The following is a 144,179-nucleotide window of genomic DNA, read 5'->3' as shown; positions in this document are numbered from 1 at the left end:
ATTGATGGAACCATGAATTCTGCTCTCTACTAAAAAATCCTGAAGGAGAATGTCCGGCCATCAGTTTGTGACCTCAAGCTGAAGCGCACTTGTGTTCTGTAGCAGGACAATGATCCAAAACACACCAGCAAGTTTACCTCTGATTGGCTTAAAAAAACAAATGAAAGTTTTGGAGTGGCCTAGTCAAAGTCCGGTCTTGAATCCGATTGAGATGCTGTGGCGTGACCTTCAAAGGGAGGTTCATAAGTTATCTTTGTGTAATATTTAAATTTGTTTGATCTTAAACATATACGTGTGACAAATTTGCAAAAAAATAAGAAATCAGAACGGGGGCAAATACTTTTTCACAGCACTGTATAGAATCATGTAGTTACCAAAAAAGTGTTAAAGAAATCAAAATATATTTGAGATCCTTTAAAGTAGCCATGATGACAGCTTTGCAAAATATTGGCATTCTCTCAACCAGCTTCATTAGGTAGTCACCTGGACTGCATTTCAATTAACAGGTGTGTCTTGTTAAAAGTTAATTTGTGCAAATTATTTCCTTAATGCGTTTTGTAGTTTTGATGTCTTCACTATTATTCTACAATGTAGAAAATAGTACAAATAAAACCCATTGAATTAGTAGGTGTGTCCACACTTTTGACTTGTATTGTAGATCTTACTACTTCTAGGACAACAGAGAAACTCCAGTATACATGTAGATCTTACTACTTCTAGGTCTGCAGAGAACCTCCAGTATAGGTATTATGATCCTAGGTTTACAGAAAATATTAACTCACTTACACAATCAATTCCACATTTTCCCCAACGACAAGGTCATAAAAAAGTTACAGAACCTAAATCTGGCCCAAAAGTTATCTGTAAAGAGCTGGTGTAGCATTGTACCTACCTTGGGGGGGATCTAGCTGCAGCATTTGCACGAAGTCACATGCCAGCCCAACTTGATGCTCTGCCACCATCGGTTAGCTCGACCGGTTCCTTGAAGGCAGAGAGGACTACAGGCAACATTTAGATTTAGACTCGTTCCTCAAGGTGGTGTTTCAAATTATTACTAATTAGTGTCTCTACTGTCTCTCCTCATTAGTTTGGAGTTACAATAAGAATATCTACTGTAGCTGACAGACAGCTTGCGCCCCAAATGGCTCCCCATTTCCTATGTAGTGCATTACTTTTGATCAGGACCCTATGGCTCTGGTCAAAAGTAGTGTCCCATGTTAGGGAACATGGTGCCAATTGGGACAAAGCACCGTTTTATCCCTGCCAGCATCACATCATTCACTGTCTGACCTTTTTTTTTATCATGTTTTGTTGTTAAAGTTAGGAGAAAATTCCTTTAGGAGAACATTCCTTTAGGAGAATATTCCAACAACTTTCAACCAAACACAAAACTGGACAATGTTCCGACAACGTCCCCATGAAATGTGTACAACATTAATATCTTATATTCTGAGAACATGACAGCTCAGTTTCGTCCTTGCCACCATCACATCATTCCACTGTCTAACATTATAAAATACAACCAACTTGAAATAAATAAGCAGCGTTTGTCACTGCATTGAGACACTAACTCATGTTCTGTGTTCATCTCTGCCTTCGTTGAAGGTGTTTTTTTCATATAAAACTTCATGGCAGCAGCCTTAGGTGATTTGAGTGGGACTAAATACTATAATTAGACAACCAGATTAAAGGTTTCAGACCACCAGCCAGAGCTGGCGCCTCTTGACTCTTATTTCAAACAGAAAACAATGATTTAAGTCAGAAATATACATTGGTACTAATCTTAAAAAGAAAGGAAATTCACATGATGTCCACGGTGCTTTCTCCACCCACGCTCTACCAAGGTTTTCCAGCACACAGCTTTAACCTACCAGAGTAGCTATGCTTTTATTTTTACAAGGCAATCAAACTTGATTGAGCGAGATGTTTTTTTTAATTGTAGTAATGTGGTGCATGTCTGTATTTCTTTAAACCTTTTTATTTAGCAATACATGTCATTTTGTTAGTCAGTAGGTAAGTGGTGTGTTGGACAAAGTCACTCATCTGTAGAGGTTAGAGGTACAGTTGAAGTCGGAAGTTTACATACACCTTAATCAAATACATTTAAACTCAAATTCCCTGTCTTAGGTCCGTTATGATTACTACATTATTTTAAGAATGTGAAATGTCGGAATAATAGTTGAGAGAATGATTTATTTCAGCTTTTATTTGTTTCATCACATTCTCAGTTTACATACACTCAATTAGTATTTTGTAGCATTGCCTTTAAATTGTTTAACTTAAGTCAAACGTTTCGGGTAGCCTTCCACAAGCTTCCTACAATAGGCTGGATGAATTTTGGCCCATTCCTCCTGTCAGAGCTGGTGTAACTGAATCAGGTTTGTAGGTCTCCTTGCTCGCACACACTTTTTCAGTTCTGCCCACAAATGAGCTATAGGATTGAGGTGAGGGCATTGTGATGGCCACTCCAATACATTGACTTTGTTGTCCTTAAGCCATTTTGCCACAAATTTGGAAGTATGCTTGGGGTCATTGTCCATATGGAAGACCCATTTGCGACCAAGCTTTAACTTCCTGACTGATGTCTGGAGCTGTTGCTTCAATATATCCTCATCATTTTCCTCCTCATGATGCCATCTATTTTGTGAAGTGCGCCAGTCCTTCCTGCAGCAAAGCACCCCCACAACATGATGATGCCACCCCCGTGCTTCACGGTTGGGATGGTGTTCTTCGGCTTGCAAGTCTCCCCTTTTTCCTCCAAACATAGTGATGGTCTTTACGGCCAAACATTTCCATTTTGTTTCATCCGACCAGAGGACATTTCTCCAAAAAGTACAATCTTTGTCCCCATGTGCAGTTGCAAATCGTAGTCTGTCTTTTTTTAAGGTGGTTTTGGAGCAGTGGCTTCTTCCTTGCTGAGCGGCCTTTCAGGTTATGTCGATATAGGACTTGTTTTACTGTGGATATAGATACTTTTGTACCTGTTTCCTCCAGCATCTTCACAAGGTCCTTTGCTGTTGTTCTGGGATTGATTTGCACTTTTCGCACGAAAGTACGTTCATCTCTAGGAGACAGAACGTGTCTCCTTCCTGAGCGGTATGACGGCTGCATTGTCCCATGGTGTTTATACTTGCGTACTATTGTTTATACAGATGAATGTGGTACCTTCAGGTGTTTGGAAATTGCTCCCAAGGATGAACCAGACTCGTGGAGTTGTACAATTGTTTTTCTGATGTCTTTTGATTTTCCTATGATGTCAAGCAAAGAGGCACTGAGTTTGAAGGTTGGCCTTGAAATACATCCACAGGTACACCTCCAATTGACTCAAATGATGTCGATTAGCCTATCAGAAGCCATGACATAATTTTCTGGAATTTTCCAAGCTGTTTAAAGGCACAGTCAACTTAGTTTATGTAAACTTCTGACCCACTGGAATTGTGATACAGTGAATGATAATTGAAATAATCTGTCTGTAAACAATTGTTGGAAAAATTACTTGTGTCATGCACAAAGTAGATGTCCTAACCAACTTGCCAAAACTATAGTTTGTTAACATGAAATTTGTGGAGTGGTTGAAAAACAAGTTTTAATGACTACAACCTAAGTGTATGTAAACTTCCAACTTCAACTGTATATAGAGCCTGTCTCCATTCCTGACTTCTGTAACTATTATCTTACCTGTGTAATATTGACATGTGCTCATAAACACTTGTTTTGCAAACATGGTCCTGTTTTATCAATTACTGTGCTAAACAATGGACAGTTTATTACCTCTGTTAAATGAAAATCTAGCTTAAAGTTGTGTGTTTTTGTATATATTTTTTGTGAAGCTACAATAACACACATTTACAATAGACCTTACAGCCATACAGCCTTTTCCCAACCAAGGAGAGGTGTCACAAAAGATAGAAATAGCATTAAGTGATTTTAATCACTTACCTTTGATGATCTTCATCTGATGGCACTCCCAGGTCTCCATGTTAGACAATAAATGTTTGTTTTGTTCGATAAAGTTAATCTTTATGTCCAAATACCTCCTTTTTGTTTGCGCGTTTAGTCCATTATTGCAAATGCACAAGGTGCGGGCACTAAGTAGAACAGACGAAAAGTCTAAAAAGTACAATTACAGTTGATAGAAACATGTCAAACGATGTATATAATCAATCTTTAGGATGTTTTCATCATAAATCTTCAATAATATTCCAACCGGACAATTCCTTTGTCTTTAGAAATGAAAGGGAACGGAGCTCGCGCTCACGGCCGCACGCGAGACTTAGCTAAAGGCATTCTGCCGGACTGCTGAGTCAAACAGCTCTTATTCGCTCCCCTTTCACAGTAGAAGCCTGAAACAACGTTCTAAAGACTGTTAGGTCGTGCAATCTGACCCCATAGACACGGTATATTGGATAGGCAATCACTTTAAAAAAACTCAAACCTCAGATTTCCCACTTCCTGGTTGGATTTGTCTCATATGAGTTCTGTTATATACTCACAGACATTATTGTAACAGTTTTGGAAACTTTAGAGTGTTTTCTATCCAAATCTACTAATATATGCATATTCTAGCTTCTGGGCCTGAGTAGCAGGCAGTTTACTCTGGGCACCTGATTCATCCAAGCTACTCAATACTCCCCCCCCCCCCCCCCCCCCCCATTCCCAAATAAGTTTTAAGGCTTAAAAATCCTTCCTTAACCTGTCTCCTCCCCTCAATCTACCATGAAGTGGATTTAACAGGTGACATCAATAAGGGATCATATCTATCACCTGGATTCCCCTGGTCAGTCTATGTCATGGAAAAAGCAGGTGTTCCTAATGTTTTGTATACTCAGTGTATATATGAGATAAGAGGTAGCTACAGCAATGGGGAATCTAAATGACACAATTAAAATGGTGTGTGTGTGCGCGTGCACACGTGTGTGTGTGTGTGTGTGTGTGTGTCTGTGCCTGTGTGTGTGTGTGTTCCTGCATGTATGCATGTTTCTGTTTGTGTGTATATGCCTGCATGTTTCTGTGTGTGTGTGTGTGTGTGTGTGTGTGTGCCTGCGTGTGTGTCTCTCTGTGTGTGTGTGTGTGTGTCCCTCTGTGTGTGTGTGTGTGTGTGTGTGTGTGTGTGTGTGTGTGTGTGTGTATGCCTGCGTATGTGTGTCTATCTCGCTTGGTGTGTGTTTGTGTGTGTGTGTGTGTGTGTGTGTGTGTGTGTGTGTGTGTGTGTGTGTGTGTGTGTTTCTGCATACCACATTGAGGAGTCAGTTATACACAGAGTGATAAAGACAGGCGTCAATATGTCCCCTAACTCCCACCTCTCCAACAACATGTCTGCTTGACACAAGCAGATATATTGATCCGGCCTGGATTCCCAGTGAACTGGCCCGCGTCGGTCCACCACACTGCCATGGCGACAGTGACCAATGTACTGCTGAAATGTAGAAGCCAAGGAATGTTCAATATTGCTGGAAGGAGGGGGAGGTGGAGAGATCTGGGTCGTTTTAACTGTTCACTCGGAGAGTCTTCTTGGTTGGTTGTTGTTGTTGCGATATCAGCCTCCTTCTCTCCATCTTACAAAGATAAACGCCACAGCAAATGACTTCACCACCAAAATCCTGAACATGTCGATACGACAGGATATTTTTTTATCTTTTGACTTTGTTTTCAGAGTAACTTATCACTTCGTAGACACTTACCTAAACCAACATTTCTAGTTATGGGATATTTTATATTTATTTATTTATATTTTACCACAGGTTGACAGCACAACAGGTGTGTGTGTGTGTGTGTGTGTGTCAGGTCATTGATAGACTCGGGGGAGAGTGTTCTTACCTTCTCTCCATGCAGCAGAAGCACTGGATGGGACACAACATCACTGCCATCAGTCTGACAATGTACTGCTACGATGTTCGTATCAGGACAACTTCATCTCTTGGTTGTATCTCTGAGGCTCTCTCTTAATATAGACGTCTGAACAGCACAGCATCACCGGTCTAGCCATGTACTGGAGATAGTGAACCTTCAGTTTTCAGAGTAAAGGAGCACTTGAACTTCCACCGAAGAGTAATAGAACTAAGACTATTTTCCAATTATGTAAGATTTCATTTAATAGCCCAGGTGTTTATTTGCTTAAATCACTGGACAGTTTTATTTACCTTTTTTTTATTTAACCAGGCAAGTCAGTTAAAAACAAATTCTTATTTTCAATGACGGCCTAGGAACAGTGGGTTAACTGGTCTAGGAACAGTGGGTTAACTGCCTTGTTCAGGGGCAGAACAACAGATTTTTACCTTGTCAGCTCGGGGATTCGATCTTACGACCTTTCGGTTACAAGTCCAATGCTCTAACCACTAGGCTACCTGTCACCCCAGGACACACACAGGAGCTCATTGGAGACAAACTTCTATTTGAGCCAGGCTTCTATTTGAGCCAGGCCTTAAATAGAGCTTTTGCTCATTTGCGTAGTTTGTTTAATTCCAGCATTTTAATCAATTTCTTCATATCCTGTGCTGTGTTATCATTACACACTCTGCCATGCTGATTTTGTCTTAATATGCCTCTATTTCAAACCCCCCCCAAAAACAATCCTAGACAGAATAATTATTCTCCTCTTTGACTGTGCATTTTCGTCAGATCTTTTGTCACTAGAGGGTGATCGGACAATTTCTTGGGGTCTGTACTCCCGAAGTTATTGACTGTGTTTTCCCAGTTATCAGCTGTTAGCAGCCAATGGCTAGCAGTTTCATACTGCCGATAAAAACTATTAGAAGGAACACGCTACTATTTGAGACTCTGTGTCTAATTTAAGTTTTATGTATGCAGACACATACAGATGTATGATCTTCATTTGAGCCAGTTTGCTACAGCAAGAAAATAATCCTGAAGCAACAGGAAATGTGTATTATAATTAAATAACATTTTTGTAAGGGTTGATACATTGTTCATAAGGGAAAATCAAGTCTGAAATTTTAGTGGAAATTTCAAACTTCAGAAGCCTTTTTAAACCTCAAAAGTAAAAAATAAATAAACCTGCATTGCAGGAAAGTTCTCATGCAACAGGTTGATCAAATTAAGATCCTACATCTGTACAGAGTATTTAGTAGGGACTCCAGTCACTCCAGCTTTAATCATTGGCTCCAATGTGTAGTCTGTTTTGAACTCTATAGCCATTTCCTGCAGTCAAATGACCTAGTGGCCTCATGGGTGCAATATTATTAATATTTCTAATAATTTCATAATTAATTAACATAAATAAAAAATAAAACGCTGAAAATACGGTGTTTCTTTGTCAAACAGTTTTGTTATATTTCATTCTTCTGTGATGTATATAAAGTGTAATATTGGGATGATAACTCAAAATTGAATACATTTCAACGATTTATTTGAAACGGTACATGTGTAACCATGTGTGGGAGGTGTATACTTTTGTTTCAAAGTAGATTTGATTAAGACTACCCAGAAACACTCCGTGTGACCCTGGTTTAGCCCAATGTTGTAAAAGGTTAACACTTCTGTTAACACTTTGCTTCTCTCATGTGCTAAAGGGAAATACACTGAAACAAAACCGAAGAGATGAACTTGTTGACCGACCTCCCCATATAGGAGCTAGTCTAGACTTGCTTACCTGTCGTGGAGAGACCAGTCCACAGATGGCTTATGGTAGAGCCTGTCTTTGTATGTGCTGTCACTGTCAAAGACTCTCGTGTATTAGAGCTGAAACACACACCATGTGGGAGCTGTAACTGCAGTCGAGCTTCACAGCATGCAGCTGCTCCTGCTACTTTCAACTGGTCTCCCCTCTCCTCTCCTCTCCTCTCCTACACTGATTTGAAAATACTTGACAGCGACAGGTGAAAACAATATGGTGGAAGCACATCGGTCCTGGTCAGTTCTTTCAGATAAGAGCCATGAGGAAAGGACACATTTTAAGGTAGAGACAGAACCTTCCTCTGTCTCAGCTGTCACTGCAGTCACTCGTCACATCATGTAGCTGGTCTCGACCCTTCTCTGGAAAGCTGCAGGAGAGATCAGGGGATAACTGCAGTCTCTTTGATATCTATCTCAGTGCCTTGGACTCACACAGATCCCCTGGGGGAACTATACTGTACTAGGGTGAACTACCACGTAACGTCACATCAATGTCTTTAGGGTAGGACAGCTGATGTTGTCTTTTTTATTCACCAGTAGCTGAATGGCCGAACACCAATGTCTTTACAGGACCTAGTGGCTGTAATCAAATCAAATTGTATAAGTCACATGCACCGACGACAACAGGTGAGGTAGACCTTACAGTGAAATGCTTAGTTACGAGCCCCTAACCAACAACGCAGTTTAAAAAAATATGGATAAGAACAAGAAATTAAAGTAACAAGTAATTAAAGAGCAGCAGTAAAATAACAATAGCCAGACTATATACAGTGGGGTACCGGTATAGAGTCAATGTGCGGGGGCACCAGTTAGTTTAGGTAATATGTACATGTAGGTAGAGTTATTAAAGTGACTATGCAGAGATAACAACAGAGTAGCAGCGGTGTAAAAAAAGGGGGGGCAATGCAAATAGTCAGGGTAGCAATTTGATTAGATGTTGGGGGTTGGGGGTAGAAGCTGTTCAGAAGACTCATGGACATAGACTTGGTGCTTCGGTACTGCTTGTCGTGTGGTAGCAGAGAGAACAGTCTATAACTAGGGTGGCTGGAGTCTTCCTCTGACCCCGCCTGGTATAGCGATCCTGAAACGCAGGAAACTTGTTCCCAGTGATGTATTGGGCCGGTCGCACTACCCTCTGTAGTGCCTTGCCTTTGGAGGCTGAGCAGTTGCCATACCAGGCAGTGATGCAACCAGTCATGATGCTCTCGATGGTGCAGCAGTAGAACCTTTTGAGGATCTGAGCATCCATGCCAAATCTTTTCAGTCTCCTGAGGGGGAATGGGTTTTGTCGTGCCCTCTTCACGACTGTCTGGACCATGTTAGTTTGTTGGTGATTTGGACATCAAGGAACTTGAAGCTCTAAACCTGCTCCATTGCAGCCCCCTCAATGAGAATGGGGGGATGCTCTGTCCTCTTTTTCCTGTAGTACACCGTCATCTGCTTTGTCTTGATCATGTTGAGGGAGAGGTTGTTGTCCTGGCACCAAACGGCCAGGTGTCTGACTTCCTCCCTATAGGCTGTCTTGTCGTTGTTGGTGATCAGGTCTACCACTATTGTGTCATCGGCACATTTAATGACGCTGTTGGAGTAGTGCCTGGCCGTGCCGTCATGGGTGAAAAGGGAGTACAGGAGGGGACTGAGCACGCACCCCTGAGGGGCCCCAGTGTTGATGATCAGCGTGTCAGATGTGTTGTTACGTACCCTTACCACCTGGAGGCAGCCCGTCATTAAGTCCAGGATCCAGTTGCAGAGGGAGGTGTTTAGTCTCAGGGTCCTTAGATTAGTTATGTGCTTTGAGGGCACTATGGTGTTGAACACTGAGGTGTAGTCAATGAATAGCATTCTCACATAGGTGTTCCTTTTGTCCAGGTGGGAAAGGGCAGTGTGGAGTGCATTAGAGATTGCATCATCTGTGGATCATTTGGGGCGGTATGCAAATTGGAGTGGGTCCAGGATTTCTGGGATAATGGTGTTGATGTGAGACATGACCAGCCTTTCAAAGCACTTCATGGGCACAGATGTGAGTGTTACGGGTCGGTAGTCATTTAGGCATGTTACCTTAGTGTTCTTGGTCACAGGCACTATGGGGGTCTGTTTAAAACATGTTGGTATTACAGACTCGGACAGGGAGAGGTTGAAAATGTCAGTGAAGACACTTGCCATTTGTTCAGAGCATGCTCGCAGTACACGTCCTGGTAATCCGTATGGCCCTGCGGCCTTGTGAATGTTAACCTGTTTAAAGGTCTTACTCACATCGGCTGCGGAGAACGTGATCACACAGTCTTTGGAACAGCTGATGCTCTCATGCAAATTCAGTGTTATTTGCCTCAAAATGAGCATAGTAGTTTAGCTCATCTGGCAGGCTCATGTCACTGGCCAGCTCTCGGCTGTGCTTCCCTCCTGTAATGGTTTGCAAGCCCTGCCACATCCGACAAGCATCAGAGCCGGAGTAGTACGATTGGATCTCAGTCCTGTATTGATGCTTTGCCTGTTTGATGGGTCGTCGGAGGGATTTTATAAGCTTCCGGGTTAGAGTCCCGCTCCTTGAATGAGGCAGCTCAGCACGGACGTTGCCTGTAATCCATGGCTTCTGGTTGGGGTATGTACGTACGGTCACTGTAAGGACAACGTCATCAATGTACTTATTGAGGAAGCCAGTGACTGATGTGTTGTACTCCTCAATGCCATCGGAGGAATCCTGGAACATATTCCATTCTGTACTAGAAAAACAGTCCTGTAGCTTATGATCTGCTTTATCTAACCACTTTTTAAAGGAGAGTATTTTCCTCCTCTGGTTGCACATTTAACATGCTGATAAGAAATTTTGTAAAATTAATTTAAGTTTCCCTGCATTAAAGTCCCCGACGACTAGGAGCGCACCTTGTGGGTGAGCGTTTTCTTGTTTGCTTATGGCGGAATACAGCTCATTCAATGCTGTCTTAGTGCCAGCCTCTGACTGTGGTGGTATGTACACAGCTACAAAGAATTCAGATGAAAGCTCTCTCGGTAAATAGTGTGGTCTACAACTTATCATGAGATACTCTACCTCAGGCGAACAATAGCTCGAGACTTCTTTAGATATCGTGCACCAGCTGTTATTTACAAAAATTCATAGTCCTCCTCCCCTTGTCTTACCAGATGCCACTGTTCTATCCTGCCGGTACAGCGTATAACCAGCCAGCTGTATGTTGATAGTGTCACCGTTCAGCCACGACTCCGTGAAGCATAAAATATTACAGTTTTGAATGTCCCGTTGGTAGATTAGTCTTCCACGTAGGTCATCAATATTATTCTCCAAAGATTGCACATTTGCTAGCAGAATGGAAGAAAGTGGGGGTTTATTCGATCGCCTACAAATTCTCAGAATCATGGGGATCTGGGCCTGTTCCCGAGAAAGCAATATATCATTCCTGTCGGGCTCGTCGGACTCTCTAAAGGAAAAAAAGGATTCTGCCAGTCCGTGGTGAGTAATCGCAGTCCTGATGTCCAGAAGTTATTGTTGGTCATAAGAGACGGTACAAAATACATTATGTACAAAATAAGTTCAAGAATAAGTTACAAACAACACAAATAAAACACACAAAAAACACAATCGGTTGGGGACGCGTAAAATGCCTTCTTCTCCGGCGCCATGGTTACTACTGGCCCTACATCAATGTCTTTACAGGAGCTAGTAGCTGTAATAGCCCTACATCGATGTCTTTACAGGAGCTAGTGGCTGTAATGGCCCTACATCAATGTCGTTACAGGATCTAGTGGCTGTAATAGCACTACATTGATGTTTTTACAGGAGCTGGTGGCTGTAATGGCCCTACATTGATGTTTTTACAGGAGCTAGTGGCTGTAATGGCCCTACATTGATGTTTTTACAGGAGCTAGTGGCTGTAATGGCCCTACATCGATGTCTTTACAGGACAGATTACGTGTTTTTTTTTCGCACTTTGGCTGCAATGACTGCACATAATCCATGGGCCATGGAAGACATGCTGGTTGATAGATAGGTATGACATCACTCCTGAAACAATGTGTTGAATGACAACCAGCTAGCCTTTCAGTGGTTTTTCTTAGCACTCTTGACAGTTCAGACATCTTGCTAGCTATGCTATAGAATCTTGAGTGTCAAATCAAATCAAATGTATTTATATAGCCCTTCGTACATCAGCTGATATCTCAAAGTGCTGTACAGAAACCCAGCCTAAAACCCCAAACAGCAAGCAATGCAGGTGTAGAAGCACGGTGGCTAGGAAAAACTCCCTAGAAAGGCCAAAACCTAGGAAGAAACCTAGAGAGGAACCAGGCTATGTGGGGTGGCCAGTCCTCTTCTGGCTGTGCCGGGTGGAGATTATAACAGAACATGGCCAAGATGTTCAAATGTTCATAAATGACCAGCATGGTCGAATAATAATAAGGCAGAACAGTTGAAACTGGAGCAGCAGCACGGCCAGGTGGACTGGGGACAGCAAGGAGTCATCATGTCAGGTAGTCCTGGTGCATGGTCCTAGGGCTCAGGTCCTCCGAGAGAGAGAAAGAAAGAGAGAAAGAGAGAATTAGAGAGAGCACATGTGGGGTGGCCAGTCCTCTTCTGGCTGTGCCAGGTGGAGATTATAACAGAACATGGCCAAGATGTTCAAATGTTCATAAATGACCAGCATGGTCGAATAATGATAAGGCAGAACAGTTGAAACTGGAGTCAATCTGCGTCAAGAGCTAAATGTCACACAAAATGGGTAATTGCTATAAAATAACACTCTTATTCCCTTTATAGTGCACTATTTATTTATTATATTTTACCTTTATTTTACAAGGCAAGTCAGTTAAGAACAAATTCTTATTTACAATGACAGCCTAGGAACAGTGGGTTAACTGCCTGTTCAGGGGCAGAACGACAGATTTGTACCTTGTCAGCTCGGGGGTTTGAACTTGCAACCTTCCAGTTACTAGTCCAACGCTCTACTAGGCTACCCTGCCGCCCCACTACTTTGTATCCCAGGCCTCATAGGGTAGTAGTGCACTTTAAAAGGGAAATGGTGACATTTGGGGACTAACGTTTTGATTCTCCTCTTAGATTTCCAACCTGGACTGCATTTCCGTTTTAGAACTCTCTCGCTTTATCTGTCCATGCGTCCACAGACTCTCTGCATAGACAGACTAGTACATCTGACATGACGATAGCATTGGTATGCTACAAGCAATTACAACTCTACACACTCCTTCAGCTGCTGATCAGAATATATAAGCACACACACACACACACACACTTCAGGGCTGCAAACCAATATGTTGCTTGGCTTTCTGAAATGTCAACGGGATAGCATTTACAAATTCAGTCAGGTACCTGAGAGATTACATTTTGATCAACATACATGTATGGCCTTCCATACAAGACAGCACAGGTTTGTAGAATAATAATCCTGTCTATCATATATACTGTAGGTGAACTGTAGAATATTGGATCCACCTCTGGTGTGATGAGACTGTACGGTGTGATGAGACTGTACGGTGTGAATGAAAGCCTCTAGTGTGATTGAGACTGTATGGTGTGATGAGACCGTATGGTGTGATGAGACCGTACGGTGTGATGAGACTGTACGGTGTGAATGAAAGCCTCTAGTGTGATTGAGACTGTACGGTGTGAAGAGACCGTACGGTGTGAAGAGACCGTACGTTGTGATGAGACTGTACGGTGTGAATGGAAGCCTCTAGTGTGATGAGACTGTACGGTGTGATGAGACCGTACGGTGTGAAGAGACCGTACGGTGTGAAGAGACCGTACGGTGTGAAGAGACCGTACGGTGTGAAGAGACCGTACGGTGTGAAGAGACTGTACGGTGTGATGAGACTGTACGGTGTGAATGGAAGCCTCTAGTGTGATGAGACTGTATGGTGTGATGAGACCGTACGTTGTGAAGAGACCGTACGGTGTGAAGAGACTGTACGGTGTGATGAGACTGTACGGTGTGAATGAAAGCCTCTGGTGTGATTGAGACTGTACGGTGTGATGAGACTGTACGGTGTGATGAGACTGTACGGTGTGAATGGAAGCCTCTAGTGTGATTGAGACTGTATGGTGTGATGAGACCGTACGGTGTGAAGAGACCGTAAGGTGTGAAGATACAGAAGAGAGACCATCGATGTAGAGGGTATACACGCTCAGTCTTTACATTTATTGAATTCATTAAACAGTAGTTCAGCTAGCAGACCTTTCTGCAGCTGCCTTTGTCAGGGATGATAGGAGTCTAGTGAGAAAGAACATGAGTGGTCATAGAGGAATGAGAAAGATTCAAAAAGAGGGAACATTCTGTACTCATACAGTGCCTTGCAAAATAATTCATCTCCCTTAGCGGTTTTTTTCTTCGTATTTTGTTGCATTACAATCTGTAATTTAAAATTATTTTTATTTGGATTTCATCAAAATAGGTAAAATGCCAAGGGGGGGGGTGAATACTTTCACAAGCCACTGTATTGGACTGTAGTCAAGTTCATAGTTCACGGCTACTGACCAAGAACGCATAGCACACAGAATTTGAATAAATGGAACAAACACAAAGAATGGAACACATGAAGAACGGAACACACACAGAATGGAACACACACAGAATGGAACACACACAAAGAATGGAACACATGAAGAACGGAACACACAAAGAATGGAACACATGAAGAATGGAACACACACAGAATGGAACACACACAGAATGGAACACACACAGAATGGAACACACACAGAATGGAACACATGAAGAATGGAACACACACAGAATGGAACACACACAGAATGGAACACACACAGAATGGAACACACACAGAATGGAACATACACAGAACATAATGTACACAGAACGTAACGTACACATCATTTTATGTAAATGGATGTGACATAGCGTTGTTGTAAAGTTTAAACGCGTGAAGAAATACTTTAGTATACTATGGTCTAAATACTGCAGTATTTCTACATTTATATACTATGGTATTCAATGTAGTGTTTTTGCATAAATGACTGTAGTTTACACTGCAGTGTTTTGCGGACATGACTGTAGCATATTGTAGTAACACCTGCCGGCTGGGGTTAGCTAAAATGGCACAACTACCAGACTACACCAGTTACTGTTTAATGAGAGGAACACCTCTACCAGCCAGTAGTTTAATGAGGAGAACACCTCAACCAGCCAGTAGTTTAATGAGGAGAACACCTCAACCAGCCAGTAGTTTAATGAGGAGAACACCTCAACCAGCCAGTAGTTTAATGAGGAGAACACCTCAACCAGCCAGTAGTTTAATGAGGAGAACACCTCAACCAGCCAGTAGTTTAATGAGGAGAACACCTCAACCAGCCAGTTCCTGTTTAATGAGGAGAACACCTCAACCAGACAGTAGTTTAATGAGGAGAACACCTCAACCAGCCAGTAGTTTAATGAGGAGAACACCTCAACCAGCCAGTAGTTTAATGAGGAGAACACCTCAACCAGCCAGTTCCTGTTTAATGAGGAGAACACCTCAACCAGCCAGTAGTTTAATGAGGAGAACACCTCAACCAGCCAGTTCCTGTTTAATGAGGAGAACACCTCAACCAGACAGTTACTGTGTAATGAGGAGAACACCTCAACCAGACAGTTACTGTGTAATGAGGAGAACACCTCAACCAGCCAGTAGTTTAATGAGGAGAACACCTCAACTAGCCAGTAGTTTAATGAGGAGAACACCTCAACCAGCCAGTTCCTGTTTAATGAGGAGAACACCTCAACCAGAACATAAGACACAGGTTGGTAACAGGCCACTTATTGAGTTGGGTCAACAGGTCTGACTAATGCAATGGACCAGATCTTTTTGTTTACTGGTGTAGTGTCTCTCGCAGTCTTTCTCTCTATCAAATCCATTTAAATTGCATCCAAAATAGATAATCCTGTTCTAGATTGATATCTAGCCCTATATTATATATATATATATATATATATATATATATACTGTATCCTTGTCTACCTCTTTCAGGTAATACATTCAATTGAGTATTAGCCTTATATTAGCTAATTGATGATGGGTTATGCATAATAAACCTCTGTCTCTTGTGCAATATGCACGCACGCACCTGTGCTCCGCTGGCCTCTCCTCAGAAAACACCCTTTGGCTTTTGGAATCCTAGGCAGGAAAAGCTAGACTAGAATAGCTTGCTGGACATTATTTTATGCTGAATGTTATTAAAGACAGCAGCCAATAGAACTCACGGGTAGTTTGAAAGAAGAGTGAACACGTGATGTCGTTAGGTTACAGCAGTTATATATTCAGATCCATGACCATTTCCTCTTGGCGAAGAAAGCCTACTGCATCTAATTCTAGTCCTATATTATTCATGGATGTCATTAGAATGATGAAGATAAGGACAACTAGACGTATTTCATTTAACTGTTGAAAGTGAGAAACGAGAAACTAATTATTATTATATATATATATATATATATTTTTTTTTACCTTTATTTAACCAGGAAGTGCTCATTGAGATTTGAAATCTATTTTTCAAGAGCGTCCTGGCCAGCCAAGATAGGCAGCACCAAGTCATTACACAATTACAGACAGACAACATGAAAAACTACAAGTCATCTAGTAAAAAACCATAGAAATCGCAGGAGTACAACGACATTATACAAAAAGCAAATTAAAAACATTGACAAGTCAAGGAATCAGTCTAAAAATCCTTCATCAGTGATTTAAAAACACCAATCAGGACAAATTCTTCCAGTTTAATAGTATTTTGTAAGGCGTTCCAAGCTGATGGCGCAGAGGACATAAAAGCCCTTTTACCAAATTCAGTTTGGACATTTGGAACAGTTAGCAGGATAAAGTCCTGCGAAAGAAGAGAGTACTCACCACATTTCTGAACAATAAAAATGCCCAAATAAAATGGTAGTAAACACAAAATGGTTTTGTAAATAAAAGTATACCAGTGACTGAGCCTACGAGTGACTAGAGAAGGACAGCCAACTCTGGTATACAAAGTGGAGTGGTGCGTAAGGGTTTTGCAGTTTTAAATAAATTTCAATGCTCATTGGAAAATGGTGTCAATTGATCACAAACACTGAACAGAAGCATTCATACATAGCATATCCCCACAGTCTAGTAAAGGCATAAATGTAGCTGATACTAGCCTCCTTCTGGCTTCAAAATAAATAACATGCCTTCCCAAAATATTCCTAAAATAAAATTCCAACTTCAGCTTACATTTTTTTTTAAGTTGTTGAATATGCAATTGAAGAGGCCGTCATTAATTAAAAATCCAAGATATGTGTATGAGGTTACAGCCTCAATGTCATTGCCCTGAGGTGAAAGGTTCATAGGTATATTTCTTGCTTTAGAAAACCATATTAGTTTAGTTTTGTCAGCATTGAGGATGATTTTCAATTGACACAAGGTATGTTGAACAGTATAAAAAGCAGTTTGCAAGTTCTGGAAAGCTTTTGTGAGAGACGGGGCACAACAATAAATCAAATCAAACTATATTTGTCACATGCGCCGAATACAACAAGTGTAGACCTTACCGTGAAATGCATAACAGTTTTATCAGCATAAAAGGGAAGTTGCGCATTTTTGACTAAATTATTTACACGAATCGTGAATAAGAGGGGACCAAGTACAGAGCCCTGGGGCACAGAATTACAAACAGACAATCTAACAGACATGAGCCCATCAAATTGAGTGCACTGAGTTCTATCAGACAGATAGTTAGCAAATCAAATCCAATCAAAGTTTATTTGTCACGTGCGCCGAATACAACAACCTTACAGTGAAATGTTTACTTACAGGCTCTAACCAATAGTGCAAAAAACAACATGCAACTGCACGCTCTGAAAGAACTATGCTCAATAATCTCTGCCTCAGTACTGTGTGATCAACTGTATAAAAGCCTTAGAGAGATCAATAAAAAGTGAGACAGTGCTGTTTTTTTTGTCAATGGCTTCAGTGATATAATTTAAAACCTTCATGGCTGCTGTAATTGTGATATGCTTCTTGCTGAAGACCCATTGGTACATTGATGAAATAGAGTTGGTATTTTAGTTTTTTACTAAGAAGGGTTTCAAGTATTTTCACCAGGAGTAATAGCTTTGAGATTGGCCTATAATGATTTAAAAGAGTTGGATCTCACCCATTTAAAAGCGGTAGGACAAATGCTGATTTCCAGATCCTTGGTATTTCATTACACCCCAGGGTTAGATTGAACAGATATGTAAGTGGTTCAGCTATGAAATCAGTTGGCAGTTTTAAGAAGCAGTGATCAGGAAATTGTCACGTTCTGACCTTAGTTCCTTTTTTATGTCTTTGTGTTAGTTTGGTCAGGGCGTGAGTTGGGGTGGGTAGTCTATGTTCTTTTTTCTATGTTGTATTTCTGTGTTTGGCCTGGTATGGTTCTCAATCAGAGGCAGCTGTCGATCGTTGTCTCTGATTGAGAATCATACTTAGGCAGCCTGGTTGTCTCTGATTGAGAATCATATTTAGGCAGCCTGTTTGTCTCTGATTGAGAATCATACTTAGGCAGCCTGGTTGTCTCTGATTGAGAATCATACTTAGGCAGCCTGGTTGTCTCTGATTGAGAATCATACTTAGGCAGCCTGGTTGTCTCTGATTGAGAATCATACTTAGGCAGCCTGGTTGTCTCTGATTGAGAATCATACTTAGGCAGCCTGGTTGTCTCTGATTGAGAATCATACTTAGGCAGCCTGGTTGTCTCTGATTGAGAATCATATTTAGGCAGCCTGTTTGTCTCTGATTGAGAATCATACTTAGGCAGCCTGGTTGTCTCTGATTGAGAATCATATTTAGGCAGCCTGTTTGTCTCTGATTGAGAATCATACTTAGGCAGCCTGGTTGTCTCTGATTGAGAATCATACTTAGGCAGCCTGGTTGTCTCTGATTGAGAATCATACTTAGGCAGCCTGGTTGTCTCTGATTGAGAATCATATTTAGGCAGCCTGTTTGTCTCTTATTGAGAATCATACTTAGGCAGCCTGGTTGTCTCTGATTGAGAATCATACTTAGGCAGCCTGGTTGTCTCTGATTGAGAATCATCACTTAGGCAGCCTGGTTGTCTCTGATTGAGAATCATACTTAGGCAGCCTGGTTGTCTCTGATTGAGAATCATACTTAGGCAGCCTGTTTGTCTCTGATTGAGAATCATACTTAGGCAGCCTGGTTGTCTCTGATTGAGAATCATACTTAGGCAGCCTGGTTGTCTCTGATTGAGAATCATACTTAGGCAGCCTGGTTGTCTCTGATTGAGAATCATACTTAGGCAGCCTGGTTGTCTCTGATTGAGAATCATACTTAGGCAGCCTGGTTGTCTCTGATTGAGAATCATACTTAGGCAGCCTGTTTGTCTCTGATTGAGAATCATACTTAGGCAGCCTGGTTGTCTCTGATTGAGAATCATACTTAGGCAGCCTGGTTGTCTCTGATTGAGAATCATACTTAGGCAGCCTGGTTGTCTCTGATTGAGAATCATACTTAGGCAGCCTGGTTGTCTCTGATTGAGAATCATACTTAGGCAGCCTGGTTGTCTCTGATTGAGAATCATACTTAGGCAGCCTGGTTGTCTCTGATTGAGAATCATACTTAGGCAGCCTGGTTGTCTCTGATTGAGAATCATACTTAGGCAGCCTGGTTGTCTCTGATTGAGAATCATACTTAGGCAGCCTGTTTTCCCCATTTTGGTTGTGGGTGATTATTTTCTGTTTTGTGCGTATTCCTTACAGAACTGTTTCGTTTTCGCTCTTTATTATTTTTTGTCATTTCAGTGTTCAGTTTATTTTGTTTATTAAAATGAACACTTACCACGCTGCACCTTGGTCCTCTTCTCCTTCATCAGACGAAAACCGTTACAAAAATTGCAGGACCTGCAGCCGTTTTCTGATCTAAGGATTTCAGTGCATTATGTACCTGCTACACTGAGAATGGTAAACTGCTAAAAATTGGACCGGATCTCACCGGTTTGTCCACACAGGGTTGTACAGAGACAGAGGACACTGAATCAAACAGCCTACCAGATGATACAAAGTGCTCATTGAAACAATTCAGCATTTCAGTTTTGTCATATACAGCAAGAGTCCTTCAATACGCATGGTGCTATTTCAATAACATTACTGTTACCAGACAGACTTAATAGCCTTCTAAAACTTTCTAGGATCATTCAGGTTATCAGTGGTAACAGACATAAAATATTCAGACTTGGCCTTCTTGAGAAGAGAAGAACAGTTATTTCGTAGCTGCCTAAAATGAAGCCAATCAGCATCAGAACATGATTTTCTTGCTTTAGCCCAGGCTAGATTACGTTCGTGAATAATACAAGACAGCTCAGAAGAAAACCATGGATTATCCTGCCCATTAACTCTGTGTTGTAGGTATGTGGTAGTGGAGTAGGGGCTTGACAAACTTTATTTTACTTTTATTTAACTAGGCAAGTCAGTTAAGAACACATTTTTAATGCCAGCCTGGGGTGGCAGGGTAGCCTAGTGGTTAGAGTGTTGGACTATTAACTAAAAGGCTGCAAGTTCAAATCCCTGAGCTGACATGGTATAAATCTGTTTTTCTGCCCCTGAACAGGCAGCTAAGCCGCTGTTCCTAGGCTTTCATTGAAAATAAGAATTTGCCTAGTAAAATAAAAATAAATAATTGTGGGTTAACTGCCTTGTTCAGGGGCAGAACAATAGATTTTTACCTTGTCAGCTCGGGGATTCGATCTTGCAACCTCTCTAGTTCAACTCTCTAACCACTAGGCTACCGAGCGCGGCGCGAAATCCGTCATGAATGTGTAGTAAAGTTTTTAAAATGTTAGAACTGTCGTAATTTTGCTGGACCTTAGGAAGAGTAGCTGCTGCCTACTATTTGGGGTAATAAACATAACGAAAGAATTTCCAGTCCGTTTCCACATCAGGAATAAGCTCAATCTTGCTCCAGTCAAAATAAAACAAATTAAAACTCTTAAAATTTCTCTTACGAATAAAGCTTTGGTTTGTCTTAGGAACCTAGGTATTTCTACCAGCAACAACAGCACGATGGTCAATTAAACCGCAGATTATTTATGTGGAAAATGTATCAATATCAAATCAAGAAAGGTATATTTCTCTGGATGCTTGAGATTTGGTCAGGTGGGTGAGTTAATCAACTGATTCATAGATTTACAATACATCAGACACCTGCTTTAACCAACACCAGTTGAGATCACCAATCAAGATAATTTCACTGTAAAGACATTTAGACATAAGGTGCATCAGAGAAGAAGAAAATGTACAGGGGGGTACATACAGTAACAGCCAATCACAGTTATAGAGAGCAGAGGGGGGGTGTCTATAACAACCAACCAATCACAGTTATAGAGAGACCCTTTGAAACAGCAAGATTCAAAGCAAGAAATTCCAACTGTTTACAAATAGTTTCAGACTTTGCAAGGAATTTAGTATTTACATTTATAGCCACAACCCCACCTTTCTAAACTCAATCAGTGCAATAGTTGCAATGTGCAATCGAGTACATCGAGCGCAATGCACACCGAGCGCAAAACACATGGAGCGCAATACACAACAAATATCCTTATTAAGAACAGACTGGCTGAGCCAGATTTCAGAAAACACAATTACATCAGCATCAGTTGATTTAGCCCAAATCCTAAACCACATCAATTTTAGACAAAAGCCTGCATACATTTAAATGAAAAATACCAAAACCAGATCTAGATTTAAAATCAGAGGGGGTTTGGAGACACTGCATATCAGGGCCAGGGTTAGGTTGCACGTTACCTGATCTAAAGCAAAAGAAAAAGAACCAGGCACCTCTTAACCTTGCACGGCTTCTCTTTTTTAAGAGACCTACCTCAAGCGAATTCTACAAGTGAGTTTCCAGACAATACAAAACACTCATTTAAAACCATTAGACTTTGTTAGCGACGCAAGTGTGTACTTTTCACATCATGACACAAATGCATCGGCACTTGGACGAGTGGACCCGAGTGGAAAAAAAGCTAGTTCCCGCAGACACAATGTCTAATGGAGGTCAGAGCACATTGTCAGATGTACTCACCCAGCAACAATGTTAGTTTTCTCCAGAGTTCAGCAAAGCAATACCACGAAAATTGTCATTTTTTTCTGAGAAGATGTAAGAAATAGAGGCCAAGTAAAGGTAAGGAGAGAGATGGACTGTGTGTATGTATGAGTATGTACGTGTATGAGTAGATTGGAGATGTGGGTTGATTGAGAGAACTGGTTGGGGATTGGAGCTGCCGCTGAGAGCCAGGTGAAGAGGAGCAGCTTGGACATGATGCCACGGAGGGAAAGCAGAGGATAGAGCCCAGGTCAGCCAAAGAGATAAGTTTTAAAAAAAAAAATTTTTTTATATAACCTTAATTTAACTAGCGGAGTCAGTTAAGAACAAATTGTTATTTATAAATACGGCCTACCAAAAGGCAAAAGGCCTCCTGCGGGGACGGGGACTGGGATTAAAAAATATTTAAATATAGGACAAAACACACATCACGGCAAGAGAGACAACACAGCATTACATAAAGAGAGACCTGAGAGGGTTACTTTGGTAAACTTTGAGTAGGGAAGTGAAAATAGCAATATATACCTAGATTTCTTTACCTGAGTTGAGGGAGACCCGCGATCTTTACACCAGTAAAATTAAATAGTTTGCACTAAATCAAATCAAATATTGTTAGTCACATGCGCCTTACAGTGAAATACTTACTTACAAGCTCCTAACCAACCAAGCAGTTTAAAAAAATAGAGACAGGAATAAGAGATAAAAGTAACAAGTATTTAAAGAGCAACAGTGAAATAACAATATTGAGACTATATACAGGGGGGTACCAGTACAGAGTCAATGTGGCACTGCAAATAGTCTGGGTAGCTATTTGACTGAATGTTCAGGAGTCTTATGGCTTGGGGGTAGAAGCTGTTTAGAAGCCTCTTGGACCTAGACTTGGCGCTCCGGTATTGCTTGCCGTGCGGTAGCAAAGAGAACAGTCTAAGACTGGGGTGGCTGGAGTCTTTGACCATTGTTAGGACCTTCCTCTGACACCGACTGGTATAGAGGTCCTGGATGGCAGGAAGCTTGACCCCAGTGATGTACTGGGCCGTTCGCACTACCCTCTGTAGTGCCTTGCGGTCAGAGGCCGAGCAGTTGCCATACCAGGCAGTGATGCAACCAGTCAGGATGCTCTCAATGGTGCAGCTGTAGAACCTTTTGAGGATCTGAGCACCCATGGTAAATCTTTTCAGTCTCCTGAGGGAGAATAGGTTATGTCAAGCCCTCTTCACGACTGTCTTGGTGTGCTTAGACCATGTTAGTTAGGAAGTTGAAGCTCTCGACCTGCTCCACTGCAGCCCCCTCGATGAGAATGGGGGAATGCTTTGTCCTCTTCTATCCTGTAGTCCACCGTCATCTGCTTTGTCTTGATCATGTTGAGGGAGAGGTTGTTGCCCTAACAAGGAAAGTATAGATTTTCTCCAACGTAAATGAATAGGTTAAAAACTACTGGTCACAGACAAACAACTTGACATGCTGCAATCTTGAGAGAGAAAGAGGAGGTAGGCTAATGACATTAAGGGGAAATATTATGAAAGGTACACTATATATACAAAAGTATGTGGACACCCTTTCAAATTAGTGGATTCGGCTATTTCAACCACACCCGTTGCTGACAGGTGTGTAAAATAGAGCATGCGGCCATGCAATCTCCATAGACAAAGTAGAATGGGAGAAGAATGGCCTTGCATGCAACAAGTCAGTTTGTCAAATGTCTGCGCTGCTACAGTTGCTGCGGTCAACTGTAAGTGGAAACGTCTAGGAGCAACAACGGCTCAGCTGCGCAGTGGTAGGCCACACAAGCTCACAGAATGGGACCGCTGAGTGCTGAAGCATGTAAACATTGTCTGTCCTCAGTTGCAACATTCACTAAAAAGTTCCAAACTGCCTCTGGAAGCAACGTCAGCACAATGACTGTTTGTCAGGAGCTTCATGAAATGGGTTTCCATGGCCGAGCAGCCGCACACAAGCCTAACATCACCATGCACAAAGACAAGCGTCGGCTGGAGGGGTGTAAAGCTTGCTGCCATTGGACTCTGGAGCAGTGGAAACGCGTTCTCTGGAGTGATGAATCACGGTGGTTCACCGTCTGGCAGTTCGACGGGCGAATCTGGGTTTGGCGGATACCAGGAGAACGCTACCTGATCCAATGCTTAGTGTCAACTATAAAGTTTGGTGGAGGAGGAATATTGGTCTGGGGCTGTTTGTAATTGTTCGGGCTAGGCCCCTTAGTTCCAGTGAAATCTTAACGCTCCAACATATGTCATTCTAGACGATTCTCTGATTACAACTTTGTAGCAACAGTTTGTGGAAGGCCCTTCCTGTTTCAGCATGACAATGCCCCCATGCACAAAGCAAGGTCCATACAGAAACGGTTTGTCGAGATCAGTGTGGAAGAACTTGACTGGCCTGCCCAGAGCCTTGACCTCAACCCCATCGAACACCTTTGGGATTAATTGGAATGCCGACTGCGACCCAGGCCTAATCCCCCAACATCAGTGCCCGACCTCACTAATGCTCTTGTGGCTGAATGGAACCAAGTCCCTGCAGCAATGTTCCAACATATAGTGGAAAGTCTTCCCAGAAGAGTAGAGGCTGCCATAGCAGCAAAGGGGGGAACAAATCCAAATGTCCATGATTTTGGAATGAGATGTTATACTAGCACGTGTCCACATACTCTTGATCATGTAGTGTGTACATGCATTATTAACTCACTATAAATGCATTAGGCCCTAATCTATGGATTTCACATAACTGTAAATACAGATGCATATGTTGGTCAGAGTGGGCCTCAGGATCTCATCATGGGTTTTTTGTGCATTCAAATTGCCATCAATAAAATGCAATTGTGTTCGATGTCCGTAGCGTATGCCTTCTCATACCATGACCCCACCGCCACCATGGGGCACTCTGTTCACAACGTTGACATTAGCAAATCGCTCACCCACAAAACACCATACACGTGGTCTGTGGTTGTGAGGCTGGTTGGAAGTACAGCCAAATTCTCCAGAATGACATTGGAGGTGGCTTATGGTAGAGAAACAGCTCTGGTGGACATTCTTGCAGTCAGCATGCCAATTGCATGCACCCTCAAAACCTGAGACATCTGTGGCATTGTGTTGTGTTACAAAACTGCACATTTTTGAGTGGCCTTTTATTGTCCCCAGCACAAGGCGCACCTGTGTAATGACCATGCTGTTTAGTCAGCTTCTTGATATGCCACACCTGTCAGGTGGATGTAAACAAACATGTGCACAACATTAGAAACAAATAAGCTTTTTGTGCGTACGGAACATTTCTGGGATCTTTTATTTCAGCTCATGAAAACATGGCACCGACACTTTACATGTTGAGTTTTATATTTTTTGTTATGTGTATTTGAAAAAGAATGGTATCCATTATGAACCCTTTATTTATTTGGTAACTAACTAAGAACACACTATCTTTTAATAATAACAAGGACCTGGGGAAAAGGTACATGGGAGGAGAGACAGGATGAATCAGCTAAGAGGAAGCCTGGGATGATAATAACTGCATCCTACATGGCACTCCATCCTATTTCCTCTATAAATAGGGAAGAGGGTGCCATTTGGGATGCTGGGATTGTATATAAACAATGTACGTTAGTTCAAAAGGAGGAAGGAGGAGGAGATGGGGAGGGGGACCGGAACATGGGAACAACAGGGAGGTGTCAAGACCTTGAAGATAATATCTGCCAAGTCTACAATGACTTCTTTATACCACTCTCTCCTTCAAACACAAGCACAATGTGGCAACTTTCTGTGGCCTGTTGCCTCTCTCTCCTTCAATTCAATTAAAATTTAAGGGGCTTTGTTGGCATGGGAATCTTTTTTTTTCTCTCTCTCTCATTTTAGCACATAGGACGCCCAGCCGTCACAGACACTCTCCTGTCCAGTAAGTTACTGATGGACAGACTGCTAAAAACCACTTCCATCCCTCGCTCTCCTTCTCTCTCTCTTAAGACTGCCCTAGGTCAAGGACATCTCAGTGTGACTGACTCTGACTGTTTCACTGACTGACTGTTTCACTGACTGTTTCACTGACTGACTGTTTCACTGACTGAATGACTGTTTCACTGACTGACTGACTGTTTCACTGACTGACTGACTGTTTCACTGACCAAAATGACTGTTTCACTGACTGAATGACTGTTTCACTGACTGACTGACTGTTTCACTGACTGAATGACCGTTTCACTGACTGACTGTTTCACTGACCAAATGACTGTTTCACTGACCAAATGACTGTTTCACTGACTGACTGACTGTTTCATTGACTGACTGACTGTTTCACTGACCGAATGACTGTTTCATTGGCTGAATGACTGTTTCACTGACTGAATGACCGTTTCACTGACTGACTGTTTCACTGACCAAATGACTGTTTCACTGACCAAATGACTGTTTCACTGACTGACTGCCTTTTTCATTGACTGACTGACTGACTGTTTCACTGACTGACTGACCAAATGACTGTTTCACTGATTGACTGATTCACTGACTGACGACACGATATTGTCCTTTGTGAGAGCCAAGGTGAAACAGGATATGCTGAAAAGATCTTGAGAGAGATCGGGTGATGACAGTGCTCTCTCTCTCTCTAACGTTTTGAGCTCTGCTGAGCCCTCCTGTCTCAGCCTCCAGGGCCAGGGTCAGTTTGTTATATCTGTGTGAATCTAAGTTTTGTCAATGACTTTCCCTGTACACATTTTACCAACCTCTGCGGTAACCTATTCTCATGTTATTAAAGTGGCATGAAGGAACGATATGAGAAGTGAAAATCTAATAATTTGACATGCAAAAATAATTTCTGTGCCGCTTCCCTTGTCACGTTCTCCACATGATTTTCACTGCATCTCCATTTAGGTGTGAAAGAAACACGCAATGTTATCTAAACAAATAGCAGTGCCTTTCTTCGGGGCTCTCAGTCTAGCTACACAGAGACAGTGTCTAAGGAGGGACAGAAAGCCAATGCACATTATAGTCAGTATAGACATTCTGCTCACATACAATTCAAATTGAAATGCTTAGACGCACAGCTCAATCATAATAATTAGTCTGTGACGTGTGTGTGTGTGTGTCAGTCCAGGCGAGGCAATAAAAAAATATGTTTTTGATAACTCGTCACCACCACAACCTAATACTGATAATTTAACATACAGTATATTAAATATAGTTTGCAAATGAGAGCAAAATGGCTTACTGCATCAATGCCAAACATATGAACCATTTTATTGTTCATCTTTTTTTCACAGCGAATCAAGCTTTATTGACAGCACAGATGCAGAACAGGAAAGGGATATCTGTATTACTGACAGACAGAATGTATATGGTACTTTTCACGTTGTAATACCTCCTACTACAGATGTAGAATCTTAATTTGATCACCATGTTGCAGAACTTTTTTGCAATGCAGGAAATGTAAAATTTGTAGTGTGTGAAGTTTATAAAGGATCGTCATTTCCACTTTTTTTTTTCCCTTATGAAAAATGTATCATTATAATCCGCACAATAATTCACGTTTCCTGTTGCTGCAAGATTATTTTCCTGCTGTAGAAAAGTGTCTGAAATAAATATCTGACATCTGTAGGCTAGACCTACCTCTTAGAACCAAAGTGAACTGGGTTTGAAACAGGGCATAGTAGAGCATAGTAAACTCATCCCAGTATAGGGAGAATGTGGCAAACATATCATGAAAAAAAAACTGTTACGGCTGTTTACACATAAAAAAAAAAAAATAGAAGACAGGGAGTACGTCCCAAATGACACCCTATTCCCTTTATAATGCACTACTTTTGACCAGGGGGGAATAGGGAATCCCATAGGTAGTGCACTACTTTTGACCAGGGGGGAATAGGGAATCCCATAGATAGTGCACTACTTTTGACCAGGGCCAATAGGGAATCCCATAGGTAGTGCACTACTTTTGACCAGGGCCAATAGGGAATCCCATAGGTAGTGCACTACTTTTGACCAGGGGGGAATAGGGAATCCCATAGGTAGTGCACTACTTTTGACCAGAGCTCTATGGGTCCTCTATAGGCCCTGGTCGAAAGTTGTGCACTATAAAGGGATTAGGGTGTCATTTGGGATGTTACCAAGTGCAATGCACCTGTGAAGTCTCCATCTTATTATAAATTAAATCAAACTTTATTAGTCACATATGTCGAATTACAACAGGTGTTTCACCTTACAGTGAAATGGTGACTTACAAGCCCTTAACCAACAGGTGTTTCACCTTACAGTGAAATGGTGACTTACAAGCCCTTAACCAACAGGTGTTTCACCTTACAGTGAAATGGTGACTTACAAGCCCTTAACCAACAGGTGTTTCACCTTACAGTGAAATGGTGACTTACAAGCCCTTAACCAACAGGTGTTTCACCTTACAGTGAAATGGTGACTTACAAGCCCTTAACCAACAGGTGTTTCACCTTACAGTGAAATGGTGACTTACAAGCCCTTAACCAACAGGTGTAGTAGACCTTACAGTGAAATGGTGACTTACAAGCCCTTAACCAACAGGTGTTTCACCTTACAGTGAAATGGTGACTTACAAGCCCTTAACCAACAGGTGTTTCACCTTACAGTGAAATGGTGACTTACAAGCCCTTAACCAACAGGTGTTTCACCTTACAGTGAAATGGTGACTTACAAGCCCTTAACCAACAGGTGTTTCACCTTACAGTGAAATGCTGACTCACAAGCCCTTAACCAACAGGTGTTTCACCTTACAGTGAAATGGTGACTTACAAGCCCTTAACCAACAGGTGTTTCACCTTACAGTGAAATGGTGACTTACAAGCCCTTAACCAACAGGTATTTCACCTTACAGTGAAATGGTGACTTACAAGCCCTTAACCAACAGGTGTTTCACCTTACAGTGAAATGGTGACTTACAAGCCCTTAACCAACAGGTGTTTCACCTTACAGTGAAATGGTGACTTACAAGCCCTTAACCAACAGGTGTTTCACCTTACAGTGAAATGGTGACTTACAAGCCCTTAACCAACAGGTGTTTCACCTTACAGTGAAATGCTGACTTACAAGCCCTTAACCAACAGGTGTTTCACCTTACAGTGAAATGCTGACTTACAAGCCCTTAACCAACAGGAGTTTCACCTTACAGTGAAATGGTGACTTACAAGCCCTTAACCAACAGGTGTTTCACCTTACAGTGAAATGGTGACTTACAAGCCCTTAACCAACAGGTGTTTCACCTTACAGTGAAATGGTGACTTACAAGCCCTTAACCAACAGGTGTTTCACCTTACAGTGAAATGGTGACTTACAAGCCCTTAACCAACAGGTGTTTCACCTTACAGTGAAATGGTGACTTACAAGCCCTTAACCAACAGGTGTTTCACCTTACAGTGAAATGGTGACTTACAAGCCCTTAACCAACAGGTGTTTCACCTTACAGTGAAATGGTGACTTACAAGCCCTTAACCAACAGGTGTTTCACCTTACAGTGAAATGGTGACTTACAAGCCCTTAACCAACAGGTGTTTCACCTTACAGTGAAATGGTGACTTACAAGCCCTTAACCAACAGGTGTTTCACCTTACAGTGAAATGGTGACTTACAAGCCCTTAACCAACAGGTGTTTCACCTTACAGTGAAATGGTGACTTACAAGCCCTTAACCAACAGGTGTTTCACCTTACAGTGAAATGGTGACTTACAAGCCCTTAACCAACAGGTGTTTCACCTTACAGTGAAATGGTGACTTACAAGCCCTTAACCAACAGGTGTTTCACCTTACAGTGAAATGGTGACTTACAAGCCCTTAACCAACAGGTGTTTCACCTTACAGTGAAATGGTGACTTACAAGCCCTTAACCAACAGGTGTTTCACCTTACAGTGAAATGCTGACTTACAAGCCCTTAACCAACAGGTGTTTCACCTTACAGTGAAATGGTGACTTACAAGCCCTTAACCAACAGGTGTTTCACCTTACAGTGAAATGGTGACTTACAAGCCCTTAACCAACAGGTGTTTCACCTTACAGTGAAATGGTGACTTACAAGCCCTTAACCAACAGGTGTTTCATCTTACAGTGAAATGGTGACTTACAAGCCCTTAACCAACAGGTGTTTCACCTTACAGTGAAATGGTGACTTACAAGCCCTTAACCAACAGGTGTTTCACCTTACAGTGAAATGGTGACTTACAAGCCCTTAACCAACAGGTGTTTCACCTTACAGTGAAATGGTGACTTACAAGCCCTTAACCAACAGGTGTAGTAGACCTTACAGTGAAATGGTGACTTACAAGCCCTTAACCAACAGGTGTTTCACCTTACAGTGAAATGGTGACTTACAAGCCCTTAACCAACAGGTGTTTCACCTTACAGTGAAATGGTGACTTACAAGCCCTTAACCAACAGGTGTTTCACCTTACAGTGAAATGGTGACTTACAAGCCCTTAACCAACAGGTGTTTCACCTTACAGTGAAATGCTGACTTACAAGCCCTTAACCAACAGGTGTTTCACCTTACAGTGAAATGGTGACTTACAAGCCCTTAACCAACAGGTGTTTCACCTTACAGTGAAATGGTGACTTACAAGCCCTTAACCAACAGGTGTAGTAGACCTTACAGTGAAATGGTGACTTACAAGCCCTTAACCAACAGGTGTTTCACCTTACAGTGAAATGGTGACTTACAAGCCCTTAACCAACAGGTGTTTCACCTTACAGTGAAATGGTGACTTACAAGCCCTTAACCAACAGGTGTTTCACCTTACAGTGAAATGGTGACTTACAAGCCCTTAACCAACAGGTGTTTCACCTTACAGTGAAATGGTGACTTACAAGCCCTTAACCAACAGGTGTTTCACCTTACAGTGAAATGGTGACTTACAAGCCCTTAACCAACAGGTGTTTCACCTTACAGTGAAATGGTGACTTACAAGCCCTTAACCAACAGGTGTTTCACCTTACAGTGAAATGGTGACTCACAAGCCCTTAACCAACAGGTGTTTCACCTTACAGTGAAATGGTGACTTACAAGCCCTTAACCAACAGGTGTAGTAGACCTTACAGTGAAATGCTGACTTACAAGCCCTTAACCAACAGGTGTAGTAGACCTTACAGTGAAATGGTGACTTACAAGCCCTTAACCAACAGGTGTTTCACCTTACAGTGAAATGGTGACTTACAAGCCCTTAACCAACAGGTGTTTCACCTTACAGTGAAATGGTGACTTACAAGCCCTTAACCAACAGGTGTTTCACCTTACAGTGAAATGGTGACTTACAAGCCCTTAACCAACAGGTGTTTCACCTTACAGTGAAATGGTGACTTACAAGCCCTTAACCAACAGGTGTTTCACCTTACAGTGAAATGGTGACTTACAAGCCCTTAACCAACAGGTGTTTCACCTTACAGTGAAATGGTGACTTACAAGCCCTTAACCAACAGGTGTTTCACCTTACAGTGAAATGGTGACTTACAAGCCCTTAACCAACAGGTGTTTCACCTTACAGTGAAATGGTGACTTACAAGCCCTTAACCAACAGGTGTTTCACCTTACAGTGAAATGGTGACTTACAAGCCCTTAACCAACAGGTGTAGTAGACCTTACAGTGAAATGCTGACTTACAAGCCCTTAACCAACAGGTGTTTCACCTTACAGTGAAATGGTGACTTACAAGCCCTTAACCAACAGGTGTTTCACCTTACAGTGAAATGCTGACTTACAAGCCCTTAACCAACAGGAGTTTCACCTTACAGTGAAATGGTGACTTACAAGCCCTTAACCAACAGGTGTTTCACCTTACAGTGAAATGGTGACTTACAAGCCCTTAACCAACAGGTGTTTCACCTTACAGTGAAATGATGACTTACAAGCCCTTAACCAACAGGTGTTTCACCTTACAGTGAAATGGTGACTTACAAGCCCTTAACCAACAGGTGTTTCACCTTACAGTGAAATGGTGACTTACAAGCCCTTAACCAACAGGTGTTTCACCTTACAGTGAAATCGTGACTTACAAGCCCTTAACCAACAGGTGTTTCACCTTACAGTGAAATGGTGACTTACAAGCCCTTAACCAACAGGTGTTTCACCTTACAGTGAAATGGTGACTTACAAGCCCTTAACCAACAGGTGTAGTAGACCTTACAGTGAAATGGTGACTTACAAGCCCTTAACCAACAGGTGTTTCACCTTACAGTGAAATGGTGACTTACAAGCCCTTAACCAACAGGTGTTTCACCTTACAGTGAAATGGTGACTTACAAGCCCTTAACCAACAGGTGTTTCACCTTACAGTGAAATGGTGACTTACAAGCCCTTAACCAACAGGTGTTTCACCTTACAGTGAAATGCTGACTTACAAGCCCTTAACCAACAGGTGTTTCACCTTACAGTGAAATGCTGACTTACAAGCCCTTAACCAACAGGTGTTTCACCTTACAGTGAAATGGTGACTTACAAGCCCTTAACCAACAGGTGTTTCACCTTACAGTGAAATGGTGACTTACAAGCCCTTAACCAACAGGTGTTTCACCTTACAGTGAAATGGTGACTTACAAGCCCTTAACCAACAGGTGTAGTAGACCTTACAGTGAAATGGTGACTTACAAGCCCTTAACCAACAGGTGTTTCACCTTACAGTGAAATGGTGACTTACAAGCCCTTAACCAACAGGTGTTTCACCTTACAGTGAAATGGTGACTTACAAGCCCTTAACCAACAGGTGTTTCACCTTACAGTGAAATGGTGACTTACAAGCCCTTAACCAACAGGTGTTTCACCTTACAGTGAAATGGTGACTTACAAGCCCTTAACCAACAGGTGTTTCACCTTACAGTGAAATGCTGACTCACAAGCCCTTAACCAACAGGTGTTTCACCTTACAGTGAAATGGTGACTTACAAGCCCTTAACCAACAGGTGTTTCACCTTACAGTGAAATGGTGACTTACAAGCCCTTAACCAACAGGTGTTTCACCTTACAGTGAAATGGTGACTTACAAGCCCTTAACCAACAGGTGTTTCACCTTACAGTGAAATGGTGACTTACAAGCCCTTAACCAACAGGTGTTTCACCTTACAGTGAAATGGTGACTTACAAGCCCTTAACCAACAGGTGTTTCACCTTACAGTGAAATGGTGACTTACAAGCCCTTAACCAACAGGTGTAGTAGACCTTACAGTGAAATGCTGACTTACAAGCCCTTAACCAACAGGTGTAGTAGACCTTACAGTGAAATGCTGACTTACAAGCCCTTAACCAACAGGTGTTTCACCTTACAGTGAAATGCTGACTTACAAGCCCTTAACCAACAGGAGTTTCACCTTACAGTGAAATGGTGACTTACAAGCCCTTAACCAACAGGTGTTTCACCTTACAGTGAAATGGTGACTTACAAGCCCTTAACCAACAGGTGTTTCACCTTACAGTGAAATGGTGACTTACAAGCCCTTAACCAACAGGTGTTTCACCTTACAGTGAAATGGTGACTTACAAGCCCTTAACCAACAGGTGTTTCACCTTACAGTGAAATGGTGACTTACAAGCCCTTAACCAACAGGTGTTTCACCTTACAGTGAAATGGTGACTTACAAGCCCTTAACCAACAGGTGTTTCACCTTACAGTGAAATGGTGACTTACAAGCCCTTAACCAACAGGTGTTTCACCTTACAGTGAAATGGTGACTTACAAGCCCTTAACCAACAGGTGTAGTAGACCTTACAGTGAAATGGTGACTTACAAGCCCTTAACCAACAGGTGTTTCACCTTACAGTGAAATGGTGACTTACAAGCCCTTAACCAACAGGTGTTTCACCTTACAGTGAAATGGTGACTTACAAGCCCTTAACCAACAGGTGTTTCACCTTACAGTGAAATGGTGACTTACAAGCCCTTAACCAACAGGTGTTTCACCTTACAGTGAAATGCTGACTTACAAGCCCTTAACCAACAGGTGTTTCACCTTACAGTGAAATGCTGACTTACAAGCCCTTAACCAACAGGTGTTTCACCTTACAGTGAAATGGTGACTTACAAGCCCTTAACCAACAGGTGTTTCACCTTACAGTGAAATGGTGACTTACAAGCCCTTAACCAACAGGTGTTTCACCTTACAGTGAAATGGTGACTTACAAGCCCTTAACCAACAGGTGTAGTAGACCTTACAGTGAAATGGTGACTTACAAGCCCTTAACCAACAGGTGTTTCACCTTACAGTGAAATGGTGACTTACAAGCCCTTAACCAACAGGTGTTTCACCTTACAGTGAAATGGTGACTTACAAGCCCTTAACCAACAGGTGTTTCACCTTACAGTGAAATGGTGACTTACAAGCCCTTAACCAACAGGTGTTTCACCTTACAGTGAAATGGTGACTTACAAGCCCTTAACCAACAGGTGTTTCACCTTACAGTGAAATGCTGACTCACAAGCCCTTAACCAACAGGTGTTTCACCTTACAGTGAAATGGTGACTTACAAGCCCTTAACCAACAGGTGTAGTAGACCTTACAGTGAAATGCTGACTTACAAGCCCTTAACCAACAGGTGTTTCACCTTACAGTGAAATGGTGACTTACAAGCCCTTAACCAACAGGTGTTTCACCTTACAGTGAAATGGTGACTTACAAGCCCTTAACCAACAGGTGTTTCACCTTACAGTGAAATGCTGACTCACAAGCCCTTAACCAACAGGTGTTTCACCTTACAGTGAAATGGTGACTTACAAGCCCTTAACCAACAGGTGTAGTAGACCTTACAGTGAAATGGTGACTTACAAGCCCTTAACCAACAGGTGTTTCACCTTACAGTGAAATGGTGACTTACAAGCCCTTAACCAACAGGTGTTTCACCTTACAGTGAAATGGTGACTTACAAGCCCTTAACCAACAGGTGTTTCACCTTACAGTGAAATGGTGACTTACAAGCCCTTAACCAACAGGTGTTTCACCTTACAGTGAAATGGTGACTTACAAGCCCTTAACCAACAGGTGTTTCACCTTACAGTGAAATGGTGACTTACAAGCCCTTAACCAACAGGTGTTTCACCTTACAGTGAAATGGTGACTTACAAGCCCTTAACCAACAGGTGTTTCACCTTACAGTGAAATGGTGACTTACAAGCCCTTAACCAACAGGTGTTTCACCTTACAGTGAAATGGTGACTTACAAGCCCTTAACCAACAGGTGTTTCACCTTACAGTGAAATGGTGACTTACAAGCCCTTAACCAACAGGTGTTTCACCTTACAGTGAAATGGTGACTTACAAGCCCTTAACCAACAGGTGTAGTAGACCTTACAGTGAAATGGTGACTTACAAGCCCTTAACCAACAGGTGTTTCACCTTACAGTGAAATGGTGACTTACAAGCCCTTAACCAACAGGTGTTTCACCTTACAGTGAAATGGTGACTTACAAGCCCTTAACCAACAGGTGTTTCACCTTACAGTGAAATGGTGACTTACAAGCCCTTAACCAACATGTGTTTCACCTTACAGTGAAATGGTGACTTACAAGCCCTTAACCAACAGGTGTTTCACCTTACAGTGAAATGCTGACTCACAAGCCCTTAACCAACAGGTGTTTCACCTTACAGTGAAATGGTGACTTACAAGCCCTTAACCAACAGGTGTTTCACCTTACAGTGAAATGGTGACTTACAAGCCCTTAACCAACAGGTGTTTCACCTTACAGTGAAATGGTGACTTACAAGCCCTTAACCAACAGGTGTTTCACCTTACAGTGAAATGGTGACTTACAAGCCCTTAACCAACAGGTGTTTCACCTTACAGTGAAATGGTGACTTACAAGCCCTTAACTAACAGGTGTTTCACCTTACAGTGAAATGGTGACTTACAAGCCCTTAACCAACAGGTGTAGTAGACCTTACAGTGAAATGCTGACTTACAAGCCCTTAACCAACAGGTGTAGTAGACCTTACAGTGAAATGCTGACTTACAAGCCCTTAACCAACAGGTGTTTCACCTTACAGTGAAATGCTGACTTACAAGCCCTTAACCAACAGGAGTTTCACCTTACAGTGAAATGGTGACTTACAAGCCCTTAACCAACAGGTGTTTCACCTTACAGTGAAATGGTGACTTACAAGCCCTTAACCAACAGGTGTTTCACCTTACAGTGAAATGGTGACTTACAAGCCCTTAACCAACAGGTGTTTCACCTTACAGTGAAATGGTGACTTACAAGCCCTTAACCAACAGGTGTTTCACCTTACAGTGAAATGGTGACTTACAAGCCCTTAACCAACAGGTGTTTCACCTTACAGTGAAATGGTGACTTACAAGCCCTTAACCAACAGGTGTTTCACCTTACAGTGAAATGGTGACTTACAAGCCCTTAACCAACAGGTGTTTCACCTTACAGTGAAATGGTGACTTACAAGCCCTTAACCAACAGGTGTAGTAGACCTTACAGTGAAATGGTGACTTACAAGCCCTTAACCAACAGGTGTTTCACCTTACAGTGAAATGGTGACTTACAAGCCCTTAACCAACAGGTGTTTCACCTTACAGTGAAATGGTGACTTACAAGCCCTTAACCAACAGGTGTTTCACCTTACAGTGAAATGGTGACTTACAAGCCCTTAACCAACAGGTGTTTCACCTTACAGTGAAATGCTGACTTACAAGCCCTTAACCAACAGGTGTTTCACCTTACAGTGAAATGCTGACTTACAAGCCCTTAACCAACAGGTGTTTCACCTTACAGTGAAATGGTGACTTACAAGCCCTTAACCAACAGGTGTTTCACCTTACAGTGAAATGGTGACTTACAAGCCCTTAACCAACAGGTGTTTCACCTTACAGTGAAATGGTGACTTACAAGCCCTTAACCAACAGGTGTAGTAGACCTTACAGTGAAATGGTGACTTACAAGCCCTTAACCAACAGGTGTTTCACCTTACAGTGAAATGGTGACTTACAAGCCCTTAACCAACAGGTGTTTCACCTTACAGTGAAATGGTGACTTACAAGCCCTTAACCAACAGGTGTTTCACCTTACAGTGAAATGGTGACTTACAAGCCCTTAACCAACAGGTGTTTCACCTTACAGTGAAATGGTGACTTACAAGCCCTTAACCAACAGGTGTTTCACCTTACAGTGAAATGCTGACTCACAAGCCCTTAACCAACAGGTGTTTCACCTTACAGTGAAATGGTGACTTACAAGCCCTTAACCAACAGGTGTAGTAGACCTTACAGTGAAATGCTGACTTACAAGCCCTTAACCAACAGGTGTTTCACCTTACAGTGAAATGGTGACTTACAAGCCCTTAACCAACAGGTGTTTCACCTTACAGTGAAATGGTGACTTACAAGCCCTTAACCAACAGGTGTTTCACCTTACAGTGAAATGCTGACTCACAAGCCCTTAACCAACAGGTGTTTCACCTTACAGTGAAATGGTGACTTACAAGCCCTTAACCAACAGGTGTAGTAGACCTTACAGTGAAATGGTGACTTACAAGCCCTTAACCAACAGGTGTTTCACCTTACAGTGAAATGGTGACTTACAAGCCCTTAACCAACAGGTGTTTCACCTTACAGTGAAATGGTGACTTACAAGCCCTTAACCAACAGGTGTTTCACCTTACAGTGAAATGGTGACTTACAAGCCCTTAACCAACAGGTGTTTCACCTTACAGTGAAATGGTGACTTACAAGCCCTTAACCAACAGGTGTTTCACCTTACAGTGAAATGGTGACTTACAAGCCCTTAACCAACAGGTGTTTCACCTTACAGTGAAATGGTGACTTACAAGCCCTTAACCAACAGGTGTTTCACCTTACAGTGAAATGGTGACTTACAAGCCCTTAACCAACAGGTGTTTCACCTTACAGTGAAATGGTGACTTACAAGCCCTTAACCAACAGGTGTTTCACCTTACAGTGAAATGGTGACTTACAAGCCCTTAACCAACAGGTGTAGTAGACCTTACAGTGAAATGCTGACTTACAAGCCCTTAACCAACAGGTGTAGTAGACCTTACAGTGAAATGGTGACTTACAAGCCCTTAACCAACAGGTGTTTCACCTTACAGTGAAATGGTGACTTACAAGCCCTTAACCAACAGGTGTTTCACCTTACAGTGAAATGGTGACTTACAAGCCCTTAACCAACAGGTGTTTCACCTTACAGTGAAATGGTGACTTACAAGCCCTTAACCAACAGGTGTTTCACCTTACAGTGAAATGGTGACTTACAAGCCCTTAACCAACAGGTGTTTCACCTTACAGTGAAATGGTGACTTACAAGCCCTTAACCAACAAGTGTTTCACCTTACAGTGAAATGGTGACTTACAAGCCCTTAACCAACAGGTGTTTCACCTTACAGTGAAATGGTGACTTACAAGCCCTTAACCAACAGGTGTTTCACCTTACAGTGAAATGGTGACTTACAAGCCCTTAACCAACAGGTGTTTCACCTTACAGTGAAATGGTGACTTACAAGCCCTTAACCAACAGGTGTTTCACCTTACAGTGAAATGCTGACTTACAAGCCCTTAACCAACAATGCAGTTATTATTATTATTTTTTAAATGTTAGTAAAATAAATAAAAGTAACAAATAATTAAAGAGCAGCAGTAAAATAACAATAGCGAGGCTATATACAGGGTCAATGTGAGGGGGCACCGGTGAGTCAAGGTAATTGAGGCAACATGTACATGTAGGTCGAGGTATTGAAGTGACTATGCATTGATAATGGCAGAGAGTAGCAGCAGTGTAAAAGAGCAATGCAAATAGTCTGGGTAGCCATTTGATTAGCTGTTCAGGAGTCTTATGGCTTGGGGGTAGAAGCTGTTCAGAAGCCTCTTGGACCTAGACTTGGCGCTCCGGTATCGCTTGCCGTGCGGTAGCAGAAAGAACAGTCCATGACTAGGTTGGCTGGTGTCTTTGACCATTTTTAGGGCTTACCTCTGACACCGCTTGGTATAGAGGTCCTGGATGACAGGAAGCTTGGCCACAGTGATGTACTGGGCCGTACGCACTACTCTCTGTAGGGCCTTGCGGTCAGAGGCCGAGCAGTTGCCATACCAGGCAGTGATGCAACCAGCTCTCGATGGTGCAGCTGTATAACCTTTTGAGGATCTGAGGACCCATGCCAAATCTTTTCAGTCTCCTGAGGGGCAATATGTTTTGTCGTGCCCTCTTCACAACTGTCTTGGTGTGCTTAGACCATGTTAGTTTGTTGGTGATGTGGACACCAAGGAACTTGAAGCTTGTGTGAGTCATGTGTGTGTGTATGATGTGTCTGTGAAGTGTGTTTGAGGATTGTGTGAGATGTGGATGTTTGGTCTGTGTGTGAGGTGTCTGGGAGGTGTGTGTGTGAGGTGTCTGGGAGGTGTGCATGTGTGTATGTGTGTGTGAGGTGTCTGGGAGGTGTTTGTGTGAGGTGTCTGGGAGGTGTGTGTGTATGTGTGTGTGTGTGTGTGAGGTGTCTGGGAGGTGTGTGTGTGAGGTGTCTGGGAGGTGTGCGTGTGTGTATGTGTGCGTGTGAGGTATCTGGGAGGTGTGTGTGCATGTGTGTATGTGTGTGTGAGGTGTCTGGGAGGTGTGTGTGTGAGGTGTCTGGGAGGTGTGCGTGTGTGTATGTGTGCGTGTGAGGTATCTGGGAGGTGTGTGTGTGTGTGTATGTGTGTGTGTGTGAGGTGTCTGGGAGGTGTGCGTGTGTGTATGTGTGTGTGTGTGTGTGTGAGGTGTCTGGGAGGTGTGTGTGTTTAAGGTGTGAATTGATAAGACACACATAGCATCGTTACACTCCAGGGGACGTCTTCGGTTCTCAGTCTATTCTGGATGAACAATAAATGACACCCTACTCCCTATACAGAGCACTACTTTAGACCTTAGCCCTTAGACAAAATGTGGTGCGCAATATAGGGAATAGGGTGCCATTTGAGATGCAATACATATTATCTGTCAGTGTGATGTGCAATAGAATATTGGTTTGTAACAGAGTTTATAGGATCCCTGGCTATTTATACAGTAAATTCATCTTTCTCAGATTCCACACATCCTTTCTCCCTGTCGCCCTCTCAAAACGCATTGGAGAAGTTCAGGAGGGAGGGACCTTGGACTTCCTCCACCAATATGGTGGCGAAGGAGGCGAGGAGATGGGATGCAAAGAATCACGGAAAGACATATTTAATATAGAGTGTTGTTAGGGGACCACTACAAGGGTATAGAATAGTGTTGATATGTTACTACTACAAGGGTATAGAATAGTGTTGTTAGGGGACCACTACATAGGTATAGAATAGTGTTGATAGGGTACCACTACAAGGGTATAGAATAGTGTTGATAGGGTACCACTACAAGGGTATAGAATAGTGTTGATAGGGTACCACTACAAAGGTATAGAATAGTGTTGATAGGGTACCACTACAAGGGTATAGAATAGTGTTGATAGGGTACCACTACAAAGGTATAGAATAGTGTTGATAGGGGACCACTACAAGGGTATAGAATAGTGTTGATAGGGTACCACTACAAGGGTATAGAATAGTGTTGATAGGGTACTACTACATAGGTATAGAATAGTGTTGATAGGGTACTACTACAAGGGTATAGAATAGTGTTGATAGGGTACCACTACAAGGGTATAGAATAGTGTTGATAGGGTACCACTACAAAGGTATAGAATAGTGTTGATAGGGTACCACTACAAGGGTATAGAATAGTGTTGATAGGGTACCACTACAAGGGTATAGAATAGTGTTGATAGGGTACTACTACAAGGGTATAGAATAGTGTTGTTAGGGGACCACTACAAGGGTATAGAATAGTGTTGATAGGGTACTACTACAAAGGTATAGAATAGTGCTGATAGGGTACCACTACAAGGGTATAGAATAGTGTTGTTAGGGGACCACCACAAGGGTATAGAATAGTGTTTATAGGGTACTACTACAAGGGTATAGAATAGTGCTGATAGAGTACTACTACAAGGGTATAGAATAGTGTTGTTAGGGGACCACCACAAGGGTATAGAATAGTGTTGTTAGGGGACCACCACAAGGGTATAGAATAGTGTTGATAGGGTACTACTACAAAGGTATAGAATAGTGCTGATAGGGTACTACTACAAGGGTATAGAATAGTGTTGATAGGGTACCACTACAAGGGTATAGAATAGTGTTGTTAGGGGACCACCACAAGGGTATAGAATAGTGTTGTTAGGGTACTACTCAAGAGCAGAACAAAAAACATTGTTAAAAAAAAATCAACATTATTCTATGCTGCTAGACAATGCTGTCAAACAGTCAAAATCAATGTCAAGGTTTACTGTCAGTTAGAGACGGCATAGCCCTCATCTTTTATCTTCGTACATATTCCTCGTCTTTTCAGGTTGAAAGGCACCGTCACCTTGCCCACACAACCCTCTGTGCAATGTCACAGTCAGAGAAAATGAATCCTTCTAATTCCTGATATGTTAGCTCTAAAAAGGTAGCTTAGAGGGATGTCTGGACAACACGAAAACCCGACAAATACTGCTGCGTCTTCGGGTGTCTTGGGTTCAATAATGGGTATTGGTTATTAAAGGATGGACTGATAGTTTTTTTTACCTTAATTTAATTAGTTAGGCAAGTCAGTTAAGAAAAAAAATCTTATTTTCAATGACGGCCTAGGAACAGCAGGTTAACTGCCTGTTCAGGGGCTCGGGGATTTGAACTTGCAAACTTCCAGTTCCTAGTCCAACGCTCTAACCACTAGGCCACTGCTGCCCCAGCAACCCTGCATGCAGTTAAGATACATGTGTGTCGCGAGCCTTGTACCGAACGGCTGTTCAGAGAAGAGTGTCTGTCAAGGATGAAACATTAATGACGGTAATTAAGTCACAGTAATAAGTCGAATGGAAACACTTATTTTTTTGTACATTTTTTAATACAACATTTCAACATACAGTGTCTAGTGTCATAAACAATACAATGCTATTAAAACACAGAATAATACAAAAATTATTTTTTTTAACCATGCATTCTTTACTCAAGTATTCATACGTATGAACGACCCTCTTTTCTAGGTTGTAAGTTCCCTGCGGTCAAGGACAATGGTCAGGTTTTCTGACTCTCTTTGCATTTCATCTCTGTGTATTTATTTATTACTTATCTCTCCATTTTCTCTCCTTCCCTCTTGTTTTTAAGCATGTTAATTGAATGTGTGTCTGATTATATGCCAACTTGTTTTTAAGTCAAACCCATTGCTTTTCACTGCGCTGTAGTTTGGCAACCATTTTGTTTAGCGAACCAGAGACATCCCTTACTGGTATTAGGAAGGTGGTGGGAAAACAAGTATTTCATTAACAAAATGACATAAAAATGAAGGACAAAACACAGTAGAGAAGTTCCCCCTGAAACCATTATGATAAACATATTATTATTGTCATTATTATAATCATCATCAATACTATTACTAATTATTATTACCATTATCATTCCAGTTGTAAGGACTCATTTACTCATGAATGTAAAAACGAAATCAAGACTACATATTCTCTTTAGCGAACAAGAAAATATAGTACAATCGGCCCCTCGGAGCATAGGAAGCTTTCAGTCAGTGCTGTGTATGAAGAAGAAATGCATTTAAGGCTGATTTGATTTGACACGCCAATCCCTCAATTTCCAATTGGCAGAAATGGAAGCTGACAAAAGTAGAATACAAAATGGAAGCCGATGAAAGTAGAATCCAAAATGGAAGCCGATGAAAGTAGAATCCAAAATGGAAGCCGATGAAAGTAGAATCCAAAATGGAAGCCGATGAAAGTAGAATCCAAAATGGAAGCCGATGAAAGTAGAATCCAAAATGGAAGCCGATGAATGTAGAATCCAAAATGGAAGCCGATGAAAGTAGAATCCAAAATGGAAGCCGATGAAAGTAGAATCCAAAATGGAAGCCGATGAAAGTAGAATCCAAAATGGAAGCCGATGAAAGTAGAATCCAAAATGGAAGCCGATGAAAGTAGAATCCAAAATGGAAGCCGATGAACAAAACAATGGTATAATACAGATGACATCATTCCTTTCTATGGTCCAAGAACCGTACCTAAACCGAAAGGCAGCTAATCTGTAATCGTTATCGAACCTAATTGGTTGGAGTGTACTCCTCCCTCGGCTTAAACAAAACGTGTCCCTCGGGACAGCTATCGTGTTCTAATTTAGAAGAACAACGTGTTTTTGTTGAATCCATATCCTTTGCAATACTGTTGCTAACATCTGAAATGTAACTGAAATACTGAAATGTAACCGACAGCTTAAAGATATTCTGTCAACAAGGCATTTGAACAAGTTGTAGTGAATGACTGCTAAATTTCCCCTTTTTACATCTTTGGTTGTTTTCTCCGTTAAGCTTTCACATAAATCAGGCCATCATATCCTCTTAATTGTGGAATCAAATGGCGATGTACGCTTAATTGTGTTACGGATATGTCATTTAAGATTTCACTCAGTATAACTAAAACCTGATTCTTTGCTAGTCTAGTGACTTTAATGCTGAAGGACTACGCCACACACACACAGATATACATTATATATATATAATATATAATATATGTTTATATATATATATATATATAAACAAACAAACAAACAAACAAAGGCCCGAAAGAAAATGTCCTTGTGGTGTCTACATATCTATGAATCTCAATCCAAAATCTGCATCAGTGTCTGTAACTGTCATCAGAAACTACGCCTTTCTGTCTTTTAGTAACTACCAACTCCAATTGGGACCTACCAATATAAACCTACCAGTTTTCCTTCTAAAATCAAACAGCAGAAGTGACTAGATGATGTGTGGAGACGCAGAGGAGGTGTCAGCAAGTTATTTACATATTAACCCAATAAGATACTGTATCTGTATTTTCATGGTGCTGATGGAAAGGAGATTTACAACATGGTTCCAGATGAAATGTTTATCAGGTCAGATTAATAAAACCAGTTTAGTCGACTATCATCCAGCTGTAGTGACAGGAGTCATTGTCTCAAAGGGCTGACAGTCAGACCTGACAGATGGACCCCATAGAGATGGTTAGAGAACTCATCATGGATATAACCAATTTTTTTGCATGAAAATTGTGCTATCATAGATGCCGTAATTGGACAGATACAAAGATGAGTCCTCTAACTAACTCTATGATGGATGCACATTTTTACGGAAACCTCTGTTGACATTGACATGTAGACTCATCAAGGGGTAAGTGAAAGCATTAGAAAACCGATTATAACCGAAGCTCATCACTAAAAATAAAGCTATATATTATAAGGTATGGCAGCAGCAGTGTGCCAGTGTAACACATCATGATCCCCTCCGATAATTGTACAGAGGACTAGAATTTCAAACGTGTGAAGAAGGATGAATTGTCTGGACATACTGTAGATAGACGGAGACTGGGTTTCATGATAAATGCACACTAAAAAAGCAACACTTGGTATCTTGCAAAAAGCAAACTACATATGGATACATCATCATCCTCATTTTGGGGGGGAGGAACATCATCATTATGCGTGTACATCATCATCATTATGCGTGTACATCATCATGATTATGCGGGTACATCATCATCATTATGTGGGTACATCATCATCATTATGCGTGTACGTCATCATTATGTGTACATCATCATCATCATTATGCGTGTACATCATTATGTGTGTACATCATCATCATCATCATTATGCGTGTACATCATCATTATGTGTGTACATCATCATCATCATTATGCGTGTACATCATCATTATGTGTGTACATCATCATCATCATTATGCCTGTACATCATCATTATGTGTGTACATCATCATCATCATCATTATGCGTGTACATCATCATTATGTGGGTTTTCTCATCACCACTCATTTTGGTAGTACACTCATCTAACCTGCATTGACCACTCACCTCCACCGGACATTACCTTACATTATTGCAAAGGGTCACTTTCAAAGTCAAAACTCAATGGGGAAAAACATGATAATACATTTGATAATATGTCAACAACAACAAAAAATCACTTGAAATAGGTGACCCATGAGAAAAGGTACATATTGAAGAATCAATTATCTACGCTAAGATTGAACGAATTGCAATACACTATTTATTTATTTCTCTATTTTTTTTTTTTTTTTTTACAATTTGAGGCTGTATCAAAAACTTTGTAAAAAAATTAGAGATTTTATCCACCATTTTGTTCAGTGTTTTCTGGTGATCTTGTTCTTCAGATCTCTCCTCTCCTCTCCTCTCCTCTCCTCTCCTCTCCTCTCCTCTCCTCTCCTCTCATCTCCTCCTCCATCTCCTCTCCATCTCCTCTCCTCGTCTTAATGACCTTTGAGTTGTGAATAAAGATTGTATCCCTTTCAGGACCTTCCAAATCACTCTCAACAGCAAATTAACTGTTTCCCGCATAAACTGTGAGAACCAGAGCATCATCATCACTACATAAAAAAATAATTACTCCTTGTCTAAAATAAACTGCAGGAGGCTTTTTTTCACATCTGATTTACACAAACATTTTTTGAAGTATAAATACACTTAATATTATTTCAACAGGCCGATCGATAGCTATATACAGAAGACACATCGCATCACCATAAAGGCAACATGGCATTCAAATGGTCAATGTTATGATCATATTCGGATAAGGGAGCCATTTTAAATAATAATAACAATAAAAAAAGAGGATATTGTATTGTATTTCCCTCTTGAATGATTTTGGGTGGCTTCGGGATACCCAGGCAAGGTAAAAAAAAAAATCCTTGAGCTTCAAGTCAAAACTACACATCTGATAATAACTGGGCCAGGCTGTTGTAGAATCACAGTTGTCATGGTTGCCCTACGTGCTAACATTAGCTAACGGTAATGTTTGCTTGTTTAGTCCTGACTGGGCTGGGTCTACCTACTTGGTATACCGTTTCTTTCTGATCGAGGGAGAGATCCTGTCTATCTATCTATCTATCTATCTATCTATCTATCTATCTATCTATCTATCTATCTATCTATCTATCTATCTATCTATCTATCTATCTATCTATCTATCAGAACCATCCAGATATAGAGTGGATTTAAAAATAAAACTAATAAAACAAACAGAACGTTTTACATTTCTAATGATTTTTTTAGGCCAACTTTGTTATGATCATCTTGACTAGACATTGTGTGAATAAGGATACAAATATACAATTAGTGTTAAAAGGCAAACCTTATTGACTCGAAACACTGACCCACCGCCCGACAAGCCACTGTGTTGTCTGTCTGGCTAGCTGCAGGGCTAGCTGCAGGGCTAGCTGTATGGTTAGCTGCAGGGCTAGCTGCAGGGTTATGTGCAGGGCTAGCTGCAGGGTTAGCTGCAGGGCTAGCTGCAGAGTTAGCTGCAGGGCTAGCTGCAGAGTTAGCTGCAGGGCTAGCTGCAGGGTTAGCTGCAGGGCTAGCTGCAGGGTTAGCTGCAGGGCTAGCTGCAGGGTTAGCTGCAGGGATAGCTGCAGGCTAGCTGCAGGGCTAGCTGCAGGGCTGGTGCAGATCCACATGATTATGATGTTTCTGTTTTTATTCATAGAACTCTCTCTCTCTCTATTAAAAACATTTAATGCCTGCAGTGTGTTTGTTTATTATCTTCTTGTATTATTAAAGATAAAATAACATAAAAAGAGTGTTGTTAAGCAAGTCGTTTGAAGTCAGCCCCCCCGCTAAAAGTAAACTAAACAGAACCAAATAACTAAATTAAAACAAAAGCCCATTAGGTTTCAAACAGAGAAAAAAAAAGAAGCGCTGGGACCAGAGGGGCGTGTCTTCCCAAACTAGCCATTCAGCTGTAGCTAATGAGACGACAGACTGAATAGTGTCCTTTTTGTGGCTACTGTCGCCGCGGCTAACATCTAGTTCTCCCTCCCTCCCATCTTTCCAATAACTTCAACTCAGACTCAATCAGATCACCCCATAACCCTCCCAACCCAAAATCCAAAGTTTGTTCCCACTTTGTCCTCCTCCTCCCACCCCTTATTTCCAAACAGATACTGGATTGAGACCGTTACAAGGCCCCCTGCTTCCCTCCTCCTTCTCTGGAGGAGCCTGCTAAACCCTTAGGGTGGCACGTAAGGTGGTGGGGATCTGTAAGGGGTCATGTTCTTTGGACGAGATCCTTTACCTTCCATGGGTGCGGTGAAGGGGGGCGGGGGCTGGTAGGGGGGCGCGTTGGGGTCCTCGTCCCTCAGAGCCGTGTACTCACCCAGAAGGTCCTGGTTCAGGGGGGTAGTCTCTGGACTGGCCATGTTAGGGTACTCCGGTGGGGGAAGAGGGGGTTTCTCCTCCTGCAGGATGAGCGGCATGGAGGAGGACGGGGGCGGCTTGGAATCGTCAAGCTCGTCTGCGAAGATTATGGGCACCCCCTTCTTGATGAAGGTAGCCTGATCCTCGATGGTCAGCTTGCCCTTGCGCTTCTTGCGGTAGCAGATCATGGCGATGATGCCAGCGATCAGCAAGATGGCCGCCACCACCACGGCCGGAATCACCGTGTGGAGGTAGACGTCGTCGGTGCTCTGGCGTCCGGTGCCCAGTGCCGGCGTGACAGCTGGGGGGATAGGGATAGTGATTTCACCAGGCGGGACAAACATGTAGTTCCGGCAGGCACTCGTTCCTTTGACCTTGATGCTGATGGGTATGAAGTCCGGTTCCATGGCGGAGATGAACGTCTGGGAGGGCCTTCCCTGGGCATCAGAGATCCTCCTGGACATGGTCTGAATCTGCTCCTTGGGACAAGGGTTCTGCTGGAGGCTGTTGTTGGTCCACTCCACCACGATGGATCCCTTGGTGATGTTCCTCAGGGTGACCGTGCTGCTGTTGCGGTCACCGAACGAGTACGCCAGCTTCTTGATGAGCAGAATCTTCTTGTGGATGTCATTGGTCACCAGGCGAGGTTCTCCGTGTAAGCGGGCCTGGAACAGGACCGGGGACTTATCGTTGGATGCCCAGCGGTTCACACGGACCTCGAAGGCGTCGATCGCGTTCAGACCACCCTTATCGGTGGCCTGCATGAAGTACTCATGCTTCCCAACGTGATTTGAGTCTGGAAGACCGTATAGCAGCTGGCTTGTGCTATTAAACTGTATCCAGGAGTCATCCCCGACAACTTCGTTGTGGTTCATCCTCAAGGTCAACCTTAGTTTGTCTGTTGTACCGTCCTCCTTGTCAAAGAACGTATCGGATGGGATCTTCACTTCAAAGTATGTGCCCACGAAGGCATTGACCTGATCGATGGGGTTGCGGAGATCTGGTTTCTCGTTTCTTGGGTCAGGCACGATGGACGAAGGGGTGGTGCGCCTGGCTGGTTTGGCTGTGGTGGTCTTGGACTCCCTTGGCATCGGAGTGGTCTTCGGTCTCTTTGGTTTCTTGGTTGGCTTTCTGGTGGCAACTGTGGTGGGTGGAGGGAGTGTCGGTGTAGCTTCCACAACGGTATGCCTGGTCATAGTGGGTTCAATGGAGATGGTACTAGTGGACTCCATCACTCTGGTTGGCAGGGGTGCACCCTGAGTGGGAGTGTGGGCATATGAGTCTCTGACACGGATCGTGGGCTTCATGGGCAAGGGCACAGGTCCTCTCATGGGTGGGGCAGAGCTGTCTGTGGGGGCAGCAATGGCAGGTGACGACAGGGTGGGTACAATGCGAATAGGGGGCTCGACAACAGACGTTGGGGGAAGCACAACAAGAACCGGGGTAGGGGTATTGTTGAGCTGGCGCCTCACCCGTTTGGGGATATGAGGCTTCTTGTTGGCGATGTGCCAACCGACCACAGGGTATCCCAGCTGAGCAGACATAGTGCCTTCTTTCGCTGGCGCCTGGACGCTGCTGATGTTGGGGACATTGCTCTGGTCCAGGGAACAGCCCAGCTTCCAGGATAACAGAGCTCCGTTCTCCACCACCTTTTTGGCATTTCCCGGTCCGGCCATGAAGGCGGTCATGTCAAACAATCTGTTGTTGACCACGGGAAGTATCTTCATGTGCTGGAGCTCCACGCCAGAGAACTTCTTCATCTTGCCCAGCAGCTCCACCCTCTGTCTGGAGCTCATCTTGGTGAGGTCGGCGTCCAGAATCACCGTGAGTACCGTCACCGGTTCCTCTGTGCCGCAGACAAATGGCTTGACCTCATTGTTGGATGCTGACAGAATGGCTAGCTGGATCGGGTCCACATGTTCCTCTGGGTGCACCTCGATGGAGAAGATGTCCTGGCCGCCGTTTGATGTCGAGACGGCGATGTAGTGGACACCCTTGTCCTCCTCCAGTGGTAGACCCTGTAGGACGTTGCTCTCCCAGTCCCAGTGTAGCCATGCTGGTAGCGTCTCCTTGCCTGACTCAGTTATCTGGAAAAAAAACAAAGATGAACAGAGTTGATAAGTCTTTCTTGTTTTAATGAATAATTTAAGCTAGAATACAAGAAAACAACAACAACAACAAGCAAAATAATAATTTTACGCCCACTACATTTACCATTTCTGTTCTACCCACAGCATGACTACCTCTTTGATGACACAACTTGTTTACAATTCATTATGATACAGAAGAAGAACATAAGAGATCGAATCTTGGCTTGTTTTGATCTTTTTGGTTCATAAATAACATTCAGATAAAAATTGGATTGCACTAACATCTTTTTAAAACAGCTATTGTGCAAAACAAAATCTATAAATGTTGAGGCAATCATTAAACATGTACAACGCTGTTAATTAACACAACTTCAACTTTCTACAACTATTTTCTAGAAGTATGTTTCAGAGGCATCAAACTCAGGGGACTGACTATTTTCTAGAAGCATGTTTCAGAGGCATCAAACTCAGGGTACGGACTCTTTTCTAGAAGCATGTTTCATAGGCATCAAACTCAGGGGACGGACTCTCTTCTAGGAGTATGTTTCATAGGCATCAAACTCAGGGGACTGACTATTTTCTAGAAGTATGTTTCAGAGGCATCAAACTCAGGGGACGGACTACTTTCTAGAAGTATGTTTCAGAGGCATCAAACTCAGGGGACTGACTATTTTCTACAAGCATGTTTCAGAGGCATCAAACTCAGGGACTGACTATTTTCTAGAAGTATGTTTCAGAGGCATCAAACTCAGGGGACTGACTATTTTCTAGAAGTATGTTTCAGAGGCATCAAACTCAGGGGACGGACTACTTTCTAGAAGTATGTTTCAGAGGCATCAAACTCAGGGGACGGACTACTTTCTAGAAGTATGTTTCAGAGGCATCAAACTCAGGGGACTGACTATTTTCTATAAGCATGTTTCAGAGGCATCAAACTCAGGGGACTGACTATTTTCTACAAGCATGTTTCAGAGGCATCAAACTCAGGGGACTGACTATTTTCTACAAGCATGTTTCAGAGGCATCAAACTCAGGGGACTGACTATTTTCTACAAGCATGTTTCAGAGGCATCAAACTCAGGGGACTGACTATTTTCTAGAAGCATGTTTCAGAGGCATCAAACTCAGGGGACTGACTACTTTCTAGAAGTATGTTTCAGAGGCATCAAACTCAGGGGACTGACTATTTTCTACAAGCATGTTTCAGAGGCATCAAACTCAGGGGACTGACTATTTTCTACAAGCATGTTTCAGAGGCATCAAACTCAGGGGACGGAATACTTTCTAGAAGTATGTTTCAGAGGCATCAAACTCAGGGGACGGACCATCGTCTATAAAATATACAAGACACAGCCTGTTTTAGACACGATCAATTCAAATAAGACTATATTGAATTTAGCCATTTGTGCATCTAGGCATGTTATTTAGATGGTACCCGAGCTACAGTATAACCTCACAAATAAGACTTGGGATGCACATTGTCTAATACAGCCAACACAAGAACTTAGCATAACCAATTAGGCATTTAGAGATATTATATTCATTCCAGGAATCTGACAGGGAAATATATCACAGGGGAATGACAAAGCATTCAAATAAATAAAAATAAAAAAAATAACTAATGCTTCCTCTGATTCCCTCCTAGCTCCAAACAACAAGTTAATTTTGCGGATGAAAAATCGTATAGTTGATAAATTATGTAGAGCCCAGCGTTCCCAAGATGGATCATTAATGGTCTAACCAATACACAGCCATCACCAGGGACAGGAAACAGCAGCTGGGCTTTTTACAGCGTTCAGTCCCTCAGCCTCCTGCTTTTAGACACACAAATGGACAGGCGAATACACACACACACACACACACACACACACACACACACACACACACACACACACACACACACACACACACACACACACACACACACACTTCCCCCATTAACACTCCTCCACCTCCTACCGTTGCATTTGACAACTATGGTGATGGGTAAAGAGGTGATGTATCCAAAAGCCTTTGGCTGATATCACCAGGAGATGATGAGATGATGTCTGTGAAGTGTGTGTGTGTGTGTGTGTGTGTGCGATGATGAATACACAGCAGGAGGTAGCTGCTCTGCCCCCCTTTCTCCCCACTTTAATAGTGAAGTTAATTAAACCAGGGGGTTGTTAATCTCATCAAAGACACTAACTATAGTGTCCCTGGTGGCACCCTATTCCCTATAATAGTGCACTACCTCTGACCAGGGCCCATAGCCACCCACTATAGGGAATAGGGCGCCATTTGGGGACTCCTCCGCTAACTGTTTGATGAATAGTGTACTGATTTCTGCTCATAGCCCCAAAACCCACCGTCGAAACCCACTGTGACTATCAGCTTCTCTGACTGTTAGCTTCTCTGACTGTCAGCTTCTCTGATATCTAACACCGCATGGGGAGAAGAGGAATCTACGACGTGATGGAGGAAACGGAGGGACGAGAACTAGATGAGTGAGGGGGGGGGGGGGTCCTATCACCCAAGGCATCGGGCCTAATCAACATCTAAGTATCTAAGACATCCTTTAACTGTTTTCATTAATGATACACTCAGCACTCAATCCACACCACCATCATTTAGGTATAACAGATTTGATATTCAGTAGCCACCAGGGAGGGAAAAGGCACCCATTGTCACAGCCGTGTCGACAGCCAAACAGATAACATTCATATGAAAGAGAGAAGGACTGACTGACTGGGCATGTCTTTGTGATATGATTTGATGAAGGACTGAAATGTAGAGAGGGAGGGAGGGAGGGAGGCTGAAACAGGGAGGGAGGGAGGTAGGGAGGGAGGGACAAAGAGGCTGACACAGGGAGGGAGGGAGGGACAGAGAGGCTGAAACAGGGAGGGAGGAACAGAGGCTGAAACAGGGAGGGAGGGACAGAGAGACAGACAGAGAGGCTGAAACAGGGAGGGAGGGAGGGAGGTAGGGAGGGACAGAGAGGCTGAAACAGGGAGGGAGGGAGGTAGGGAGGGAGGGACAAAGAGGCAGACACAGGGAGGGAGGGAGGGACAGAGAGGCTGAAACAGGGAGGGAGGGACAGAGGCTGAAACAGGGGGGGAGGGAGGGACAGACAGACAGAGAGGCTGAAACAGGGAGGGAGGGAGGGAGGTAGGGAGGGACAGAGAGGCTGAAACAGGGAGGGAGGGAGGTAGGGAGGGACAGAGAGGCTGAAACAGGGGGGAGGGAGGGAGGGACAGAGGCTGAAACAGGGAGGGAGGGAGGGAGGGTTGGACAGAGAGGCTGAAACAGGGAGGGAGGGAGGGTGGGACAGAGAGGCTGAAACAGGGAGGGAGGGAGGGAGGGAGAGGCTGAAACAGGGAGGGAGGGAGGGAGGGTTGGACAGAGAGGCTGAAACAGGGAGGGAGGGAGGGTGGGACAGAGAGGCTGAAACAGGGAGGGAGGGAGGGAGAGGCTGAAACAGGGAGGGAGGGAGGGAGGTAGGGAGGGACAGAGAGGCTGAAACATAGGGAGGGTGGCGAGTTATTGGCACAGCTGACTCTTTCCACTGGAAAATGTGAGTGAAGGAGAGGAAGAGAGGGACTCCGTTAGAGTGGTAGCTAGGCAGGCAGACAGTCGGATGTTTATGAGAGACTAGTCACTCTCCAATCGAGCCCATTTGAAACTTTTAAACATTTATATCACTCTATTCTAGTGCTGTTCAGTAGTAGAGTGATAGTATTCTGTCCTGGAATACAGCCTTTTCTTGTTTTACTTTCCACTGTGGGAAACTGTGGATCATGGAAAATGATATCTAGGCTGTGTCTGGAAATATTCTGATGATGTCAATACTGAATAATCACAGAATGATAAAAACACCCTGTGACGGTAATTGAGGGCAATTTCAGAAAAAAAAAAGGTTTGTCATTAAAATGTAGTGATCTCTTCTCACACACACACACACACACACACACACACACACACACACACACACACAAACACATCTAAACTACTGAGGAGCCAGAGAGAACGAAAGAGAGAGAACGAAAGAGAGACGAGAGAGAAAGACAGAGAGAGAGAGAGACAGAGACGAGAGAAGTGTAACTTGCTTTGGCAATGTAAACATGTTTCCCATGCCAATAAAGCTCCTTGAATTGAATTGAGAGAGATAGAGAGGGAGAGACAGAATGAGAAAGAGAGACAAGCCCCCAGTTCACTCTAGTTTCTCTCCCCCTCGGGTAAATCAACAACATTTGCTTGCAGACACACTAATAAATAGTTATTCAGAAGGAGAACGAGGAGAAGCTGGCATTAGTTCAACTCCTGTAGTGACGAAGAGAAAGACAATGTGGAAGGAGAAGGGAGAGGAAGACAATGTGGAAGGAGAAGGGAGAGGAAGACAATGTGGAAGGAGAAGGGAGAGAAAGACAATGTGGAAGGAGAAGGGAGAGAAAGACAATGTGGAAGGAGAAGGGAGAGGAAGACAATGTGGAAGGAGAAGGGAGAGGAAGACAATGTGGGAGGAGAAGGGAGAGGAAGACAATGTGGAAGGAGAAGGGAGAGGAAGACAATGTGGAAGGAGAAGGGAGAGAAAGACAATGTGGAAGGAGAAGGGAGAAAAATAATGTGGGAGGAGAAGGGAGAGGAAGAATAATGTGGAAGGAGAAGGGAGAGGAAGACAATGTGGAAGGAGAAGGGAGAGAAAGACAATGTGGAAGGAGAAGGGAGAGGAAGACAATGTGGAAGGAGAAGGGAGAGGAAGACAATGTGGAAGGAGAAGGGAGAGAAAGACAATGTGGAAGGAGAAGGGAGAGAAAGACAATGTGGAAGGAGAAGGGAGAGAAAGACAATGTGGAAGGAGAAGGGAGAGAAAGACAATGTGGAAGGAGAAGGGAGAGAAAGAATAATGGGGAAGGAGAAGGGAGAGGAAGAATAATGGGGAAGGAGAAGGGAGAGAAAGACAATGTGGAAGGAGAAGGGAGAGAAAGAATAATGGGGAAGGAGAAGGGAGAGAAAGAATAATGTGGAAGGAGAAGGGAGAGGAAGACAATGTGGAAGGAGAAGGGAGAGAAAGAATAATGGGGAAGGAGAAGGGAGAGAAAGAATAATGGAGAAGGAGAAGGGAGAGAAAGAATAATGGGGAAGGAGAAGGGAGAGAAAGAATAATGGGGAAGGAGAAGGGAGAGAAAGACAATGTGGAAGGAGAAGGGAGAGAAAGAATAATGGGGAAGGAGAAGGAAAAGCTACTGAGTACATTGAAGACGTTGGAGCTTGAAGTCTGCAGAATAGCACACACAGAATAATAGTGGGTTATAAGTGGTCTGTGTCCTGTTCTCTGCTAGCTGGCCCTGTCACTGAGATTATCCCAAATGGCACCCTATTCCCTATTTGTTACACTAGTTTTGACCAGGGCTCACATGCTCTTGGTCAAAGTAGTGCACTATATAGGGAATAGGGTGCCATTTGGGACATACAACACAGAGTGAACTAAGATGACTGGAGTAAACTAAACTCCCCTTCAGTGTACCCATCCTGTCAGACCCACAGACTAATGCTGCTTCGCCTCAGGAATGACTCACTGTCAGTGAAACTCTTTCTGTTCTGGTCTGTTGTGTTCTGTACAGTAAATAAGAGACTTCTAAGAGAAAGACAGAGACAGAGCGTGTGTGTGTGTGTGTGTGTGTGTGTGTGTGTGTGTGTGTGTGTGTGTGTGTGTGTGTGTGTGTAAATAAAATACTTCTCTATGGAGCAGATAAACAACAAATAAATAAAGAATTGAACCAGATGTACTTACCTTTGTGATGTAAGTGGAAGGAGGTGTACCACAACAACATTCAAGGATACACACACACACACACACACAGGCACGCACACACACACATAGGCACGCACAGGCACGCACACACACGGACACACACAGTGAAAGTACACTGAACAAAAATGTAAAACGCAACATACAACAATTTCTAATATTTTGCTGTTACAGTTCATATCAGGAAATCAATCAATTGAAATAAATAAATTAGGCCCTAATTTATGGATTTCAGATGACTGGGCAGGGGTGCAGCCATGGGTGGGCATAGGCCCACCCCACTTGGGAGCCAGGTCCACCCACTTGGGAGCCAGGTCCACCCACTTGGGAGCCAGGCCCACCCACTTGGAAGCAGGTCATCCCCATTAACCCCACCCCCCCCCCCCCCCTCAGACGATCCCGCAGGTGAAAAAGTTGGATGTGGAGGTCCTGGGCTGGCGTGGTTACAGGTGGTCTGCGGTTCTGAGGCCGGTTGGATGTACTGTCAAATTCTCTAAAAACGATGTTGGAGGAGGCTTATGGTCGAGAAATGAACATTAAATTATCTGGCAACATTTCTGGAGGACATTACTGCAGGCAGCATGCCAATAGCTCCCTCAAAACTTGAAACATCTATGGCATTGTGTTGTGTGACACAACTGCACATTTTAGAGTGACCTTTTATTGTCCCCAGTACAAGGTGCACCTGTGTAATGATCATGCTGTTTTAATCAGCTTCTTGATATGCCACACCTGTCAGGTGGATGGATTATCTTGGCAAAGGATAAAATGCTCACTAACAAGGATGTAAACAAATTTGTGCACAACATTTGAGTGTAGACAGTTGACATGATAATCGTAGTGTGGGTTTCCTCACATGATTAATTAAATGTTAACTGCAAAGTTGACTTTCCAGACAGAAGTATACATTTTTATTTTACTAGGCAAGTCAGTTAAGAACAAATTCTTATTTACAACGACAGACTAGGAACAGTGGGTTAACTGCCTGTTCAGGGGCAGAACAACAGATTTGTACTTTGTCTACTCTGGGATATGAACTTGCAACCTTTTAGGTTATGAGTCCAACACTCTAACCACTAGGCTACCCTACCACACCATATCAATTGTATCTGCTACATATCAATTGTAACTTTGCCATGAAATGAGCAGCAGCAGTACGGCACCATCACAAGACAGGCACATTAGACGATACATTCCTCACTCACTAGACACCCAATTAAAGGGCCAGATGCCCAATTAAAAGGGCCAGATGCACAATTAAAAGGGCCAGATGCCCAATTAAAAACGGCCAGTTGCCCAATTAAAAAGGGCCAGATGCCCAACTAAAAAGGGCCAGATGCCCAATTAAAAGGGCCAGACGCCCAATTAAAAGGGCCAGACGCCAAATTAAAAGGGCCAGATGCCCAATTAAAAGGGCCAGATGCCCAACTAAAAAGGGCCAGATGCCCAATTAAAAGGGCCAGATGCCCAATTAAAAGGGCCAGACGCCAAATTAAAAGGGCCAGATGCCCAATTAAAGGGCCAGATGCCCAATTAAAGGGCCAGATGACCCAATTTGTTTGTTTTCTTCCAGACCTAAAAAAAAGTTATTCAAATGTGATTTTTTTTTTACATGGACTCAGAACATCCTATTATTTGTCTATGAACAATTGTAATTTTGAGAATGACAAATAAAACCACATCTAAAACATGGTAAAAAATAAAACTGAGAAAACTATTTGGGAAAATATAAAACAGAATTTGGGGAAAAATCTGAGATTTTATACGCCCCTCCCCACTTAGAGTTGTTTATTAACCATTATTTTACCAGGTATATTGACAGGAAACATAGTGCACTACCTTCTTTGAACACTAATAGAATAGAAAGTAGGGCACTAAGGACCAGTGTAAGAGTAGCAGGGTAGAGGAGAAGATAAGAATGTTCCGATTTGAAAGCTGGAAAGAAATTAGTAGCTTGAGACTGCACCCTAAAGAGTCTCACCAAGACTGGCTTGAACTTCATGACACCAGTGGTAGGTACCCTGCTTAGTTTCTATGCAAAGGGGAATCAAAACCTAACAAATGAGAATGGATGGAAGGACGGACGGAGGGAGGGAGGGACTCTGACTGGTACAAGCCACTCTGGATGGAATGATTTGGCTACATCTGACCAGAGAACTGAGAGACTCAAATTTTCCATTTTTATCTTGGGTCCTTCATCCATCCTACTAATAGAAGATTTCTGCTGCCACACTGCCAAGCCTAATTAGGTTTCAATGTGAGTCTTTGTGTGTCCGAATAGAGGGGTTTCAGGGAAACAGAGAGGAAAAGAGAAAAATAGAGTCCTGCTGCCTGGTTGCCATCGTTGGAGAGGAGGGGAGTAGAGCACCACCGGGGAAGTATAGACAACAGGGATATCTTTCTCCATTTATCAGAGACAGGCTGATTTCACTGTAACAGATCCACTTGCCAGGACATTCAAGCAAACTGAACATGTTTCTTTCTCTCCATCTTTCCGAGTAGTTGAAAAGGAGATTCAGAAACAATGGGTTAACTGCCTTGTTCAGGAGCAGAACGCCAGATTTTTACCTTGACAGCTAGGGGACACGATCCAGCAACCTTTCGGTTGGCCCAATGCTTTAACCACTAGGCTACCTGTATGCTCTATAGAGATTTCTATAGAGCATACAGTTGAAGTCAGGAGTTTACATACACCTTAGCCAAATACATTTAAACTCAGTTTTTCACAATTCCTGACATTTAATCCCAGTAAAAATTCCCTGTATTAGGTCAGTTAGGATCACCACTTTATTTTAAGAATGTGAAATGTCATAATAATAGTAGAGAGAAGGATTTTATTTCAGCTTTTATTTATTTCATCACATTCCCAGTGGGTCAGAAGTTTACAGATGTTTACACTCAATTCGTATTTGGTTGCATTGGCTTTAAATTGTTTAACTTGGGTGAAATGTTTCGTGAAGCCTTCCACAAGCTTCCCACAATAAGTTGGGTGAATTTTGTCCCATTCCTCCTGACAGAGCTGGTGTAACTGAGTCAGGTTTGTAGGTCTCCTTGCTCGCACATGCTTTTTCAGTTCTGCCCCCCAAAAAATCTATAGGACTGAGATCAGGGCTTTGTGATGGCCACTCCAATACTTTGACTTGTTGTCCTTAAGACATTTTGCCCCAACTTTGGAAGTATGCTTGGGGTCATTGTCCATTTGGAAGACCCATTTGTGACCAAGCTTTAACTTCCTGACAGATGTCTTGAGATGTTGCTTCAATATATCCACAATTTTCCATCATGATGCCACCAGTCCCTCCTGCAGAAAAGCACCCCCACAAGATGATGCTGCCACCCCCGTGCTTCACGGTTGCGACGGGGTTCTTCGGCTTGCAATCCTCCCCCTTTTTCTTCCAAACATAACGATGGTCATTATGGCCAAACAGTTATATTTTTGTTTCATCAGACCAGAGGACATTTCTCCAAAACGTATGATCTTTGTCCCCATGTGCAGTTGCAAACCGTAGTCTGGCCTTTTTATGGTGGTTTTGGAGCAGTGGCTTCTTCCTTGCTGAGCGGTCTTTGTCGATATAGGACTCGTTTTACCTGTTTCCTCCAGCATCTGCACAAGGTCCTTTGCTGTTGTTCTGGGATTGATTTGAGAAGGATCGCTTCTCCTTCCTGAGCGGTATGACGGCTGCGTGGTCCCATGATGTTTATACTTTCATACTATTGTTTGTACAGATGAACGTGGTACCTTCAGGCATTTGGAAATTGCTCCCAATGATGAGCCAGATTTGTGGTCTACAATTTTTTTTCTGAGGCCTTAGCTGATTTATTTAGATTTTCCCATGATGTCAAGCAAAGAGGCAGTGAGTCTGAAGGTAGGCCTTGAAATACATCCACAGGTACACTTCCAAGTGACTCAAATGATGGCAATTAGCCTTTCAGAAGCTTCTAAAGCCATGACATAATTTTCTGGAATTCTCCAAGCTGTTTAGTGTATGTAAACTTCTGACCCACTGGAATTGTGATACAGTGAATTATAAGTGAACTAATCTGTCTGTAAACAATTGTTGGAAAAATTACTTGTGTCATGGACAAAGTAGATGTCCTAACCGACTTGCCAAAACTATAGTTTGTTATTAACAAGAAATGTGTGGAGTAGTTGAAAAATAAGTTTTAATGACTCCAACTTAAGTGTATGTAAACTTCCGACTTAAACTGTACATGTTCCTCAGAATCATCGAAATCAAATCAAATTTTATTGTACACATGATACACATGATTAACAGATGTTATTGCAGGTGTAGCGAAATGCTTGTGCTTCCAGCTCCAACAGTGAAGTGATATCCAACAAGTTATATCTAACAAATTACACAACATATACCCAGTACACACACATCTATGTAGGAATGAATTAAGACTATATACATCTGGACGAACGATGTCAGAGCGGAAAGGTCTAAGATACAGTAGAAAAGCATAGAAAACAGTATATACATATCAGATGAGTCATGCAGGATATGTAAACATTATTAAAGTGACTAGTGTTCCATTCCTTAAAGTGGCCAGTGATTTCTAGTCTAAGCCTACAAGCCAAATTTCTTTAGCCTCCTGAGGTTGAAGAGGCTCTGTTGCGTCTTCTTCACCACACTGTCTGTGTGGGTGGTCCATTTCAGTTTGTCAATGATGTGTACGCCAAGGAACTTGAATCTTTCCACCTTTTCCACTGTGGTCCCGTCGATGTAGATAGGTGGGTGCTCCATCTGATGTTTTCTGTCCACGATCATCTCTTTTTTTTTTGTTGACGTTGAGTGAGAAGTTGTTTTCCAGGCACCACACTACCAGAGCCCTCACCTCCTCCCTGTAGGCTGTCTCGTCATCGTTGGTAATCAAGCCTACTACTGTTGTGTCGCCTGCAAACTTGATGACTGAGTTGCAGGCATGTTTGGCTACGCAGTCATGGGTGAACATGGAGTACAGGAGGGGGCTGAGCACACACCCTTGTGGGTCCCTAGTGTTGAGGATCAGCAGAGTGGAGGTGATGTTCCTAGAGACTTCTATAGAGCCTACATGTTCTTAGAATCATCTAGACGTCTATAGAGCCTACTTGCTCTAGAATAATCCAGACTTCTATAGAGCCTACATGTTCTTAGAATCATCTAGACTTCTATAGAGCCTACATGTTCTAGAATCATTTAGACTTCTATAGAGCCTACATGTTCTTAGAGTGATCTAGAGACTTCTATAGATCCTACATGTCCTTAGAATCATCTAGACTTTTATAGAGTCTACATGTTCTTAGAATCATTTAGACTTCTATAGAGCCTACATGTTCTAGAATCATCTAGACTTCTATAGAGCCTACATGTTCTTAGAATCATCTAGACTTCTATAGAGCCTACATGTTCTTAGAATCATCTAGACTTCTATAGAGCCTACATGTTCTAGAATCATCTAGACTTCTATAGAGCCTACATGTTCTTAGAATCATCTAGACTTCTATAGAGCCTACATGTTCTAGAATCATCTAGACTTCTATAGAGCCTACATGTTCTAGAATCATCTAGACTTCTATAGAGCCTACATGTTCTAGAATCATCTAGACTTCTATAGAGCCTACATGTTCTAGAATCATCTAGACTTCTATAGAGTCGACATGTCCTTAGAATCATCTAGACTTCTATAGAGCCTACATTTCTTAGAGGGATCGAGACTTCTATAGAGCCTACATGTTCTAGAATCATCTAGACTTCTATATAGCCTACATGTTATTAGAATCATCTAGACTTCTATAGAGCCTACATGTTATTAGAATCATCTAGACTTCTATAGAGCCTACATGTTATTAGAATCATCTAGAATTCTAGAGCCTACATGTTCTTAGAAGCATCTAGAATTCTATAGAGCCTACATGTTCTAGAATAATCTAGACTTCTATAGAGCCTACATGTTCTAGAATAATCTAGACTTCTATAGAGCCTAAATGTTCTAGAATCAGATCAAATTGTATGACTAATTTATGTAGAAATCCAGGTAATTCCAAAGGATTCACCTACTTTTTCTTGCCACTGTACTACCATACTCGTCCAAAGGCACTTCAATATTTTGTCTTGCCGATTCACCATATGAATGGCACACATACAGAATCCATATCTGAACTGTCTCATGGAATAAAAATCCTTCTTTAACCTGTCTCCTCCCCTTCATCTACACTGAGGGATCATAGCTTTCACCTGGTCAGTCATGGAAAGAGCAGGTGTTCTTAATGTTTTGTATATTCAGTGTAGATATGACATGTTTAAATCAAGTACTTGTGTTTATCACACGCACGCAAGCAAGAATGTGTACACACACACACTCTATCATGGATCTGTGATTTGACACCCTAAAAATAATTAGACTTCCATTAGACCACCCACAACCTAGATCTGACATCTGCTTGACGTTGGCTTTTCCTCTACAGCATTAGACTACCATTAGACCAACCATAACCTAGATCTGACATCTGCTTGAAGTGAGAAAGAATCACTTTCTAGAGTAAATATTGTGGAGGAAATGAACGGCTGTACCCCGCCCTGTGTGTGTCTCTTCTCTTCTAAAAGTGCTTGGTGTTAGCATTCTTTTAGCCCGGCTGTCAGGGTGGATTTTCCCATATGCACAAAGGGCTCAGGGTTTGGTGTTTGGTACTAGGGCCTTTAACATGCGTTTGACAGGGCAGAAAGGATCCTGTGGACATAGGACTACACCCACAGCCTGGGAGACTCAGATAGCCATCATGGGACTAGGCAACACAATGCTGGAATAAGTGCTGGGTTCATGCCTTTCAAACAGTTGGCATGTTTCACCAATCAACCCCCGACCGGTTTGGACCAGTTTCTGTGGGGTGGCCACCCTGGGACCAGTGTCTGTGGCCCTCGTGGAAAGACATGGACAGATAAATAGTTACCTTGTTAGGGCCTTCAAGCTGTGTCCTTACTACAGGAATGTTTCACACGTGTTTAAAATGGGTAAAAATGCCATAGAATTACATTTTAGAATTGAACAGGCCCCTCCCCCACCACACACACACACACACACACACACACACACCTTAGTGTTGCTGGTGTGGTCCGTCTTCAACGGGACCTTCATCTGAAACACCCGGCCCACCACAGCAGACGAGTCGGGGATTCCTGACTCCCCCCCTGCTGCTCCTACTTCAGCCTGATAGACTGTAGCCGCCACCGGCTCCAAGGCCTCCACCTCCTGGAAGTCTGACAGTATGGAGGAGTGCATGGAGGCCTCCAGCTTCCCGGGTCCATCCTGCAGCATGTCCCCCATTACCTCCACCTGTCCCTGGACCATGGCTACCAGGAGAGCCAGTAGTAGTACCACACTGGTTCTCCTCCCCAGACCAGGCATCCCCGCTCCAGCCTCCTCCGCCGGTCGACATTCTCCTCTCTGTTTATTGCACATTCTTTGTCTTTTGTTAACTCTCTCTCTCTCTCTCACAAAGGAGGAAGCCCACTGGAGAGGACAAGCATGCACCCCCAACCCCACACCGATGGACAAAGCTGATCCTCCCCGAGCCAACCTCCGCTTTTCTGTTCAATAAGGGCTCTCTCTCTCTCTCTCTCTCTCTCTCTCTCTCTCTCTCTCTCTCTCTCTCTCTCTCTCTCTCTCTCTCTCTCTCTCTCTCTCTCTCTCTCTCTCTCTCTCTCTCTCTCTCTCTCTCTCTCTCTCTCTCTCTCTCTCTCTCTCTCTCTCTCTCTCTCTCTCTCTCTCTCTCTCTCTCTCTCTCTCTCTCCTCTCCTTTTGTTTAGTGTTTTTCTCCTCTACTTTCCTCCTGTTTCCCCTGTTCTTTTGTCAGAGCCACTTCAGTGGTTTGTAGATCCCATTGTCAAGTCAGCCTTTGAGACCTGTAGAAAGAGAAGAAACAGGGATTCACTAGGACATGGTTTTAAATACCAGCATTCTTAAAACTGCTAGACTGTTCAATATTTACAATCATCAACTTAAAACCGTCATAATTCTCTCTCTCAAGTTAGGTTAACTCTTTAGTCTACACAAATCTCAATGTCAGTAACATTCCAGGCAACGATGTGCTTCTGTATCGTCAGTTCACAGGTGTATAACAACATAATCATATTAACATTCAAACGGAAAGAAACAACGTTCAACTCAAGGAAGGGGGAGAAGAGGGGAGAAGGGGAGGAGAAGAGGGGAGAAGAGGGGAGAAGGGGAGGAGAAAAAGAGGAGAAGAGGGGAGGAGGACACAAAAAAATAATTTAACTCTGTCTCTCTCTCTCCCCCCATCTCAGACTCGCTCTCCCCCGCTCTCTCTCCATAAAGCTCTCCCCTATCTATCTATCTATCTAGCACTCTTTTTCCTCACCATCTCTCTCTCTCCCCCTTTCTCTCTTTGAATTCCCCAAACCATAACTGCCAGAACAGCCCTATCATCCACTCTGCAGGGAGCAGCCACTCCAAAGGCAGCAAGTCCCGGGCCCCTGCCTCCCTCCGACTGACTAGTGAGACGGGGTCAGGCCACAATACTAGCTCAGCTGAACTGGAGCCTTTCCTGGGAGTGCTGAGATGAATGCACTCATCCTCCATTGTCTGGGGCCTGGCTGGTAAGCTGAACTCACGGTTGTTATTCATACAGGTCTTTTCAGGGCAGAAGAGAGACAGAGAGAAAGAGCTACACTGAGGAGGAGAGTGTGTAAAAGAAAGCTAGAGGGTGTGTGCGTGTGTGAAGGGGGGGGGGGGGGGGGGCGGCAGCTCCACATCTGTATATAAAACAGTTACTGATTTCGAGAGAAAGAGAAAGAGAAAGAGAGAGAGAGAGAGAGAGAGACCTGGAGAAGAGTCCCCTAAGCAAGTTGGTCCTGGGGCTCTGTTCACAAACACACCCCACAGAGCTCCAGGACAGCAACACAATTAGACCCAACCAAATCATGTGAAAACAAAAACATCATTACTTGACACATTGAAAATAATTAACAAAAAAACAGCAAACTAGAATGCTATTTGGCCCTAAACAGAGAGTACACAGTGGCAGAATACCTGATCACTGTGACTGACCCAAACTTAAGGAAAGCTTTGACTATGTACAGACTCAGTGAGCACAGCCTTGCTATTGAGAGAGGCCGCCGTAGACAGACCTGGTTCTCAAGAGAAGACAGGCTATGTGCACACTGCCCATAAAATGAGGTGTAAACTGAGCTGCACTTCCTAACCTCCTGCCAAATGTATGACCATATTAGAGACACATATTTCCCACAGAGAATTTGAAAACAAATCAAACATTGATAAATTCCCATAGCTGTTAGGCGAAATAACGCAGCATGCAATCACAGCAGCAAGAGTTGTGACATGTTGCCACAAGAAAAGGGAAACCAGTGAAGGACAAACACAATTGTAAATACAACCCATATTTATGTTAATTGATTACAAGACCAAGAGTATGTCGACACGTGCTCGTATAAAATCTCATTCCAAAATCATGGATATTTGGATTCGCACTAATGTTGGGCGATTAGGCCTGGGTCACAGTCGGCATTCCAATTAATCCCAAATGTGTTGAGTTGAGGTCAGGGCTCTGTGCAGGCCAGTCAAGTTCTTCCACACTGATTTCAACAAACCATTTCTGTATGGACCTCGCTTTGTGCATGGGGGCATTGTCAGGTTGAAACAGGAAAGGGCCTTCCCAAAACTGTTGCCACAAAGTTGGAACCCTAGAATATCACTGTATGCTGTAGCATTAAGATTTCCCTTCACTGAAACTAAGGGGCCTAGTCCCAACCATGAAAAACAGCCCCAGACCATTATTCCTCCTCCACCAAAATGTACAGTTGGCATTATGCATTGGGGCAGGTGGCGCTCTCATGGCATCCACCAAACCCAGATTTGTCCGTCGGACTGCCAGATGGTGAAGCGTGATTGATCACTCAAGAGAACACGTTTCCACTGTTCCAGAGTCTTGGCATTGAGCATGATGATCTTAGGCTTGTGTGCAGCTGATCGGCCATGAAAACCCATTTCATGAACAGTTCTGGTGCTGACTTTGCTTCCAGGGGCAGTTTGGAACTCAGAAGTGAGTGTTGCAACCGAGGACGGACGATTTTCACACGCTTCAGCACTTGGCGGTCCCGTTCTGTGAGCTTGTGTGGTCTACCACTTCGAGGCTGTGCCGTTGTTGCTCCTAGACGTTTCCACTTCACAATAACAGCACTTACAGTTGACCGGTGAAACTCTAGCAGGGAAGACATTTGACAAAGAGGAAGGGAAAGGGGGGGTGGGAGAGGGGTAGAAAGGGAGGGAGAGGGGAGGGTGGGAAAAGGGAGGAGGGTGGGAGGGAGGAAGGGAGAGGGGTGGAGAAGGATGGAGAGGCGGAGAGGGGTGGGGAAGGAAAGGAGAAAAAAGGTGGAGAGGAGATAGAGGGAACAATAGGAGAGGAGAAAGGAGAGGTTAGAGAGGGACAGATACTCTATGGGGTTGATCACTCCCCAGAGGAGAGGAGAAAGGAGACAGGTTAGAGAGAGGGACAGATGCTCTAGGGGGTTGATCACTCCCCAGAGGAGAGGAGAAAGTGATTCAGGTTAAGCATAACTGGACTCCATTCTAAACAACACTAGATTACCATGTTGTTTCATCAGCACTGTTTACCAGTTTACTGCATGCAGCCACGGTTTCTAAGCTAATCAACGGACTGTAAATATAACATTTCACATCAGGTCAAAAACAGTGTAGACCTCAAGAAAATACCAGCAAAAAAAACAAAACATTAATTTTTAGGTAGAAAGTGACAACTTCTACTAATGAATAATAATAGCTATTATTAAAAGAGAACAACCTGAAAAATACACGATAACTGCAGTGAAAACTCTATGCCTCGAAGATGGAACTATACAGCATTCCACATTCAGAATCCCCTGGCTGACCTGGATCACCTGTCATTGTTGATTGACAAGCAGGCTACGGTGGTCATGAAGGTACAAACCCTTTCTCCTCATTCAGAACGTCCATCCAGTATTCAGCCTGATGGAACAGGGACTTCGAATTCGCATCCCAAATCACGCTCTTCTCCCGATATAGTGCACTACTTTTGACAAGGGGCCTGATAGGGAAGTAAGGGCTCTGGTTAGAAGTAGTGCACTGTATAGTGAGACATTTGGGACGCAGACCAGAACGGTTCTCCCTCTACGGTAGACTGGCCGATAGATAAAGAGTTCCTTTCAGCACGCGGAGAAGTGAGGAGGGCTATTCAGAGGGTAAACGGTCCATCATCACATCTCTTGATCAGCCGACCCGTCACCGAGACACCCCTGAGACCGTGTCATCTAAGATCGGCAAAAAAAGACCCAGTCAGGTCGTCAGAGAGGCATCGATGATCACCCTCCTCCCCCAAAACGTTCAAAATGTTTCAACGGCTGCATCTGAAATGGTAACCTTATTCCCTTTGGACGGCAGGTAGCCTAGTGGGTAGAGCGTTGGGCCAGTAACCGAAAGGTTCCTGGATGAAATCCCTGAGCTGACAAGGTAAAAAAAAAAATCTGTCGTTCTGCCCCTTGAACAAGGCAGTTTAACCCACGGTAGGCCGTCATTTTAAATAAGATTTTAATTCTCAACTGACTTGCCTAGTTAAATAAAGGTTACATTATGGTACACTTCCTGAGCCATATAAGGCCTGGTTAAGTAGGGTAGTACACTGTACAGGGTCAGCCAAAGGCCTGAACCTGAGCTGGAAACGGTTAGTTATATTGGCCTGTGCAGGGGCATTTAGTGGGTCTGAACTGTAATGCATTGGTCATCATGTCTATGACTCGTGATTGAAAGGACTTCCTGCTTCAGTTAAGTTTGTTCATTTACATTTTGTTCATCAGGGCTAATCTTTCTGCCATCCTATGTATAGGTTTCCGCTCCATATAGAGATCCTAGAGGGTTATCAACAGTGTTACCCCAACATGATCATCATATAGAGGGCCTTGGTCCAGCCTATATAGCAGTATGAACACAGCCTTGGTCCAGCCTATATAACAGTATCAACACAGCCTTGGTCCAGCCTATATAACAGTATGAACACAGCCTTGGTCCAGCCTATATAACAGTATCAACACAGCCTTGGTCCAGCCTATATAGCAGTATCAACACAGCCTTGGTCCAGCCTATATAACAGTATGAACACAGCCTTGGTCCAGCCTATATAACAGTATGAACACAGCCTTGGTCCAGCCTATATAACAGTATCAACACAGCCTTGGTCCAGCCTATATAACAGTATCAACACAGCCTTGGTCCAGCCTATATAACAGTATGAACACAGCCTTGGTCCAGCCTATATAACAGCATGAACACAGCCTTGGTCCAGCCTATATAACAGTATCAACACAGCCTTGGTCCAGCCTATATAACAGTATCAACACAGCCTTGGTCCAGCCTATATAACAGTATGAACACAGCCTTGGTCCAGCCTATATAACAGTATGAACACAGCCTTGGTCCAGCCTATATAACAGTATGAACACAGCCTTGGTCCAGCCTATATAACAGTATCAACACAGCCTTGGTCCAGCCTATATAACAGTGTAATAAGGAGGAAACAAAATAAAACAGTGGAGTTGATGAGATTAAAGTACTGGAACTCCTGCTCTAAATTCCTTCTCTCTGGCTACTTCAGACTTCACGTCTCCTCTATCCTAGATTAACACCCATCTTCATTGCTTGGATGAATTTGTGTGTAAAACCAATAAAACCAGGAGAGAGCCAAGCCGTCCTCAGTTGGTGGTGCAGACCGAAGACGGAATGTAGACTAGTGAACAACAGAACCCTTAAAGGGACAGTTTCATCCTAAAAACCAAAGTTCAATCAGTGACAAATGTTTTAGTTAAGATAAGACCACGTCCCACGCTACCTGTGGTGCAGATCCACCCAGCTGCATTCTGGATCCTCTACCCTGAATCCATGGACAAATATCAGCCTACTTCCCATAACTCTAACCAAAGTGTTACTGTGAATGGTATGAAGTCTTGGGGGGGCATATGGTCTGAGGTAATACAGTGCCTTGCGAAAGTATTCGGCCCCCTTGAACTTTGCGACCTTTTGCCACATTTCAGGCTTCAAACATAAAGATATAAAACTGTATTTTTTTGTGAAGAATCAACAACAAGTGGGACACAATCATGAAGTGGAACGACATTTATTGGATATTTCAAACTTTTTTAACAAATCAAAAACTGAAAAATTGGGCGTGCAAAATTATTCAGCCCCTTTACTTTCAGTGCAGCAAACTCTCTCCAGAAGTTCAGTGAGGATCTCTGAATGATCCAATGTTGACCTAAATGACTAATGATGATACATACAATCCACCTGTGTGTAATCAAGTCTCTGTATAAATGCACCTGCACTGTGATAGTCTCAGAGGTCCGTTAAAAGCGCAGAGAGCATCATGAAGACCAAGGAACACACCAGGCAGGTCCGAGATACTGTTGTGAAGAAGTTTAAAGGATTTGGATACAAAAAGATTTCCCAAGCTTTAAACATCCCAAGGAGCACTGTGCAAGCGATAATATTGAAATGGAAGGAGTATCAGACCACTGCAAATCTACCAAGACCTGGCCGTCCCTCTAAACTTTCAGCTCATACAAGGAGAAGACTGATCAGAGATGCAGCCAAGAGACCCATGATCACTCTGGATGAACTGCAGAGATCTACAGCTGAGGTGGGAGACTCTGTCCATAGGACAACAATCAGTCGTATATTGCACAAATCTGGCCTTTATGGAAGAGTGGCAAGAAGAAAGCCATTTCTTAAAGATATCCATAAAAAGTGTAGTTTAAAGTTTGCCACAAGCCACCTGGGAGACACACCAAACATGTGGAAGAAGGTGCTCTGGTCAGATGAAACCAAAATTGAACTTTTTGGCAACAATGCAAAACGTTATGTTTGGCGTAAAAGCAACACAGCTCATCACCCTGAACACACCATCCCCACTGTCAAACATGGTGGTGGCAGCATCATGGTTTGGGCCTGCTTTTCTTCAGCAGGGACAGGGAAGATGGTTAAAATTGATGGGAAGATGGATGGAGCCAAATACAGGACCATTCTGGAAGAAAACCTGATGGAGTCTGCAAAAGACCTGAGACTGGGACGGAGATTTGTCTTCCAACAAGACAATGATCCAAAACATAAAGCAAAATCTACAATGGAATGGTTCAAAAATAAACATATCCAGGTGTTAGAATGGCCAAGTCAAAGTCCAGACCTGAATCCAATTGAGAATCTGTGGAAAGAACTGAAAACTGCTGTTCACAAATGCTCTCCATCCAACCTCACTGAGCTCGAGCTGTTTTGCAAGGAGGAATGGGAAAAAATTTCAGTCTCTCGATGTGCAAAACTGATAGAGACATACCCCAAGCGACTTACAGCTGTAATCGCAGCAAAAGGTGGCGCTACAAAGTATTAACTTAAGGGGGCTGAATAATTTTGCACGCCCAATTTTTCAGTTTTTGATTTGTTAAAAAAAGTTTGAAATATCCAATAAATGTCGTTCCACTTCATGATTGTGTCCCACTTGTTGTTGATTCTTCACAAAAAAATACAGTTTTATATCTTTATGTTTGAAGCCTGAAATGTGTCAAAAGGTCGCAAAATTCAAGGGGGCCGAATACTTTCGCAAGGCACTGTATATTAGAAACATGACGTCAACAGACTCCATCTCTATCACTAAACCTAACATCAACAGACTCCATCTTTATCACTAAACCTAACATCAACAGACTCCATCTATATAATTAAACCTAGTATCAACAGACTCCATCTTTATCACTAAACCTAACATCAACAGACTCCATCTTTATCACTAAACCTAACATCAACAGACTCCATCTATATAATTAAACCTAACATGACATCTCTACATAGTCTATGCTGTTTCTATGGAAATCAGGCTGGTAGTCTAGACCCCTAGTAGTCCCAGAGGAGGAGGAGATGACACCACAGGCCTATTTTGGCAAGCCACCCCATCCGCCAATCTACCCAGGGTTGTCTGTTTATGTAGCTACCATGCTAATCTAAGCAGGTTTACTGACAGTCTGACTGGAGAATATCTGACTGGGTTGTCTGTTTATGTAGCTACCATGCTAATCTAAGCAGGTTTACTGACAGTCTGACTGGAGAATATCTGACTGCAGCTATCATATCATTGGTGGAATTCCTCTTCTAGCCAATGGGAAAGGTCCCTCCTGTCCTGTAAGGGCCCGGTCGACACACTTGCCCTTCAACGTCCCCCACTAAATCCAGACACAGCTGATACCTCTGCTATTAACACTAGACCCAGACACAGCTGATACCTCTGCTATTAACACTAGACCCAGACACAGCTGATACCTCTACAATTAATGGTGTCAGGCAGGCAGGCTAGGGAGAGAAGCAAGGAGCCAGAGGATAGGGACTGGGAGGAAGGGAGGCAGACTAGGGAGAGAAGAGAAGAGCCAGAAGATTGGGACTGGGAGGAAGGGAGGCTGACTAGGGAGAGAAGAGAGGAGCCAGAAGATTGGGACAGGGAGGAAGGGAGGCTGACTAGGGAGAGAAGCGAGGAGCCAGAGGATAGGGACTGAGAGGAAGGGAGGCTGACTAAAACAGGACCAGAGAGAGAGAATGTGGAAGACTGGGAGGAAGGGAGGCTGACTAAAACAGGACCACAGAGAGAGAATGTGGAAGACTGGGAGGAAAGGAGGCTGACTAAAACAGGACCACAGAGAGAGAATGTGGAAGACTGGGAGGAACGGAGGCTGACTAAAACAGGACCACAGAGAGAGAATGTGGAAGACTGGGAGGAAGGGAGGCTGACTAAAACAGGACCACAGAGAGAGAATGTGGAAGACAAGAGGGCTATGCAGACTGGTGACAGGGCCAGGGAAGCGTCACGCCACAAAATCACTCAGACCATCTCCTCAAGGGAGATTAACCAAAATGTAGGGATAGTTTCCCAGATCCCGATTGAGACTACTCCTGGACTAAAAAGCATGCTCAATGGAGAGTCTCCATCTAAAATAGATTTTACAGAACTAGGCCTAAACTGAATCTGTGACAGGGAAATCAGCACGTAACTACACAGGACAACTGACATGGTTTTAGAACACAACAAACAGGGAAGGCTAAATTCTAATTCTAGCACTACGGAGCATAATGTAGGAGGAGAGCATCATTTTAGTTCTATGGAGCAGACTGTAAGAGGGTGTAGGAGAGCATCATTCTAGTTCTACGGAGCAGACTGTAAGAGGGTGTAGGAGAGCATCATTCTAGTTCTATGGAGCATACTGTAGGACAGCATCCTAGTTATATGGATCATACTGTAGGAGGAGAGCATCTTTCTTGTTCTACGGAGCATACTGTAGGAGGAGAGCATCATTCTAGTTCTACGGAGCATACTGTAGGAGGACAGCATCCTAGTTATATGGAGCATACTGTAGGAGGAGAGCATCTTTCTTGTTCTACGGAGCATACTGTAGGAGGACAGCATCTCTTGTTCTACGGAGCATACTGTAGGAGGAGAGCATTCTAGTTCTACGGAGCATACTGTAGAAGGATAGCATCCTTCTAGTTCTAAGGAGCATACTGTAGGAGGGTGTAGGAGAGCATCATTCTAGTTCTACGGAGCATACTGTAGGAGGGTGTAGGAGAGCATCATTCTAGGTCTACGGAGCATACTGTAGAAGGACAGCATCCTTCTGGTTCTACGGAGCATACTGTAAGAGGGTGTAGGAGAGCATCCTTCTAGTTCTACGGAGCATACTGTAGGAGGACAGCCTCCTAGTTCTACGGAGCATACTGTAGGAGGAGAGCATCATTCTGGCTTTATGGAGCATACTGTAGGAGAGCATCCATCTAGTTCAACAGAGCATACTGTAGGAGGGTGTAGGAGGAGAGCATCCTTACAGTTCTACAGAGCATACTATAGGAGGGTGTAGGAGGAGAGCATCCATCTAGTTCTATGGGGAATACTGTAGGAGAGCATCCATCTAGTTCTACAGAGCATACTGAAAGAGGGTGTAGGAGGAGAGCATCCTTCCAGTTCTACAGAGCATACTGTAGGAGGAGAGCATCCATCTAGTTCTACAGAGCAAACAGAAGGAGGAGAGCATCCATCTAGTTCTACAGAACATACTATAGGAGGAGAGCATCCTTCCACCATATGTGTGCACCATAATGTGGTGTGTATCTCCATGCCAAGAAACTTAATAACAAGCTATTCTTAGCAGCACTCCAATGAGTCTGTGAATTATGAAGGAGAAAATGGGAGAGGATGGACCAGGCAGCAAATCTTGGAACACAAACACAATAAATTAACACAGTTGGTGGCGGAACTGTAGAACTGAGGAACTGTAGAACCGATGGAACTAGGCTATAGAAACAACATAACTGTTGTAACAACAACAGAATCTGATGGAAACTGCTGCTCATCTCACTAAACTGTGTTTCCAACCTGTTGGGGGTGTGTTTTTGTGTCTTGGGTGGTTAAAAAGCTGAAGACGTTACCAAGACTGTTCAGAAAATGGATCAATAAAGTGTTATTTTTCTTCTTGTAATCATGGCTTTGATATGGGAGATTCAACCTTCAACCTGCTCTGGTCTGTAAACAAGCAGGCCCTTATTCAACCTGACCTGTACATACCTAGGTCCCTGCATCAATACCCCGGTCCCATCATTCCTCCTGAGTGAAAACATGAAGACAGGGGAAATGAAAATATGTTTTCTCCTTCTAAAATTACTGCTTTGATATAAGAGATTAAACAACCTGCCCTGTAAATAACCCGAGGTTGCTACAGGTCCCTGTGTCAATAGCCCGGTCCTCTCATCCCTTCTGGACTGAAAACATGTTACTACAGGTCCCTGTGTCAATAGCCCGGTCCTCTCATCCCTTCTGGACTGAAAACATGTTACTACAGGTCCCTGTGTCAATAGCCCGGTCCTCTCATCCCTTCTGGACTGAAAACATGTTACTACAGGTCCCTGTGTCAATAGCACGGTCCTCTCATCCCTTCTGGACTGAAAACATGTTACTACAGGTCCCTGTGTCAATAGCCCGGTCCTCTTATCCCTTCTGGACTGAAAACCTGAAGACAGGGCATATGAAAGTAAGGGTGATAGTTGAGATGTGGGTGTGACAGCCATCTTGACCTCCAGATTCAATAGGATGTGACAGCCATCTTGACCTCCAGATTCAATAGGATGTGACAGCCATCTTGACCTCCAGATTCAATAGGATGTGACAGCCACCTTGACCTCCAGATTCAATAGGATGTGACAGCCACCTTGACCTCCAGATTCAATAGGATGTGACAGCCACCTTGACCTCCAGATTCAATAGGATGTGACAGCCATCTTGACCTCCAGATTCAATAGGATGTGACAGCCATCTTGACCTCCAGATTCAATAGGATGTGACAGCCATCTTGACCTCCAGATTCAATAGGATGTGACAGCCATCTTGACCTCCAGATTCAATAGGATGTGACAGCCATCTTGACCAGATTCAATAGGATGTGACAGCCATCTTGACCTCCAGATTCAATAGGATGTGACAGCCATCTTAACCTCCAGATTCAATAGGACACTTTTGATTCATAGAATGAAGTTTAGACAGCTTGTGTTACTGAAGACTAGCAGTGGACATGTATTAAGTGATCGTCTTAGAGAAGAGCAGGGGTTGTGTTACTGTTTTGTAAACCCACACCGGTCCCCTCTGAGCTTTGTTTAAAACACTTTATTATTGGGCTAATGTAATATGACAGGGGTCTATCGCTTCTAAACAAAAGCCTTTGGAGATGGAAATAAAACAGTGAAAACACGTGTTCTATATTTGATCAAAATATACAAACTTGTATTGGTATTTAATATAGGTCCTAGTAGGGCCAGTACATGTATTGGTATTTAATATAGGTCCTAGTAGGGCCAGTACATGTATTGGTATTAAATATAGGTCCTAGTAGGGCCAGTACATGTATTGGTATTTAATATAGGTCCTAGTAGGGCCAGTACATGTATTGGTATTTAATATAGGTCCTAGTAGGGCCAGTACATGTATTGGTATTTAATATAGGTCCTAGTAGGGCCAGTACATGTATTGGTATTTAATATAGGTCCTAGTAGGGCCAGTACATGTATTGGTATTTAATATAGGTCCTAGTAGGGCCAGTACATGTATTGGTATTTAATATAGGTCCTAGTAGGGCCAGTACATGTATTGGTATTTAATATAGGTCCTAGTAGGGCCAGTACATGTATTGGTATTTAATATAGGTCCTAGTAGGGCCAGTACTTGTATTGGTATTTAATATAGGTCCTAGTAGGGCCAGTACATGTATTGGTATTTAATATAGGTCCTAGTAGGGCCAGTACATGTATTGGTATTAAATATAGGTCCTAGTAGGGCCAGAACATGTATTGGTATTTAATATAGGTCCTAGTAGGGCCAGTACATGTATTGGTATTTAATATAGGTCCTAGTAGGGCCAGTACATGTATTGGTATTTAATATAGGTCCTAGTAGGGCCAGTACATGTATTGGTATTTAATATAGGTCCTAGTAGGGCCAGTACATGTATTGGTATTTAATATAGGTCCTAGTAGGGCCAGTACATGTATTGGTATTTAATATAGGTCCTAGTAGGGCCAGTACATGTATTGGTATTTAATATAGGTCCTAGTAGGGCCAGAACATGTATTGGTATTTAATATAGGTCCTAGTAGGGCCAGTACATGTATTGGTATTAAATATAGGTCCTAGTAGGGCCAGTACATGTATTGGTATTTAATATAGGTCCTAGTAGGGCCAGTACATGTATTGATATTTAATATAGGTCCTAGTAGGGCCAGTACATGTATTGGTATTTAATATAGGTCCTAGTAGGGCCAGTACATGTATTGGTATTTAATATAGGTCCTAGTAGGGCCAGAACATGTATTGGTATTTAATATAGGTCCTAGTAGGGCCAGTACATGTATTGGTATTTAATATAGGTCCTAGTAGGGCCAGTACATGTATTGGTATTTAATATAGGTCCTAGTAGGGCCAGTACATGTATTGGTATTTAATATAGGTCCTAGTAGGGCCAGTACATGTTTTGGTATTTAATATAGGTCCTAGTAGGGCCAGTACATGTATTGGTATTTAATATAGGTCCTAGTAGGGCCAGTACATGTATTGGTATTTAATATAGGTCCTAGTAGGGCCAGTACATGTATTGGTATTTAATATAGGTCCTAGTAGGGCCAGTACATGTATTGGTATTTAATATAGGTCCTAGTAGGGCCAGTACATGTATTGATATTTAATATAGGTCCTAGTAGGGCCAGTACATGTATTGATATTTAATATAGGTCCTAGTAGGGCCAGTACATGTTTTATTTCTTATACATGAGGTTTTTGAACGTTGATATAGGCAAAAAAAAAACTAAAGGCTACCCAGGAATGAAAAATGCGGTTTCCAACAATCAAAACATGTTTTAATGTTGGATCAAACAGTCCAACACGCTGAGGTCATACTTCACGTTTTGTTCTACTTCTCATAGGCCCTTCGGGTTGACTCTCCATTAGTGGTTTAGGCCATCGATGTGAAAAGAGTCTACCCAGGCCTTTCACTTTAAGACACTCAAATTAGGTTTTAATTTGAGGCAAAAGAAAAATGAAGTGTGTGGGAAACAGTCTTGGGAATAGAGTTGGAGTACTGAGAACACAACCAAACACGTGTCCGCTTTGATTAAAGCTGGACTAAAACCAGCAGTCAGCTTTTTCACTACTCTCTCTGCCACAATTATAGGACTCATGGGGCGGTTGTGAAGTAGCGTGTGTTTCTCTCTCTCTCTCTCTGCCGATGATCACTCTCCTCTTCAAATCTCTGGAATTATATCACTGCAACGCTGCAGGAGAAGACAATAGAAGGAACAAAACAAGGCATGGAAGGAGGAAACAATGCAACGATTGTTAAAACCCTCAGAATGGGAAGGGAGCTGTGGATATTTACATTTAGCTGAAAAAAGCCCTCAGAATGGGAAGGGAGCTGTGGATATTTACATTTAGCTGAATAAAGCCCTCAGAATGGGAAGGGAGCTGTGGATATTTACATTTAGCTGAATAAAGCCCTCAGAATGGGAAGGGAGCTGTGGATATTTACATTTAGCTGAAAAAAGCCCTCAGAATGGGAAGGGAGCTGTGGATATTTACATTTAGCTGAATAAAGCCCTCAGAATGGGAAGGGAGCTGTGGATATTTACATTTAGCTGAAAAAAGCCCTCAGAATGGGAAGGGAGCTGTGGATATTTACATTTAGCTGAAAAAAGCCCTCAGAATGGGAAGGGAGCTGTGGATATTTACATTTAGCTGAAAAAAGCCCTCAGAATGGGAAGGGAGCTGTGGATATTTACATTTAGCTGAAAAAAGCCCTCAGAATGGGAAGGGAGCTGTGGATATTTACATTTAGCTGAAAAAAGCCCTCAGAATGGGAAGGGAGCTGTGGATATTTACATTTAGCTGAATAAAGCCCTCAGAATGGGAAGGGAGCTGTGGATATTTACATTTAGCTGAAAAAAGCCCTCAGAATGGGAAGGGAGCTGTGGATAATTACATTTAGCTGAATAAAGCCCTCAGAATGGTAAGGTAGCTGTGGATAATTACATTTAGCTGAATAAAGCCCTCAGAATGGTAAGGTAGCTGCGGATAATTACATTTAGCAGAAATTAGAATACTTAATGTCTAGTTCTCCCTGAGATGGGCCTCTCCTGGGCACGTAGTGGAGATACTGTTACACAGCCTGACACACAAGAGCAGAGTAGGACCTGGGAGCCAAAACACAGGGTGGCACTAGACAAATAGGAGGACACAGGCTATGTGGATCTACACTTTAAACATGAAGAGATACTGTGACACAGACTGACGCCCACAGTTAAGAGCAGAGCATAGGACTGACTGACTCCTGCACAGAGAGAGGAAGACATTGGGTTGTGATACAGGAAGAAGAGCCAGGAGCATAGTAGAGGGGTACAGATACTAGATAAATAGGAGAACACACGCAGGGCTGGCGGGGTTGTAGCTTATCTAACTAGACAAAGAGGAGTATCCTACACAGCAGACTGTGTGCCAATGTTAAATTAAACATGTAGAGGGGGGGGGGTTATGATGATGAAAAAGCAGCCGTAAGCAGTGTTGAGGATTCTAGCGAACTTCGATCAAATAGGAGCACACAGGGCTAGCCTAATGTATATGTACAGCAACCAAGAGCAACGTTAGGGCTTTTACTGTGTTTAACCTTGACAACTAGTGCAGGGCTAGGCTATATGTTTTCACATCCTACACACCCAAAAAAAAAACGAATGGTTCGACACAGTGCCAAACAAGCGTTCTTTGGCATGTAACCATAGCGGAACCCGTTTTGGTACTAGCCTATAAGGAGACGTTTTTTTGAAGGTTCTAGAGTGCATTCGGAAAGCATTCGGACCCCTTGACTTTTCCCAACATTTTATTACGTTGCAGCCTTATTCTAAAATGTATTAAATTGTTTAGTTTTTTTCCCCACATCAATCTACACACAATAACCATAGTTAAGCAAAGCAAAAACATATTATTTTTTTTAAACGACAATATCACATTTACATAAGTATTCAGACCCTTTGTACTTTGTTGAAGCACCTTTGGCAGTGATTACAGCCTCGAGTCTTCTTGGTTATGATGCTAGGAGCTCAGCACACCTGTATTTGGGGAGTTTCTCCCATTCTTCTCTGCAGATCCTCTAAACCTCTGTCAGGTTGAATGGGTATCGTTGCTGCACAGCTATTTTCAGGTCTCTCCAGAGATGTTGAATTGGTTTCTAGTCCGGGTTCCAGCTGGGCCACTCAAGGACATTCAGAGACTTGTCCCGACGCCACTCCTGCATAGTCTTTGCTGTGTGCTTGGTGTCGTCCTGTCTGAGGTTATGAAAGCTCTGGAGCAGGTTTTCATCAAGGATCTCTCTGTACTTTGCTCTGTTCATCTTTCCCTTGATCCTGACTAGTCTCCCAGTCCCTGCCGCTGAAAAACATCCCCACAGCATGATGCTGCCACCACCATGCTTCACCATAGGGATGGTGCCAGGCTTCCTACAGACGTGATGCTTGGCATTCTGGCCGAAGAGTTCAATCTTGGTTTTATCAGACTAGAGAATCATGTTTCTCGTGGTCTGAGAGTATTTAGGTGCCTTTTGGCAAACTCCAAACGGGCTGTCTTGTATCTTTTACTGAGGAGTGGCTTCCATCTTGCCACTCTACCACAAAGCCCTGATTGGTGTAGTGCTGCAGAGATGGTTGTCCTTCTGAAAGGTTCTCCCATCTCCACAGATGAACTCTGGAACTCAGAGTGACCATCGGGCTGTCAGAGTGACCATCGGGTTCTTGGTCACCTCCCTGACCAAGGCCCTTCTCCTCCGATTGATTAGTTTGGCCGGGCGGCCAGCTCTAGGAAGTCTTGGTGGTTCCAAACTTCTTCCATTGAATCATGATGGAGACCACTGTGGGCATGGGGACCTTCAATGCTGCAGAAATGTTTTGCTACCCTTCCTCGACACAATCCTGTCTCTGAGCTCTATGGACAATTCCTTCAATGTCATGGCTTGATTTTTGCTCTGACATGCACTGTCAACTGTGGGACCTTATATAGACAGATGTGTGCCTTTCCAAATCATGTCCAATCAAATTAATTTACCACAGGTGGACAATCAAGTTGTAGAAACATCTCAAGGATGATCAATGGAAACGGGATATACCTGAGCTCAATTTGGAGTCTCATTGAAAAGGGTCTGATTACTTAGGTAATTAAGGTATTTCTATTTTTTATATTTAATAAATTAGCAAACATTTCTAAAAACCTGTTTTCGCTTCGCTTCGTCATTATGGGGTATTGTGTGTAGAATGATCAGGGAAAACATTCATCAAGTATCCATTTTACAGTAAGGTTGTAACGTAACAAAATGTGGAAAAAGTCAAGGGGTCTGAATACTTTCAGAATACACTGTATAGAGAACCATGATCGTAATGTTGTAAATGAAAACCTGCATGGTTCTATAAAGAACCGTTTCCTAAGGTTCTATAAAAGAACCATTAAAAAAGGTTCCCTTTTTGGGGCTATATAGAACCCTTTTTATGGTTCTTTATAGAACCTTTATTGAGAATAGTTCTATAAAAGACTGTTTCTCAATCACAAAGGTTCTTTTTAGAACCATACAGGGTTTTTTTTATTATTCTGTTTTAATAGCCATAATTATTGTTAAAATTCCCTAGGTTTTAATATTGTGTTAACATGTTGAATCAGGAGAGAATTGAGAACTACTGACACAACCGTTGTCAATTTGACACAAGGCCATACAAGAGTGTTTCACAAGACACTGGCACTGGCCATGATCACATTTAACATGTAATAACAGATAACAGATTAGATCCGCTTGAATGAGAAAACCACGGCCCAAAATAGTATATCACCCGCCCCTACATTTGAATTATCACTAACAAAAGAAAATAACCCTTTTTTTTAAACTGCAAAGAACCAATGAAGGGCTCCAAGGGTTCTTTAGGGTCAGTACGGTTACACATAGAAGCATCACCCTTCCAAAGAACCATTGAAGGGCTCCAAGGGTTCTTTAGGGTCAGTACGGTTACACATAGAAGCATCACCCTTCCAAAGAACCCTTGAGGAACCCTAATTTTTAGTGTGTAATTTAAACATGTAACAGGGCTTAAAATAGACATGATGCTGCCCAACGGTCATGTTTCTGAAGATTACAGGACTAGGACCACTAGGGATATCCACTGAGCTGCTTGGTTTAGGCTAATTCGTGACAACCTTGAATAGGGCGGAGGTGTAACGATTTTCTTTGGGTGAATTAGAGGCGGACCAAAATGCAGCGTTGTGATGATTCATGTTTGTTTAATAATGATGAAACACAAAAACAATAAACGTAATGTGAAAACCGAAACAGCCTAAACTGGTGCAAACTAACACAGACAGGAACAAGGACACCCACAAAACACTCAAAGAATATGGCTGAAATATGGTTCCAAATCAGAGACAACGATAAACACCTGCCTCTGATTGAGAACCACTCTAGACAGCCATAGACTCACCTAGATACCCCTACTATAATACAAACCCAACACCTAACAAAACCCCAAGACAAAACACACCACATACACAAAACCCATGTCACACCCTGGCCTGACCAAATTAATAAAGAAAACACAAAATACTAAGACCAGGGCGTGACAGGAGGGTCTAAGCAGGACCCAATCCCTGAATAATACACACACACAACACTAGAATAGGCTAGGCTAGATCTCTTCAATGGAATATTCTATAAAGACAATGGAAAGAAAAATGCCTTATTCAACGCCTTCAATGTTACATATCGTCAATGTAATATTCAAGCAAGCAATGGGAAGAAAAACACATTGTTAAAATGATTCTTGTTGAAATAGGCTGCAGTACATATCAAAAATGCAATATTCCAGAGCACCAAGGCAACGGAAGGAAAATGGCCCTTCCAGCTGATTTGTTTCTCCATTGAGACGATATGACGGCTGCCATGACTACAGACATATAGTAATCTAGATCTCATCAATGTGAGATATGACGGCTGCCATGACTACAGACATACAGTCATCTAGATCTCATCAATGTGAGATATGACGGCTGCCATGACTACAGACATACAGTCATCTAGATCTCATCAATGTGAGATATGACGGCTGCCATGACTACAGACATACAGTCATCTAGATCTCATCAATGTGAGATATGACGGCTGCCATGACTACAGACATACAGTCATCTAGATCTCATCAATGTGAGATATGACGGCTGCCATGACTACAGACATACAGTCATCTAGATCTCCTCAATGTGAGATATGACGGCTGCCATGACTACAGACATACAGTCATCTAGATCTCATCAATGTGAGATATGACGGCTGCCATGACAACAGACATACAGTCATCTAGATCTCATCAATGTGAGATATGACGGCTGCCATGACTACAGACATACAGTCATCTAGATCTCATCAATGTGAGATATGAGTATCTAGGATCAGCTAGACACAGTATCTAGGATCCGCTAGTTACAGTATCTAGGATTAGCTAGTTACAGATTCTCGGATCAGCTAGTTACAGAGTCTAGGATCAGCTAGTTACAGAGTCTAGGATTAGCTAGGATCAGATAGTTACAGTATCTAGGATAAGCTAGGATCAGCTAGTTACAGTATCTAGGATCAGCTAGTTACAGTATCTAGGATAAGCTAGCTACAGTGTCTAGGATCAGCTAGCTACAGATATGGATCAGCTAGTTACAGTGTCTAGGATCAGCTGTGTTACAGTGTCTAGGAACAGCTAGTTACTGTATCTCAATACAGAAGTGGTCAGATGATGCGGATGCAACGCCACAGGACTATTTTTCTAGCACAGACTGGAATATGTTCCGCGATTCATCCAATGGCATTGAGGAGAACACGACCTCAGTCAATGGCTTCATCGAAGATGTTGTCCCCACAGTGACAGCATTTCCCAACCAGAAGCCATGGATTACAGGTGAAATCCGCACCGAGCTAAAGTCTAGAGCTGCCGCTTTCAAGGAGGGGGACAATAATTGGGACGCTTATAAGAAATCCCAATATGCCCTCCGGCAAACCATGGCAAAGTGTCAATACAGGACTACTACAGCGGCTCTGACGCTCGTCAGATGTGGCAGGGTTTGAAAAATATTACAGACTACAAAAGGGTAACCCAGCCGCGAGCTGCACAGTGGTGCGATTCTACCAGATGAGCTAAATGCATTTTATGCTCACTTCGAGGCAAGCAATACTGCAGCATGCATGAGAGCACCAGCTGTTCCGGATAACTGTGTAATCACGCTCTCCGTAGTCTACGTGAGCAAAAGCCGTGGAGCCAGACAGATTACCAGGACGTATATTCAAAGTATGTAAGGACCAACTGGCAAGTGTCTTCACTGACATTTTCAACCTCTCCCTGACCGAGTCTTGAAAGAGTGAACAAACTATTACATCCCCAAATATATATGTGTGTCTGTGTGTGTGTTTGTGTGTGCTGCCAACTGCCCCCAGCTGTCTGTCTGTCTCAGCATTGAGGGCATGGCTGGTGGTCCTTTGACCACACACACACACACACACACACACACACACACACACACACACACACACACACACACACACACACACACACACACACACACACACACACACACACACACACACACACACACAGTTGGTAGGAGACAGTTGGTTGACAGCTGGCCTCTTCTGTCACAGCAGGCACAGCCTCCCGCCAAGCACCACTACCCCCCAGACAACGCCCCTACGGCTGGCTAATGCACCCTGATACACCCTGCTAAACCCTAGCTAACCTCACATCTAGAACATTGATACACCCTGCTAAACCCTAGCTAACCTCACTAGAACACTGATACACCCTGCTAAACCCTAGCTAACCTCACATCTAGAACACTGATACACCCTGCTAAACCCTAGCTAACCTCACTAGAACACTGATACACCCTGCTAAAACCTAGCTAACCTCACATCTAGAACACTGATACACCCTGCTAAACCCTAGCTAACCTCACTAGAACACCGATACATCCTGCTAAACCCTAGCTAACTTCACATCTAGAACACTGACACACCCTGCTAAACCCTAGCTAACCTCACTAGAACACTGACACACCCTGCTAAACCCTAGCTAACTTCACATCTAGAGCACTGATACACCCTGCTAAACCCTAGCTAACCTCACTAGAACACTGGTACACCCTGCTAAACCCAAGCTAACCTCACATCTACAACAATGATAAACCCTGCTAAACCCTGATCAACTCAAATCTGGAGCAGCTCACTGCTGAAATTCTTTCAATCCTTTAAGATATTGAATTTCCTTACATGACCAGCATGACCGAGAACAACTCTGTGTCCTACAGCAATAGCTGTAATCATAGGACAACTATGATTTCACATTACTTACACCATGACCACATTTCTACGCGTGGCCTAACCTATCACTGTAACAGACATTCTGCATAGCTTCCGGTCCCTTACCTGCTTGCCATACATAATGCTGGTGTAGGTGTTACAAGTTCCCCAGCAGCACAGACTCACACCCTGGCCTGGCTGTCACAACCATTGAGCAAGGACAGATGGCAGGGTGATTATACATCACTGTTTCCCCAGGCTCCAGGTCTGTAAATCCTCTTCTTACTCTCTTATCAGAGACATAATACTGTACAAGAAACCAGCCCAGCCCACCCCAGCCGGCCCAGGCGACAATCTACCCTCTCCTCCCATCTACCCTCTCCCCCTCTACTCCAATCTACCCTCTACTCCAATCTACCCTCTCCTCCCATCTACCCTCTCCCCCTCTGCTCCAATCTACCCTCTCCTCCAATCTACCCTCTCCTCCAATCTACCCTCTCCTCCAATCTACCCTCTCCTCCTATCTACCCTCTCCTCCTATCTACCCTCTCCTTAAATCCACCCTCTCTCTACCCTTCTCCCCCTCTCCCCCCCCGGCCCAAGAGACAATCCACCCTCTCCTCCAATCCACCCTCTCCTCCAATCCACCCGCTCCTTAAATCCACCCTCCCCTTAAATCCACCATCTATCTACCCTCTCCTCCTATCTACCATCTCCTTAAATCCACCCTCTATCTACCCTTCTCCCCCTCTCCCCACCATCTACCCTTATCTACCCTCTCCCCCATCTACCTCTATCTACCCCTTCTCCCCCCTCCCCCTATCTACCCTCTCCACCCTTCTCCGCCCCATCTACCCCCTTCCCCTCTCTATGTCTCTATCTCTCCCTTTATCCTGGGATGAGTCCCAAATAACCACCTTTTCCCTACATAGTGCACTGGTAAAAGGTAGTGAACTATGAGTGGAATAAGGTGTCATTTGTGACGCGCCTGTCCTCTCCGTCTCTTCTCTCTAAAGTGGACAGGAAAAGATCCAGGCAGCAAGGTCAAAGGTCAAAACTGAAGCACAGGACAACACAGAGAAGAGGACTCATTCTTGATTTTGATGATAATACCATCAAATAATTATTAAAGGTGGAAGATGGGTGACTAATTATAAAACATTAATATCAAAGAAGAGAAAGAGGAGGAGGAGAAGAGGTAGAGGAGGAGAAGGAGGGTAGAAGAGGAGAGGTGGAAGGAGGAGAAGGAGGGTAGAAGAGGAGAGGTGGAAGGAGGAGAAGGAGGGTAGAAGAGGAGAGGTGGAAGGAGGAGAAGGAGGGTAGAAGAGGAGAGGTGGAAGGAGGAGGAGGAGGGTAGAAGAGGAGAGGTGGAAGGAGGAGAAGGAGGGTAGAAGAGGAGAGGTGGAAGGAGGAGGAGGAGGGTAGAGGAGGAGAGGTGGAAGGAGGAGAAGGAGGGTAGAAGAGGAGAGGTGGAAGGAGGAGAAGGAGGGTAGAAGAGGAGAGGTGGAAGGAGGAGGAGGAGGGTAGAAGAGGAGAGGTGGAAGGAGGAGAAGGAGGGTAGAAGAGGAGAGGTGGAAGGAGGAGAAGGAGGGTAGAAGAGGAGAGGTAGAGGAGGAGAAGGAGGGTAGAAGAGGAGAGGTGGAAGGAGGAGAAGGAGGGTAGAAGAGGAGAGGTGGAAGGAGGAGAAGGAGGGTAGAAGAGGAGAGGTGGAAGGAGGAGAAGGAGGGTAGAAGAGGAGAGGTGGAAGGAGGAGAAGGAGGGTAGAAGAGGAGAGGTGGAAGGAGGAGAAGGAGGGTAGAGGAGGAGAGGTGGAAGGAGGAGAAGGAGGGTAGAAGAGGAGAGGTGGAAGGAGGAGAAGGAGGGTAGAAGAGGAGAGGTGGAAGGAGGAGGAGGAGGGTAGAAGAGGAGAGGTGGAAGGAGGAGAAGGAGGGTAGAAGAGGAGAGGTGGAAGGAGGAGAAGGAGGGTAGAAGAGGAGAGGTGGAAGGAGGAGAAGGAGGGTAGAAGAGGAGAGGTGGAAGGAGGAGAAGGAGGGTAGAAGAGGAGAGGTGGAAGGAGGAGGAGGAGGGTAGAGGAGGAGAGGTGGAAGGAGGAGAAGGAGGGTAGAAGAGGAGAGGTGGAAGGAGGAGAAGGAGGGTAGAAGAGGAGAGGTGGAAGGAGGAGGAGGAGGGTAGAAGAGGAGAGGTGGAAGGAGGAGAAGGAGGGTAGAAGAGGAGAGGTGGAAGGAGGAGAAGGAGGGTAGAAGAGGAGAGGTAGAGGAGGAGAAGGAGGGTAGAAGAGGAGAGGTGGAAGGAGGAGAAGGAGGGTAGAAGAGGAGAGGTGGAAGGAGGAGAAGGAGGGTAGAAGAGGAGAGGTGGAAGGAGGAGAAGGAGGGTAGAAGAGGAGAGGTGGAAGGAGGAGAAGGAGGGTAGAAGAGGAGAGGTGGAAGGAGGAGAAGGAGGGTAGAAGAGGAGAGGTGGAAGGAGGAGAAGGAGGGTAGAAGAGGAGAGGTGGAAGGAGGAGGAGGGTAGAGGAGGAGAGGTGGAAGGAGGAGAAGGAGGGTAGAAGAGGAGAGGTGGAAGGAGGAGAAGGAGGGTAGAAGAGGAGAGGTGGAAGGAGGAGAAGGAGGGTAGAAGAGGAGAGGTGGAAGGAGGAGAAGGAGGGTAGAAGAGGAGAGGTGGAAGGAGGAGGAGGAGGGTAGAGGAGGAGAGGTGGAAGGAGGAGAAGGAGGGTAGAAGAGGAGAGGTGGAAGGAGGAGAAGGAGGGTAGAAGAGGAGAGGTGGAAGGAGGAGGAGGAGGGTAGAGGAGGAGAGGTGGAAGGAGGAGAAGGAGGGTAGAAGAGGAGAGGTGGAAGGAGGAGAAGGAGGGTAGAAGAGGAGAGGTGGAAGGAGGAGAAGGAGGGTAGAAGAGGAGAGGTGGAAGGAGGAGAAGGAGGGTAGAGGAGGAGAGGTGGAAGGAGGAGAAGGAGGGTAGAAGAGGAGAGGTGGAAGGAGGAGAAGGAGGGTAGAAGAGGAGAGGTGGAAGGAGGAGAAGGAGGGTAGAAGAGGAGAGGTGGAAGGAGGAGAAGGAGGGTAGAAGAGGAGAGGTGGAAGGAGGAGGAGGAGGGTAGAGGAGGAGAGGTGGAAGGAGAAGGAGGGTAGAAGAGGAGAGGTGGAAGGAGGAGAAGGAGGGTAGAGGAGGAGAGGTGGAAGGAGGAGAAGGAGGGTAGAAGAGGAGAGGTGGAAGGAGTGTACAGGAGGAGAGGAGGAAGGAGGAGGAGGAGAGCTGGAAGGAGGAGAAGGAGTGTAGAGAAGGAGAGGTGGGAGGGGGAGAAGGAGGGTAGAGGAGGAGAGGTGGAAGGAGGAGGAGGAGGGTAGAGGAGGAGAGGTGGAAGGAGGAGGAGGAGAGGTGGAAGGAGGAGAAGGAGGGTAGAGGAGGAGAGGTGGAAGGGGGAGAAGGAGGGTAGAGGAGGAGAAGTGGAAGGAGGGTATATGAGGAGAGGTAGAAGGAGGAGAAGGAGGGTAGAGGAGGAGAGGTGGAAGGAGGAGAAGGAGGGTAGAGGAGGAGAGGTGGAAAGAGGAGGAGGGAGGTGGAGGAGGAGAGGTGGAAGGAGGAGAAGGAGGGGGGGTGGAGGTGGAAGTGGGAAGGAGGACGAGGGGTGTAGGAGGAGGAGGGTGTAGAGGAGGAGAGGTGGAAGTGGGAACGAGGGGGGTGGAGGAGGAGGGGTAGAGCAGGAGGGGGGTAGAAACGAGGAGGGGGGAAGAGAGGAGGAGGGGGGAAGGAGGAGGAGGGGGGTAGAGGAGGAGGGGGGTAGAGGAGGAGGAGGGGGGAAGGAGGAGTAGGGGTGGAGGACCTTAAAATGTTGTCCTTGAGTAGCCTTTCAGTGTTAAACCTAATAAATGTCCGGGCCTAACACTGTTTACAACATTTGTCGACTACTTTTTACGTAATGAATCATCAACACAACTCTCTAATGAGCATCAACATTTAAACACTCAATTGAAATGCACTAGCTATCTTTATACAGACAGTAGGCTATGTGTTTGTGCCATTAACATTGAAGTTAGAAGTGACCACATTGTCCTGTTGTTGATTAGACTACATTCCGCCACGGGACAATAATCATAAATAATTTGTAAACTGCAAATTGACCGCAAGAAGCCCAAACATATATTATATTTGACTAAAATCGAATCATTTCTAACGTTGCTTACATTTGTGACCAATCACAGCTCTCTATCATGCATGGCAGTGGGGGCTGGTGGGAGGAGCTATATCTGCAGGAGCAGCAGCCGAGAAACCAGCATGTCACTTTTCCTTCGGCCAAGAGGATGACAATGGCAGTGAGCTGCATTGCGCACTGGCTCCCCTGGCATCCCCTGGCATCACTGGCTCCCCTGGCATCACTGGCTCCCCTGGCATCACTGGCTCCCCTGACATCCCCTGGCATCACTGGCTCCCCTGGCTCCCCTGGCTCCCCTGGCTCCCCTGGCATCACTGGCATCACTGGCTCCCCTGACATCCCCTGGCATCCCCTGGCATCACTGGCTCCCCTGGCTCCCCTGGCTCCCCTGGCATCACTGGCTCCCCTGGCATCACTGGCTCCCCTGGCATCACTGGCTCCCCTGGCATCACTGGCTCCCCTGGCATCACTGGCTCCCCTGGCTCCCCTGGCTCCCCTGGCTCCCCTGGCATCACTGGCTCCCCTGGCATCACTGGCTCCCCTGGCATCACTGGCTCCCCTGGCATCACTGGCTCCCCTGGCTCCCCTGGCTCCCCTGGCATCACTGGCTCCCCTGGCATCACTGGCTCCCCTGGCTCCCCTGGCATCACTGGCTCCCCTGGCTCCCCTGGCATCACTGGCTCCCCTGGCATCACTGGCTCCCCTGGCATCACTGGCTCCCCTGGCTCCCCTGGCATCACTGGCATCACTGGCTCCCCTGGCTCCCCTGGCATCACTGGCTCCCCTGGCTCCCCTGGCATCACTGGCTCCCCTGGCATCACTGGCTCCCCTGGCATCACTGGCTCCCCTGGCTCCCCTGGCATCACTGGCTCCCCTGGCATCACTGGCTCCCCTGGCTCCCCTGGCATCACTGGCTCCCCTGGCTCCCCTGGCATCACTGGCTCCCCTGGCATCACTGGCTCCCCTGGCATCACTGGCTCCCCTGGCTCCCCTGGCATCACTGGCTCCCCTGGCTCCCCTGGCATCCCTGCCCCACAGCCTCTTGACAGGTCGTCATTGTAAATCATATATTTTTGACCTGCCTAATCAAAGCCATCTAAAAAATATATAATATAGGTTAAAAAGAGCACATGTAAACCAACCAGGTGGGTTAGGGTTAGGGTTAGGGTTAGGCTTTCTGCTAAAATAACTGTATAAAAACAACAGTTCTGTGTTAGTACCATCCAATATCAAGGTCTAAAAACAACAGTTCTGTGTTAGTACCATCCAATATCAAGGTCTAAAAACAACAGTTCTGTGTTAGTACCATCCAATATCAAGGTCTAAAAACAACAGTTCTGTGTTAGTACTATCCAATATCAAGGTCTAAAAACAACAGTTCTGTGTTAGTACCATCCAATATCAAGGTCTAAAAACAACAGTTCTGTGTTAGTACCATCCAATATCAAGGTCTAAAAACAACAGTTCTGTGTTAGTACTATCCAATATCAAGGTCTAAAAACAACAGTTCTGTGTTAGTACCATCCAATATTAAGGTCTAAAAACAACAGTTCTGTGTTAGTACTATCCAATATCAAGGTCTAAAAACAACAGTTCTGTGTTAGTACCATCCAATATCAAGGTCTAAAAACAACAGTTCTGTGTTAGTACTATCCAATATCAAGGTCTAAAAACAACAGTTCTGTGTTAGTACTATCCAATATCAAGGTCTAAAAACAACAGTTCTGTGTTAGTACCATCCAATATCAAGGTCTAAAAACAACAGTTCTGTGTTAGTACTATCCAATATCAAGGTCTAAAAACAACAGTTCTGTGTTAGTACTATCCAATATTAAGGTCTAAAAACAACAGTTCTGTGTTAGTACTATCCAATATCAAGGTCTAAAAACAACAGTTCTGTGTTAGTACTATCCAATATCAAGGTCTAAAAACAACAGTTCTGTGTTAGTACTATCCAATATCAAGGTCTAAAAACAACAGTTCTGTGTTAGTACCATCCAATATCAAGGTCTAAAAACAACAGTTCTGTGTTAGTACTATCCAATATTAAGGTCTAAAAACAAATCAAGAGGAAAGGTTTTGGACATGGAGGAGTGAAGAGGCCTGGAGAAAAACATCTGAGCCTACGAATAGATGGATTACTGAAACTTCAAAGGCTCTCTCTCTCTCGTTTTCAAATTCTTGGTAGGTCTGTGAAATCTGAGGGAAATATATGTGTCTCTAATATGGTCATACATTTGGCAGGAGGTTAGGAAGTGCAGCTCAGTTTCCACCTCATTTTGTGGGCAGTGAGCCCATAGCCTGTCTTCTCTTGAGAGCCATGTCTGCCTTCGGCGGCCTCTCTCAATAGCAAGGCTATGCTCACTGAGTCTGTATATAGTCAAAGCTTTCCTTAAGTTTGGGTCAGTCACAGTGGTCAGGTATTCTGCCACTGTGTGCTCTCTGTTTAGGGCCAAATAGCAATCTAGTTTGCTCAGTTTTTTTGTTAATTCTTTCCAATGTGTCAAGTAATTATCTTTTTGTTTTCTCATGATTTGATTGGGTGTAATTGTGCTGCTGTCCTTGGGCTCTGTGGGGTGTGTTTGTGTTTGTAACAGAGCCCCAGGACCAGCTTGCTTAGGAGGCTCTTCTCCAGGTTAATTTCTCTGTAGGTGATGGCATCGTTAGAAGGTTGGGGAATCGCTTCCTTTTAGGTGGTTAGCAAATTTAACGTCTCTTTTCTGGATTTTGACAATTAGCGTTTATCGGCCTAATTCTTCTCTCCATGCATTATTTTGTGTTTTATGTTGTACACTGAGGATATTTTTGCAGAATTCTGCAAGCAAGTCTCAATTTGGTATTTGTCCCATTTGGTGAATTCTTGGTTGGTGAGCGGACCCCAGACGTCACAACCATGAAATGGCAATCAGTTCTACAACTGATTCAAGTACTTTTAGCCATATCCTAATTGTATGTTCCTTTTGATGCCTTGTCTCTCAGATCGTTCACAGATTTGTGGAAGTTAAATGTGGCGTTGATGTTTAGGCTAAGGTAGGTACAGTTTTTTGTGTGCTCTAGGGCAACGGTGTCTAGGTGGAATTTTCTATTTCTGGTCCTGGGCAACTGGAACTTTTTTTGGAACACCATTATTTTAACAGAATTTGTGCAGAAGATCTTGGTGCTGCTGTAGGCCCTCCTTGGTTGAGGACAGAAACACCATCAGCAAACAGTAGACATTTGACTTCAAAGTCTACTAGGGAGAGGCCGGGTGCGGCAGACTGTGCCAGTGCCCGGGTGCGGCAGACTGTCCCAGTGCGCGGGTGCGGCAGACTGTCCCAGTGCCCGGGTGCGGCAGACTGTCCCAGTGCCCGGGTGCGGCAGACTGTCCCAGTGCCCGGGTGCGGCAGACTGTCCCAGTGCCCGGGTGCGGCAGACTGTCCCAGTGCCCGGGTGCGGCAGACTGTCCCAGTGCCCGGGTGCGGCAGACTGTCCCAGTGCCCGGGTGCGGCAGACTGTCCCAGTGCCCGGGTGCGGCAGACTGTCCCAGTGCCCGGGTGCGGCAGACTGTCCCAGTGCGCGGGTGCGGCAGACTGTCCCAGTGCCCGGGTGCGGCAGACTGTCCCAGTGCCCGGGTGCGGCAGACTGTCCCAGTGCCCGGGTGCGGCAGACTGTCCCAGTGCCCGGGTGCGGCAGACTGTCCCAGTGCGCGGGTGCGGCAGACTGTCCCAGTGCCCGGGTGCGGCAGACTGTCCCAGTGCCCGGGTGCGGCAGACTGTCCCAGTGCCCGGGTGCGGCAGACTGTCCCAGTGCCCGGGTGCGGCAGACTGTCCCAGTGCCCGGGTGCGGCAGACTGTCCCAGTGCCCGGGTGAGGCAGACTGTCCCAGTGCGCTCGCCAATTCATTGATTTATACACTGGAAAGTACTCAGACCTCAACTTCTTTTTGCTAAAAATTGTAAAATCACATTTACACAAGTATTCAGAACCTTTTACTCAGTACTTTGTTGAAGCACCCTTGGCAGCAAATACAGCATCGAGTCTTCTTGGGTATGACCCTACAAGCTTGGCACACCTGTATTTGGGGAGAGTTTCTCCCATTCTTCTCTGCAGATTCTCTCAAGTTCTGTCAGGTTGGATGGGGAGCATCGCTGCACAGCTATTTTCAGGTCTCTCCGGAGATGTTCGATCAGATGTTTAGGGTGTTTATGGTTACTCAAATCCTTTCTCAGGTTTTCGCATTCTTCATCAAACCGGTGGTCAATGTTGTTTTTATTAGGTTGTCTTAGGTAGTCTAACTAAAATGATTACATTTGACAGGGAAGCTGATCGCTCAAAAACACCACATTACCAAAAATATGTCATGGACAATAATATGGAGTTGGTCCCCCCTTTGCTGCTATAACAGCCTCCACTCTTCTGGGAAGGCTTTCTACTAGATGTTGGAACATTGCTGCTATAACAGCCTCCACTCTTCTGGGAAGGCTTTCCACTAGATGTTGGAACATTGCTGCTATACCAGCCTCCACTCTTCTGGGAAGGCTTCCACTAGATGATGGAACTTTGCTGCTATAACAGCCTCCACTCTTCTGGGAAGGCTTTCCACTAGATGTTGGAACATTGCTGCGGGAACTTGCTTCCATTTAGTCAAAAGAGCATTAGTGAGGTCGGACACTGATGTTGGGCGATTAGGTCTGGCTCGCAGTCGGCATTCCAATTCATCCCGAAGGTGTTAGATGAGGTTGAGGTCAGGGATCTGTACAAGCTAGTCAAGTTATTCCACAGAGTTCTCGACAAACCATTTCTGTATGGACCTTGCTTTGTGCACGGGGACATTGTCATGTTGAAATAGGAAAGGGCCTACCCCAAACTGTTCCCACAAAATTGGAAGCACAGAATTGTTTAGAATGTCATTGTATGTGGTAGCATTAAGATTTCCCTTCACTGGAACTAAAGTGGCCTAACACGAACCATGAAAAACAGTCCCAGACCATTAGTCCTCCTCCACCAAACTTTACAGTTGGCACTATGCATTTTGGCAGGTAGAGTTTGCCTGGAATCCGCCAAATCCAGATGAGTTCGTCGGACTACCAGATGGTGAAGCGTTTGGGGGTCTCGCCAGTCTGGGAGGGGTGTCGTTGCTCCTGTGTGAAGTGCTGGGTCTGCGGTTGAGGGTGATGTCCTTCAGGGTCTTGGCAAAGGTGGGAACTGCTGCCCTGTAAAGATGGACCTGGTCATAAAGGCTGTCCGTGTCCAGGGTGGAGTGATGGGCCACAGTCACGGGAAATGCTTGCATTCACCAGCATGGTGCTATCTGTTTACGGTTGTAGGGGGAAAGTGTTTTCGTGGTAGCAGGGTGGAGATAACCACTTTTGTATTGGTGAAAGTGGAAGAAGCTTTTTCAATCACTCCCTTGAGTGTTGTGATCTCTCCCTCTCCCTCTCCCTCTCCCTCTCCCTCTCTCTCTCTCTCTCTCTCTCTCTCTCCCTCTCTCTCTCCCTCTCTCCCTCTCTCCCTCTCTCCCTCTCTCCCTCTCCCCCTCTCCCCCTCTCCCCCTCTCCCCCTCTCAGAAAACACAAAACAAACTGTCTACTTTGAAAACTCAATCATATTTCTTTGAAAGTCTTTTTTTTGTTTTCCCAAAGCTGTACATTTCCAAGGTCTTGCCTCAAGGAGAATGCCAGTCTGTGAGTGCTGCTAGGCTGCTAAGCTATCTTCCACAAGGACCTAGGGGAAAAAAAACATGTTAGCCTTCACTTCAGAAAAATATCACAAGTCAAGGCATGACGTGGTTTCAGTGGAAGTGGAGAAGCCGGCGTTTTAATGCAGACACACCTGGTTTGCTGGAACTGGCAAATGCCACAACCTGAACCGGGTACAGATAGCATCTAGCTGGTTAACATATCTGAACCGACTACAGATAGCATCTACCTGGTTAACATATCTGAACCGACTACAGATAGCATCTAGCTGGTTAACATATCTGAACCGACCACAGATAGCATCTAGCTGGTTAACATATCTGAACCGACCACAGATAGCATCTAGCTGGTTAACATATCTGAACCGACCACAGATAGCATCTAGCTGGTTAACATATCTGAACCGACTACAGATAGCATCTAGCTGGTTAACATATCTGAACCGACTACAGATAGCATCTAGCTGGTTAACATATCTGAACCGACCACAGATAGCATCTAGCTGGTTAACATATCTGAACCGACTACAGATGTCTTAGCTGGTGCTCCCCCTCTCTATACCAGCTTAGAAACAGCTGTTTCCTGGATGGTCAATAAGCCATATGTTAGAAATAGATAAAACATCACAGGCCTCTAAACCCCCCTAGCCCTGGCTCTGCCCTCTGAAACTCCCCTAGCCCTGGCACTGCCCTCCAAACCCCCCTAGCCCTAATACCTTTTTTTGTACTATTGGTTAGAGCCTGTATGTAAGCATTTCACTGTAAGGTCTGGTCTACCTACACCTGTTGTATTCGGCGCACGTGACAAATAAACTGATTGATTACCCTCTTTGAATGTTTTCTGTCTTTTCATAAATGGTTGGTAGTTTGGACTACATAGAACCTATTTAGTATTTTTTTAAGATTTACACATTGGACCAATATACCAACCTCCTTACCACACCCGGTGAAAATCAATCTAGACATTTAATTCCTGTCTTTCCAACGGTAAAGCGAGGCGAGCCCTTAACCTGACGCTGTGTGACGCCATTGGGTGAGTCATTGCCGGCGGCATTGTGACTGTTGACGTTCTGATTGAAGGAATGCGTGTTGTCGTTGGTGTTCAGTGACGATGGGCTTCACAGTAAAACACAGGGCCCATTCTGTCTCACCATCACTAGCTCTTTCAACTGAGACAACAAAAAAAAATGGGGGACACTGAGTCTCTCTGTGCTCCCAGTGCTTACATTCCTGCAGCCTTGAGAAATGTGTGACAGAAAGCCTTTACTTAAAGGCTGTGTGTGTGTGTGTGTGTGTGTGTGTGTATGTGTGTGTGTGTGTGTGTGTGTGTGTGTGTGTGTGTGTGTGTGTGTGTGTGTGTGTTTGAACTAGTAGAGGGTGTGTGTGTGTGTGTGTTTGAACTAGTAGAGGGTGTGTGTGTGTGTGTGTGTCCATGCATGCATAGGCTGTGTGTGTGTGTATGTGTGTGTGTGTGTGTGTGTGTGTGTGCATGCATTCATAGGCTGTGTGTGTGTGTGTGGTGTGTGTGTGTGGTGTGTGTGTGTGTGTGTGTGTGTGTGTGTGTGTGTGTGTGTGTGTGTGTGTGTGTGTGTGTGTGTGTGTGTGCGTGTGTGTGTGTGTGTATTGTGGGGGGACGATGAGTGAGTGAGTAAAGTAAAACCCTCCAACCAGGAACAATGTCCTCTATTTAAGTGTAAAGACACTGGTCAGTGTGAAAACAGAGCTGTGCTGTTTAACTGTGAGAAGTAGCATAGCCATGTTTCCCCTCTCCACTCTGAACCGCTCTATTGACAGAGACAACACACCAAATGGCCCACTAGTCCCTACATTGTACACTACTTCCCTATGGGCCCTGGTCAAAAGTAGTGCACTATATAGGGAATAGGGTGCTATTTAAGACTCATTCCAGAAACTCATGGCTTCAATACCAATAGCCAGGTGGAAGATGTCATTGTTTGTCTCCATCAAACATGTTAGCTCTAGTTCAACAACTCCTGTCATATAGGCTAACAGTTGTGTGCTGTAAATACCCAACAGCCCAAGTGTCGCAGCGGTCTAAGGCACTGCATCTCAGTGCTAGAGGCGTCACAACAGACCCTGGTTCGATCCCGGGCTGTATCACAACCGACCGCGATCGGGAGTCCCATAGGACGGCGCACAATTGGCTCAGTGTCGTCCGGGTTTGGCCGGGTGTAGGTGGTCAGTGTAAAATAAGAATTTGTTCTTAACTGACTTGTCTAGATAAATAAATAAAAATGTCCTCCATACTTAATTTAACCTTTAGTTATACAGGTTATTCTCATTGAGATCAAATCTATGCTGTGAGACAGACCTATATAAAACCGAGTCCTCTACCTTAGTACCTTAGCACCATAATAGAACAGTAAGGAACTTCAACTTTAAATTTGGCATCACTGTACAAGAATGAAAAAGGATCACAAAAACAAACAAGATGTTAAAATAGCTAACCAGTAAGTTACTGATGGTACCCACCCAAAACACAAAGGGTTCCATGATGTTAAAATGGCTAACCAGTATGTTACTGATGGTACCCACCCAAAACACAAAGGGTTCCATGATGTTAAAATGGCTAACCAGTATGTTACTGATGGTACCCACCCAAAACACAAAGGGTTCCATGATGTTAAAATGGCTAACCAGTAAGTTACTGATGGTACCCACCGAAAACACAAAGGGTTCCATGATGTTAAAATGGCTAACCAGTATGTTACTGATAGTACCCACCCAAAACACAAAGGGTTCCATGATGTTAAAATGGCTAACCAGTAAGTTACTGATGGTACCCACCCAAAACACAAAGGGTTCCATGATGTTAAAATGGCTAACCAGTATGTTACTGATGGTACCCACCCAAAACACAAAGGGTTCCATGATGTTAAAATGGCTAACCAGTATGTTACTGATGGTACCCCACCCAAAACACAAAGGGTTCCATGATGTTAAAATGGCTAAACAGTAAGTTACTGATAGTACCCACCCAAAACACAAAGGGTTCCATGATGTTAAAATGGCTAACCAGTAAGTTACTGATAGTACCCACCCAAAACACAAAGGGTTCCATGATGTTAAAATGGCTAACCAGTAAGTTACTGATAGTACCCACCCAAAACACAAAGGGTTCCATGATGTTAAAATGGCTAACCAGTATGTTACTGATGGTACCCACCGAAAACACAAAGGGTTCCATGATGTTAAAATGGCTAACCAGTAAGTTACTGATAGTACCCACCCAAAACACAAAGGGTTCCATGATGTTAAAATGGCTAACCAGTATGTTACTGATAGTACCCACCCAAAACACAAAGGGTTCCATGATGTTAAAATGGCTAACCAGTATGTTACTGATGGTACCCCACCCAAAACACAAAGGGTTCCATGATGTTAAAATGGCTAACCAGTATGTTACTGATGGTACCCCACCCAAAACACAAAGGGTTCCATGATGTTAAAATGGCTAACCAGTATGTTACTGATGGTACCCACCCAAAACACAAAGGGTTCCATGATGTTAAAATGGCTAACCAGTAAGTTACTGATGGTACCCACCCAAAACACAAAGGGTTCCATGATGTTAAAATGGCTAACCAGTATGTTACTGATGGTACCCACCGAAAACACAAAGGGTTCCATGATGTTAAAATGGCTAACCAGTAAGTTACTGATAGTACCCACCCAAAACACAAAGGGTTCCATAATGTTAAAATGGCTAACCAGTATGTTACTGATGGTACCCACCCAAAACACAAAGGGTTCCATGATGTTAAAATGGCTAACCAGTAAGTTACTGATAGTACCCACCCAAAACACAAAGGGTTCCATGATGTTAAAATGGCTAACCAGTAAGTTACTGATAGTACCCACCCAAAACACAAAGGGTTCCATGATGTTAAAATGGCTAACCAGTAAGTTACTGATAGTACCCACCCAAAACACAAAGGGTTCCATGATGTTAAAATGGCTAACCAGTATGTTACTGATGGTACCCACCCAAAACACAAAGGGTTCCATGATGTTAAAATGGCTAACCAGTATGTTACTGATGGTACCCACCCAAAACACAAAGGGTTCCATGATGTTAAAATGGCTAACCAGTATGTTACTGATGGTACCCACCGAAAACACAAAGGGTTCCATGATGTTAAAATGGCTAACCAGTATGTTACTGATGGTACCCACCGAAAACACAAAGGGTTCCATGATGTTAAAATGGCTAACCAGTATGTTACTGATGGTACCCACCGAAAACACAAAGGGTTCCATGATGTTAAAATGGCTAACCAGTATGTTACTGATGGTACCCACCGAAAACACAAAGGGTTCCATGATGTTAAAATGGCTAACCAGTATGTCACTGATGGTACCCACCCAAAACACAAAGGATTCCATGATGTTAAAATAGCTAACCAGTAAGTTACTGATAGTACCCACCCAAAACACAAAGGGTTCCATGATGTTAAAATAGCTAACCAGTAAGTTACTGATAGTACCCACCCAAAACACAAAGGGTTCCATGATGTTAAAATGGCTAACCAGTAAGTTACTGATAGTACCCACCCAAAACACAAAGGGTTCCATGATGTTAAAATGGCTAACCAGTATGTTACTGATAGTACCCACCCAAAACACAAAGGGTTCCATGATGTTAAAATGGCTAACCAGTATGTTACTGATAGTACCCACCCAAAACACAAAGGGTTCCATGATGTTAAAATGGCTAACCAGTAAGTTACTGATAGTACCCACCCAAAACACAAAGGGTTCCATGATGTTAAAATGGCTAACCAGTAAGTTACTGATGGTACCCCACCCAAAACACAAAGGGTTCCATGATGTTAAAATGGCTAACCAGTATGTTACTGATGGTACCCACCCAAAACACAAAGGGTTCCATGATGTTAAAATGGCTAACCAGTATGTTACTGATGGTACCCACCCAAAACACAAAGGGTTCCATGATGTTAAAATGGCTAACCAGTAAGTTACTGATGGTACCCCACCCAAAACACAAAGGGTTCCATGATGTTAAAATGGCTAACCAGTAAGTTACTGATGGTACCCCACCCAAAACACAAAGGGTTCCATGATGTTAAAATGGCTAACCAGTAAGTTACTGATAGTACCCACCCAAAACACAAAGGGTTCCATGATGTTAAAATGGCTAACCAGTGAAACAATTCAGGGTTGTCCCAGTGGTGTTGTGTTAATGTAGCTGTACTAATGATAGCCTCACCCAGAGTCACCATGCCTGCATCCCAAATTGCCATTCAGTGCATTTCATTTGACCAGGGTCCATAGGGAAGTAGTGCACTATATAGGGAATAGGGTGCCACTTGGGATCCACACCTTACATAGCAGGCACCCTTTCATGTTGAACACAACAGGAAACAATCATCCTCACCCTGGAAACAATATCTGACTCTTTAATCTACTATAGGCTACCGGATATAGGGGAGTTTTAGTTAATTATCAATGCGATGCTCTGGTTCATTTACGACTATGTAAACGCCTCCTTTATTTATTTAACTAGGCAAGTCAGTTAAGAACAAATTCGTATTTACGATGACGGCCTAGGAACGGTAGGTTAACAGATTTTTACCTTGTCAGCTCTGGGATTCGTTCTAGCAACCTTTCGGGTTACTGGACCAACGCTCTAACCAATAGGCTACCTGCTACCATATGGACAGACAATGATTGGATAACTCAGTGTGTTGTTACTCGGTTGATTTAGAACTAAGCCTAGCTTTACAATTGTAAAAACGGGCCATTCACTTGGCTACCTTCACTAGTAGTAAACATAGAGGCCCTAGACCTAAACAATGTGTTTCTTACAACATCAGGCTCAGAATCACACACAACTACCCTGTTGCTACCCGAAACCCACCTCCTCTCACCTAGATCTCAACGCACACACACACACACACACACTTCTCCAAACATGACCATTCACAGATGTCAAAGAGCACCTCTATCCACTGGCTGTGCAGTGCTGGAGAATGAAGCATCTCACTACACTACTACTGTCGAGCTACTGCTTCTCACTGTGGACAGAGCGGCTCGAGGCTAAAAGCTGCTCTCAGTTAAGAATATTAGTGACGGAGGATTATCTGTAGAGAGAATGATGAGATCAGATAATATAGGATAACATGGTTGTAATGACTCCAAAAAACACAATCAGGACGTTACACAAAGACACAACAACAACAGAGGAGAATAACACAGCTCTAACAACCTGCCAATTCTTAGAGATACTACGTGGAGGTTTAGTTGCTAGACTAGGTCTAATTGTTTCCTGCCAAATGTTGGCTTGAGTGTTGGCTGTAATTCAGAGTTTTGTGCTTCAACAAGCTATAGCATTTGTAAAAATGTAACTTGCACAGGGAAAATGTGACTACAGTCTGGAGCCCCGGTTTCTTATTCTATAAAGATGTGGGATGATTCATGAAAACAAGAGAAACCAAAGACTGTGAAAATGCTTCATCCACATTTCTGATCCGTGGGAGAGAGAGAGAGAGAGAGAGAATGTCCTCTGTCAGATTAAAGTGTCAACAGTGGTTCAGTAGCTCTACTTCTACTGCTACAATGCACACTGTCTGGAAGTCCAGGCTAACTAATGCTGTGTTTTCAGCCAATATCCATCCCGCCTTTGTGACTATTCTGCCTATACAACTACACTAACCATTAACATTTTGAAAGATATTGAATAAGCTAAGGTAAAAAAAAACAAAAAAGCCTTCGAAGGAATATCGATTAGAAAAGACAGAAAAAACATCAACGTTTTAGCCTACAGTAGAAACAAAGTAAACCACACAATGTTTCCATCAGGCCTTGTAAAACAAGTCTGCCTGTGCACCATTTGGAACCAGCTTAGTTTCAACAGGGTGTCTGTCTCATCTCAGGAGAGACCTCGAAGGCAGATGAATCAGAATGTTGTTTTCTTCTAAAGAGACATTCTAACATTCTATAGAATTCCAGCATAGAACTTTAGATATTCCTGTTGGACCCATACAAAATGTATGCCTACCAAGAACCATAATCAGCTTGTCCCTGTAGGTATAAAAAAAAAAAAAAAAAACTTTGTAGTTCCAGGAGGAACAATTTTTTTCACCAAACAAAATAACCCCCAAATAACCCTTTTATTTTGCCTTTACTTAGGCCTAACCAGGAAGCCTAAGTCATCGAGAACATATATTTTACAATACAGACTTTAACCTTTTTAATTATTTTTTTTTAAGTGTGTAAAGTGTATACCTTTGTTGCTTTCTAGTGCTTCAGTGCAGCACCCTTGACTGATCATCACGTCTCCCTCCCACTCCTTACCCAATAGCCTTTAAGACAACCCCACCACAGGATATTTACAACCATCAGAGTATGTAGGTTAGGCTCCAACGCTCCAGCTGAAGTGGGAACTACTACACCGTCCTGTGTGCTGATGCAGACAAAGACCTGCATCCAAATGGCACCCTATTCCCTTTATAGTGCACTACTTTAGACCAGGGTCAATAGGACTCTGGCACCCTATTCCCTTTATAGTGCACTACTTTAGACCAGGGTCAATAGGACTCTGGCACCCTATTCCCTTTATAGTGCACTACTTTAGACCAGGGTCAATAGGACTCTGGCACCCTATTCCCTTTATAGTGCACTACTTTAGACCAGGATCAATAGGACTCTGGCACCCTATTCCCTTTATAGTGCACTACTTTAGACCAGGGTCAATAGGACTCTGGCACCCTATTCCCTTTATAGTGCACTACTTTAGACCAGGGTCAATAGGACTCTGGCACCCTATTCCCTTTATAGTGCACTACTTTAGACCAGGGTCCTGAGTGTCTGTAGTGTGAGTATGTGTATCATCGTTACCCCATAAAACACACAAACACACAGACACACAGACGTACACACACGTACACACACATGTACACGAACAGAGAGAGTTCAAACCCCGTATCATGTGACAAGGTTCACCTGAGAGCACTACAATTATGAATCAACACTGAACCGAAGGGTCTATGGAAGTAATCTGTCATGTTCACACGATTATAATGATCACCACCTTCATGATGTATTAGGGTGATGGAGAGGTGGTACTACTATAATACTACATGATGTATTAGGGTCCTGGAGAGGTGGTACTACTATAATACTACACAATGTATTAGGGTCATGGAGAGGTGGTACTACTATAATACTACACAATGTATTAGGGTCATGGAGAGGTGGTACTACTATATTACAACATGAAGTATTAGGGTCATGGAGAGGTGGTACTACTATATTACTACATGATGTATTAGGGTCATGGAGAGGTGGTACTACTATATTACTACATGATGTATTAGGGTGATGGAGAGGTGGTACTACTATAATACTACACAATGTATTAGGGTCATGGAGAGGTGGTACTACTATAATACTACACAATGTATTAGGGTCATGGAGAGGTGGTACTACTATATTACTACATGATGTATTAGGGTCATGGAGAGGTGGTACTACTATATTACTACATGATGTATTAGGGTGATGGAGAGGTGGTACTACTATAATACTACACAATGTTTTAGGGTCATGGAGAGGTGGTACTACTATATTACTACATGATGTATTAGGGTCATGGAGAGGTGGTACTACTATATTACTACATGATGTATTAGGGTGATGGAGAGGTGGTACTACTATAATACTTCATGATGTATTAGGGTCATGGAGAGGTGGTACTACTATATTACTACATGATGTATTAGGGTGATGGAGAGGTGGTACTACTATAATACTTCATGATGTATTAGGGTCATGGAGAGGTGGTACTACTATATTACTACATGATGTATTAGGGTCATGGAGAGGTGGTACTACTATATTACTACATGATGTATTAGGGTCATGGAGAGGTGGTACTACATGTTGTATTAGGGTCATGGAGAGGTGGTACTACTATATTACTACACAATGTATTAGGGTCATGGAGAGGTGGTACTACTATATTACTACATGATGTATTAGGGTCATGGAGAGGTGGTACTACATGTTGTATTAGGGTCATGGAGAGGTGGTACTACTATATTACTACATGATGTATTAGGGTCATGGAGAGGTGGTACAACATGTTGTATTAGGGTCATGGAGAGGTGGTACTACTATATTACTACATGATGTATTAGGGTCATGGAGAGGTGGTACTACATGATGTATTAGGGTCATGGAGAGGTGGTACTACTATATTACTACATGATGTATTAGGGTCATGGAGAGGTGGTACTACTATATTACTACATGATGTATTAGGGTCATGGAGAGGTGGTACTACTATATTACTACATGATGTATTAGGGTCATGGAGAGGTGGTACTACTATATTACTACATGATGTATTAGGGTCATGGAGAGGTGGTACTACTATAATACTACATGATGTATTAGGATCATGGAGAGGTGGTACTACATGATGTATTAGGGTGATGGAGAGGTGGTACTACTATATTACTACATGATGTATTAGGGTGATGATGTATTAGGGTCATGATGTATTAGGGTCATGGAGAGGTGGTACTACTATATTTCTACATGATGTATTAGGGTGATGGAGAGGTGGTACTACTATATTACTACATGATGTATTAGGGTCATGGAGAGGTGGTACTACTATATTACTACATGATGTATTAGGGTCATGGAGAGGTGGTACTACTATATTACTACATGATGTATTAGGGTGATGGAGAGGTGGTACTACTATATTACTACATGATGTATTAGGGTCATGGAGAGGTGGTACTACTATATTACTACATGATGTATTAGGGTGATGATGTATTAGGGTCATGATGTATTAGGGTCATGATGTATTAGGGTCATGATGTATTAGGGTGATGGAGAGGTGGTACTACTATATTACTACATGATGTATTAGGGTCATGATGTATTAGGGTCATGATGTATTAGGGTCATGATGTATTAGGGTGATGGAGAGGTGGTACTACTATATTTCTACATGATGTATTAGGGTCATGATGTATTAGGGTCATGATGTATTAGGGTCATGATGTATTAGGGTCATGATGTATTAGGGTCATGATGTATTAGGGTCATGATGTATTAGGGTCATGGAGAGGTGGTACTACTATATTACTACATGATGTATTAGGGTCATGGAGAGGTGGTACTACTATATTACTACATGATGTATTAGGGTCATGGAGAGGTGGTACTACTATATTACTACATGATGTATTAGGGTCATGGAGAGGTGGTACTACTATATTACTACATGTTGTATTAGGGTGATGGAGAGGTGGTACTACTATATTACTACATGATGTATTAGGGTCATGGAGAGGTGGTACTACTATATTACTACATGATGTATTAGGGTCATGGAGAGGTGGTACTACATGATGTATTAGGGTGATGGAGGGGTGGTACTACTATATTACTAGTCTATGCTGTGTGCAAACATGACGTTTCTGCAACCCAAACGGCAACCTATTCCATCATACATTGTGCGCTACTTTTGACCAGAGCCCTCTATGGGCCCTCTCTGGGCCCTCTCTGGGCCCTCTCTGGGCCCTCTCTGGGCCCTCTATGGGCCCTCTATGGGCCCTGGTCAAAAGTACACTCCTAGAAAATAACATTTTCAAAAGGGGTTCTTCGACTATCCCCATAGGATAACCCTTTTTGGTTCCAGGTACAATCCCTTTTTTTTCTAAGGGTGTAATGCACTACATAGGTAATAGGGCTTCATTAGGGACGCATATATTGTTTTCAGTTTCCAGAAGGAATTCCATGTTTATACTATAAGCACTTAAGGATTGTATAATTACAGAACAAAACTACCGCACTGTTGCTTCATGAAATAGTGAAGGCATAGAAATGATTGGCCAAGCCAAATCATTTTATTTATTTATATATATATATATAATATATATAGGCTCCAATAGTGAAACCACCAAAAGTAGAGAGCCACAAAACATTTTTTTTTAAAACAACACTTTTGAAAATAGGACACGCTGAGGCATAATTGTATAAACCTCTTGTCTCTCGATATGGGCCATTGTTGTCCATTATTAGAAACAGTTTAGGCTTCAGAATGCAACGATGCCACTCCTAGCAGGCAAGTAGCCAAGGTTGATGGACTTAAACAGTATCTAAATAGCTATGATAAAATGTGAATGATTCCCTCATGAATCAGAACACTAAACAAACACACACACTGATCTTCTGGGTGTCTATTGGGTTCAGTGAAAACACAAATCAATTGCTCTTCCTAAGTGTTTAAGTGCACCTTGGGGGGGGGGGGGGGGGCACACACTTCTGAGAAGGAACCTAAAAATAGCAGCCTACGCTCCCACACCAATGCCTCGAAAAGCAAACAAATTATAGTTTATCCACTTACAACAGGGTGAGGTTATCAAGACAATATTTAAAAAGAGTAAAAAAAAATAAAAACAGAATGAACGTGTATTTGATATCCTCCATAAACGTTTCCCTGCTGTACGTTCAGCCTCAGACTGAGAGAAAGCATTTTGCGTTAGGTCAATAGAAATAATATAGATATCCCCCAACTGGAAGGTTTCAAACGTCTCCATGGAGAACTGGTACGTGAGTAAAATATTAAAACACATCCCACGGTAACATTACAACACACTCTTACCATTGAATCAATTATACACCCGTGTTATGTTCCCTGTAAATCAAACAGTATAGCCAAGCTGTAGCGAGATAATTGCGCTACATTGTAACATTGCGGTGTGACGTTACAGAGCGGTGATGAACGTAAAAAGATGTATTGTCATTTTTTTGATACAATGTTACTAAATCGGGTGCTTTCAAAAGGGTATCGCTCTCGCGTAACGCAAGGCAAGCCAATGTAACAGCTGTAAACCTACATGAAAGAAATAGCTACTGGCTCCCACTAGCCTGTCATAATGTGGAATTGGATCTAGCTAGATGAATCATGTTTTCAGCAAGTCAGAGGCAACCGTGTAACAACATTGGGTAACATCAACCAGTAGGCTTTATTCAACAAAACCCATCTATTTGTTCTACCTATAAGAGAAAATAAGCAATACGTCTACAGACCCATCCTATCCAACATTAGATAAGTTCTGGTGACTGTAATGTGATCTAATAAACTATTAAACAACAACAAAACCTCGGACCATTTGCAAGGCAGGCCCTGAAAAGTAGCAAACCATTGTAATAATGTTGACATAACACAGTTATCGCTATAGCCAGCCCTTGCAGATCTCTCTGTACATTCCTTGCACGTGATGTCAATAGCTTTAAAAAACATTAACTAGCCAATTCACCCACGAAACCAGTGCCTGATTTGGACTAAAATAGGTTCCAGTACTGTTTATATTTACGCGCAGGAGCTCCACAATACATTTGAGCTAATATTATATTCGAGGAACAGGAGCTCAGGCAGTAGAACATTTTAGGTGCCAGTACTCAAGCTCCTGTGAGCTCCTGTCCAAGTCAAGCACTGCACGAAACCCATGATATTAGGTGAAATAAAGAAAGTCAATTCATGGTATTAGCTAGCGAACACCATATCGAACAGTCACCACATATCTACTGGCAATGCACCTGTTTTTAGTCCCGTTTTGAAAGCCAGGAAACGACCAGCAGCGACTTGACTAACACCAGCAGCTGCAAAGGGGCAAAACAAGTCTGAAATAGAAGCTAGCTAACAGCAGGCAGAAGGCTCGGGGCAGAAGGCTCGGAATGATTAGCTCGCTGCCGCGGAGGACCCAGCTCGGCCAACGCTGGATCGCTAGCCAGATCTCTCTGGTCATGACTTTGACAAGTTTGCCATTCTGTAGCTAATGGCACGAAGTAGCTCGCTACACTGCCCGATCCATGCTCGTTTGGCGAGCTAAATGGCGTGTGTGTGTGTGTATATATATATATATCAAACGCAGTCGTGTGTTGCCCGTACCCTCATATTTGTATCCATAGAGGGGAGGGGAATAATTATCACTCTCTCCATCTCCTTGAATTTCTTTTTATCCTGAAATTGAACACTTTCACTGACGGAGCAGGCAGACTCGATCAGTAGATCCAATAATCGAATGTCACATAGAAGACAAGATAAGAGATTTTAAAAATATAAAACCCTTATATCGGGAACTGACCTTTTAATCTGCGCATATAGTATATTCCTTGAAATCCTCTTCTTTGTAGCGGGATTGAAAAGATCACTACGGGAACAGACTGGTTTGGGAGTGAGACACTCCTTCTCGGGACGTCTCCGACTAAAAAAACAAAGGTGTCAGGTCTACTTGCGTTCGGCTGTTGCCTTTTTCGTTAGACCTAGAGTTAAAGTGACAGTCTCCACACGAAGCTTGTGTCGGGTCCACCACCTTTTTGGAACGCAACAGCCCTAACCTACTAAAAAACGCGCCACTGGTATTAGATTACAAGTCCTACTTGGCTTCTCTGCGATGGTATGTAAGCTACTGTTGGGCTGGAAATCAAGTTTACAAAAAAAAACTAAGCATATGAAGCCAGGGGCAATCACATGACGAGCTAGGTGGCAAAAACAACCTTCCGGATCAACTAGAGAGGTATAATTACACCCATTTAGCCTGCTCTCTCTCCCCGATGCGCACACTAAGTGTCTGCTAGCTAGGTCTTTGAGCTCTGTCTGAGAAGAGAGCCTGTAGGAATGAATTCCCGTCCCCGGTCTGAAGAGGGAGGGAGGGTGGCAGCGCCTCGAATTACTCCGCCCCCACATTCTCTTCATTTATTTCCAACCTTCTCAAATTCACTGTGTATGGGGTCAATTTCACGCCATATGTATTCAATTCAAAATAAAATAAATCGTGAACATGAAAAATAAAGTTGAGAATGTAAACATTATATTTTCGAGCGGGTGAAGTAATGGATGTTGAAATCAAAAAACAAACAATTGAAAGCAAAATGTATAGAATTGTAAACAAAAATAAGACATCAAAAGCAAAAACCCAATAACTTGTAAGTAAATCATTTTAAAGCGAAAGCAAAACTCTATGACAAATGTTACAAAAAAATATTTGAAAACGAATGAAAAAATCGTTTTCGGTTAAACTTTCCCAGCAACCAATCCGATTGAATAGATTTTCATTGAGTTTTGCTCTCGCTTTAAAATGATTCTATACATTTTGTTTTCAATTGTTTGGTTTTAGATATCAACATCCATCATCTCACCCGCTCGAAAATATAATGTTTACATTCAACTAAATTGATTTTCTTTTGAATTCAATACATATTGCGTTAAATTGTCCACATACAGGTAGCCCATTGGAAAATAATTATTGAGAAATATACATATAATTCCAGAAAGCTACCACAGTGACCCACACACGAACATGATTAGCCTAGAATAGCCTAAAACAAAATAGAGTAGAATATAATTGAATTGAATAGACCAGGCATAGCATCTGAAAATCTGTGTACACAACAAAAAATAAACTTAGATTTGATCTGCTGTCTATTTGTTTTGGTGCTGTGATTTGTTTCTTGCTAGCTAGGCTGTGTTATTAACGTGTAGCCAGTTGACATTGATTAGCACATGTGAGGACTATACAGTAAAAATGAATATTTTCTGGTGTCTGATGGGAATTCTTTGAGTGTCAAGAACTCCGTATGTGGTTCAAAGTTATACAATGCAATCTGCAAGAATTTGGTATGTTCCCTGAACTAGATTTTCATAGTGTGATGCATACCATACAGCTGGGTACTGCCTGTAGTTTGACATAGGCTACTGGGTGTGCTATACCATAGTGATACACTGTGGTAATTCATTTTCTTATTCTAGATTACATTATAATGTAATGTAATTGAAGATAGAGCCTGTATATTTTAACCTTCTGGTTACAGTATCGGTCATATATAATCAGGGGCCGTTTTGTTCATATCATCTAGGTCAGGGATGGGCAACTCACGGGCCGCATGCCTGCTTTTGTAGGCCGGTAGAAAAAAATAAAAAAAACATTTTAAATACCCATGAGCCACTGTGGTTGCGCATGATGAGTTTCGTTTTTTTTTTGCGTCCCCCATCGAAGTTGCCCATCCGTGATCTCGGTATAGGGATATTTTCTGAGGTTGTACTAAATGTTAATTTACATGAAAGGCACTGTCTGGGACTGGGAAAGAGATATGTAGAGAATATAGTATAATAACTAGAGCAAAAGAATAATAAGAATGGCAGGTCTTTCAGTATGACACTGTGAACGTTGAGGGCAATCCATCAGAGTGTCTAATGACAAGTGACCAGGGAGACTCCCAGAGAGCATTCCAGTTTGCCAGGCTTCAAATCCTATTTGCTTATTTTGGTATTTTTTAGTCGCAGGTATTAAGGAAAAAAAACTATGTTTGTGTCCCAAATTGCACCATATTCCCTATGTAGTGCAGTACTTTTGACCAGGACCCATAGGGCTCTGGTCAAAAGTAGTGCCCTATTTGGAAAATTACTTCTTTTCTGTCATTCCCAATAGGGAAAAGGTCTTCTATTCTGTCATTCCCAACAGGGAAAATTACTTTTATTCTATTATGCCCAATAAGGAAAATGACTTCTATTCTGGCATTCCCAACAGGGAAAAGGTCTACTATTCTGGCATTCCCAATAGGGAAAAGGTCTACTATTCTGGCATTCCCAATAGGGAAAAGGTCTACTATTCTGGCATTCCCAATAGGGAAAAGGTCTACTATTCTGGCATTCCCAACAGGGAAAAGGTCTACTATTCTGGCATTCCCAACAGGGAAAAGTTATTCTATTCTGGCATTCCCAACAGGGAAAAGTTATTCTATTCTGGCATTCCCAATAGGGAAAAGGTCTACTATTCTGGCATTCCCAACAGGGAAAAGGTCTACTATTCTGGCATTCCCAATAGGGAAAAGGTCTACTATTCTGTCATTCCCAACAGGGAAAAGTTATTCTATTCTGGCATTCCCAATAGGGAAAAGGTCTACTATTCTGGCATTCCCAACAGGGAAAATTACTTTTATTCTATTATGCCCAATAAGGAAAAGGACTTCTATTCTGGCATTCCCAATAGGGAAAAGGTCTACTATTCTGGCATTCCCAACAGGGAAAATTACTTTTATTCTATTATGCCCAATAAGGAAAAGGACTTCTATTCTGGCATTCCCAAAAGGGAAAAGGTCTACTATTCTGGCATTCCCAATAGGGAAAAGGTCTACTATTCTGTCATTCCCAATAGGGAAAAGTTCTTCCATTCTGGCATTCCCAACAGGGAAAAGTTCTTCCATTCTGGCATTCCCAATAAGGAAAAGGACTTCTATTCTGGCATTCCCAATAGGGAAAAGGTCTACTATTCTGGCATTCCCAATAGGGAAAAGGTCTACTATTCTGGCATTCCCAACAGGGAAAAGGTCTACTATTCTGGCATTCCCAATAGGGAAAAGGTCTACTATTCTGGCATTCCCAATAGGGAAAAGGACTTCTATTCTGGCATTCCCAATAGGGAAAAGGACTTCTATTCTGGCATTCCCAATAGGGAAAAGGTCTACTATTCTGGCATTCCCAACAGGGAAAAGGTCTACTATTCTGGCATTCCCAATAGGGAAAAGGTCTACTATTCTGGCATTCCCAATAGGGAAAAGGTCTACTATTCTGGCATTCCCAATAGGGAAAAGTTCTTCCATTCTGGCATTCCCAACAGGGAAAAGTTCTTCCATTCTGGCATTCCCAATAGGGAAAAGTTATTCTATTCTGGCATTCCCAACAGGGAAAAGTTATTCTATTCTGGCATTCCCAATAGGGAAAAGGTCTACTATTCTGGCATTCCCAACAGGGAAAAGTTATTCTATTCTGGCATTCCCAACAGGGAAAAGTTATTCTATTCTGGCATTCCCAACAGGGAAAAGTTCTTCCATTCTGTCATTCCCAACAGGGAAAAGTTCTTCCATTCTGTCATTCCCAAATAGGGAAAAGTTCTTCCATTCTGTCATTCCCAACAGGGAAAAGTTCTTCCATTCTGTCATTCCCAACAGGGAAAAGTTATTCCATTCTGTCATTCCCAACAGGGAAAAGTTCTTCCATTCTGTCATTCCCAAATAGGGAAAAGTTCTTCCATTCTGTCATTCCCAACAGGGAAAAGTTATTCCATTCTGTCATTCCCAATAGGGAAAAGGGGGCTTATAACGCTGTATTGGAAGAAATGTTACAAACATGAGGACTTCTTGGATGGAAGCAATTCTAAGCATGAAGTGAAGTTATCAATTCTAACTATATGACTATATAACATGTACATACTCAGACAAAGCTATAGGTTCAGTATATTAGGACAGAAATAGGCCATGGACATCTGATAATTTGTCTTCATTGTCCCAAATCTCTTGTGTAGCAGATTATAGCCACATGGTGTACATTAAAGCTACATTTAATATCTGATCATTGCCCCTGATGTAACTTATTGTGTTTTAGGGGTTCTGCTTCAAATAATAATGTATCCCAAATATATGTACAGTGTGTTTTCCACCACAAAGCACTATTAACCCAATCAGTAGTTAAATAGCCTCCCCAGGACATCTCAGTTAAGATGCTTGTCCCCCTTATTAATATTTCATCATGACCTCATAAAAATGGAACACAAAACACTGAAGGGAGGTGGGGAACTGGGAGCACAGAGAGGAGCAGGGAGAGAGGGGGAATGGAGGGAGCAGGGGAGAGGGGGAATGGAGGGAGCAGGGAGAGAGGGGGAATGGAGGGAGCAGGGGAGAGGGGGAATGGAGGGAGCAGGGAGAGAGGGGGAATGGAGGGAGCAGGGGGAGAGGGGGAATGGAGGGAGCAGGGGGAGAGGGGGAATGGAGGGAGCAGGGAGAGAGGGGGAATGGAGGGAGCAGGGGGAGAGGGGGAATGGAGGGAGCAGGGGGAGAGGGGGAATGGAGGGAGCAGGGAGAGAGGGGGAATGGAGGGAGCAGGGAGAGAGGGGGAATGGAGGGAGCAGGGGGAGAGGGGGAATGGAGGGAGCAGGGGGAGAGGGGGAATGGAGGGAGCAGGGGGAGAGGGGGAATGGAGGGAGCAGGGAGAGAGGGGGAATGGAGGGAGCAGGGGGAGAGGGGGAATGGAGGGAGCAGGGGGAGAAAGCGGGTGGAGGGGAGTAGAGAGAGAGAGCGAGAGAGAGAGAGAAAGAGCGAGAGAGGGAGAGATAGAAAGAAAGAGGGAGAGATATAGATAGAGAGAAATAGGGAGAGCGAGGGAGGGAGGGAGGTGCTTACGAGGGAAGTAATCTGTGCCCAGAATGACATGATATAGTATTCCATGTGTAGGCAGAAGTCACGTGGTCTTTGGTGGTAACAGTGGCTAATGGTTCATCAATATGCATAGAAAGCAGACAGATTACAGTGGCAGGCAAGTTATTGGATAGAGGACTGCACAGTGTGTAATGAAAGAATTCAGACCCCTTTACTTTCCCCACATTTTGTTATGTTACAGCCTTATTTAAAAAAAATGTATTAAATAAATATTTTTTCTTATCAATCTACCCGTAATGACAAAGCGAAAACAGGTTCCCCTGTGAGGGCAGGGTGAGCAGGTCCGTAGCGGAATCCAAGGAAGCCGTAGAGCAGGGGTCGAGGGCAGAGAAGCAGGACTGACGAGACGAGGGACTGCTGAGAGGGACCAGAGGCAAAGCGGATGGAACTGTAGTGGAGAGAAAAGCAGTAGGGAACACAGGCACAACAGGATAGCAAGCTCTATACATGAACAAAATGGCTTGCAACGTAGACTGACCCGAGCAGAGATTACGATCTGGCAGTGTGTATTTTATATAGTATATAGTATAGTATTATATAGTATATAGTATTTAGTATTTTTAGAGGTCTTGATTATGGAAAAGGTTGCAGCTGGTGAGGATCTGTTCTGTCTCCAGCACACCTGTCTCCGCTCACACAACCACACACACACAGAGGGAGGGAGAGAGCACTGGGGGGAGCAGGTTAAGGAGACACAGGATGAGAAGTAGAGGGCGTGGCAGGAGCAGATGTAACAGGTCCTTGGTAAAGATTGCCACTCCACCATCTGTTTTGCCGAAAAAGGTTATAACCGGAAAGGTTAACATCAGTGTTCAAAACCCTCTTTCTTAACCACGTCTCACTAATGACCAACACATCAAATCAAATCAAATTGATTTATATAGCCCTTCCCTTCTTCTTACATTTTGCAATGTTACGTAGATGGAAAAAACACATCTGGATTGGAGCTGTGAACCCACACATTCAATTGATCAATTTTAGGTAATAAGCTTGTAGTCTGAACATGCAGAAAACCCAGGCTTTTACGAGAACAGAAATTAGTGAAACAGATATCAGAGTAGGCACACCTGTCTCCGCTCACACAACCACATACACACAGAGGGAGGGAGAGAGCACTGGGGGGAGCAGGTTAAGGAGACACAGGATGAGAAGTAGAGGGCGTGGCGTGTGGCAGGGGCAGATGTAACAGACAGTGCATGTCAGAGCAAAAAACCAAGCCGTGAGGTTGAAGGAATTGTCCATAGAGCTCAGAGACAGGATTGTGTTGAGTCACAGATCTGGGGAAGGGTACTAAAACATTGAACATTGAAGGAGCTCCAGAGTTCCTCTGTGGAGATGGGAGAATCTTGCAGAAGGACAACCATCTCTGCATCACTCCACCAATCAGGCCTTTATGGTAGAGTGGCCAGACAGAAGCCACTCCACAGTAGAAGGTACATGACAGCCCGCTTGGAGTTTGCCAAAAGGCACCTAAAGACTCTCAAACCATGTGAAACAAGATTCTCTAGTCTGATGAAAACAAAGTTGAACTCTTTGGATCGAATGCCAAGCATCACATTTGGGGAAACCTGTCACCATCCCTACGGTGAAGAATGATAGTGGCAGCATCATGCTGTGGGGATGTTTTTCAGCGGCAGGTACTAGGAGACTAGTCAAGATCGAGGGAAAGATGAACAGAGCAAATTACAGAGAGATCCTTGATGAAAACGGGCTCCAGAGCTCTCAGGACCTCAGTATGGGGTGATGGTTCACCTTCCAACAGGACAACAACACTAAGCACACAGCCAAGACAACACAGGAGTGGCTTCGGGACAAGTCTCTGGATATCTTTGAGTGTCTCAACCAGAGCCAGGACTTGAACCCAATTCAAACATCTATTGAGAGACCTGAAGATAGCTGTGCAGCAACACTCCCCATCCAACCTGACAGAGCTTGAGAGGATCTCCAGTGAGAGTCTCCAAATACAGGTGTGCCAATCTTGTAGCCTCATACAAATCCCTGCCAAAGGTGCTTCAACAAAGTACTGAGTAAAGGGTCTGAATACTTATGTAAATGTGATATTTCAGCTTTTTATTTTTAATATATTTGCAAAAATGTATAAAAACCTGTTTTTGCTTTGTGATTATGAGGTATTGCGTGTAGACTGATCAGGGGGAAAAACTATTTAATCCATTTTAGAATAATGCTGTAATATAACAAAATCTAGAAAAAAGTAAAGGGGTCTGAATTCTTTCCGAATGCACTGTATATATTTGTTGCCAATTGGTTAGAGCATTGGGCCAATAACTGAAAGGTTGCTAGATCAAATCCCTGTGCTGACAAGGTAAAAATATGTTGTTCTGCCCCTGAACAAGGCAGTTAACCCACTGTTCCTTGGCAGTCATTGTAAATAAGATTTTTTCTTAAACTGACTTGCCTAGTTAAATAAAGGTTAAAAATATATATATATTCACAATATATTTGATCGCTGTCCTGTGTTGTTGTGATTAGGAAGCTGTCTTTCTCATAATCTCCTGTCAGAGTGCAGACTTGCAGGTCATGGAGGATATATACTGTAAAATGAAGATTAATAATGAATTGATCAATAGATTAATAATTGATTTGATCCCTGAAGGGAGATGCCATTCAACCTCAGTAAATGTTCAGTCTTGGATCAGGCAACCCTTTGTTCTTCTTATTAACACCACTATAATGATTGTTATATTTATTGGTATTTATTTATATTTATTTATTTATACTTATATTAATATGTATTTATATTTATTATTTATATATATATTTATATTTGTGTTTATATTTATATTTATTTAAATGTATTTATTTTTATTTTTATTTTTTCTTATGTAAAGACAAAGAACACATTTCTTATATCAAGTCACACCTATCTTTGTTGATAATGTGTTCTCCTTGAACGTCTATTTTACATGGAATATGCATGGAGGGTCTGTCATGACAACACTATGAAAATGTACCTTGTCTTACTTTCTGTTTTACTTCCACTTCCGTGATTCTTAATCCACACTTCTCTTCAGGTGCTGAGCTTTCCTAGATTACCACGGGTATTAACGGCAGGATTATCTTTCAATAATCACCCTAATCTTCCATTCTCCACAGATCAACTTTACATAAAGACTTAATTAAATCCTTCAGCGCTCACTCTGCCTATCTATCTAAGTATGATTCTCATCATGAAAAATGACATTACACAGCATTTAACTCATCCAAGATTAGAATTGCAATACGGTCTAGTGCTCCAGGCTCTTTGAGCATCACTGAACCATGCATGAGAGCACCAGCTGTTCTGGACGACTGTGTGATCTCGCTTTCCGTAGCCGATGTGAGTAAGACCTTTAAACATGTTAACCTAATGCATTAGGGGGCGCTCTTTACATTTTTGGATAAAAAAACTTTCCCGTTTTAAACAAGATATTTTGTCACGAAAAGATGCTCGACTATGCATATAATTGACAGCTTTGGAAAGAAAACACTCTGACGTTTCCAAAACTGCAAAGATATTGTCTGTGAGTGCCACAGAACTAATGCTACAGGCGAAACCAAGATGAAATTTCATACAGGAAGTGCCCCAGATTTTCAATGTGCTGTGTTCCAATGTCTCCTTATATGGCTGTGAATGCGCCAGGAATGAGCCTACACTTTCTGTCGTTTCCCCAAGGTGTCTGCAGCATTGTGACGTATTTGTAGGCATATCATTGGAAGATTGACCATAAGAGACTACATTTACCAGGTGCCCGCTTGGTGTCCTGCGTCGAAATTATTGCGTAATCTCCAGCTGCGTGCATTTTTCCATTTGGTTCAGAGGAGAATCCAAACTGCCACGAATGATTTATCATCGAATAGACATGTGAAAAACACCTTGAGGATTGATTCTAAACAACGTTTGCCATGTTTCTGTCGATATTATGGAGTTCATTTGGAAAAAAGTTTGCCGTTGCAATGACTGAATTTTCGTTTTTTTTTCTTAGCCAAACGTGATGATCAAAACGGAGCAATTTCTCCTACACAAATAATATTTTTGGAAAAACTGAACATTTGCTATCTAACTGAGAGTCTCCTCATTGAAAACATCCGAAGTTCTTCAAAGGTAAATTATTTTATTTGAATGCTTTTCTTGTTTTTGTGACAATGTTGCCTGCTGAATGCTAGGCTTAATGCTATGCTAGCTATCAATACTCTTACACAAATGCTTGTGTAGCTATGGTTGAAAAGCATATTTTGAAAATCTGAGATGACAGTGTTGTTAACAAAAGGCTAAGCTTGTGAGCCAATATATTTATTTCATTTCATTTGCGATTTTCATGAATAGTTAACGTTGCGTTATGCTAATGAGCTTGAGGCTATGATTACGCTCCCGGAAACGGGATTGCCCGACGCTAAAGGTTAACATTCACAAGGCCACAGGACCAGACGAACTACCAGGACTCGTACTCGTAGCATGCGCTGATCAGCTGGCAAGTGTCTTCACTGATATTTTCAAACTCTCTCTGACCCAGTCTGTAGTACCTGCATGTTTCAAGCAGACCACCATAGCCACTGTGCCCAAGAACACCAAGGTAGCCTGTCTGAATGACTATCGCCCCGTCACGGCTCACATAAACACCATCATCCCAGACACCCTGGACCCACTTCAATTCACACACCGCCCCAACAGATCCACAGATGATACAATCTCTATTGCACTCCACACTGCCCTTTCCCACCTGGAAAAAAGGAACACCTACGTGTGGTGAGGGTAGGCAACAGCACATCTGTCACGCTGTCCCTCAACACAACACAACATCATGGTCGTAACACACCAACACAGTCGTGAAGAGGGTATGACAATGCCTCTTCCCTCTCAGGAGGCTGAAACAATATGGGATGGGTCCTCAAAAAGTCCTCAAAAAGTTATACAGCTGCACCATTGAGAGCATCTTGACTATACTATCTTTACTGCTTGTTATAGCAACTGCTTGACCACCGACCGCATGGAGCTTCATAGGGTAGGGTGTACAGCCCAGTACATCACTGGGGCCAAGCTCCCTGCCATCCAGGATCTCTATACCAGGCGATGTCAGAGCAAGGCCTTACAAATTGTAAAAGACTCTCAGCCACTCAAGTCATAGACTGTTCTCTCTGCTGCCACACGGTAAGCGGTACTGATGAACCAAGTCGGGAACCAACAGGACCCTGAACAGCTTCTACCCCCAAACCATAAGATTGCTAAATAGTCAGGGTAGCTATTCAACTAACTACCTGTATGGACCCTTTTTGCGCTAACTGTTTTGCACCAACTTCACTTTAATCCTAGTTACAGTAGATGTATATACTGTATCTAACACAGTTACTTTGTACCCCTGCACACCGACTTGGTACTGGTACCCCCTTCTATATAGCCAAGTCATTGTCATGGAAAGAGCCGGTGTTCCTAATGTTTTGTACACTAGATACACAATGAGTAACATTCATTCATCGTGTATCTATTATTACATGTTTTACGTTTTGATTATTTTATCTGTTGTCTTTCTCTCTGCATTGTTCGGGAAGGTAAGTAAACCTTTCACTCTTAGTCCTCAGCTGTTGTTAACGAAGCATGTGATTAATAACATTTGATTGATTGAGTTAGTAAGAGTGATTAATAACATTTGATTGATTGAGTCAGTAAGAGTTCATTGTTAATGTCACAGTGAATTAGATTGATTGAGTCAGTAAGAGTTCATTGTTAATGTCACAGTGAATTTGATTGGTTGAGTTAGTAAGAGTTCATTGTTAATGTCACAGTGAATTTGATTGGTTGAGTTAGTAAGAGTTCATTGTTAATGTCACAGTGAATTTGATTGGTTGAGTTAGTAAGAGTTCCCTTGTTAATGTCACAGTGAATTTGATTGGTTGAGTTAGTAAGAGTTCATTGTTACTGTCACAGTGAATTTGATTGGTTGAGTTAGTAAGAGTTCCCTTGTTAATGTCACAGTGAATTTGATTGGTTGAGTTAGTAAGAGTTAATTGTTAATGTCACAGTGAATTTGATTGGTTGAGTTAGTAAGAGTTCCCTTGTTAATGTCACAGTGAATTTGATTGGTTGAGTTAGTAAGAGTTCATTGTTAATGTCACAGTGAATTTGATTGGTTGAGTTAGTAAGAGTTCCCTTGTTAATGTCACAGTGAATTTGATTGGTTGAGTTAGTAAGAGTTAATTGTTACTGTCACAGTGAATTTGATTGGTTGAGTTAGTAAGAGTTCATTGTTAATGTCACAGTGAATTTGATTGGTTGAGTTAGTAAGAGTTCCCTTGTTAATGTCACAGTGAATTTGATTGATTGAGTTAGTAAGAGTTCATTGTTACTGTCACAGTGAATTTGATTGGTTGAGTTAGTAAGAGTTAATTGTTACTGTCACAGTGAATGGTGTTAAGAGCTCATGACAGTAAACAGTCATGCCGGTCATACGGCTCTATTGGTATTTTTTTATTGAAACGTTAATTTTAACAGGTTGTCCCATGGAGGACAAAACATTTTTAAGTTAGACCTGATCAGAAATATTGTATCTATCCCTTCTGGTTGTAATCAGATATACTATCAATACTATCCAATAAGGATGATTCTTTAGGCTATCTTCCTCACCCAGTGGAGAATATATATCAATGACATGTATTTATAAAGCCCTTTTAACGTCAGCCGATGTCACAAAGTGCTTATACAGAGACCCAGCCTAAAAACCCCAAACAGCAAGCAATGTAGATGCAGAAGCACGATGGCTAGGAAAAACTCCCTAGAAAGGCTGGAACGTAGGAAGAAACCTAGAGAGGAACCAGGCTCTGAGGGGTGGCCAGTCCTCTTCTGGCTCTGCCGGGTTGAGATTATAACAGTACAGTAGAGTTTTACAGGTAACAATGGGCGATTGAGAGACTAAATCAGAGATTATTTTTAGTGTAGGGACCAGCCACCATACAGACTGTGATTTTTTAAATGTAATTCCACAGCCAATGAAGTCCATGGGGAGTTTTCCTCCCTGTCAAAGAATTTAATTCACTTTTAAAACAAATCTATTCAACAGGTTGAAGACAGAAGAGAGAAGCGAGTGCTGTCTAATTTGCAAATGAAAGGTGCCGGGGGTAGGAAGTACACAAGGAGACAAAGTAATGAATGTTTGGCTTGAGTCTGCAGGGGATAGGCCCCACACCATGTCACGTCCTGTCACTCCATAGAGATGCATTACAGCACCTGCTGCCCTGTGAACAGACATATGCTGCTGCAAGACCAGCCAAGACCTACCCTAACAATCTCTAGGGCAGTGTTTTCCAACCCAGTCCCCGGGCCCCCGTTCCACATATCGGTTCAATAGAGCTACTTGTCACGCCCTAGGGCAATATTCCCCAACCACAGCCACCCTTACAGTCACCTACAGATGTAGGATCTTAATTTGAGGCAGTTTCACACAGCAGGAAAGAATCCTGCAGCAACAGTTAATTTGAATTGTTCTGTGAATTATAATTAATTTACTTTATTGTAGGGGTTGATCCATTTTTCATTAGGGCAAATCAAGTCTGGCATTTTAAAGTGAAATTGACTGACTTCAGAAGTCTTTTTAAACCTCAAAAGCACTACACGTTTCAAATGTCCTTCCCTATATTACTGTCCCACCCTAACAGTCACCTGGCTGTCCCTATAGGGCAGTGGTTCCCAAGCTGGCTGGGTCACCCCATCCATTTGACATAAACTCAGCAAAAAAAGAAACAGCCCTTTTTCATGACCCAGTCTTTCAAAGATAATTCGTAAAAATCCAAGTAACTTCACAGATCTCATTGTAAAAGGTTTAAACACTGTTTCCCATGCTTTTTCAATAAACCATAAACAATTAATGAACATGCACCTGTGGAACGGTCGTTACGACACTAACAGTTTTACATATGGTAGGCAATTAAGGTCAAAGTTATGAAAACATAGGACACTAAAGAGGCCCTTCTACTGACTTTGAAAAACACCAAAAGAAAGATACCCAGAGTCCCTGCTCATCTGCATGAACGTACCTTAGGCATGCTGCAAGGAGGCATGAGGACTGCAGATGTGGCCAGGGCAATAAATTGCAATGTCCGTACTGTGAGACGACTAAGACAGCGCGACAGGGAGACAGGACGGACAGCTGATCGTCCTCGCAGTGGCCGACCAACACCTGCACAGGATTGGTACATCCGAACATCACAACTGCAAGACAGGTACAGGATGGCAACAACAATTGCCCGAGTTACCAGGAACGCACAATCCCTCCATCAGTGCTCAGACTGTCCGCAATAGGCTGAGAGAGGCTGGACTGAGGGTTTGTAGGCCTGTTGTAAGGCAGGTCCTCACCAGACATTACCGGCAACAACGTCGCTTATGGGCACAAACCGACCATTGCTGGACCAAACAGGACTGGCAAAAAGTGCTGTTCATTGACGAGTCGTGGTTTTGTCTCAGGGGTGATGGTCGGATTCGAGTTTATCATCGAAGGAATGAGCGTTACACCGATGAGGTCCGTCATGGTCTGGAGGCGGTGTGTCACAGCATCATCGGACTGAGCTTGTTGTCATTGCAGGCAATCTCAACGCTGTGCATTACAGGGAAGACATCCTTCTCCCTCATGTGGTACCCTTCCTGCAGGCTCATCCTGACATGACCCTCCAACATGACAATGCCACCAGCCATACTGCTTGATCTGTGCATGATTTCCTGCAAGACAGGAATGTCAGTGTTCTGCCATGGCCAGCGAAGAGCCCGGATCTCAATCCCATTGAGCACGTCTGGGACCTGTTGGATCGGAGGGTGAGGGCTAGGGCCATTCCCCCCAGAAATGTCTGGGAACTTGCATGTGCCTTGGTGGAAGAGTGGGGTAACATCTCAAAGCAAGAACTGGCAAATCTGGTGCAGTCAATGAGGAGGAGATGCACTGCAGTACATAATGCAGCTGGTGGCCACACCAGATACTGACTGTTACTTTTGATTTTGAACCCCCCCCCCCCCTCTAGTTCAGGGACACATTATTCCTTTTCTGTTAGTCACATGTCTGTGGAACAAGTTCAGTTTATGTGTCGGTTGTTGAATCTTGTTATGTTCATACAAATATTTACACATGTTAATGCTGAAAATAAACACAGTTGACAATGAGAGAACGTTTCTTTTTTGCTGAGTTTATTTATTCCACTCCACCACCAGCAAACCCAAATGAATCCATCAAGGTTTCACCAGTTGATTTGGTCTGTAGGAAAGTTAATGAGAGGAAACACATTACTGTCCCACCACAACAGTCACCTACCTATACTAGTCTAGTATTTGCCTAGTCTGGTTACCAGTCTTATTAGCTAACATTCCACTCCTTGCCACTGCCAAAGAGATAAAGGCCAGTCTCTTCGGCACATGACATGGAGTACAAGGAGTGGATTAGCTAAAGAGACTGGTACCCAGGCTAGTGTTTGCCAGCCATTCCACCTAATTTGTTCTACTCCACCAATAATGTTCCCGATTCAACTATTAAAAGCCGAATGCTTGTGCTGATATTTATCAAATGCAGCTGTTAGATCTTAATTTGGAAATTCCAGTCAAGGTTTAAAAAGGCTTCTAAAGTTGAACAATTTCCACTTTAAAATGTCAAACGAGATTAGCCCTAACAAAAAATGTATTAAACCTGACAAAAAAATGCAAACATTTTCATTAATTCATTGTAATTCTCACAGTAATTCACATTTCCCGTTTCTGCAGGACAATTTTCCTGCTGCGAGAAACTGGTTAATAAATTAAGATCCTAAATCCTACATCCATATGTAGAATGGCTGCTGGTTGAGGTCTGGATCGAAAACTAACCCAGGTGTCACCGGCATCTGTAGCCAGGTGCCAGCAAGACCCACCCTCCCCTAAATAGTAGTGCCCTAGACCGAGGGGCTTTGGGAAAGTTACGGAGAAACCAGTTACTATCCCAGTATCCACCACCGCTCTATTTCCTTGTCTCCACCTGTGTCTTCCTAGTGGCCCCTGGGACCCTGGGCATCAGAACAGGTCACTAAAGTCTCCCCGTGGAGAACCAACGTGCAAAGTAAAGTCATTGATCCTTTTGTCTTGTTAATTTACAAAAAGACTCCTATCTGTCTCCAGAATCAGCTCTTTAGGCCGTATTGGCTTGTAATCTCACAACACAGGCATCTGCCCAGCTACCTGGGACTGCCTATTGATCAGGACTAGGGAGAGAGTAAAGACAGATCTTTAGACGTTGGCCAGCTACAAAGCCAAGGAAGATGAAGACACGCGGGCGCGCACACACACACACACACACACACACACACACACACACACACACACACACACACACACACACACACACACACACACACACACAAAGGGAATATCTCATCTTACTGATCTCACATTCTTTCATTAAGTGGTCGGCTTTTTCCCTAACAAAACAGGTCGACAGGGTCAGGTAGTTAGTTACAAGTTGTCTTAAAGGTGAGGAAAGAATTGTGCAGTGGTTTAAGGGCAATAACTTGCTTGTGGACAATGTTATTGTAGCTATGAATATGTAGACATGATAACATGTAACACAGAAGGATAAATCCAGACATAAAGAAGCAGCTATGGTGTTGAAATGGAATATTATATCAAGAAACTTTCAGGAGAAGAAATACTGCTGCCCCTTATATCAACTTGATCTCACAAGCACAGGCAGCTTATCCTGTTGATGTGGTGTGCATTCTATGTACAGCTGTGTATAGCTACGTACAGCTGCAGCTGTACATAGATTGGGTGGGCTGTTTACAGATGGACTATCGACCTCATCCTGTTATTATTTTATTTACTTTTCTGCTCTTTTGCACACCAGTATCTCTACCTGTACATGACCATCTGATCAATTATCACTCCAGTGTTAATCTGCTAAATTATTATTATTCACTCCTATGGCCTACCTCCTCATGACTTTTACACACTCTGTGTCACGTTCGTCGAATGGAGGAGACCAAGGCGCAGCGTGATATGAATACATGTTATATATTTAATGAAGAACACTAACACAAACTTACAAAACACCATGACGCTATATATACAATGCAGACACAGGCAACTAGACATAGACAATAACCCACAAACTACCCAAAGAAGATGGCTGCCTAAATATGGTTCCCAATCAGAGACAACGATGAACAGCTGCCTCCAATTGAGAACCAATCTAGGCAACCATAGACATATATAAACACCTAGATGGTAAACAGCCCCATAAACCTACAAAAACCCCTAGACAGTACAAAAAACACATACATCACCCATGTCACACCCTGACCTAACCAAAATATATAAAGAAAACAAAGAATACTCAGGTTAGGGCGTGACACACTGTATATAGACTTTCTTTTTTCTACTGTGTCATTTATTTGTTTATTGTGTTATTGGCTTGTTTATTGTTTACTCCATGTGTAACTCTGTGTTGTTGTCTGTGTCACACTGCTTTGCTTTATCGTGGCCAGGTCGCAGTTGTAAATGAGACCTTGTTCTCAACTGACCTACCCGGTTAAATAAAGGTGTACCCAGGTGCTTATCCTGTTTGGTGTGGTCTCTCTCTCTCGCTCTCTCTCACTCTCTCTTTCTCTCTTTCTATCTCTCTCTCTCTCTCTCACTCTCTCTCACTCTCTCTCACTCTCTCTCACTCTCTCTCACTCACTCTCTCTCACTCACTCTCACTCTCTCTCACTCACTCTATCGCTTTTTCCTTTGTATACAACACTTGTTTCAGTGTTGTAACAGTGTGCAAATAGTTAAAGTACAGAAAGGAAAATAAATAAGCATAAATATGGGTTGTATGTACAATGGTGTTTGTTCTTCACTGGTTTCCCTTTTCTTGTGTCAACAGGTCACAAATCTTGCTGCTGTGATGTCACACTGTGGTATTTCACCTAATAGATATGGGAGTTTGCCTGAAGTGAATGTAATCTGAGGGAAATATATGTCTCTAATATGGTCATACCAGGGTTCTGGTTAGCCGGCTTTTGCCTGTTAAAAAAACAAAAAACAAAGCCATTAAATTAAATTGGCATCGTCAAATTGTCTGGGAGAAGAAGAAAAACATCCCATTGCGAAATAATGATTTTTAGCCTCTTCAATGATGGAAATACCAGCTGATGTAAATACATTTGACTGGTCATGCATATTGGTCTTTGGGTTAATTTGCATAATTTAGTGGAATTAGATTGGCTGTGTGTATATTCGTTACGTATCTTGTTTATCACATGCACACAGCACACAGATACAGAGCCTTTGAGCAGAACATCTGCCAGACAGTGATTTTATATTGCCCAATCAATGAGCAACAATTCTAAACGCAATCATGTGTTAAAAATAGTTATTTTTTTGTTGCCATGATTAAAAAGTGCTATTTTTTTTCTCAACTGGTAACTGAAGTGCGCTTCCCATTTGCCATTCAAATGAATAGGCAACTGAAGGCAGGCTTCATCAGACCGTCACCTCACTACTTTGCAATGAGCTGGAGGCAGCATGCATTTAAAAAAAAAACATATAGCTACTTAATTGTTCCAAACCTGAAGTTTTTCTGAATATTATGAGACCCCTTTTTTCATGAATTCTTCCATATGTCATTGAAACCACTAGCCTATTTATCTCACATTCTGTTGGTTTTACATAGTCTGATAGCCAAACGCACGTTTGCGTTTGAGTCTACTGCCTTGTGCGCATAGTCGCTCTAATAATGTTAAGAAATAATCAACATTTTAAGCTAAACGTTCTAAATCAGTTGCATCAGATTCATTGCTTTGTAACCTTTTTTTGGTATGTAGCATAGGCTTACGGGTTGTATTCATTTGGGTATATATTGTCCCACAACTGTCCCCGGGTCTGTTTGGGTTATTTCTTTCTCGACAAACTGACCAATAGAATAGGTACACTTTTCTACTATGGGGGACAGTAGATTGACATAGGCTCATATGCAGCGCGTCCATAAGGCTACGTGAAGCTAAACTTTCCCTAAGTAAATGTATTTAAATTGGCAAAATGATATAGCATATTTAGCCTATTCCTGCCTGTACATAAATTAATAAAATAATTCAAATAGGCTACTAAAGCATGATTTGGCGACACGAAATAATTAGCAACCCTTAGCCTTAAAAAAATAAAAAAATAAATAAGTTGTGGGATTGTTTTAAACGGCATTGCCTACAGTCGGAAGGAAGGGCACGCCATTTGGACAGTGTTTGTCAGTGTCAGCAGAGTAGGCGACCCTGTAATTTGTCATATTTATAAAGCTTTTGCTTACATCTCCAGTCGAAGAAAGTGGATAAGAACTGCATGAAATGTGTTTTTCCCGGGCAAAGAAAGAAGAAAAGTATCTGGTATAGCCTATTTCCCAGGCCTCTATGCTATACGCGCTCAGCCATTGCATCGAACTGTATTTTTTTTGCCAACAGTGATTTAGTTATATTATTATCCTAAATTATGGCTATCCCATCGACTCAGCCTACTACATCTGTAAATGTGATGATGCATGTAATGGTTTATTTGAAAGGTGCATTTTATGGTGAACATTTTGCTTCACCAAACTTGAAACTCACGGGGCAGCATATGCAAGTGACGTTGCTGTTCATTACTCGTCTTTTTGGCTGAGGATAAATAGTTGTGGACAGGTATTCTAACATCTTCAAAGTGCACATCAGAATTGAGGACATACGTCATTGCGTTCTCGACCTCCATGTTATTTCTGTCATTCTGAGCAGTGTTGGTAGACGATTCAGATTCAGATTCAGGTTAGGCACCCAGGTTAGGCACCCAAAAAGGTTCAATACATTTCTCAAATGATCTGGGAAATCATAATGCTGATGGACAAATGTCCTGCGCCACATTTTCATAACGGAAACCCTGGGTCATACATTTGGCAGGAAGTTAGGAAGTGCTGCTCAGTTTCCACCTCATTTTGTGGGCAGTGGGCACAAAGCCTGTCTTCTCTCGAGATCCAGGTTCCCTGTCTTCCACATAGCCTGTCTTCTCTTTCTGTCTGGCCTTTCTCAATATCAAGGCTATGCTCACTGTCCCTGAGTCTATACCTAGTCAAAGCTTTCCATAAGTTTGGGTCAGTCACAGTGGTCAGGTATTCTGCCACTGTGTACTCTCTGTTTAGGGTCAAATAACATTCCAGTTGGCTTTGTTTTTTGGTTTATTCTTTCCAATGGGTCAAGTAATTATATTTTTGTTTTCTCATGATTTGGTTGGGTCTAATTGTTGAATCAAATGTATAAATCACATGCGCCGAATACAAATGTTGTAGACTTTACAGTGAAATGCTAATGAACCTTTCCCAACGATGCAGAGTTGAAAAATAATACAGACAAATAATATAGCAACTAACACGAGGAATAAAGTAAAATACACAAGAATGGAGCTACATACATACAGGGAGTACCAGTACCAGATCAATGTGGAGCTATATACAGGGAGTACCAGTACCAGATCAATGTGGAGCTATATACAGGAAGTAACAGTACCAGATCAATGTGGAGCTATATACAGGGAGTACCAGTACCAGATCAATGTGGAGCTATATACAGGGAGTACCAGTACCAGATCAATGTGGAGCAATATACAGGGAGTACCAGTACCATATCAATGTCGAACTATATACAGGGAGTACCAGTACCAGATCAATGTCGAACTATATACAGGGAGTACCAGATCAATGTGGAGCTATATACAGGGAGTACCAGTACCATATCAATGTCGAACTATATACAGGGAGTACCATATCAATGTGGAGCTATATACAGGAGTACCAGTACCAGATCAATGTGGAGCAATATACAGGGAGTACCAGTACCAGATCAATGTGGAGATTTATACAGGGAGTACCAGTACCAGATCAATGTGGAGCAATATACAGGGAGTACCAGATCAATGTGGAGCTATATACAGGGAGTACCAGATCAATGTGGAGCTATATACAGGGAGTACCAGTACCAGATCAATGTCGAACTATATACAGGGAGTACCAGTACCAGATCAATGTGGAGCAATATACAGGGAGTACCAGTACCAGATCAATGTGGAGATTTATACAGGGAGTACCAGTACCAGATCAATGTGGAGCAATATACAGGGAGTACCAGATCAATGTGGAGCTATATACAGGGAGTACCAGATCAATGTGGAGCTATATACAGGGAGTACCAGTACCAGATCAATGTCGAACTATATACAGGGAGTACCAGTTCCAGATCAATGTGGAGCAATATACAGGGAGTACCAGTACCAGATCAATGTGGAGATTTATACAGGGAGTACCAGTACCAGATCAATGTGGAGCAATATACAGGGAGTACCAGATCAATGTGGAGCTATATACAGGGAGTACCAGATCAATGTGGAGCTATATACAGGGAGTACCAGTACCAGATCAATGTCGAACTATATACAGGGAGTACCAGTTCCAGATCAATGTGGAGCTATATACAGGGAGTACCAGATCAATGTGGAGCTATATACAGGGAGTACCAGATCAATGTGGAGCTATATACAGGGAGTACCAGTACCAGATCAATGTGGAGCTGTATACAGGGAGTACCAGATCAATGTGGAGCTATATACAGGGAGTACCAGTACCATATCCATGTGGAACTATATACAGGGAGTACCAGTTCCAGATCAATGTGGAGCTATATACAGGGAGTACCAGATCAATGTGGAGCTATATACAGGGAGTACCAGATCAATGTGGAGCTATATACAGGGAGTACCAGTACCAGATCAATGTGGAGCTGTATACAGGGAGTACCAGATCAATGTGGAGCTATATACAGGGAGTACCAGATCAATGTGGAGCTATATACAGGGAGTACCAGATCAATGTGGAACTATATACAGGGAGTACCAGATCAATGTGGAACTATATACAGGGAGTACCAGATCAATGTGGAGCTATATACAGGGAGTACCAGATCAATGTGGAGCTATATACAGGGAGTACCAGATCAATGTGGAGCTATATACAGGGAGTACCAGATCAATGTGGAGCTATATACAGGGAGTACCAGATCAATGTGGAGCTATATACAGGGAGTACCAGATCAATGTGGAGCTATATACAGGGAGTACCAGATCAATGTGGAGCTATATACAGGGAGTACCAGATCAATGTGGAGCTATATACAGGGAGTACCAGTACCAGATCACTGTGGAGCTATATACAGGGAGTACCAGATCAATGTGGAGCTGTATATAGGAAGTACCAATACCAGATCACTGTTCCCCTGAACAAGGCAGTTAACCCACTGTTCCCCTGAGCAAGGCAGTTAACCCACTGTTCCCCTGAGCAAGGCAGTTAACCCACTGTTCCCCTGAGCAAGGCAGTTAACCCACTGTTCCCCTGAGCAAGGCAGTTAACCCACTGTTCCCCTGAGCAAGGCAGTTAACCCACTGTTCCCCTGAGCAAGGCAGTTAACCCACTGTTCCCGGGGTGCCGAAGACGTGGATGTAGATTAAGGTAGCCCCCCGCATCTCTCTGATTCAGAGCGGTTGGGTTAAATCTGGAAGACACATTTCAGTTGAAGGCATTCATGTGTACAACTGACTAGGTCTCCCCCTTTCCTCTAAAGTGACTAGGATAGATCAGGATATATACAAAAACATATATTTGAGGTAGATATTTAGGGATATCCTAGTGGTTAGAGCATTGGACTAGTAAACGGAAGGTTGCAAGTTCAAACCCCTGAGCTGGCAAGGTACAAATCTGTTGTTCTGCCCCTGAACAAGGCAGTTAACCCACTGTTCCTAGACCAGTTAACCCACTGTTCCTAGACCAGTTAACCCACTGTTCCTAGGCCGTCATTGAAAATAAGAATTTGTTCTTAACTGACTTGCCTAGTAAAATATATATATATTTAAAGTTAAATAAAGGTATAAAAGGTACATAAAAAAAAGGTATACATTTATTTAAATAAACAAGTCAGTTAAGAACAAATTCTTAATTTCAATGATGGCCTAGGAACAGTGGGTTAACTGTTTTAACTTGTCAGCTTGGGGATTTGAACTTGCAACCTTTCAGTTACTCTAACCACTAGGCTACCTGTCGCCCCAGGTATATATGTACATAAAGGCAGGGTAAACTGACTAGTCATCAGGATAGATAATAATAAGAGTCAAATACAGAACGGAGTAGCAGCAAATTATGAGTGTGTGTTTGTGTAAAAGTGTGTGAGTGTATGAGTGAAAAAGTGTGTGTGTGTGTGAGTGTGAGTGTATGAGTGTAAAAGTGTGTGTGTGTGTGTGTGAGTGTGTGTGTGTGAGTGTATGAGTGTATGATTGTACGGTGCCTTCAGAAAGTCTTCAAACCCCTTGACTTTTTTCCACATTTTGTTACGTTACAGCCTTATTCTAAAAGGGATCAAATAAAAATAAATTCCCCTCATCAATCTAAACACACTACCACATAATCACAAAGCAAATATAGATTTTTATATTTTATTTTTTATATTTAAATGTTTTCAAATTTCTGTTGGAAGGTGAACTTTTGCCCCAGTCTGAGTTCTTGCATGCCCTGGAGCAGGTTTTCATCAAGGATCTCTCTGTACTTTGATATGTTCATCTTTCCCGCGATCTGGACTAGTCTACCAGTCCCTGCCGCTGAAAAACATCCCCATAGCATGATGCTGCCACCACCATGCTTCACCATAGGGATGGTGCCAGGTTTCCTCCAGACGTGACGCTTGGCATTCAGGCCAAAGAGTTCAATCTTGGTTTCATCAGACCAGAGAATCTTATTTCTCATAGTCTGAGAGTCCTTTAGGTAACTTTTGGCTCCAAGCGGGAAGTTCCCTTTACTGATGAGTGGCTTCAGTCTGGACACTCTACCATAAAGGCCTGATTGGTGGAGTGCTGCAGAGATTGTTGTTGTTCTGGAAGGTTCTCCCATCTTCCCAGAGGAACTCTGGAGCTCTGACAGAGTGACCATCGGGTTCTTGGTCACCTCCCTGACCAAGGCCCTTTTCTCCCCGATTTCTCAACTCTAGGAAGAGTCATGGTGTTTCCAAACTTCTTACATTTAAGGATGAAGGAGGCCACTGTTTTCTTGGGAATGCAGCAGAAATGTTTATATGAACTTCCCCAGATCTGTGCCTATACACAATTCTGTCTCAGAGCGCTATGGACAATTCATTCGACCTCATGGCTTGGTTTTTGCTCTGACATGCACTGTCAACTTCGGGACCTAATATAGACAGGTGTGTGCCTTTCCAAATCATGTCCAATCAATTGAATTTGCCATAGGTGGACTCCAATCAAGTTGTAGAATCATCTCAAGGATGATCAATGGAAACAGGATGCACCTGAGTCCCCTGGACAAGGGTCTGAATACTTATGCAAATAAGGTATTTCCGTTTTTTATTATGGGGTATTGTGATGTCATTAGGGGGTATTGTGATGTTATTAGGGGGTATTGTGATGTAATTAGGGGGTATTGTGATGTTATTATGGGGTATTGTGATGTCATTATGGGGTATTGGGATGTTATTAAGGGGTATTGTGATGTTATTATGGGGTATTGTGATGTTATTAAGGGGTATTGTGATGTTATTATGGGGTATTGTGATGTTATTATGGGGTATTGTGTGTACATTGATGAGGGAAAAAAACAATTTATCCAATTTATCCAACGTAACAAAATGTGGAAAAATTTAAAGGCGTCTGAATATGTTACGAAGGCTCTGTATATTTGTTTTGTGTTGGTATGCGTGTGTGTGTTGTTTGTGTGTGTGTTTCTTGTGCATGTGTGCGTATGTAGTGTATGTGAATGTGTGTTGGTTTTGTGTGTGAGTGAGTGTGTACATGGTTTGTATATACAGTCTAGTGAGTGTGTAAATGGTTTGTGTATATATAGTCTAGTGAGTGTGTATATGGTTTGTATATATAGTCTAGTGAGTGTGTGTAGGGTCTGTGTAAGATAGCGTCAGTGCAGATAGTTTGGGTACCACTAATTGACTCTTTAGCAGTCTTATGGCTTTGGGGTAGAAGTTGTCTCGGAGCCTGTTGGTCCGTTTGCTTGATGGTAGCAGAGTGAACAGCCTATGTGTCACGCCCTGACCTTAGAGATCGTTTTTATGTCTCTATCTGGTTTGGTCAGGGTGTGATTTGGGGTGGGTATTCTATGTTCTATTATTTGAATTTCTATGTTTTGTCCGGGTAGGGTTCTCAATCAGGGACAGCTGTCTATCGTTGTCTCTGATTGAGAACCATACTTAGGTAACCCTTTCCCTCCTGTGTTTGTGGGAAGTTAACTTTGTTTAGGGCACATGGCCTTTAGCGTCACGGTTTGTTTTTGTAGTGTTTATTGTTTTGTTCGGCGTCATTTTTTATTGAAATAAAGAAAATGCTGCACATTGGTCCAGTTCCTTCAACAGCCGTGACACTACGGCTTGGGTGGCTGGAGTCTTTGACAATTTTTCTGGGTTCCTCTGATACCTCCTGAGAGGGAAGAGGCGCTGCCTTGCCCTCTTCACAACTGGACCGTTGTGTGTTAACCGTGTTAAGTCCTTAGTGATGTGGACGCCAAGGAACTTGAAGCTCTCAACCCGCTCCACAACAGTTCCGTCGATTTGGATGGGGGCGTGCTCGCCCCTCTTTCTTCTATAGTCCATGATCAGCTCCTTGGTCTTACTGACATTGAGGAAGAGGTTGTTGTCCTGTCACTACACTGCTAAGTCTCTGACCTCCTCCCTGTAGGGTGTGTTGTTGTCCTGGGCCTCTGTGGGGTGTGTTTGTGAACAGGGCTCCAGGACTAGCTTGCTGAGGGGACTCTTCTCTACGTTCTTCTCTCTGTAGGTGATGGCTTTCTTATGGAAGGTTTGACAATTGCTCCTTTTAGGTGGTTCCAGATTTTTCAGGATTAGAATAAATAGCAGGTATTTTCCTAATTCTGCTCTACATGCATTATTTGGCATTGTACGTTGTACACAGATAATTGTCTTGCAGAATTCTGCATGCAAAAGTCTCAATTTGGTGTTTGTCCCATTTTGTAAATTCTTGATTGGTGATCAGACTCCAGACATCTCTTGCTCTCTCTCAATTAAATTCTTTATTTGCATGGCAAACATATGTTTACATTACCAAAGTATGTGAAATAGATATTAAAAAAATAATAGTAAACATTACACTCACAGAAGTTTCAAAATAATATATACAGTGCTGTGATGATGTGCAAAAGGGAAAATAAATAAACATAAATATGGGTTGTATTTACAATGGTGTTTGTTCTTCACTGGTTGCCCTTTTCTCGTGGCAACAGGTCACAAGTCCTGCTGCTGTGATGGCACACTGGTTTTTCACCCAGTAGATATGGGAGTTTATCAAAATTAAATTTGTTTTCGAATTCTTTGTGGGTCTGTGTAATCTGAGGGAAATACATGTCTAATATCTTTCTTAACCTGTTTGGAAAGTTATGGGTTTCTCTCTGAGAGCTAAATGAGCCATAAAGTTCAATCAGGAAGTAAATTGGCTCCGGAATCCTCTTTATGGGTCTTTCTGGTGTAAACAATCATTCTGGAAGTCGACCTGATTTGGTCAAAGACCTAACACACACAGACACAGCACCAGCAGGATGTTTGGATGGGTATTGGTTGGTTGTACTCATTTATTTTTATTTTTTATTATGATACTCCAGCAGAATTAAATCTGACCAGTAAACAACGTAGAATTGCCTTTAGAATATTTATACAGATTCATAATCAATTTATATGATAGTACACTCACTGCTATTATATCAACTATTGTAGAGTTCCTCCGCAGGTGCCTTATATATATCACACAATATAGTGTCATTTATGTTGGGTTGTCAGCACTCATCACGTCCATAATACTGAGCTTATAGCCAGAGACCGTTTATGATGTGACGTAAAGATAAGCAAGTTTGCTATTTTCCAGATTCCAACTAAGAAAGAAGACATGGCACAGTTTCTATGAAGAATAAATCCCTTCCCTGTTCCCATTGGATCACAGATATCTGAGACTGACATTTCCAAAGCGCCAGCAATTTAGTCAGAGCCAGCCAGCCAGCCAGTCAGCCAGCCAGCCAGCCAGCCACCCAGCCAGCCAGCCAGCCAGCCAGCCAGCCAGCCAGCCAGCCATTCAGCCAGCCAGCCAGCCAGTCAGCCAGTCAGCCAGCCAGCTAGCCAGATATACAGTCAGCCACCCAGCCAGCCAGCCAGCCAGCCAGCCAGCCAGCCAGCCAGCCAGCCAGTCAGCCAGCCAGCCAGCCAGATATACAGTCAGCCACCCAGCCAGAAAGCCACATGTCAGACACTCAGAGAGACAGCCAGGCAGCCACCCAGCCAGAAAACCACATGTCAGACACTCAGAGAGACAGCCAGGCAGCCAGCCAGCCAGAGAGACAGCCAGCCGGCCAGCCAGCCAGCCAGAGAGACAGTGAGCCAGCCAGCTAGCCAGCCAGAAAGCCATGTCAGACACCCAGACAGAGAGCCAGGAGCAGTTTCTGTTTATCACATTCCTGATCAATCTGCGCATTGCAATGACACTCAATACAAGATCCTTTCACAGATGCACCAACACACAGGCACTCTACAGACACACTGTTATAGAAGCAGGCACTCAGACCTGCGAGGGATAGGGATTTCTCCTGGTAAATAAGACGTTAGGTAGTATGGGATGACAAGCAAAAGTGCTTACAGTGACAAATGGTCTACTGTGGGAAATCTGTGCCCAGTATAATGGATTCCTCCTCTACAGTCTTCATTCTATTCTATATAATTATATTCTTCACCTACATTATGTACTGTGAAGTAAGGCATAGGTCCAAGCATCTCAAGGGTGATGTATAAATAGCAGGTACGTACTGTATGTCTGCATTCCCCTAGTGGGACGACTGCATGCAATGCCTAAGCTATCCAGAGACATGGAGCAATTGTCCCTCTATAGATTAAAATGCCATAATAAAATAAAAAATATGTTTCAATCGTTATGTCATTTGACTAGACCAGAATAAACTTCCAATAAGTCTTGGCCTATCCCATCAGTAACATAGAGATTGTGAAAGGAGCAATACAGAGGGATTTGTTAAACTTGTTAAACCACAGATAGATTGTTGTTCAGGACAGTCAGGGAGGGAAAAGACCAGAGTGACTAAGGTAAGAAGAATTCCATTATCCCTCTCTTTCTTCTCTTTCATCCTTTACCCCTGGAGCCAGTAGCCTCCCTGCCCCCGCCCCTCACTCCCTGCCTCCCTCCCTCCCTCCCCAGAGTGGATCAATGTTGTTGGGGCTGAGTTGGTGACTAGATCAATGCTGATTACCCGGAGCCCTCTGCTCTTTGTAATTGCAAAGTGAGGAGAGATGGGCTGGCTGCATGGGCTGCATGGACGCCACAGGGCCAGGGCAGGTAGGCAGGCAGGCAGGCAGGCAGACGGAGCACCATCAAGACTGACTCTGTTCTGTGTGGGGGGTCTATTGTTATTGAGATGTGGTGACAGGTCATGCTATATAGACCCTCCCCCGAACACACACACAAGCAGACAGACAGGTAGCAGAAAGTAAGACAGACAGACAGACAGACAGACAGACAGACAGACAGACAGACAGACAGACAGACAGACAGACAGACAGGTAGCAGAAAGTAAGACAGACAGACATGTAGCAGAAAGTAAGACAGACAGGTAGCAGAAAGTAAGACAGACAGACAGACAGACAGACAGACAGACAGACAGACAGACAGACAGACAGACAGACAGTCAGACAGACAGACAGACAGGTAGCAGAAAGTAAGACAGACAGACAGACAGACAGACAGACAGGTATCAGAAAGTAAGACAGACAGACAGACAGACAGGTAGCAGAAATTAAGAAAGACAGACAGACACACAGACAGGTAGCAGAAAGTAAGACAGACAGACAGACAGACAGACAGACAGACAGGTAGCAGAAAGTAAGACAGACAGACAGACAGACAGACAGACAGACAGACAGACAGACAGGTATCAGAAAGTAAGACAGACAGACAGACAGACAGGTAGCAGAAATTAAGAAAGACAGACAGACACACAGACAGGTAGCAGAAAGTAAGACAGACAGACAGACACACAGACAGGTAGCAGAAATTAAGAAAGACAGGTAGAAGAAAGTAAGACAGACAGACAGGTAGCAGAAAGTAAGACAGACAGACAGACAGACAGACAGACAGACAGACAGGTAGCAGAAAGTAAGGCAGACAGAAGGACAGACAGACAGACAGACAGACAGGTAGCAGACAGGTAGCAGAAAGTAATACAGACAGACAGACAGGTAGCAGAAAGTAAGACAGACAGTAAGCAGAAAGTAAGACACAGACAGACAGACAGACAGACAGACAGACAGACAGACAGACAGACATTGCAGACAGGTAGCAGAAAGTAAGACAGACAGACAGGTAGCAGAAAGTAAGACAGATAGATAGATAGATAGGCAGGCAGGCAGGCAGGCAGGCAGGCAGGCAAAAAGATGGCCAGGTAGGTAGGCAGGCAGGCTAGTCACACACAAACATCACTATAGCACACATATGTCAGAGTCAAGGCCCGCGGGCCACATCCGGCCCGCAAGAAGGTTTTTTACGGCCCCTGGGATGATCTTGATTTATTATTAGAACCGGCCCGCAGCAAGCCGGCAGCCTGCAGATCTTTTACACGCACCAATACTACATTTCCCACAATGCAAAGGTGACGCACCGAGCAGTAGGCTGCTTCATTTCAATATTTATTGGCACAGCAGTCGTCAGCATCACAGTAAAATTAACTTTCAGATACCCATCAAAAATGGCAAAACGGAAGGTGGATACTGAGAACCGGGGGTTTCAAACAAGGTGGGAGTCGGAGTATATGTTCACGAAGGTAGCTGGAAAACCTGTGTGTCTTCTGTGTGGAGAAAGTGTGGCGGTACTGAAAGAGTATAATCTGAGACGACATTATGAAACGAAACACGCGGACAAAAACAAGAATATGGACATGGAACAAAGGCTACAAAAGGCTGTCAAGGCCAGTTTTATTTTGGCAGAAGAGATCGCTAAATCAGCCCGGCCATTTACGGAGGGGGATTTCATCAAAAACTGCATGATTAAAGTTTGTGACGAAGTTTGCCCAGAAAAAAGGCAACTCTTTTTAAATGTGAGTCTGAGCAGAAACACCATTGCCGAGAGAGTAGACCAGTTGTCCATCAATCTAAAAGAGCAGCTTGTGAAAAAGGGAAAAGATTTTATTGCATATTCCTTGGCTGTGGATGAGAGCACCGACATTTCTGACATTGCCCAGTTGTCAATTTTCATCCGCGGAGTGGACTCCAACCTAAGCGTGACAGAGGAGTTTTTGGCTTTACGTCCTATGCATGGCACAACTACGGGGCATGATTTGTATGAAGAGGTGTCAAGATGTGTAAATGAGATGGAGCTGCCTTGGGAAAAACTCGTGGGTTTGACAACCGACGGAGCACCTGCGATGTGTGGACACAGGAGCGGACTGGTGGCGAAGATACGGGAAAAGATGCAAGAGGAAAACGCGACAGGTGAGCTGACAGCTTATCATTGTATCATACACCAGGAAGCGTTGTGCGGTAAAGCCTTGAAAATGGAGCATGTAATGAGCATCATCACGCGCACAGTTAACTTTATCAGAGCCAAAGGTTTGAATCACCGCCAGTTCAAGGCATTTCTGACGGAGTTAGAAACGGAGCATGGTGATTTGCCTTATCACACAGAGGTGCGATGGCTAAGCCAGGGAAAGGTGCTTCAAAGATGTTTCGAGCTTCGTGAGGAGATTTGTCTGTTCTTGGACAGCAAAGGGAAAGACACAACACAACTCCGAGACGAAATGTTTCTGTGTGAAATGGCTTTTCTGTGTGACATTACGAGTCATCTGAATGCAATAAACTTGCAGCTGCAGGGTCGGGATCGTGTCATCTCTGATATGTACAGTACAGTGAAGGCATTTAAAACCAAACTGACTCTGTGGGAGACGCAGATGCGGAAAGAAAATTTGAGCCACTTTCCCAGCTGCCAGACCATGAAAGAGAAGCTCTCTACCAGTGCGTTCCCGAGCACACAGTTGGCTGATAAAATAGGTATGCTTGCCGCTGACTTTCGACGCCGATTTGCTGACTTTGAAGCACAAAAAAGCAGGTTGGAACTGCTCGGTAACCCATTTGCTGTTGACGTGGAAAGCTCACCACCAAACCTCCAAATGGAGTTGATTGACCTCCAATGCAATGATGCACTGAGGGCAAAATATGCGGCAGTGGGTGCTGCGGAGTTCGCCCGTTTCCTCCCCGGCACAATGCCCCAGCTGCGCATCCAGGCTGCTCAAACGTTGTCTATGTTTGGCAGCACATACCTGTGTGAACAACTGTTTTCTTTGATGAACCTGAACAAAACATCACACAGAAGTCGACTTACTGCTGAACACCTCCACTCAATTCTGAGGATTTCTTCAGCTCAGAGCCTTACCCCGAACATTGATGAACTTGTGGAAAAGATGGGACACCACCAAGTATCACCCTCAACCTCAAACAAGTGAACATTACTGTGCAATCACATATTTAGAGTTTTTACTCAGTTCAAGTTTAAAAGTTAAAATTTAATATTTGTTTTCACTGCATGTTACTTCTCCTTAAACAAAGTGTTGTTTTTGATTAATAGATTTTTGCACTTTATTTTTTTGTATTTCAATCCAATTATATTTTAAAAATATTTCAGTTGAGTGGATGATAGAAAATTGCTATTATTGTTTTTTCTTTGAAGTAAATTTAGCCCACTTTTGCTAAAATAGAAAATATAGTCTACTGATGGTGCCTTGAATACCGGTTTCTTTCATTTAATGTTCATGTTATGGGGATATTTATATAAAGGAAATTTGTCTTTTGTGTCTGTTGAAAATTAAAGATTACTGACAGAGCCATAAGAAAATATTGCTTTATTTATCTGATCATATTGTAATATATTTGTTAGGTTTTCAGTAGGTTCAATTAGGTTCACTAGACTATATGCGTCATTTAAAAATGTTTCAATGAACATTCGAACAGTCCGGCCCTCGTCTTGTAGCTGATTTTTTTATTTGGCCCTCCGTCCATTTGACTTTGACACCCCTGCTATAGCAGATGAAGATGTAGACAGAAACACAATGTTCAGTTAACAATGGGTCCTTTAGTCCTGTTCGTTTGCATATGATAGAAGCATACATCAATTGATCTTATTCAATAAAATTATAACATAACATCTAGAAGAATGAATGTTGCTGGAGAGGATTGTGCAATTTTGTGTGTTTTGTACATAATGTTGATGTTACCGTCTCTTACGACCGAAAGGAGATTCTGAATATCAGAACAGTGATGAGTCAACTCAAAATGAACGAGGATTTTTTCTTTAATGAGTCTGACGCAAAGGATATAATGCTGCTCCAAATGCCCGTCATTCACAAAAAAAAGAAAATGTGAAATTACAAGGGGCGCAGATCAGGGTGCTTTGTGAGAATTAGTCGGTGAGTGGGCAACCCGCCTCTACCGTCCATTCTATTGGCCAACGTGCAATCAGGATGAGCTCCGTTCGAGACTATCCTACCAATGGGACATTCAAAACTGTAATATCTTGTGTTTCACCGAGTCATGGCTGAAACACGACACAGCAATATACAGTTGGCTGGATTTTTCGTGCATCGGCAGGACAGAACAGCTACGTCCGGTAAGAGGAGTGGGGGTGTGTGACCTATTTGTCAATATCAGCTGGTGCGCAATGTCTAATATTAAGGTAGTCTCGAGGTATTGCTCACTTGAGGTAGATTAGCTCCTGATGAGCTGTGGACCACACTATCTACCAAGAGAGTTTTCATCTATTTACCACTACAAACCAATGCTGGCACTAACACTGTACTGAACGAGCTGTAAAGGACCATAAGCAAACAAAACATGCTCATCCAGAAGCTGCGCTCCTAGTGGCCGGAGACTTTAATGCAGGCAAACTTAAATCTGTTTCACCTAATTTCTACCAGCATGTCACATGTGCAACCAGAGGAAAAACAACTCTAGACCACCTTTTCTCCACACACAATACACAACTCTCCCTCGCCCTCATTTGGAAAATCTGATCATAATTATATGCACCTGATTCCTGCTTACAAACAAAAATGAAAGCAGGAAGTACCAGTGACTCGCTCAATACAGAAGTGATCAGATGACGCAGATGCTACGCAACAGGACAGTTTTGCTGGCACAGACTGGAATATGTTACGGGATTCATCCAATGGCATTGAGAAGTATACGACCTCAGTCACCGGTTTCATCAATAAGTGCATCGGTGACGTCGCCCCCACAGTGACCATACGTACCATATCCCAACCAGAAGCCATGAATTACAGGCAACACCCAGACCGAGCTAAAGGCTTTGAGGAACCATCAAACAGGCAAAGCGTCAATACAGGAATAAGATTGAATCCTATTACACCGTCTCTGACGCTGGTCGAATGTGGCAGGGCTTGCAAACTATTACAGACTACAAAGGGAAACCCAGCCGTGAGCTGCCCAGTGACGCGAGCCTACCAGAAGTTGCTAAATGTCTTTCTGCTTACTTCGAGGCAAGCAACACTGAAGCATGCATGAGAGCACCAGCTGTTCCGGACGACTGTGTGATCACGCTCTCTTTTGCCGATGTGAGCAAGATCTTTAAACAGGTCAACATTCACAAGGCCACCGGGCCAGATAAATGTTCAGGACGTGTATACAGAGCACGCGCGGACTAACTGGCAAGTGTCTTCACTGACATTTTCAACCTCTCCCAGACCGAGTCTGAGATCCCTACATGTTTCAAACAGACCACCATAGTCCCTGTGCCCAAGTAAGTGAAGGTAACCTGCCTAAATGACTACAGCCCCGTAGCACTCACGTCTTTAGCCATTAAGTGCTTTGAAAGGCTGGTCATGGCTCACATCAACACCATCATGCCGGAAACCATAGACCCAATACAATTTGCATACCGCCCCAACAGATCCACAAATGACGCAATCTCGATCGCACTCCACACTGCTTTTTCCCACCTGGGCAAAAATAGCACCCATGTGAGAATGCTGTTCATTGACTACAGCTCAGCGTTCAACACCATGATTCCCACAGCTCATAACAAAACTAAGGACCCTCACCACTAACACCTCTCTCTGCAACTGGATTCTAAACTTCATGACGGGCTGCCCCAGGCGGTAAGGATAGGCAACAACACATCTGCCATGCTGATCCTCAACACGGGGGCCCCTCAGGGGTGTGTGCCCTCCTGTACTCCATGTTCACCCACGAATGTGTGGCCAAGCACGACAATACCATCATTAAGTTTGCTGACGACACAACAGTGGTAGGCCTGATCACTGACAATGATGAGGCAGCCTATAGGGAGGAGTTCAGATACCTGGCAGTTGGGTGCTAGGACAACAACCTCTCCCTCAACGTATGCAAGACAAAAGAGATGATTTTGGACTACAGGATAAGGAGGGCCGAACACGCCCCCATTCACATCGATGGGGCTGTAGTGGAGCGGATCAAGAGATTCAAATTCCTTATTGTCCAAATCACCAACAAACTGTCATGGTCCAAACACATCAAGAAAGTCTTGAAGAGGGCAAGACAACGCCGTTCCCCCTCAGGAGACCGAAAAGATTTGGCATGGGTCCCCAGATCCTCAAAAAGTTCTACAGCTGCACCATCGAGACCATCTTGACCAATTGTATCACCGCCTGGTATGGAAAATGCTCCGCATCCCACCATAAGGTGCTACAGAGGGTAGTGCATACGGCCCAGTACATCACTGGGGCCAAGCGTCCTGCCATCCAGGACCTATATTCTAGGCGGTGTAAGAGGAAGCCCAAAAAGAATGTCAAAGACTCCAGTCACCCAAGTCATTGACTATTCTCTCTGCTACCGCATGGAAAGTGGTACCGGATCACCAAGTCAAGGTCCAAAAGGCTCCTTAAAACCTTTGGCCTGAGGTCCTGCTAACGGGATCGATATGAAAACAGCCAGTGACAGTGCAGGGCGCCAAATTCAAAACAACAGAAATCCCATAATTAAAATTCCTCAAACATAAAAGTATTTTACACCATTTTAAAGATACACTTGTTGTAAATCCAGCCACAGTGTTCGATTTCAAAAAGGCTTTACAGCGAAAGCAAACCAAACGATTATATTAGGTCACAGAAAAAGTCACAGAAAAATACAGCCATTTTTCCAGCCAAAGAGATGAGTCACAAAAAGCAGAAATAAAGATAAAATTACTCACCAACCTTTGAGGATCTTCATCAGATGACACTCATAGGACTTCATGTTACACAATACATGTATGTTTTGTTCGATAAAGTTCATATTTATATAAAAAACTTTACAGTTTTTACAGAGTTTACATTGGCGCGTTACGTTCAGTAGTTCCAAAACCTCCGGTGATTTTGCAGAGAGCCACATCAATTTACAGAAATACTCATAATAAACATTGATAAAAGATACAAATATTATGCACGGAATTATAGATACACTTCTCCTTAATGCAACCGCTGTGTCAGATTTAAAAAAACTTTACGGAAAAAGCACACTATAATCTGAGTATGGCGCTCAGAGACCAAAACAACCCAAACAGATATCCGCCATGTGTGTAGTCAACAGAAGTCAGAAAAAGCATTATAAATATTCACTTTCCTTTAATGATCTTCATCAAAATGCACTCCCAGGAATCCCAGTTCCACAATAAATGTTTGTTTTGTTCTATAATGTCCATAATTTATGTCCAAATACCTCTTTTTGTTAGTGTGTTCAGTTCACAAATCCAAATTCATGACGCGTGATCACTAGGAGCAGACAAAAAGTCAAAAAGTTCTGTTACAGTCTGTAGAAACATGTCAAACGATGTGTAGAATCAATCTTTAGGATGTTTTAATCATAAATCTTCAATAATGTTCCAACCGGAGAATTCCTTCATCTGTAGAAATGCAATGGAACAGAGCTCGCTCTCACGTGAACGAGTGTGGCCAGCTCGTGGCTCTCTGGCAGACCTCTGACTCATTCCCCTCTCATTCGCCCCCACTTCACAGTAGAAACATCAAACAAGGTTCTAAAGACTGTTGACATCTAGTGGAAGCCTTAGGAAGTGCAACATGACCAATATCCCACTGTATCTTCGATAGGCAATGAGTTGAAAACCTACAAACCTCAGATTTCCCACTTCCTGGTTGGATTTTTTCTCAGTTCTTTTGCCTGCCATTTGAGTTCTGTTATACACAGCCATCATTCAAATTGTTTTAGAAACTTCAGAGTGTTTTCTATCCAAATATACTAATAATATGCATATCTTAGCTTCTGGGACTGAGTAGCAGGCAGTTTACTCTGGGCACCTCTGGGCACTTTATTCATCCAAGCTACTCAATACTGCCCCAAGACATAAGAAGTTAACAGCTTCTACTCCCAAGCCAAAAAACTGCTGAACAATTAATCAAATGGCCTCCCGGACAATTTTGCATTGACACCCCCTGCTTCTCTCTTTTTATTATCTATACATAGTCACTTTACATGTACACCTACATGTACAGTGATGAGGTGACTCCGGGATGCTGGCCTTCTAGGCAGAGTTGCAAAGAAAATCCACATCTCAGACTGGCCAATAAAAATACAAGATTAAGATGGGCAAAAGAACACAGAAACTGGACAGAGGAACTCTGCCTAGAAGGCCAGCATACCGGAGTCACCTCTTCACTGTTGACGTTGAGACTGGTGTTTTGCGGGTACTATTTGATGAAGCTGCCAGTTGAGGACTTGTGAGGCGTCTGTTTCTCAAACTAGACACTCTAATGCACTTGTCCTCTTGCTCAATTGTGCACCGGGGCCTCCCGCTCCTCTTTCTATTTTGGTTAGACTGACAAGTTTCAGAAGAAAGTTATTTGTTTCTGGGCAATTTTAGCCTGTAATCGAACCCACAAATGCTGATGCTCCAGATACTCAACCAGTCTAAAGAAGGCCAGTTTTATTACTTCTTTATTCAGGACAACAGTTTTCAGCTGTGCTTTCATAATTGCAAAAGGGCTTTCTAATGATCAATTAGCCTTTTAAAATGGTATGTTTGGATTAGCTAACACAACGTGCCATTGGAACACAGGAGTGATGGTTGCTGATAATGGGCCTCTGTATGCCTAAGGTATGTAGATATTCCATTCAGAATCTGCAGTTTCCAGTTACAATAGTCATTTACAACATTAACAATGTCTACACTATTTCTGATCAATTTGATGTTATTTTAATGGACAAAAAATTAGCTTTTCTTTCAAAAACAAGAACATTTCTAAGTAACCCCAAACTTTTGAATGGTAGTTTACATATTTTTTTTTATTATTTGTTAATATTTTATTATCTCTATTTTCTTAAATCTGCATGGTTGGTTAAGGGGTTGTAAGTACGCATTTCACAGTAAGGTTTACACCTGATAAGGTCTACACCGGCGCATGTGACAAATACAATTTGATTTGAATTGAAATATAAAAGGGAAAAAGGGGCTACTACTAATACTGCCACTACTACTACTACTAATATTACTTGTACTACTACTGCCACTACTACTACTAATATTACTTGTACTACTACTGCTACTACTGTTACAATTACTACTGCTACTACTAATACCACTATTACTACTACCATTAATACTACTACTACTACTACTACTAATAATAATATAAATAATACTTTAATATTACCACTACCACTACTACTATTACTAGTAATGTAACTGTTACTACTAGTACTATTAACATTACTACTACTAGTACTGCTACTAATTTGACTGTTACTGCGAATACTACTAATGTTACTGTTACAACTACTACTACAACTATTACTACTAATGTTACAGTTACTACGATTACTCATACCACTACTTTTATTTATCAAACACCTCTTTAATCAGATAAATTGACAGAGAACTATGACTTGTATAATTACTATTGCTTCTACAACTACTACTACTACTACGACTGCTATTACTACTACTACTACTACTGTTACTGTTACTACTACTACTACAGCTACAACTACTAATGTTACTACTACTACTACAACCACTAATGTCACTGTAACTTTTACTACTACTACTTATACTATGTTACTACTACTACTACTTCTACTACTAATGTTACTACTACTACTAATTATAATACTACTATTGTTACTACTTCTACTACAACTACTACAACTTCTACGAATAATACTAATACTACTAATGTTACTGTTACTACTACCACTACTAATGGTACTGTTACTACTACTACTGCCACTACAAATACTTCTACGACTACTACTAATATTACTGTTACTACTACTGCTACTACTACTACTACTCATATTGCATATTGCTACTACTACTCCTACTAATGTTACTGTTACTAGTACTACTAATTCTACTAATAATGTTACTACTACTACTACTAGAACTACTACCACTACTACTACTAATACTACTATTTATTCTAATACTAGTAATGTTACTGCTGCTACTCATACTAATACTAATAGTACTGTTACTACTACTGCTACAACTACTAATGTTACTACTACTACTAATACCACTACTACTACAACTAATGTCACTGTAACTTTTACTACTACTACTTATACTACTCATGTTACTACTACTACTACTACTACTACTACTACTACTAATGTTACTACTACTACTAATTCTAATACTTCTATTGTTACTACTACTACTACAACTACTACAACTTCTGCGAATAATACTAATACTACTAATGTTACTGTTACTACTACCACTACTAATGGTACTGTTACTACTACTACTACTGCTACTACTACTACTACTACTCATATTACTACTACTACTACTACTAATTTTACTGTTACTAGTACTACTAATTCTACTAATAATGTTACAGTAACAGTACTACTAGAACTACTACCACTACTACTACTAAAACTACTGATTATACTAATACTAGTAATGTTACTGCTGCTACTAATACTAATACTAATAGTATTGTTACTACTACTGCTAAAACTACTACTGCTACTATGACTACTACTGCTACTACTACTAATGTTACTGTTACTACAACTACTACTACTACTACTACAACTATTACTATTACTACTAATGTTACTCTTACTACTACTGCTACTACTACTACTATTACTTTTACTACTACTATTACTACTACTACTAATAATAATAATGTTACTGTTACCACTACAGCTACTATTACTACTATTACTA

At 43.1% G+C, this 144,179-nt stretch overlaps 1 protein-coding gene across 2 annotated transcripts; it reads right to left on the bottom strand.

The window, feature by feature from the left end:
- Positions 1–43,605: 43,605 nt before the first annotated feature.
- dag1 (dystroglycan 1) lies at positions 43,606–106,337 on the bottom strand. 2 transcript variants are annotated; one of them, XR_016497455.1, is made up of 4 exons: positions 105,784–106,337; positions 61,918–62,726; positions 44,522–49,049; positions 43,606–44,474 (listed from the first exon to the last, which is right to left on the bottom strand). XR_016497455.1 is itself a non-coding variant. In XM_021610760.3 (3 exons), exons 2-3 carry the CDS (start codon positions 62,281–62,283, stop codon positions 46,776–46,778), a joined length of 2,640 nt encoding a protein of 879 aa, XP_021466435.3. In that variant the 5' UTR covers positions 62,284–62,726; positions 105,784–106,337; the 3' UTR covers positions 43,606–46,775. The 2 variants fall into 2 exon arrangements, 1 of the variants encoding a protein (XP_021466435.3); XM_021610760.3 differs by having other exon boundaries at positions 43,606–49,049.
- Between the last annotated feature and the right edge of the window lie 37,842 nt (positions 106,338–144,179).

This window comes from Oncorhynchus mykiss, chromosome 7 (genome assembly GCF_057628025.1).
Source record: "Oncorhynchus mykiss isolate SJ-2025 chromosome 7, ASM5762802v1, whole genome shotgun sequence".
NCBI lineage: Eukaryota > Metazoa > Chordata > Actinopteri > Salmoniformes > Salmonidae > Oncorhynchus > Oncorhynchus mykiss.
Note: the sequence above shows the minus strand (reverse complement) of the source record. Positions and strands in the feature narration are given on the sequence as shown.

Bases quoted from the DNA above. Each gene is read 5' to 3' on its own strand.
- dag1 (XM_021610760.3), bottom strand. From the start codon at position 62,283: ATGTGCAATAAACAGAGAGGAGAATGTCGACCGGCGGAGGAGGCTGGA. The intron at 49,050-61,917 runs GTGTGTGTGTGT...TTTTTTTTCCAG, and splicing joins ACCACACCAGCAACACTAAG to ATAACTGAGTCAGGCAAGGA.